The sequence below is a fragment of the Balaenoptera musculus genome, chromosome 5 (assembly GCF_009873245.2).
Source record: "Balaenoptera musculus isolate JJ_BM4_2016_0621 chromosome 5, mBalMus1.pri.v3, whole genome shotgun sequence".
In the NCBI taxonomy this organism is placed as follows: domain Eukaryota; kingdom Metazoa; phylum Chordata; class Mammalia; order Artiodactyla; family Balaenopteridae; genus Balaenoptera; species Balaenoptera musculus.
Window position 1 is genome coordinate 66,091,247 of NC_045789.1, and position 144,179 is coordinate 66,235,425.

General features: G+C 43.4%; 1 protein-coding gene and 1 pseudogene across 4 annotated transcripts; one reads left to right on the forward strand and one right to left on the reverse strand.

Moving 5' to 3' along the window:
• The first annotated feature begins 21,903 nt into the window (after positions 1-21,903).
• LOC118895309 lies at positions 21,904-22,735 on the forward strand (annotated as a pseudogene).
• Positions 22,736-63,764: 41,029 nt separating this feature from the next.
• PDGFRA (platelet derived growth factor receptor alpha) lies at positions 63,765-109,320 on the reverse strand. Of its 4 annotated transcripts, none has more exons than XM_036851969.1 (23): positions 109,153-109,320; positions 99,519-99,579; positions 97,748-98,065; positions 93,799-94,059; positions 92,661-92,791; positions 90,173-90,344; positions 89,890-90,079; positions 86,287-86,402; positions 85,227-85,353; positions 83,961-84,154; positions 83,084-83,178; positions 82,732-82,864; positions 80,930-81,034; positions 80,434-80,544; positions 80,036-80,189; positions 78,998-79,164; positions 76,650-76,765; positions 76,166-76,288; positions 75,127-75,238; positions 73,469-73,568; positions 73,248-73,353; positions 71,763-72,004; positions 63,765-65,396 (listed from the first exon to the last, which is right to left on the reverse strand). In XM_036851969.1, the coding sequence occupies exons 2-23, from the start codon at positions 99,565-99,567 to the stop codon at positions 65,249-65,251; spliced, it is 3,270 nt and encodes a 1,089-aa protein (XP_036707864.1). In that variant the 5' UTR covers positions 99,568-99,579; positions 109,153-109,320; the 3' UTR covers positions 63,765-65,248. The 4 variants fall into 4 exon arrangements, with proteins under 4 accessions (XP_036707864.1, XP_036707866.1, XP_036707867.1 ...); XM_036851971.1 differs by lacking the exon at positions 109,153-109,320 and adding an exon at positions 107,972-108,401; XM_036851972.1 differs by lacking the exon at positions 109,153-109,320 and adding an exon at positions 106,300-106,321.
• Positions 109,321-144,179: the final 34,859 nt, after the last annotated feature.

The following is a 144,179-nucleotide window of genomic DNA, read 5'->3' on the forward strand; positions in this document are numbered from 1 at the left end:
ATTGCTGGGTGATATGGTAGTTCTATTTTCAATTTTTTGAGGAAACTTCAATCTATTTCCCATTGTGGCTATGCCAATTATATTCCAAATAACAGTGCACAAGGGTTGCCTTTTCTCCACAACCTGGTCAAGACTTATTATCTCTTATCTTTTTGATGATAATCATTATAACCAGTGTGAGGTGATACCTCATTGTGTTTTTGATTTGCATTTCCCAGATGATTAGCGATGTTGAGCATCTTTTCATGTACATAATCTTCTTTGGAAAAATGTCTATTCATGTACTCTGCCCAATTTTTAATTGGATTATTTGGGGGTTTTTGCAATCAAGTTGTATGAATTCCTTATATATTTTGGATATTAAGCTCATATCAGAGAGATAGTTTGAAAATATTTTCTCTGCAAGTTGCCTTTCATTTTGTTGATTGTTTCTTTTGCTGGGCAGAAGGTTTTTAGCTGGATGTAATCCCACTTGCTGATTTTTGCTTTTGTTGCTTGTGCTTTTGGTGTTATATCCAAAAATCATTGCCAAGACCAATGTCAAGGAGATTTTTCCCCTATGTTTTCTTTCTTCCAGGAGTTTTAGTTTTAGTTCTTGCATTTAAGTCATTAATTCATTTTGAGTTAATTTTGTGAGTGGTACAAGATAGGGGTTCAATTTCATTCTTTCACGTGTGGATATCCAGTTTTCCAAACACCATTTATTGAAAAGACTATCCTTTCCCCATTGAGGATTCTTGGCTCCCTTGTCAAATATTGGTTGACCATATATGCATGAGCTCTCAATTTTAAAGTCAATACCATACTGTTTTGATTACTATAGCTTTGTGATATAGTTTGAAATCTGGACGTGTATTGTCTCCAGCTTTGTTCTTCTTTCTCAGGATTGCTTTGGCTCTTCAGGTTCTTTTGTGGTTCTATATGAGTTTTTCTATTCCTGTGAAAAATGGCATTAGAATTTTGATAAGGATTGGGCTGAATCTATAGATGGCTTTGGGTAGTAGGGACATTTTTAGTATGGACATTTTTAACAATATTGATTCTTCTGATCCTTGAAAATGGGATATCTTTCCATTTAATCATGTCTTATTCAATTACTTTCATTGAAGTTGTATAGTTTCAGTGTAGAGATCTTTCTCCTCATTGGTTAAATTTATTCCTAAGTTTTTTATTGTTCTTGAAGCTATTGGAATTGGGATTATTTTCTGTATTACTTTTTAAAATACTTCATTGTTAGTGTATAGTAATACAACTGATTCTTGTATGTTGATTTTGTATCCTGCAAGTTTATTGAATTTGTTGATTAATTCTAACAGGTTTTTGGCTTTGGTTTTGGTTTTTTTTTTTGGATGTGTGTGGAATCAATGATTTTCTATCTATAAGATCATATCATCTGAAAACAGAGACAATTTTACTTCTTCCTTCCTGATTTGGATGCCTTTTGTTACTTGTTCTTTCCTAATTGCTTTGGTTAGGGGCTTCCAGTACTATATTGAAAAGGAGTGATGAGGATGAGTACCCTTGCCTTGTTCCTGATCTTAAAGAAAAAGCTTTCAACCTGTCACTGTTGAGTATGGTGTTAGCTGTGAGTTTGTCATATATGGCCTTTATAATGTTCAGGTATGTTCCTTCTATACCCAATTTTTTGTCTCTTTTTTTTGAGATCCAATCGACATTTAACATTTTATTGGTTTCAGGTGAACTACATATATGTATATATTGTGAAATGATCACCACAATAAGTCTAGCTAACATACATACTTACAAATTTTTTCTTGTGATGAGAACTTTTAAGATTTAATCTCTTAGCGTCTTTCAATATGAAATACAATTGTATTAACTATTGTTACCGTGTGAGTTTTTATCATGAAATAATGTGGGGTATTTTAAATGCTTTTTCTACATCTATTGAGATGATCATATGATTTTTATATTTCATTATACTAATGTGGTGTATTACATTTATTGATTTGTGAATGTTGAACCATCCTTGCAACTTGATGTGCTGGAACTTCTTTGCTGGACTCCTGGGCTTCCAAAGTCTCTCTCACCTGTTGATTGTCCAAATCAGTGTTCTTTGGGGGGAATATGGTAGAAAACTCTGATTCCACCATGGTAATCACTCCCCATATTTTATTTATCCATTCATCAGTCGATGGACATTTGAGTTATTACCACTTTTGACTATTATGAATAATGTAGTTAAGAACATGTATGTACAGCTTTTTGCATGGACACGTTTTCATTTCTCTTGACTTTGTACTTAGGATTGAAATTTCTGGGTAATACTGAATTCCATATTTAACGTTTTGAGGAACTGCCAGACTACTTTCCAAAGTGACTGTACCATTTTACATTCTCATCAGCAGTGCATGAGGGTTCTAATTTCTCCATATAATCATGGATACATGTTATTATTTGTCTTTTTTATTCTAGCTATCCCAGTAGTTGTGAAGTGGTATCTCATTGTGGTTTTGATTTGCATATCCCTGATGGCTAATGATGTTGAGCATCTTTTCATGTGCTTATTGGCCATTTGCATATTTTCTTTGAAGAAATGTCTATTTAGATCCTTTGACCATTTTTCAATCAGGGTATTTGTCTTTTTAGTTGATCTCTTGTATCCCTCCATTTCTCTTTCCATCTCCATAGTCCAAGACACCATCATGTTTCACCTGAACCACTACATAAGCATCCTAATTAATCTTGCTGTGTCCACCCTTGCTCCCTTCCAATCTATTCCTCATACAGCAAGCAGACAAATATTTTTAAAATGCAATCTGATTGCATCACTTCTTTACTTAATACCTTTCTATAGTTTCCCAACTTGTCTTTGGACAGAGTCCCCAAATCCTTCACATAGCCTACAGGGCCCAGAATAACTTCTATATCCCTATCTGAACCTCTCCATCCCACATTGTATGCTTTCCCATACAGTCTCCTTTCAGATTCTTAAATGCTCCAAATCCCTTCTTACTTCTGAGCTTCTACACATGTGGTACATGTTTTATAGATAATAAATTTTTACTGAGTACCTGATATGTGCCAGGCACTGGGCTGGACACTGAAGGTGCTGCAGTGACCAAGACCAATGCAAATCCTGATCTCCTGGGGCAGTCTAGATGAGGAGACAGAATTGTAAACAAGTAATTAAATAAATGGCTACATAATGCCAGTCACAAAAGGGGCTAAGAAGGAAGAGTACAGTGCATTGTTTCCTCTGCTTAAAAAGCCTTGTTCTCCAACCTGGCCTGAGCAACTATTCAACTAACATGTCACCTCCTCAGAGATCCTTCCATGATTCCCAGATTAGATCAAATTTCTCTGTAATGTACCCTGTAACTTTTCTTCAGAGCTGACATTAAAAGTTTAAATCAATTATTTTAGATTTTATAATTATTTGCTTAACATCTATCTCCCCCAATATATCATGTCTTCTTCCCTACTGTGTCCATGTTACTGTCATAGTAAAGATCTTAAACAGATATCAGTTGAATGAATACATGGATGCAGAATACAATGAATGAATGATGACTAGAACCCTTGGTTCCCAGCAAAACTTCAACAGGACATCTGTTGACTTAGACCCTCCACCTCTTTCACAACCATTGCTCAAGTACTGGGTAGTGTAATGTTTAACTTAGTTAGTCACAGGAATCCAGGTCTTTTCTTTTTATTCCCTCATTCCATAAATATGTGCTCAAAGCAGAATCGTTTGCTTGTCCTCTTCAGAGATGACTCATTGGAAACGTCACACTCAGACAGCCATTGGAGTATAAAGAACAAGGACAGCACTGGAAGTCCTGAGGCAGGGACTATATATATAGTTAATCACAGTTGGAGCCCACAGTACATTCCAGGGACAATCATGAACATGACCCAGGCTTTCTTCTGCCTGGCGGGCCAAATTGTTGTTAGCTTCTATTTTATCTCCTGGCTATTCCGGGTCCAATCAGAACACTCTTTTGGTGACAATGTATACAAAAGAGCCAAAGACCTTCCTTACTAGGTTTCTAGGCCTAATTCCCAGGCCAAGACAAACTGTGACCCAGGGACTCATGCTTTTCTCCAGATTCTTCCATCCTCATGCTCTGAAGCGTCCTGCACCAGTTCTTCCCTGGTCTTCTCCATCCTCACTCATTTAAAACCACTACACTGGGCTTCCCTGGTGGCGCAGTGGTTAAGAATCCACCTGCCAATGCAGGGGACATGGTTTCAAGCCCTGGTCCGGGAAGATCCCACATGCCGCGGAGCAACTAAACCCGTGTACCACAACTACTGAGCCTGCGCTCTAGAGCCCGTGCTCTGCAACAAGTGAAGCCTCTGCAATGAGAAGCCTGCACACCACAACAAAGAGTAGCCCCCACTCGCCACAACTAGAGAAAGCCCGCGCACAGCAACGAAGACCCAACACAGCCAAAAATAAATAAATAAATAAATAAATAAATAAATAAATAAATAAATAAATAAAAATAAAAAATAAAACCACTACATTATGTCTCTAGCCAGAGTCTCCCCTTCCCCTTCTCTCCCTGACTAATCCCTAGTGCCTCTTGTTCCCATGTCTGTTTCTTTATTCCACATCCCTAAGATCTCAAAGTCATCCATCTTTCACTTAGTTTTCTTGATAAACCTCACTGGGCTACTTTTGATGAATATTTTGATGAATATTCAACATTAAAAAAAATAACATTTAGCAAAAATGGGTACCTGTGATGTAGATATAGTTGAAGAAGAGAACCATACCTGCATGCTTGTTGGGCTCTGACTATACACCTGTTCTTCCTACAACCTGTCACTGTCATCCCAACCTTTGTTAATTCCTTGAGGGCAGAGAAATCACTTTAATATCTACTCCCTGGTACCAAGCACAGAGCCTGCATGTGGTAGGTATTCAGAGCATGTTTAAGGAAGGAAGGATGGAAGGAAGGCAGAGATGGAGAGGAGAAGAAAGAAGGAAAGGATGATGTTACATTTATATAGAATTCTATTTCTTTAGTACACTGCCTAGAATCTGTGCTGTGTAGTACAGTAGTCACTAGCTACATGTAGTTATTAAAATTAAAATGGATTAAAATTTAAAATTCAGTTTAGCAGCACTAGTCACATTTCATGTGCTCAACAGCCACATATGGCTGGTGGCTACCATTGGACAAAGCAGATGTAGACCATTTCCGTCACTGCAGAAAGTTCTATTGGACAGATTCTACAAGTCTCCTAAATGTCCATAAACATGTGGTTTTGGGGAATTAGGAAGCTGTCTAGGCAGTGGTTTTGCTAAGGATGTGGTAAGGAAGTGAAGACCTCAGTTCTTAGACCCTGAATATAATGTAAGCAATTCTACCTGTGTTTCTTTGATCAGATGAAAAAAACAAAAAGCAGAGCAATGCTTAGTTTATCTGAATTTAAGAAGGTAAAATAAACTTATGATTTAATGGACCTATAGCATAAATTTGAAAAAAAAGTTTAAAAAACCCTTTATGATTAATTATTTCTATTATTCTTAACCTAAATTTATGTTAAAATATCATCCCTTGTCACAGGGATCACCTCAATTAGGCAAGTGGGCAAGCCTTGTAACACCGAGGGAAGATCACCATCATTGATTGTAATCCACTAACACAGACTTCGTGAAATTGTGTTTTTTCCGTGTACCAATTTAGTTAATAACATAGACACTCTTAAAAAAATTCTCTTTGCAGAATATTTTTTAAGAGCACTTTAGCAATAATGTGCACACACGATATATGTGTGCACATTATATATATGTGCACATTATATATGTGAGAATGTGCACACATTCTCACACTTATTGAAGTGTATTCCAGCAGGACTTCTACTTAAAGAATTTTTATCAGTTTAGTTTTTGTTATTATATTTACTTAAAAGAAATAAAGTAAAAACAAAATTCTTTAGCTCAGAATTTTCATTAATTTAAAGTCAGAGCTTTTCCTCTCTCTCCCTCCTGACTCATCCCCACTGCCACCTACTTTCTGAAATAGAGAGATTTTACTGTCTTCCTAGACCTTGCAAAATCTGCACACTCATTGGAAAACAGGGCGCCATTTTCTTTTAAGCAGTTTCTTCAGCAGTGAAGTAGGAAGAGCGTCTGCTGAAAGTTTAGGAAGAGGGGAAAAGCAGAAACCACATACCAAATAGAAAGCAACACATTCCCTACAGAATGGCAAGAAACTCTGTGACAAGAAAACCAAGAGAACAGTCCTAGCAACATATTCCAAACTTCCTGCAGTTGTTTATATCTTCAGACAGATAAGAAGTTTCTATATATAGCTGTGCTTTAGCAAATACTTTTCAGCTCAGGCTGTAGCCAACGAATTGTAGGTACAGCACAATGGAATTTTTGTAACCAGAGAGAATGGATTCTTTTTCAGTTTGGTAAATCAGATATGCAAGGTATTCAGGTGCCAGGTTCTTCTCCAAACCATGCTGCTCTCTTTGCTGGGGTAAAACCAAACATTGAATAATTAAAGCAAAAGTACGATGGTAAATAATTCAATATTGATCCAAGGCTGTGGGGAGTAGAGGCGTGGCCGGTGCCATTACTCTGGTCCTAAAGTTTCAGAGATATACTGGTGACCTCTCCTAACAGAAAGAATCTAAAGTGCAGATTAACCACTAATCCTCACTGAGATATGACACATGTGACTCTAAGTCTCCAACCGGAGAACGGTTGACCTCCCAGAATAAGTCTGTGATCACAATGTCCTCAGACCCCTTGGAAATGCTTCCTTCCCTGTGGCCATTGTCACACCATTAATACCTCCATGATCTTAACCATTAACTCCTTTCTGCCCCTTCTAAAATTATATAAGCAATGAGTATTACATGTACTTCACTCCAGTCCGGACCTCTCATGTGAACTCCAGACAGCCCTGCCTTCAAAATTGTTTCACTGATGGTCTTCCCCGATCTCAGTCAATGGCAGCTCCATCCCTCCAGCTGCTCAGGCCACAACCTTGGAGTCAGCTTTGACTCCTCTCTCTCTAACTAAACCCAACAAATCCTGAATCTGATTGCTTCTCACACCTCCATGGCTATCACTCTGGCCCAGAGGTTGTCAACCACACTTGCTAATTTCACCTCCCAGTGGCTCTCTGGCAACATCTGGAGGCACTTTCAGTTGTCACAATGAAGAGGGCACTACCGGGCTTCCCTGGTGGCGCAGTGGTTGAGAATCTGCCTGCCAATGCAGGGGACACGGGTTCGAGCCCTGGTCTGGGAGGATCCCACATGCCGCGGAGCAACTGGGCCCGTGAGCCACAATTACTGAGCCTGCGCGTCTGGAGCCTGTGCTCTGCAACAAGAGAGGCCGCGATAGTGAGAGGCCCACGCACCGCGATGAAGAGTGGTCCCCACTTGCCGCAACTGGAGAGAGCCCTCGCACAGAAACGAAGACTCAACACAGTCATAAATAAATAAATAAATAAATAAAAGAACGTGAATTTCTTAAAAAAAAAAAAGATGGAAAAAAATTGGTTAGTTTGCCTAGCTAAATAACCTTGAATTTGATATTTTCAATAGATTTAAAAAAAAAAAAAAAAAAAGAGGGCACTACCGGCATCTAGTAGGTGGAGGCCAGGGATGCTGCTAAACAGCCCTCAAAGCACAGGACAGGCCTCACAACAAATTATCCAGCCTGAAATATCAACAGTGCATAGGTGGAGAAACCCTTCCCTAGTCCAAGCCACTAGCTCTCTGGTCTGGGTTATTTCAGTAGCCTCTTAACTGTTCTGTCTGCTTCTGTGATTGCCTATTCCCCCACAACTACTCTCCACGCAGGAACCAGAGTTATCCAGTGAAAATAAGTCAGATCATGCCACCTCACTGCCAAAAACACTCACCCTCTATATACCCCATTTTGCTCAGAAAAGTCCAAGTCTTCCCAGCAGCCTGCAGATCGTTATGGCCCCTGATACATCTCTGACCTAATCTCCTCCTCTCTGCCCATCTCTTACTCTACTCCAGCCACCTGGGCCTCTCTGTTTGTCCTTGAGTCCTCCGGGTATATTCTTGTCTCCAGGGCTCTGTTCATCTCCGCTCTGCCTAGAACACTTTTCCCCACTTCTCTGCCTGCCTGTCTCCTTCATTACTCTCAAGTCTTTGCCCAAATGTCATATTCTCATTGAGGCCAACATTGACTCACCCTCTCCAAAATTGCAATCACAATCCCCTGCCCTGGCACTCCTTATGTCCCTTCCCTGTTTTATTTTTATCCATTGCATGATTACAGTCAAATTTACTACGTACTTATTTATGTGATTCATTGTCTGTCTGTCCCCTCCATTAGAACGTAAGCTCTATGAGAACAAGGATTTTTGTTTGTTTTGTTCCCAATCTAGAACAGTGCCTGGAATGCAGAAAGCCTTCCACAAATATTTGTTGAACGAGTGAATGAAGGAAAGAAAAAAAGAGAGAAAAAGAAAGGAAGAAGGAAGGAAGGAAGGAAGGAAAAAGAAAGAATACCTGTTCACTGAAGATAAATTAGAATATACAAATAGGCAAAAAGAAGAAAATTAAAATTGCCTGTGATCCTATCATCCTGAGTTAACTACCATGAACATTGTGTGATGTGTCAGATATCCCTCTATCTCTTTGAGCACATGTGTATTTAAGCACATGTGATTATAGACTATGGTAATCAGAGCTTGAATCTCAGCTTTGCATGTGACCTTGAGCAAGCATCTTAGTCCATTCAGATTGCTATAACAGAATACCATAGATCGGGTGGCTTGGACAACAGAAATTTATTTCTTATGCTTCTGGAGGCTGGGAAGTCCAAGATCAAGGCTCTGGTAGATTCAGTGTCTGGTGAGACCTCCCCTTCCTGATTCATAGACATCTTTTTGTTACGTCCTCACATGGTGAAAGGGACAAGGGAACTCTCTAGGGTTCTGTAAGGGCACTACTCTCTTTCATAAGGGCTCTGCCCTCGTGATCTAATTACCTCCAAGAAGCCCCACCTCCAAATACCATCACATTAGGGATTAGGTTTCAACATATGAATTTTGGGAGACACAAACATTCAGTCTATAACGGCAAGTAATTTAATTTCCTCAAGCCTCATTTTTCTCATCTTAGAAATAACAAATATACCTCCTACCTCATTGGAGTATGGTTAGGATTATCTAGGATAATGCAGGAAAAGTACATAACGCAATGCTTGACACACAGTAAAAACTCAATAAATGGTGACTTTTATTATTATCATACTGCGCATGCAGTTTTGCATCTTGCTTTTTTTCTCACTTAGTATTTCTGAACATATTTGTATGTCCATAAGTACAATTCTATGACATTTTTCATGACTCCACAATATTCCATCATGTGGCTACGTCATGACCTATTTAACCCACCCTCTATTGATGAATAACTAGGTTGATTCTAATTTTTTTCTCTATCAATATTGAGACAAATATCCTCGTAGTCATCTTTTCTCAGACCCTCACTTATGTCCTTGGGCTAGAAATACGGGGTCAAATGTTTAAGACTTTTGCTATCCACTTAAGATGATACTTTTATGATGGCTCAAATGGAAAGCTGTTAAGAAATTATATGAGTTTTAAAGGTTTGGCATTAGAGAAAGTAAACACTCACTTGAATAAATCATCTCATGAAAAAGGTCAATGGGGACAGGGTCTGAGAGATTCATCATCATAGAAGAGGCTAGTTTAGGGGCGTGGCAGGAATCCCCATAAATGAAGCAGTACTTGAGGTGCTTAGGGGTTCAAGGTTATGGACCGTCAGGCTTATTAGAGTCTCCGCCATCCAACTCCACCCCGCCATACTCCTAGGGCTCCAGTGCCCAAAAGCAGTCCCAGACTCTGGTTATTTGGCTGTTGGAGACAACTATCCCCCCACCTCAACCATCTTCCCCATAGTCGGAGCGTCAGAGAAACTAATGGGGCTGAGGAAGGGGATCCCCTTTGATATTGCTCCTTCCTGGATCCCTGGGAGCAAGTGTGAGGCCGGGATGCCCTAGGAATAGACAACTACAGCGCTGGGGGGCCCACTCTGCCCCTCACCTGCTGTTGGTGGCACAGACATACTTAAGAGACTCTAAAAGTTGTGCCAGCTGCCAGCACGGTTCTTTAGCTGTCCTCGTTAATCATGTAAAATGGAACATTTACATTTTCTTAATATCTATCTCTCAACCATTTGCACCCCACTTAGGATCATTACATTTCTATGAGTTCCTTCAAAATGAAAATAAAAGTCGTAGTGCGCATTTGGGGAGCCACTGGGAAATTAGGGAGATCCCTGTAAATGTTGCCACCCTCAGGCAAGCTGTAAGAAGCACCCAATAATAAACTAAAAATGCTTAATAAATCGCCCAACTGTTGCATTTTAAGATAACTGGGAAGAAAAGGGAAAAGATTCTCTCTAAGCTTCTAAGGAGTTACTGGTATCTTCCTTAGAGATATTCCCTGGGCAAGTTAACACTTAAACAGAGTGAGCTGAGGTACGTACACAGTAGCTACTCAATCAAGTTTAACTATAAATAATAGGAATAGATTAACCTGCCCATCACTGGAAATTTGAATGCACAAACGATGGAGTCTGCATTCATGGCCCTCCCCCCAGATGCAGGCAGCCCCGGACGGACGTAATATGGTTTGAGGTCTCTGGCTTGCATTCTCCTCTTCATTTTCCCTCCGGGAGCAAGAAATGGGAAAAAGGCAAGAAACTGAGCCCCTCCCTGTTCCTGGCCTTCCAGAGGACTGTGGGTGTGGCACTCCTGCCTGCAGCGATGGGAGAATGATTCTTTTCAGGATGTGCTGCCGGGGGGAGCCGACCTGTCTGAAGTTGCCTGGGACTCACTCACAGGCCAGCTCTGAACCTTCTTTCAGGGAAGCCGTCTGGGCCTCTCTAGATGTTGGTGCAACTGATCCCATAAGGCCCACTTCCTTTCTCTCAATTCCCACTTGGCAGTGTGCATTTCTGTGCACTTCTCCTTCCCTTGTTCGAAATATTATTTGTCAATGCTTGAAATGCATATTTAATAGTGTTCTCTTTTCCTCTCGACTAGGTATTGTGAGGAATCAGGTTCCTGTTACTATTATTATTCCACAGTAATAACTAATAATAGCAATACTAATAATAACAATACTAATAATAACAATAGCTAACGTTTTTGAGCTCTCACTAAGTACCAGGCCTACCTTAAAGATTCATTTAATCCCCACACCAACCCTATGAAATTGGACCTATTTGGTGGGCTTTGAAAAGGCCCAGTAATTAATATCCCTCTTTCCCACTGGAGTTGAGAACTAATTGATAGGTCGACATAGGTATCCATGGAAAATGGAGATCAAATGTTCTCTATTATAATATAGCTGATGAGGGAGAACACAGCTTAGAGCTTAGACTTCCCCAGAATTAAATGCCTTGCCCAGTCCCAAGCAGCACTGGATCATCACAGAATCTCCTCCAGAGGCCTGGCCGCATGAAACTCAGAGCAGAGCTGAACAGATCCTTCATGTGAACAGCTGGGTCTGGAGCACGCCGGGGAAGGAGTAATAGGGAGCAGAAAGAGGCCAGAGTTACCTGCTTCATGGAAACTCGAAGCCAGAGCAAAAAAAGATCTCAACATTATCATCATCCCCAGAGTCATGTAGCTGATGCACTAAGTATCGATACAATGCATACCCCATCCTTCCTGAGTCGTGAGGGGAATCCACACCCTGAGTTGAGTGGGAGAGGAATTAGGGTTGCTGAACCCTCACTCTCACCCATCTGGCCGTCAGAAGCCCTGTATCTGTCTCCTGTCTGTACAATCCCGTAAACACTAAATGCCTACTGTGAGTCTGGAACTGCGTTGCTAGATATTTCAGCGATATCTGAGCAAAGTTATGAATGAATGAACAGATGAATGAATCTTATGGAACTCATCATTCCTAGCCCTTCCGGTTTTTCTCATTTATTTCAGCACACTCTGTGCCAAATCTTGTTATAATCCAGACAGTCTTGGTCACAGAGGACACTGGGAATTACAGGACCTGCTCCAGATGGAAACGAGAGCAAAGCCTCTGAAATAGTAGAGGGCAAAGTTTTCCTGAGAAGGTCCAGCAGCCCGGCCCCAAGGCCAAGCGGCGGGATGAACTCAAGTCCAGTGTCGTGCTGGGACTCAAAGCATCTGAGGCAAGCCTGTGGGGCATGGAGTGGGCCTCTTGGTAAAAAATGTGAGTTCATCCTATCTGGCATAGGTCAGAGGAGGATCAGGAAGCTGGGTCCAGCTCTGGGGAAAAGGGGCTGGAAGAGATGGGAAGGTCAAGGTCCCAGCTGACTGGGGAGCTGGGGCAGCCTCTAGTCCCAGAGGAATTTGGACTGGAACATGGGACGTGAGGGTGCACGGAAAGCTAGACAAGTGGAGGGCAGGGTGGGCAGGGCGGGCAGGGAAGGAGGCTGCAGGTTGCTGAGTGGGATGAGGGTCCCTCCCGGCCCTCTGTGTGTCCAGCTGTCCTGTGCCAAGAGGCAAGAGAGGAGCTCCCAGCATACCGTAGTCCTGGCTCTCCCCCGATCAGGACAGAGGTGGACCCAGAACGCTCGGCTCTTTATGATGGCTGTGGGGTGGACGCCGTCACAGCCATTTTCTAGGGGTAGTACGATCAATTAATTCATTGTCCAAAACAGGACCCTTTTTAAAGCGGGAGTATCAACAGTCATTAAAACTAATGACTAAAAGTCCCGACTCTCTTTGTAATCTTCCAAAAATATTCGACGAGCCTGCCTCAAAGAAGCCGACTGACCACAGGAGCAGGTATTTTTAAATGGGAAACAGAGATTTCATGCCGTCTTCCTCTCCCAGTCCAGGAGGCCAGGTGCAGCGGACCCACCGCTGGCCCACCCTCGCCGCATCCTAGCTTCAGCTTGCCGTCGCCCTCCACCTCTCTGCGGCTCCACCCGAGTGAGGGCTTTCTACACCACAGAGCCTGCTCTGATGCCAGGAACAACTGGACTTCTATTTGTTCTGGACCCTGGGGAGAAAAAGGTAAATAAACCAAAGTCCCTGCTCTTGAGAGCAAAAGGAAGCAGCCAGTAAACATGCATACCAAGTCAAAGGGCTAAGTCTCCCGGATGGTATATATGTGTGTGTGTGTGTGTGTGTGTGTGTGTGTGTGTGTGTGTGTGTGTGTGTGTGTATGAAATACGGGGAGAGGCAGATAGAGAGAGAATGATTTATCATGAGGAACTGGCTTTCATAATTATGGAGGCTGAGAAGTCCTGCAATCTGCCATCTGCAAGCTGGAGACCCAGGAAAGCTGGTGGTATAATTCAGTCTGAGGCAGAAGGCCTGAGAACCAGGGAAACTGATGGTGTAAGTCCCAGTCTAAGGGCAGAAGAAGACCAATCCGGCTTCTGAATGAATTTGCTCCGTGGGAGACAGGAGAGACTAGAGGACAGGACGAGGGAGAGGCTGGGGTGCCTATTTACCTGTTCCCCTTGCCTTCCCACCATCTGGCAGCTGCTGTGTTCTCTCTAACTAAAGCCACAGCTCTGGCCGGACAACCCCTCTTCCACGTCAGCTCCCACCTGACGTGGTACCACCACGGGCTCCCCTTGCCCCTTTAAGTCTGGGGTGATAATGGCATCATGCCGTTGCCAGTCCCTGGGTGCTCCTAACCTGTCCACGTCGCTCTTCAGTTACACCCTCTAAGACTGCCTCTGGCTCCTGTGGGACCCTACCCGACAGAGGAGGCAATGGTTTTATCCAAACAAGGGCTGATGAGGACTGACACAAAGCAAAGGCTGTAGAAGTATGGAAGAACATAGAGATTCAAGAGCTCTCACAGGAAGAGTCAGTAGAACTCAGTGCCCAATTAGATGTCATGAAGTGGATTGCTTATCAACTTCTGTGTAACAAATTAGCACCAATGTAGTGGCTTGAAAACAACACGCACTTATTATCTTGCATTTTCTATCAGTCAGGAATCCAGGCATGGCCTAGTTGGGGCCTCTGCTTCAAGGCATCTCATTAGGCTGCAGTCAGCTTGTCAGTCAGGGCTGGGATCTCACCTAAAGGCTCGACTGGAGAAGGATCCACTTCCAACCTCGCATGGTTAGTGACAGAATTCAGCTGGGTTGAGGGCCTCAACTCCTTGCTGGTTATTGGTTAGAGGCTGCCCTCAGCTCCTTGCCATGTGGGCCTCCCCAACGTAACAGCTGTCTTTATTAAAGTCAGTGAGAGAAAGACTTCTAGCAGGACAGAAGCCACAGCCTTATGTACCCTAATCACAGCAGGGACACCCCATGACCTTTGCCATATTCTGTCTATTAGGAGCAAATCACAGCTCCTGCCCACACTCAGGGAGGGGATTACACCAGACTGTGAACATCAGGAGGTGGGGATCACTGGGGGACATTATACAATCTGCCTGCCATAGGAGGAAGGGGAGGTGTCTCCTGGGATTTTTACTCATAAATGATGTCATTTGTCAAGAGAGGGACTTGAAGAACAAGAGGATCAGGTCTGAGGTGCAAATTGGGTAGTGAATCTTAGGGTCAATGGGAATCAGAAATGGAGGTCATCTCCAGAGGATAGAATTTAGTTCAGCCCAACTGTGCAAAGAGAAAAAGGTTTGGGTTTGGGGGACAAAGGACAAGGTCAGGCCTTGAGGACTCTGAAAGAAGTTTTCCTTGTCCTGTTCATTTTTCAGAAAAATCAAGTGATAAAATAGACCCGTGACCAAATTCTTTGTAGCAAGGATGTTGGGGAAGAAAGCCCACTTGTATGTTCAAGAGCAGGAACTGCATTTTCTAAAGGATGCGTTTCCACGTTTACTGAAAGGGAGCAAGAACCAGACCAGTTGTCTCAAGTTCTGAATTTATTTCCTGAAGAAAAGACTGAGGCTTCTTCTGAGAGAAAAATGGTACTTAGATGGCCCTATGAAGTGCCTGTAAGTGAGTGCTTCGGATCCAGAGAGAAGGTAGCTAAAGGGCTGATCTGGGTGTGGGGCAATGTAAGAAACATGGGGATCAGAAACCTGGAAACTACTGTCCCAGCACTGCTTCTTAGCTTTGGGACACGCAGCCCGTCCCTCAGCCGCCCCGAGCCTCAGTCTCGGGGCCTTTTCTACGGGAACATCATCTGTCCTGCTTACCCTCCTGAGCTGTCCTGAGAGCCAATGAGAGCACTCATCCCATGGAAATTCAGAAGGTACCTACTATGTGCAAGGCCCTGCAGTGGTCACAGAGGGAAATAAGACTCAGGCCCAATCCTTGGTGAGTTTACAGGCCTGTTGATATGTGTGAACCCGCTTTATCAACTAGAGAGTGGCCAAGAAATGTGACAAGTTAGACACAGAACACTTGTCTGTAGTGCTGGTGCCATTCCCTAGTACAAATCAGGAGGAGGTGGAACGTTCACTGAAGTGCCCATGAGAGTTCGCTTCACTATTATGACAGAGTCCAAAGTTTTCTGACATGACCACACTTATTATCAGTATTTACCCATTCTTTCAACAAACATGTCCTGATTTAATTTTTTAAATCAGTCTTACTTAGTATCATGGGTATTACCACCTACCATCTAGGTGTCCTTGAATAATACCCATAATCTCTTTGCATTTCAGTTGCTTCATCTGTAAACTGGAAAGAATAGCAATAACCACAGAATAATCCACCTCAAATGAGAGGACCAAAAGAGTGAATTGATGTAAAATGGTTCTTTCAACTCCATAATAATAATACAAACGTGAGCTAATTTTTCTATCTGCTCTGTCTACTTCAGCTCAGTCTGCGATCCTGGAGGTAAATCTGTCACAATGCAGCTGCAGTTGACACTGGCAGAGAACTTAACAACCGCTGTTAAGGGTGATCCTCTCCCCCAGATTCTGTGGCATTCTGCTTCTTCTGGCCCTTGTTAATGGACATGGAGACTGAAGCATGGATGCTGGAGTAAAAGTGAAGTGACAAGTGACAAGCCCTGGTATCCTAGTCGAGATGCTGTGCCTGTGACCACAGGCACCATGAAAGGAGCCCATGGGCCACACCAGCTTTCTGTTTCTGCACTGACCCTAAAGATCATCAAGGGTCACAAAAGCCTCATGACCTGAGGTAAAACCTTGGTTCTGAGTTTCAAAAAACTTCCAATGGGTTCTAAAGCAACGTGGACTGATCAGAATGGTATGAAACCCATACAAACACAGTATGGGCATGCAACTGTTTACCTTCAGTTTTGTTGGATGACATTTTTTTAAATGGGAGGGGGGAAATGCATACCCACTATTTACCTAAACCCACCTCTGTCAGCAGTTGCCTTTTTCCAGTGGTCATGGTCTTGCCCCAACCTAGCCAGCCACACTCTCGACTGGTTCCCTTCAGACCAGGAGTGTTGAGACTACTGTTCCCCAAATCCACTCTCCTTTTCTTCCTTTTAATAATAGATCCCCAGTTATCAAGTTTTAGCAGAGCCCATGGCCATGGAGGTAGAAGTAAAATTTCCCAAGCACCCTTGCAGCCAGGCATGACCATGTGACCACATTTGTGCCAAAGGAACTGGAGTGCAATTTCCCTAAAAGAAATGGACTCACTATGGACTTCCTCTCCCTCCTCCTTCTCTCTGACCGGAATGTGGATAGAGTGGTGTTGCTCTAGCTTTGATCGTGTGGACAAAAACACCACGCTAGGGACTTGCAGAGCAACAAGAGAGAAGGAACCTAGGTCTCTGGATGCCCTCCTAGCTCAGAGCCTCTAACCTAGACCTACCACTTGTTTCTAGATTATTATGTAATAAAGACACAAGCTCCTATCCTATTGAAGCTACAGCATTTGCAGGTATTTTTGTTGTAGCAGCTGAGCCAATACCCTGACTAACATACCTATGCATGTGTGAAAAGACTGACCAAGATGTAGTGTGATTCCATCGGCAACAGCAACAACAAAATGTTAACTGATCAGCTCTTACAGATATTAGACCTGTGACCAGGATGTGGAACATCCAAGGGCATAATAAATGATGAAGAACTCAAAGATCATGTGCTGCATTTTCAAGTCCTCACAGCTTGCAGGCAATATTGGACCACTAAGTACATGGAAAAGACCTTTCATGGTGGGGGGTGTGGAGGAGGACTGAGGAAGGAGGAGAGGGCTGAACATTAAATAAGCACTTAGTACGTACCAAAGACTGTACTCCACACTTTCCATCTGCTAACGGAGGGAGGTAGATATTACCCCTCATTCCTACACCACCCCAGCCCATTGTTGATGAGGAAACAGGCCCAGAAAGGCTTGATTTGCCCAATGTCAGCAAATGCCAGAGCCAGAATTTGAACCCCAGTCTACTAGCAACAAAGCTGCTTCTCCAGAGCAAAGAATCAGTAAGAACAAAAGTAGATTGTCACGTCATGACAACCGTGACCCTTTAAATTATGAGCACTTCACACTCCTCTTAAAGCTCTGCTAAGATCAAGGGAAATGCAATTCTGAGCAAGTAAAAGGACCCTGTATTTTCTTCCTGTAAAGTGTTGGAGGATGCTGTCTCCTCATTTCTGCGTTTTTCTGCTCCAGGATAAGGAACAGAGTTAGGGCATGGTGCTCCTGGGATGCCTGCCCTAATACCATTCTAGCTGATGGCACGTCTCCTCCTAATTCCTAGGATTCCCCATTCCAGCATGGGCAGAGCCTGGTTCTCCAGTGGGACAGGGATGAATGGGAGGGACCAAAATCAGGACCCAGACTCACTCACCGAGGCAAGGACCAGGAAGCCAAACCACCCACAGGTTTGCGGGTTCTAGATAAAGTCCTAACTGCTCCCACGCTGGTATTCAAGCGGAGAGAGACAGACAACAAACACCTCCATATGTGTATTGAAAACATTCGGGCAAGTAAGGGGATTGGGGGCACAGGAGGTGTTGCCTTACATCAGGAGGTCAGGGAAGGCCTCTCTGAGGACGAGGGCATTTGAGACTCATCTGAGTGAAATAGGGAGCGAGTCACACAAGGTGGGGAAGGAGCGACTGAGGATGAGGGATCCAAGTCCAAGGGTACCCAAGGTAAAGGTGTGCCATTTGAGAATTGTGAGGAAGCCCAACGTAGCACGGGGGTTGAAAGATGAGTCTCTGGATTCCTTGCCCCTGTCTGTCCTCACGGTGTCCATAATCCCTGTGGGGACTGAACTGGCTGCACTTTCCAGTGCAAACCAGAATTCGGGCTCCATTCCCCAACCTGGGAGAGACCAGGTCCCAGGACTGGTCACCAGGACTGGGCATGAGGCCGTGAAACCAAAACCAGATCTGAGTGCAGGACAGGGGCTGGGTCTCAGAAACCAGGCAGCAACCAGTTGGCAGAACTGGGACATGAGATGGACAAACAGGCAGTGTCTGGATGTGGAATCTCAAGGAAGGGAGAGGAAGACCTCCCGTCCACACCTCCCTCAGCCCCACACAGACTGCCGCCTACTCCTTTGTCTTCAGCTCTTCCCTCCCTCTTGTTTACTCCATTCTAGGCACACCTGCCACCTGGCCTGGCATACTCCTGCCTCCAATTCTTTGACCTTGCTATTCTGTCTTTCTGGAATCCCTCCTCCAATACCCTCGGGACTCATTCCCTCATCGACTTCAAGCCTTGAACAAATGTCACTTTCTCAGTGAGGCCCACCCTGACCACCGTCCTGCAAATTGCAAACCCAAGGTCTGGGGAGAAGCCCCTCGGCCAAGGAAGAGGAAGAGGGGAGGGTATCCGGACCAGCCAAGGACAGAAACCAAATGTCACAGCACTTCAGGTACGAGTCAGGCTGCTGTGGGTTCCAGATGTCACTCCATCCTGGCACCTAAGATTCCATTCTCAGTGCCTTGAAAGATTCAGGAGACCAAAATGAAAACTCTGGCACTCATAGATACACCACTAATACTTGGGTCTGGGTGCATGAATTTTTGAAAGAAAAAGAGTGTTTTGTAGGGGAATATAGGCAATACACTTACAAGGTTCAAAATTCAAAATATACAAAATGGTATCCAATGAAAATCTCTCCTGCCATTCAACTACCTGCTCCCTCCACTGAAAGCCACAGATGTGATCAGTGTCTGGTGTATCTTTCCAGAGATATTTTATAGATATCCTACCAAGTATGTTTATATTCCCCATCTTTTACCTAAATGGTAGCCCACTATACATATGCTCTTTGATATTTTTCACTTAAATGTCTTAAAGATAGTCTCATTTTAGCTTCTTCACTTCTATTTACAGCTGCTTAGTAATCTCTTTGGGTGTACTCTCATGTTTTATTTAAGCAGTCCCCTTTTGATGAACATGGGGCTATTTCTAATACTTTGTTGTTGAAAATAGTACAGCAGAGAATACCCTTGTGCACCGATCACTTCACCACGGGTAAATTCCAGCAGGCGGGATTGCAGTACTACAGGTACGCACATTCTCAGTTTTGATAGACAGCACCAAACGGTCCTGCCTAGAGGAGACCCTCTGTTGGTGCGTGTGTGTGGTTTCATCTTAGCCCTCCCAGGCAGAGAAGCTAAGACTGCTAACAGGTGACTACTTCAGCACAAAAGCCACCACCGCAGTGCTCAGGGCCTGGCACGTAGTTGGAGCTCAAAAAATGTTTGTTAGGTGAGTGTATGGGAAGACTGAGTGGATGAGTAGATGGGAGGATGGAGACATGGATATACAAACAAACCAATGATGAATTCTAGACAGATCTAGTACAGCCCCCTTCCAGAAGTTCTCTCTCAAAACTCCAGTCTACACTTACTCCTCTCCCTTTTGCTGCCAGGGCCACAGAGTTTAAGATTTAGTTGTTCTCTGCTTCATATGTGTTCCTTTTGTGTCCTCAAATGAAGGGTAAATTCCTAAAGGGCTGAGAACACAGAGAATGGCAGTAAAGAGCATGGCAGGGGGAATCCCAGCTCCACATTTGCCAGCCTAGAACTCTGGGCAAGTTACTAAATTGACCTGGTACTAGTTGCCTTGTATGTCAAACGGAGATGATCACACTTGTACTTTACCAACCTACCCCGTAGGTGGTGTTGACAGAATTGAACATGCTAACGCTAATGATGAAATTAGAACGTGCCTGGCCAATAGCAAGCCTTTAGTATTGAACTTAGAGCATGCCTGGCCAATCACAATCTTCCTTGTCTTGTGCTTCGGTTGTATCTCCTCTGTTGCCTAGAATAATGGTGGGCACACGAGAGGCATGCCACTAACGTTTTACCACGGATTCCATACACTTTAATTAGCAGTCAGTTTTAGTTAGAAGTTGCCATTCTTCTGGCATGCATATTGCTTTGGTTCCTGCTGAGCACGCCAGACCTTATCTGCCTCGCTCAGGTCAAGGTAAGCTTTGAGCAAGTATACGTTAACTCATTCCATGAATATTTAATTTTATATGCTACAAGCCCAGATTACAGCAATGAACAGGACAGCAAAACCTTTGCCCTCCTAAAGGCTTCGTTTTAGCCCACGGAGCTAAGTAAAATAGGCAGCATAACACGACTCTGTTTCGGAAGATGCAGAGGCAAAATGATGTAAATTGTCTGTCAACACCTCCCAAACTTACCTGGCTATTTGTTCATCTGTTTTAGCCATGAAGCTTTACCTAAATGCTCTGAATTTCCTCTTCCTTGAATATCCCTTTAATGAGATCCCCTCTCCTGCTCACCTCCTTGATCCTGCTTCTCAAATAGAGTTGCTAATGATGTGTGCATGTGCCAGACTTGCACAAATGTTGAGCTGCAAAACTGCTCTGTGTCTGTTAATTTCATCCTCTGCCCGGGCGGGGATCCTTGAGTTAGAGCAGATGCTGCTTGCCGGGGGCTTTCGCGCCCATCGATCAGCGTTGTTGATGAAGAAGGAAAGGAAAGTTTCCTCCATGACTGCCGTTTGAATATAATTTATTGTGTTCTGAAAGAAAAGTGGAAAGAAGAAAAGGTACTGATAGGCACTAGCACAAATCAACGGTGATGGATGACACTCAGATTTCGGTTTCAGAGGAACATGCTTGAAAGTCAAGAAATCACTGCAATGGTGAGGTGACACTCTCCACAGCTGTGCCAAACGCGCTCCTTCTAAATGGCTAAGGTGCCTGTTGGAGTCCCGTGGGGAGTCCAGACCGACAACGATAATAAAGAAAATAATAAAATAGTCACATAGCATTTAAGAGGCAAGTACACTGTAAACAGACGGCATGGATTTGAGCCCCAGCTCCACCCTTGGGCAAGTTATTTAATATTTCCTCCTGTGTAAATGGGGGTAACGGTAACACTTTAATCACAGGGTTGTCAGGAGAATTAAATGGGTTACCATATAGAAAGCGATTAGCACGATGCCTGGCACTTACGAAGCTCCAGATTTACGTCCGCTCTGCTTTCTGTTATTAATGGTGAATTTTGCTCTCTGCCAAGTCCTGACCTAAGCCTGCCTGCCCACAACTTCACCCTGCTCTCACTACCACCACCCTCTGGCACCTGGATCACCCTCATTCTTTAATGGCACATGGCACTCGTCTTCCAAATCCACTTGAATTTCTGACTTTGCTCCTCCCCCCTATTTAGGTTTTATATGTGCCTTCTGTGTGTTTATTCATTTGCATTTCCAATTATGTCTAGAAAAATACTTATAAGACTGGAAATAAATGCTCCAAAACTATTCGTAGGATTATGAGGCTCTACTTTTCTTCCTTCTATTTTTCTGTACTTTACAACTTTAAAAAAATATAAACAAGGTCCTCTTGTATAGCACAGGAACTATATTCAATATCCTATGATAAACCATAACGGAAAAGAATATGAAAAAGATTGTATATATGTATATGTATAACTGAATCACTTTGCTGTCCAGCAGAAATTAACACAACATTGTAAATCAACTATACTTGAATAAAACAAATTTTTTAAATAATTTTTAAAATAATTGTGGAATGCCACCCCTGCCATGACCAACACGGAGGCTTTGTACCGAGTCCTGTTCTTAGTGTTCGAATGACCCAGTCCGAGGCTGAAGAAGCCACCCTGGGTGCACATTGCCATTGACCGTGATGGTGTGCGCTCTGGTGGTGGTGTCTTACTTCCTCATCGCCGGAGGAACAGTTTATGATGTTACTGTTGAACTTCAAGCGTTGACTCTGTGACTGATAAGCATGGGCAGCAGAGGCTCGCAGCTTTCTTGGCCTAGGGAGGAAATGGACAATATAGTATGAAGAACTCACATCCAGCTTTCTGTCTACAGTGGGAGGTTTGGGTTTCATAATGCTCGACTGATCCAAGGCACCAAACACTCCAAAACTAAATAGACTTCTTTTTTTTTTATACTTTTTTTAAAATATAAATTTATTTACTTATTTATGATTTTTGGCCGCGTTGAGTCTTCGTTGCTGCATGCAGGCTGTCTCTAATTGCGGTGAGCGGGGACTATTCTTCTTTGCGGTGCGTGGGCTTCACATTGCAGTGGCTTCTCTTGTTGCAGAGCACGGGCTCTAGGCGCACGGGCTGCAGTAGTTGTGGCTCGCGGGCTCTAGAGCGCAGGCTCAGTAGTTGTGGCACACGGGCTTAGTTGCTCCGCAGCATGTGGGATCTTCTCGGACCAGGGCTCGAACCCGTGTCTCCTGCATTGGCAGGTGGATTCTTAACCACTGCACCACCAGGGAGGCCCTAGACTCCTTCTTGTAGTCACTGGATTCATCTGTGTTCTGTTGAGTTTTCCCATGGCTAGAGTATTCATGAGAATGAAACTGCCGGGCAATCTGATGGGTGAGAGTGCCTTTTGAGAATAAATCAATGGATACTGGATTTGCTCCTGTTAATGAAGTTTTAAAGGCTATACCAACACTCTGATTTGAAATATGGAAAAGGATGAATGAAAAGCAGCAGAAAAGAAGCATCTAGTGAAAACACAGGAAGCATATTAAAAGCTTGGGCTAGAATGTCTTCTTGGTATCAAGGAGACAGGCTTACAACAGAATCTTTTCTGCTGGTCTATACTGACATGCCAGTGATGTTACCTGGCATTTTCTTCTTAGTTTTTCGTTTCTTAAAGAAAATATACTCCATTTCTACAGCTATCATATTGAATAAAGTAATTATTTTTTACAAACCCCTTAACATTTTTTGGGAGATGACATTTCTGACTTTCAGAAATTAAGGTAAAATCAGGAAGGAAGATCCCATAAGGTGAGAGCCCTGGACAGCTGATTAGCTTTACCTGTGGTGCTTTGCCTTTAAACAAAGTGTGTGATAGTACATTATTTCAGATACATATGTAAGACTGTTTTCTGTACAATAAGATGTGTGAAAGGAGCAGAAGTAATTTTTCTAATTAAAAATAAAAATGATAGTAATTGTATGTGCCGTTTTTACCATGCAACATGTACAAGGAATGTTCAAAAGATGGAGGAAGAACAGATTTAGTTCATTCTCCCTCTTCCTCAAAGAGATTAAATCGACCTCCTTATCAGAGCATATTAATAAGAAATCAGGAACTCAATGCCATACAGAGGACAAGACTGGCTGTTTGCTGAGGGGTTATTGCTGTCTGGGAACTCACTTGACCTGTGAGATACCTGAGTCCATCAGTGACGTAACTCCATAGGAGGAACCTGTCACACACACTGTACTGAGAAACACTGCATCTGAATGAAGGTACATCTATACCCTAAATCATTTAAAATTAGCATGAAAATAAATAACAACAGCAGCCGCAGCACCTCCCCTACAAAAGGATGAATTGCTTAAATTTCAGATGGTTGAGTTAGTTGCTTGTGAATTGGGCACTTCTATTCTCAGGGTCCTTGCCTGATTCTGAGGTTAATTAGATGGTACCTGCAGTTACAGAGACCATTTCTCCTTTAACAATACCACTCCAACTTTCATTTATCTTTTTCAGTTTCCTGCTCACTTGAAACTCTGTTGAGAAGAGATTATAGGCTTGATGGATTTGTTAAAAAAGGGAAAAAATAAAATAACATCAGTCCTACTTCACATTCAGCCCATTGAAGAAAGATGCATGAAAGCCGTAAGGTAGATTGTCTGAGCTCAAGCATTCAATGGGGATTCAAAGTACTTCTCAGTCAATCTATAGTCTCTACCAATCCTTGGCCTTTCGTGGAAGATGGGTGATGGCAATGGAAGCCAAGCATATATCCTCTCTATAGCCTCCCACTCCAATATTAACTTACTGTGACAATAGAAACTCAAGGGGAAAAATTATCCAATAGAATTTGCCAAGGGTCAAAATGTGATACAACTTTATATCAGTTATGTATTACCAAAATAATTCTGTACGATAAATCACCCTACAGCTTAGTAGCTTAAAAGAGCAACCATGTATGAGTTCTCAGCTGAGCAGATCTGCTCACCTGGGCCTGCTCAGCTCATCTTGACTGGGCTCACCCATGCATCTGTGGTCAGTCGGTGGTTGGCTGGGGGCTGAGCCTCTGCTGGGCTGACTTGGCCCTAATCCACATGGTCTCTCATCCTCCGGCAGGCTGGTGCAGGCTATTGTGGATGTGCACACAATCTCTGAGGACAAGCTCTGAGTCCTAAGCTTGGAATTGACACACCATTGCTTCTGCTGCATCCTGCTGGCCAAAGTATAACAGGAGCACAGCCCAGATTCCAGGGATGGTGAACAGATTGTATTTCTTAATGGGAATAGTTGCAAAGTCACATTGCAAAGGGTGAGGGTACAAGGAGGGGTAAAACATTGGGGTCACATTTGCAATCAACCTACCACAAGCTTGAAACATGGTGGCGTGTGAAATAAGTGACAGCGATTGCGAAAAACATTTCGTTGTTGAAATTGTTTTGAGACAGTGTAAATCATAGGATTTTCATCAAAATAGGAGCTTAAAATGCTCAAAATTTTAATCAAGGACCATCTGAGAAGACATCCACCACAACCACATCAGGTCTTGCTCCTGACCCCCCATCCAGAGGGTTTTCCTCCCCACAAGGTCTCCTGATCTCAGTATTTTTCTAACACAATCAAGTTTTGACATAACTTGGGCAATTATTCTGTACCTGAGAAACACTCTTTTAAATACAACTCCACAAATTCATATTCAAAATTGTATACGTACAATTTACCTTGCAATTTATATTGCAGCCATGGAAGGCTGTATATGTGAAAGGACAAAGATGGACCGAGAATACGAAATGGTTATATTCGGATGAAGAGATGGTTGTGTTTTTCTCATTTTTCAAAATGGTCTTTAAAGCTGGGGTTACACTAACAATAAAAAAGGAGAAGATGTAAATAAGTTGAAAGCAAAGATTAACGAGCATTTATCTTTAATAGTCTACACATTGTACAACAGCAAAAACTCTGTATTGTCTTTTCATTTTATAATCCTTGAGGCTGACAATGAAATATTCAAATGCCAGGAAACACAAAAGCAGTTCAGAATTATACTTGAGGAAGAGTTATGTGACTCCACTATCATTACTTAATTCATGCAAAGTGCCTTAAATAAGTCGTTTTATCTTCATCTTGTGATTTTTTTATTTAGTAGAGTTCTATGAAGGTGTCTAATGATGACAAATCAGCAGGGCCCATGGGCTGAAGCATATCTAACAATGCAATTACAGTAATTTGAAAAAAAATAACAAAAGAATAATCATGGTTTTATATTCTCTGGGTGGTTTTGAATACAAATGCAAAAATGTGGGTAAATGTCACAATTAATGTATCTGAAGCCAAAAAAGAAAAACGTGTCTCAGTAGGAAACAGTTTAGCTTAGAGCATCAAGTAATCAAGTTAACTTAATGTAACAGCAAAGGAAACATGTTTCATATTTTGTTTTCCAGGGTTTAGCATAAAGCTTTTAATCAGAAGCTTAACAAAAGAATGCAGCACTGTCTGAATCAGAAAAGTAGTTTTTGCTCTTAAAACTATTTTGTAACTTGTGAGAGGTGAGTTGATGATTCCATCCTATTCTTAGATCCTGCCCCTGCCTCATACTTCCCTATCAAGACTAGAAATAACCACAGCAAGAACATTTTATATCCATGCCTTGCTGATTCTTTTTCAAAGTATTTTTGCTTACATTTTCTCATTTAATACTCTTCCAACCTAGTGGATTAAATAGCACAGACATCAACATCCCCCATTTTACTAACGAAGAAACCAAGACACAAGTAACTCCTTCAAGGACATAAAATGGGTAAATGGCAGGACTGGTTAGGATCACCTTTATGAACAGCAGGAAAGGAGGGCACTGGGAGATGACACCTACTACTAAGAAAAAATATATAATATTACACACTTGTTAGAAATCAAAACTACAAAAGCAAAAAGAAGATCATTTAAAATGCCCGTAATTCCCACTTAACAGAGAGAAACATGTGTAGCACCTTGGAGTAACTCCTTCGGGATACAACAATGTTTGCTTCCTATTTCACCGAGCAAGTTGAAGCAATAAGAAGAGAACCTCTACATTCTCCCCCGCCATCTCCCAGCCCCACACGTGTGCCCACATGCTTTGCCTTCCCTGGTACAGAGGATGAACTGCCTGGTCCTAACGCCACTGTCTCCATTCTGCACTCCATCCAACTTCCTTTCACCAGCTCAAAAGTTCGCTCTGCAATTCACTTCTTATCAATTGTTCCCCCCATTCCATCAGTAAGCAAACATACTGTAATCTCTCCCATCTGAAACAAAGAAACAAATAATGAACAAACCTGTGTTGCCCCGACAACTCTCTTTCACTCCGGCTCCATTTCTCTGCTCCCCTTTAGAACACGCCATCTTTAAAGAGTTATTTAACACTTGCTATTGCTCTATCTAGACGGAATTTGAATTTTTTGAGGTGTTATTAATTTATGATCATGGACATAAATAAAGTATAGTTATTGCTTTAGGTGAAATTAGAGTGAAAAGTAGCATAGATAATATTCTCAGGTCATATGTTGAATTATCAGGATCCACATTTATTAATGACTTTGACTTAAATGTAATTGTCTGTTAACTCTGTTGGAGAGAATTGATGTTTGTATATTATTCAGTTTACTTCATCTAAAATAAACAAAATGTCTTTCTGGCAAAAAATAAATAAAGTGTTATTTAGACTCTAGCTCCCGCTATCTCTTGAACACATTTCACATAAATTCTCTTCTATAACATTATTTTTAATGAATACCTAAGATTCCATTGTATAGATGGATGATTGTTTATGCAGCATTGTCAAATATTTAGATGGCTTCCATTTTTTTTTTCAGCCTTATAACTACTAGGTTAGGTTTATTTAAAGGTCTGAATCTGATTTCCAGTATGTACCCACCAGCCACATGCAGCTGCTGGGCACTTAAAATGTGGTTAATCAGAACTGAGATATACTGTAAGTATAAGATACCAGATTTCTGAGGCTTGGTATGTAAAATATCTTGTTAACAATTTATTATGTGTTAAAATGATAATATTTTAGATATATTAGGTTAAGTAACATTGTCAAAATTAATTTCACCTGGTTCTTTTTACCTTTTAAACATGGCTACTAGCAAATTTAAAATTACATATGTGGCTCACATTTGCATCTCTCATTATATTCCTACTGGACGGTGCTAGTCTAGACTCTTGAGGGTGGACCCTGAAATTTCATTAATTATTCATTCCTTTGCGCTAACCAACCATTCTTTCAGAAATCAATACAATCCAAGGTTCCCAGCCTTTCATCTTACAGTCTTTTTTTTTTTAATTGGAGTATAATTGTTTTACATTGTTGTGTTAGTCTCTGCTGTACAACGAAGTGAATCAGCTATATGTATACATATATCCCCTCCCTCTTGGACCTCCCTCCACTCCCCATCCCACCCATCTAGGGCATCACAGAGCACTGAGCTGAGCTCCCTGTGCTATACAGCGGGTTCCCAGTAGCTATCTGTTTTACACATGGTAGTGTATTTATGTCAGTCCTAATCTCCCAATTCATCCCACTCTCATCTTACAGTCTTAATTTGTTTGATTTCATGCTTCCTTCCAACTGACTTAGGGAAATAAGAATTTTTATGTTGTTATATACAAAAGTAGCTTTTGCGTTTTACGCGCCTATTCTAATACTGTTTGTGTCCTGTTGGCGTCTGCAGTCTACAGTCTTGTGGTCCTTTCTGAAAGAGGTAGGTCCTTCTGTAAGATCATGCAAGAAGAGGTAGGTGCTGTGTTGATCATCCCACTTGGAATGTGGGCCCTAGGCAGGCAGATGGGGAGACTCATATTTCTCATTCATGAAAATGCTCTCCTATCAGAGGTTTAAACATGCCCCTTGGCCATGACCAAGGTTAAAGAAACAGGCATCTCTTTATTTTTTTTATTTTTTATTTTAATTTATTTTATTTATTTATTTTTGGCTGCGTTGGGTCTTTGTTGCTGTGCGCGGGCTTTCTTTAGTTGTGGTGAGCGGGGGCTACTCTTCAGTGTGGTGCGCAGGCTTCTCATTGCGGTGGCTTCTCTTGTTGCGGAGCATGGGCTCTAGGCACGAGGGCTTCAGTAGTTGTGGCTCTCGGGCTCTAGAGCACAGGCTCAGTAGTTGTGGAGCATGGGTTTAGTTGCTCTGCTGCATGTGGGATCTTCCGGGACCAGGGCTCGAACCTGCATCCCCTTCATTGGCACGAGGATTCTTAACCACTGCACCACCAGGGAAACCCCAAGTGTCTCTTTAAAGGAATCAGAGCTGAATACGAATAAGCTGAAAATTACACGCTGACCTATGTGGTTCATATTATGTATTTACCCACTTTCAGCTTCCATTTCCTTTTCTCCTTATTAGTACTAAAACAAAGTTATAAAAATGAAATTAAATGATAGATATAGATATATTGATACATATTCAATATATATTGCTATATATTCAGATACATATCTGAAATAAATATATATAGCTATATATCTGACATATATAAAATGGTATATATTTATATTTATCTATAAATATGTACATATCAATAGATAGAGATATATAAATTGATATCTATCTATTAGATACAGATATCAATAAGCAGACGTCAGTTTATATATCTCATAGGTACAGTTCTCAGCCCACAGCAGATTCTCCACAAATGCTAGCCCATCACACGCACACATGCATGCACTCCTAACCACTGGCCTTTTTTCACACTTAAGAAAGTAAGAACCAGCTGATTTAAATTATAATCCTCCGCCAGCGCTCACGCCTGAAGAACTGGTACTTGCAGACCCTGGGAAGCCTTCTCAGCCGGCTGGGAGACAGAAACAGTAGTGTGAGGCTTTCCCAGGCACTTGGTTTGCATCAGGCAGATGCCCACAAACCTTTCATTCATAGAGTGCCCAAGGTCAGGCTGCGGCAGCAGAGCAAACTGGAGATAACCGGGTCTTTCATGTACTTAGACGCTGAATAGAATTTCTGGGGTTTTTTTCCCCTCTCTGGGAAGGCTTCTCTTTGCAGCAATAGATACAATTTTTAAATGTGGACATCAATTTAGAAAATATGTGGATAGTACCCAGGTTTCATCAATGGATACCAAAATTGGCCTCACTGACTCTATAGTTTAGAAATGATTCTACTCATGAGGCATCCAAGCACGGCAGCTAGGACGCCCGATTTTCTCAGAGTGACTGGCACCTCCATTTCAAATATCTATCCCAGATCATAGTAGGGGCTACCAGAGTACCCTCTGGTGGGGCATGGGGTGGAGGGCCAACTGGGTAAAGGGAATCACTATATGGTGACAGATGGAGACTAAATTTTTGGTGGTGAGCACGCCGTAGGGCATGCAGAAGTAGAAATATAATGCTGTACACATGAAATTCATATAATGTTATAAACCAATGTTACCTCAATAAAAAATAAATCTAAACACACACACACACACACACACACAAATACTCAGTCCTGTCAGACCCCCTATTTCAAATATTCTGTGAGGCTGTGTATTAATCAGGCTGTGTCCTGGTTTGGGTCTTTGAAAATACGGTCACCAGTTAGAGACAGAGGAGAAAGTAGGACATCCTTTTCTTCTCAGACTTAAAAGAAAATTATTTATTACAAAAACAACATCCTAGCAAGCAACATGACCAGAAATTTTACTGAAAGAAAAATTCACCCCTGAACCAAACATACCAAGAAATCAAAATATTTTCTTTTTTGGATGTGCCCTTCTCCATCCCTAATTTGTGAAATATTTGTGATCCAGCACTAAACAAACAAAACAAAACAAAACAAAACAACAGGCAATGCCAAGGCTATGTGAGTTCCCAGACCTGCACTCTCCCACCCTCTTGGCTGGCTCTTCTACCAGATATATAGATGCAAACCATGGGATGCCGTCTCCTCCTCCCCAGCCCACCTGCAGATGGTCCAAATGAACCCCCCCAACTCTCCATCAATCAATGTTTCAAAACATCACCTACTGCGTGTTCAGCGCTCTTCTAGACACAAAGGCGGGTGGGGAGGAGGGGTGTAGGAAAGAAATAGAGAGCCTGGTCCTAACTCTCCAGGGGCATTGCCATGGCAACAGGAAGGGGGTGGTAGAGGGGGTGGAAAAGGGCACAGTTTCAGTGAGAGGCCAGGGCCCAACTGGGGTTCTTGCCCCATTTCGTGTGTACAGGATGCAGCTGCCTTCTTTGTCCTTTGTGAATGAAGCCACCGATTGTAGTTTCTGGGGCAGTTTCCCAAAAGTGTGTCATGAGAAAGAGGCAAGATGTTAATGTGCTGAGCAGAAAAAAACAATTCCACGGCCAGATGAGTTGGGACACGAGAGTTAAAGAAAAACAAACAGGTCTCTTTCTGCAGAAGATCTCAGAGCATTTTCTCTCCTGAGGGGCAGCGTGAATCTCAATGAGGGCACTAAAGCTCGCTGCGTTTCCCAAGCTTGCATGGACACAGAGGAGAACATCTTCAGAAGGCAGCATCTAAGGAATTCATTTTGGGAACTGCAGCTGCAGAATATTCACTCTCATGCCTGCCGAAGACCGTGTACCAGATTCTCCCAGGTATTTCTAGGTCAGAGGAAACCATTCTCTTGCCTTCCTTCCCATGCCTGGAAAATGGTGGGATTGAAGGGAAATAAGATGTTAGGCCAGAGAATACCCGTGCAGAGAGGCCCAGAAAGGACTGGGAAGGAGAAGGATCCAATAACAGATGCCACTTATGGAGCACTTTCTCTGTGTCCTGCACTGTCGTCACAAAGGAGTTACTGGGGGTCACAGCTACTGTTATAACCAAGACTGACGGTAGCCCCCAAACAGAAGGTTCCATGGCCACCTTCCTGAGGTTCCATAGAAATCCCAGCCTTTCCCCCATTGCCTTCTCTTTCCGAACACCCTCTTCACAGTGTCGATGGGGGCCTGGGGAATGAGGTCACAGGAGGCTCTGTGGTTCACCCTTCTAGGATGACTTAGGCTGTTCTCTTCCCTCCAAGCTTCCTCCTGTATCTCCTGAGGTCACTCCATTCTTCTTCCCTCTAGTCCAATGGTTCCCAACCCTGGCTGCACATTAGAATCAGCTGAAGTTTTTTTTAAAAATTCCAGCGGCCAAGCCTCAGCCCAGACAAATGAAGTCAGAATCTCTGGGCCGGGCTCGTGGGGGCGGGGCTGGAGACACTCAGGCATCAGTAATTTTTTTTTAAATTTATTTATTATTTATTTTTGGCTGTGTTGGGTCTTTGTTTCTGTGCGAGGGCTTTCTCTAGTTGCGGCGAGCGGGGGCCACTCTTCATCGCGGTGCGCGGGCCTCTCACTATCGCGGCCTCTCGTTGCGGAGCACAGGCTCCAGACGCGCAGGCTCAGTAGTTGTGGCTCACGGGCCCAGCTGCTCCGCGGCATGTGGGATCTTCCCAGACCAGGGCTCGAACCCGTGTCCCCTGCATTGGCAGGCAGATTCTCAACCACTGCGCCACCAGGGAAGCCCAGGCATCAGTAATTTTAACAGCTCCTCAGGTGATTCCAATTTGCAACCAATGTAAAGAACCACTGACATAGTCCAAGGACAGAATTCTATCTTTTAGCAACCCTGTCTCTCAGAAAGCAGATTCCTTTTTATCTGGAACCTAGCAAATCCTTTATTTGGAACCCCAAGTGTTCTCTCCAGGGTACCCAAATCCTAATTTACTGGTGTCTCTCAATTATGACCAAAGAATTTTCTGGAACTATCATGTTCTCTGCTCTGGGGCTCCAGCTTCACTTTAGTTCCTCTGACATCTCTACAGTTCAATCACTACATTAGGGGGCATAGTTAGGCAGGCAGAGCGCAGTGCCTGCTTCTAAGAGCTTTGCCGCTCAATGATTCTTGCCGATTCCCAAGTTCTATTACTAACCCCAATTTCACCATCTTGGTGCCATCAACCCACATTCCTGCTAGGAGTGACACCCCCAGACACTCATCTCCACCATTTCTCTCCTCAGAGAAGCCTGAGTGCAGAACATTAGCTCCTCTGTAAGATTTTAGTCTGTGATTAGAAGGCTGCAGTAGACTGCCCCCTGGAATTTTGGGAAATGAATAGAAAATGTCACCTTACCTAAAATGGAAAGTAATGGAATCAATATAAAACAGATAAAGCAGCCTTTCTGATCTCATCTAAATAACCTACTTTAAAAGATAGATTTGTAAGGTCAGTACAAATGAGAGTCAACCCAAGTAAAAAATCAGATGATTAAAGTGTAACTTTAAGTCTGGGATGGATTTAATGCAAAAACAAAAAAATCTAAAACAGTATTCTTTAAGTGGAGAAGACAAGACAATTTGGGGTATAGAAAAAAAAATTACTATTTCAATTTAGATTCAATTTAATTTAGAGAAATAAATAAATCTCCATTTTAATATACAAATTGGTAGTAGTACAGGTATATATTTTATAAATAGATAAACATATATAGAGTTTGCACTCAAAAAGTTTTAATCATAGGGGTGCACAATAAAAAAAGTTTGGATATTACTGTTTCAAATAATTACATTATAAAATCTCAATATACACAGAAAGCTAGTGTTCAGCTTGGAATGAGAAGAAGATGGTGAAAACAACAAAAGTTGGTCAGTATTTATCCAGCACTGTTGAGAAACCATGCCCTGACCAGAAGAATGCCTATCAGACACTTATCAAAGTTGTCCAGCTATTTTGGCTTACATGTCAATTCCTTAGAGCCAGTCCCCTGTACCTGCAGTGGTACTCACAAGGCAACCTTCTGGTAGTAATCTGACTTCTCATGTAGACTTTCCTACAGGGAGATCATGTATCAACCAGCCAACACCTGATTCCAGGTCTGTTTGGAGGCATTGTAAATTTATAAAATAGCTCCTGACTTATCAGGTGGTTTGCTGGTTTGGGCTGGGGTTTTCAGTAAGTTGGGTAGATGCAAGTCAAGTCTCCTGAGGCTGATCACCTCTGAGGGAACATGAGACCCTGACATCTCTGAAGTTCTTTCCTGAGCACCATCTTGATGCACCACTTGACAAGTATGGAACTTGATTTGTCTGAATCCCAGACACATCAGGTTTTCCTAGTCCACTTACGTTTTTAGGAAAGGAAAATAGGTCTCATTGTTAGGTGCCTAGTAGTAGAACCACAGACACTGCAGGACACACAAAATGAAGTATAGGTGGAAACAATCCAAATGTCTATCATCTGAGAAATGGATAAATAAGATATGGCATATCAATACAAGGGATTATGCACCACTATATATAAAATAAACAACAAGGATTTACTGTATAGCATAGGGAATGGTATTCAATATCTTGTAATAACCTATAATGCAAAAGAATCGGAAAAAATATATATATATGTATAACTGAATCACTTCGTTGTACACCTGCAACTAACACAATATTGTAAATCAACTATACTTCAATTAAAAAATACAATGTATTATTTGGTCATCAAAAGGAATAAAGTTCTGACATATGTTACAACATGGATGAATCTTGAAGACGTCATAAGTGAAAGAAGCTAGTCACAAAAGACCACATATTATACGATTTCATAAGTATGAAATGTCCAGAACGGAAATCTGTAGAGTCAGAAAGCAGATCAGTGGTTGGTTGCCACGGCTGAGAGAAGAAGATTCTGGTGAGGAAGGACAATGGTCTTCTAAAACCATCTCCCAGTGGGTGAAAATGTTCTAAAATTAACTGTGGTGATGGCTGCACGTATCTGTAAACATACTAACAACCATTGAGTTGTACACTTTTTTTTTTAACATCTTTATTGGCATATAATTGCTTTCACTTTGTTATAAAGCAGAAACTAACACACCATTGAGTTGTACACTTTAAATGGATGAATGTGTATGGTATATAAACTGTATCTCAGCTCTTTAAAAAAAAAAAAATGAAGCATAAGATGAAGAGGTGATCAACAGTTCCTATGGGTCTCCTCACTGGGATTTTTATTTCCCACTGGTCACTGTTTTGCTTCCTGGAATTACTCTCTAAGTGCAAAGAAGAAAATCTGAAGGCTCATGAGATTAAGAGTCCCCATAAAGGTCCGTGGGACTGACAACCTACACCTCAGTTCATGAGAGAAAAGGGAGCTGGGAGCAGAGGAATTGTGATCCCTACCTCATACCTCTCTGTAATCCCCATAACCCCAATATGACAGATACTTCACAATCAGAAGAAACTCAGAAAATTCCAGCAAAGCTGATAATCTGGATTTTTGAAATATCCACCCAATCTGCATAAGAAGATTTAGAATCATAGAATTGCAGACCTGGAAGAGCTCACAGAATTCAAAGATTTAATTTAACCCTTTTATTGTATAGGCAATTTGACAAGCTCCCCTCCCCACAGGATATGGGGTAAAACTTCCTCTGTCTTCTCACCCCCAAACCTGCCCACAGAGAGTCCATTGCCCACCTTCCCAGCATCCTTTGCTTTGTCTTACTCTCTTCTCTCCTCTCCCCCCAAACACCTCCTCCTAGTTCAGAAAGTTTGAAATTGCCTTCCTATGTGGCAGGAAATTGAATTTGTCATAGCCTACATTCTCCTAGCTCTGTAGTTATAGGAAAAAATAGATATATATACGCTCAGTCCTCCAAGCCCCAGTACTGCATACTTAAAGAAAGACTTTTGGAATTTGGGAAAATATGTTATTTTTTCTCTCAAGGGCCTGGCTCTTGCAATTCAATGTGTGACTTTCCCAAATCAGGCATGAAGAGTCTATTTTGGCCATCAGATCCTCAACTTTGGGGCTTCCCTGGTGGTCCAGTGGTTAAGACTCTGTGCTCCCAATCAGGGGACCGGGTTTGATCCCTGGTCAGGGAACTAGATCCTGCTTGCTGCAACTAAGAGCCCACATGCCTCAACTAAAGATCCCACGTGCCGCTACTAAGACCCAGCACAGCCAAATAAATAAATAAATATTTTTTTAAAAAATCCTTAACTTTGACTCCTTATTTCTCTGTGCTTTCCAAATAAAAAATCCTGACCCTCTCTGAGGGAATGTGCCTCTGGTTGAATATTTGGAAATATACCAAATGTACCCAAAAAATGTATCCCCAAAAAAGCATAGTTTCATTTATACAGCTAAAAACAGCCCATAGAATGTATATATATGTATAACTGAATCACTTTGCTGTACAGCAGAACTTAACACAACATTGTAAATCAACTCTACTTGAATAAAATAAACTTAGAAAACAAACAAACAAAATAATCCATAAGTAAAGTTTTCGCTTCAAACTTTTGAGTCTATGACTTTAACCAGCCCTTGGTCTTCAGTGCTCCTTCGATGGCAATGGACCAACTTCACCACCACCAATTCTTCAGTCTTCCCATAAACTCCTAGGTGGCACCTCCTCTTCCTTTCTCCCTCCCCTTTCCTTTTCTCCATACAGATGAGCAATGGTCTTCTAAAACCACCTCCCGGTGGGTTGCCAATAGTAGAATAGAATGGTCACATGGCCCCAGAGTCTGGAGTCACAGCCTAAAACAAGTCTATAAATGCTTTGAAATTGCCTGTTTTTGTCTTCAAGATTCATACATATGCTCCATTCTCCTCCAAAACTGACCACTATTTATTTTAAATATTACAAATACTTTTAAAATGACATATTGAAAACACTTAGCTTATTCTCTTAATCTCCGAAAAAAATTGACCCCCCAGTATAAAGGACTACTTTGATCCTGTGACTTCTAATAGACCCTGACACATTGCTGAGTGCCCCCAGTGATGGACACAAATTTTTGAAAATGGGTAGATGGTTTGCCAATACTAAATCTGTACTACCACCGGGTATTTCAAGCCACAATAGCACTGAGCATATCAGGGAGTTGAGACAACATTTGTGAAATAAATTAATGTGGAAGAGAAAATAAAGAACCAGCCACTTTGAGCAGGGCTGGAGACCTCTTCAGAAAATGGTAAAGGGTAAAAACTGTTTTGCTCGTTGTTCAGAATCAACACCAGCTTTTCAGCATTTACTGCAGGCACATATAATGCTTGCATCTTTGTAGCATATAATGGGACAATATTTGGGGGATGGTAAGCCACCATATTAACCTTTGGGTGTCTGCAGTTCCAAATCATTCTAGAACATCCAGAGCAGGAGTCATTTCACGTCTAAAGTTTTGGATCATAGATTTCCTCAGAACAGTAGAGAAGATAGTCCTTCTCACGTGGCAGTAAGGCCACAGACCTGGCTGTTCTAAGGCGGGAAAAGCCTGCCCCTTCCAATTGGAAGAACTGTAGGAAAGAAAGGGGAGGAAAGGGTTGAGGAGGAAGGAAGATAAAAGGATGCTTCCCCTCTCCATCTTCGAACCCTCTCCCTAAGGAGGGGCATTGTATTTGTTTTCTATGCTGGGTAACAAATTACCACAAACTTAGTGGCTTAAAACAATACAAATTTATTATCTTAGTTTCCATGGGTCAGGCGCCCAGCATGTTTTAGCCAGTCCTCAGCTCAGGGTCTCACGGGGCAGAAGTCAAGGTGTCTGCTGGCTGTATTTCTACCTGGAGGATCAACTAGGGAAAAATCTGCTTCAAAGCTCATTCCAGTTGTTAGTAGAATTCCTTTCCTTGCAGCTGTAGGACTGGGGTCCCGTTGTCTTGCTAGCTACCACCCAGGCATGACTCCCAGCAACTAAAGGCTGCCCTTGGCTCCTTGCCACGTGTCTCATGCTTCCAATCTCTCTGACTCTTCTGTCTCCGACCTCCAGATCTGGTTAAAGGGCTCATGTGAGCAGGTCTGGCTCACCTGGGTAGTCTCCCTCTCTTGAGGTCAATGAATCTGCAAAATCCCTCCACAGCAGCACCTAGGTTAGTGTTTTATTGAATACTAGGAGCAGGGGTGAGTACACCAAAGGCTGGGAATCCTGGGGTCATCTTAGAGTTCCGCCCACCCGGGAGCAGAACCCCAAATATGAATGAGGAACACTGAAAACATCTGGGCTAGCGCACACTTCCCCTGGCACCCCGTGGGAGGAGTTTCAAGCTTCTGGGAAAAGTCCACACCTGATGCTGACACTTCTAATATGACAAGGGCAGTGACGGGCGTTACGGAAGAGGAGATAATCGAGTGAGCCTGAGGTAGCACTTCTGACTCCCTAAGTCCTCCCCATGGTAAGCGTGTGACCAGAAGTGCCCAGGCCTATGGTGGAGGGGAGACAAGGAACACATTCCGGGAGTCAGGCCCTTTTGCACACCAGGCTGCAGGCAGGCATGGCCTGAGCTCTTGGACCAAGCCTCCGTGGCTGAAGACCGTGAAGCTGCCTGCCCCAGTGCCTCTGGTGGCCTCTGCCCTGTGAGCATCACGCCCACCTGCTGGGCCCAGCACCCAGGAAGCAGGGCCATCACCCCCCGACACACACAAAACAGATGAGCTGCCATGAAGTTCGGGGTGGACGGCAGGGCGGCACTGAAAGGCTTGGGGCAGGGTCTCAGCTCCGGGGCCAGGGTAGGGGCGTTAATCAACAGACGTTTATTTCTCACGGTTCTGGAGGCTGGGAGTCCACAATCAAGGTCCTGGCCCATTTGGTTCCTGTCTGCAGGAGCATCGAGGGCTGGGGACCTGGCCTGAGGGCAAAGCTTCAGGAGTGGAGTAGATGGAGACTTGGGATCAAAGGCCCCAGATGAGAGCCGTAGCGGGAACCCAAACAGTCTCTGAAGCTGCCCAGTCCTGCTACCCTCAAAACAGGATCCAGAGAATTCCACAGGGATCCAAAGACCCGGGCTCCTGTTCACTGCTCTGAATCAGGTGAACCGTCTTCCGCATTACACCAGTGTCTTCCTGGAGAAGAGAGGGGATTGGAAGCCTGAGCAAGCGTCCCAAAGATACTGAGTTCTCATTGTCCTGGGACAGAGGGGATTCCCAGGCACAGGACTTTGAGTTTTAAAACTGGGAAAATCCTGGTGAACCAGGACAGTTGGCACCCTAGTCTGAAGAGATGGTCTAAATGATTAGATCGAGCTAAGTACATCAAATTGAGTCACACACACGCACTGCCCACCTCAGAAAAATCACATCAGTATAGAGATCTAACCAGCTGCATTTTCTTTACTCACCTAAAGTGTACTGCTAGTAGATTTCCAATCCTGCTTTACCATTTTTCTAAGGGCTTGCGCCCATGCTCTCCTGCTTCATCCTCACATCAGCCCTGCAATACACACAGAAAGAGCCTTTGGAGACCATATGAAAGGTGAGGTTAAGAGACGTGCCTGAAAGCACACAACCAGTGAGTGCATTGCACCAGATCCTCTGATTCCCAGTTTTCAGCACATGATGACTCTTCGGAATCTACAAATTTGCCCCTTATCTTTTTCAGTGACTTGCTTAAATTTCATTAATAAATTAAATCCTGCATATTCATGAATGTAAATTACTATTCATTGAGTGTCCATTCACAGTATGGCCATGATAAGACCACAGGAAGGCATGGTCATGGCTGAACAGCAGCCCCCTGCAGTGGGGCTCACCTGCCCTCCTTTTGTGGATGACAATAGGAAAGCCAGAACAAAGAACAGGTCCAGCCCGAGCGCTATCTCTGTGTGATGCTTCCCCCTTGTGGCCACCTTGCTGCTTTGGACAGGAAGTAAAGAATTCTCCAAAGGTTTGGGGATTACTTACCCACTCAGGTAAGGAGCATGGGTCTGGGTCTGGGTCTGGGTGGGCTCCCCCAGCCCCCTGCCCAAAGATTTCACATGAAATTTTTACCCTGTGGATAAGGGAGGTGGAGGTTTGCCCACGAGAAATCTGGGTGTCCAAAGATTAAAAGGCACAAAATGAAGTCTCTGACCTCTAAATTCCAGCCAGGAACTTCATCGTTGTTCGTGGGCTGACTTTCTAAGACACAGCAGTGCTTGGCTGCCCACCAAGGCTCATCACATCTCAAGGATGCCAGTAGGTTGTAAGCAACAGCTGATGTCAAAGGATGGCTGGTGTGGAGGAGAATTCGTTGGCGGTTAACCACCCTATAACCTTCATCAGACCTGCCATCAAACCCTCCTTGATGTTCTTATTCTTTCATTATGTATATATTTCTTCAATTTTATATAAACTTGAATAAAAGCATTTTTACAAACTGCTATTTTTACTTACATAGAGAGAGGGCTTTAAGTCCAGTCCCCTAGGACCCCTTGCCAGCTCCCTTGCCATCTCTAAGCCCCTCTTGTTCATTATCCTGGGGCCATCACAGACTGCAAACTCATAAGGGCCGCCACAATCTCACTTACCCAAGGTGACCCACTTCAGGAGCCTAGGGGATGATGAATAGGGGGGCATGTTTAGCTTGGTATAATGGAACCTTGTTCTACACAGGTTCCAATAAAAGCAGAACCAGCCTAAGATGGCAGAGAGTGTCTGACGGTAGAAAAATGGGCAGGAAAATGGTGGAGGGAGAGGCAGAGGAATTAGCGGCAAATTCCTGGATTATTTTTCTGAAATCAGAAGCTTTGAGAAGATAGCGTTATGGAAACTGATGGGTTAAAAAAGGTTTCAGCTGAACTTGTCTCGCACTGGGTTTGTATTTGTTGGTACAGTGTAAGGCTAGGAATGGGGATGCAGAGGGGGGTTGAAGTTGACATGGCAAAAACATTCCCATTTATGTCCTTGATAGAAAACTCACTTTTCCTTGTCCCTCCAAGACAAGGTTGGAGCCCCCTTTTACGTATATTCATAATGCCCTATCTTTCTACTTGCAGCTCTGATCAGAACTCTTATGAAGTAACTATTTGGGTACTTATTTTGCTAAGTCTTCCCCCACCACTGACCTGTAAATGAGGACAGGAAGATCGACAAATACTTCTGAGTTAATGAGTAAACGAATGAAGGATTGTGTCATCGAATGAATATGTGCTAAGTGCTGTGCCAGGCACGGGGAAAACAGGAAGGAAAAAGACAGAGGGGTGCCTACCTCCAAGGAACTTACAATTGAGCAGGTAATTAGAAAGCAGATGAAGGCTTCAAAGGACAAGTACAGTGAGCATCTGGCATGGTTTGGGAGTGCATGGGTCTGAGACCTCAAATAATTCGTGGCGATTCACTAAATGAAGAGGTAGAGATCCAAGGAGAGAGCATTCCAGGCAGTGAGAACCGCCCGTGCCGATGTCTGAAATGGGAAAGAACTTAGTTCATCAGCGGGACAGATGAGGCTGGGCCAGAGTGAAGGGGAGAGTGATGCAAAGTGACGTGGGCGGAGGCCAGATCACTCAGGGCCTTTTAGTCCTTGTTATTGACTTCTCCCTAAGGGCAATAAGAAACCATCGATTGGCAGGAAGGTATGGAGTGACATAATCGGGCGGGTGGGGTTTTTTAATAATAATTTATCTGGCTGTTGTGTGGAGCATGTATTGGAGAGAGGGAAGAATGGACAAGGCTAGACCAGTCAAGAGGCTGTGGCCGCTGCCCAGGTGAGAGGTGATGGAGGATGATGACCTTGTAGATGGTCGTGGAGACGGGGTGGAGGGAGGATTCAGGAGTGACTTAGGAAGCAGAACTTGGAGAGTGTAGGGAGCCAGGAGAAGGAGTCCAGGTGACATGCAGGTCTGGGGCTCGAGCATCCGGTACGTGGACACTGGAGGAGCAGCAAGTGTCCAGGCTCATTTGGGGACCTCTTGAATTTGAGGGTCCTGTGTGTCTTCCAGGAGGAGCTATCAAGTTGGTAATCGCCTATGTGAATCTGGAGCCCAGGAGAGAGGACAGCACAGGAAATAGAGAATATACTGATGGTAAGTGAAGCTAGGTGAGTTCAAGATAAGACAGGAGGAGGGATTGACTCCACCCAGCAGCCACTGAATAGACAGGCATTCGGTGACTGTATGAAGACAATGCAGCAACTCTCCATGTGTTAACTCCTCTTGCATTTTGTTTTCTAATCTCTGTATTGTCCTGGGCAACAGATTGAATTCTCATATATGGTAGAGGCTGCTAGTTGCCTACCCCATATCCATTCTCCCTATATAACAAACTCCTATATTGTCAAGAGTCTCAGTGTGCCCAGCTAGAAAACATTTCCCAGCTTCCTTTGCAGATAGGAATGGCTAGTGGGATACAAATGGAAGTTGTGGAATAAGACTCCTAAGGGGGTTGACTCAGCAAGGGGGCAAGTACCTTTTGCTCTTTTACCTTCCTTTATTTTCTCCCTGGAACTTGGGCCTGATGGCTGGGGCTCCAGTGGCCATCTTAGACCATGAGGTAATTATAAAGATGAAAGCCACACACAAAGGGTGGAGGAATGGACAGGAAGATAGTTTCTGGGTCTCTGATGCCTGTGGAGCTACTATACCAGCCTAGGTGACTTCCAAGCTGCTTTGATGTGAAATTAGAAATGAACCTCTATACTATATAAGCTACTGATATTTAGATTTTGTGATGTATGCAGTCAAATGTAATCTAACTGATAGATGGTTCTTGTGATAATCAGACAAGACAGTGAATTGAAGAAGGAGACTGTAAGAATGCACAGGAAAGAATAAATCAGGCTAGGCTGGTGCATGAAAATGCTCTTTCATATAACATCAGGGAAAATTTCCATGTTTCCTACAATGTGTTGAACTGACAGTGCAACAACCAAAGCAGATCATCCTAAACACCTCCCCTTGGGACTCAGTAACTGAGCGTCTTTGAAGCACAAAGGAATGTTAATTCCACTTACAGAAAAGAAATACAAAAATAGTGCTCATTGTGATTAAGACCTAACATTTCAGACAACTAGGAAAGTGCAGGTGTTTCCATGCACAGGATGCACACTCATTCTGTACAAAGTTCCCTTGCAGAATTTCCAGAAAATAATTTTTAAAAATATGTATATAGGGGACTTCCCTGTCAGACCAGTGGTTAAGACTCCATGCTTCCACTGCAGCGGGCGTGGGTTCTATCCCTGGCCAGGGAACTAAGATCCCACATGCCATGTGGTGTGGCAAAAAAAAAAAAAATGTACCTAAACCTCATGTTATTCTCAGTTCCCTTTGGTCCGCTAATTCTTCTGGAATTCCGTCTCCAGGTTGCCTGGCCAAAGGAGTGAGGGTTGAAATCCAGCCTAAACTTAGCTCCCAAAGTCTACCATGGGGTCAGTTCGGGTCACCCTGGAAGCAGTGGCACTTTTCATAATTTGTTCATTCAGAAGAGGCATCTTTTAGCAATTGATACAAAGACGCTTGCTCTGCTAGCTGGTTCCGTGGTGGATACATGGGCCAACATTATTCCTTTCCTCTGAAAACCACGTTGATTTAGATTGCATTCAAGAAGTTGAGGCCAGGAACTTCCCTGGTGGTCCAGTGGTTAAGAATCCGCCTTCCAATTCAGGGGACGCAGGTTCAATCCCTGGTTGGGGAACTAAGATGCCCACGTGCCGCAGGGCAACTAAGCCTGCATGCTGCAACTACTGAGCACGTGGACCACAACTAGAGAGAAGCCCACACCACACAACGAGGAGCCCACACACCGCAGTGGAGAATCCCACATGCCGCAGCGAAGATCCTGCTAACCACAACTAAGACCCAATGCAGCCAAAAATTAAATAAATAAATAAATATTTTTTTTAAAAAGTTGAGGACTAGGAAAGCATATTAGGAGTCCCTCCACACAGCAGGGAAGACGGATAAAGCTCTTTGAGGGATTGGTATAAAGAAAATTATTAGAAGCAGACAAATATGGGTAATCCACAGCAGAGCCATATCCACTAAGTAAATGTAACCCCAAATGGAAGAAAACATCTTACTTACTACCAAGACCAAGGAAATGAGGATGTGGCCAAAAGGGGACATTTTAAAGAAGTTTCTTTAGAGTTTCTGTTGCTCTCTAGCATCCCCTTGTGGTACTTAAAACAATCTGCAGGACAGTGCCTCTATTCCAGGCCTGGTTCTTAACTGCAAGAGATTTGAACTATAAGACACTGATACCCTGGATGCATTATACTCCCTATCCTAGGCACAAGAATCTTATAGATCTTTTAAGAAAAATTAACAGTAACCAAAATAAAACTAGCAATGAGGGGCTTCCCTGGTGGCGCAGTGGTTGAGAATCTGCCTGCCAATGCAGGGGACACGGGTTCGAGCCCTGGTCCGGGAAGATCCCACATGCTTCAGCGCAAGTAAGCCCACGTGTCACAACTACTGAGCCTGCGCTCTAGAGCCCATGAGCCACAACTACTGAGCCTGCGTGCCACAACTACTGAAGCCTGTGCGCCTAGAGCCTGTGCTCCACAGCAAGAGAAGCCACCGCAATGAGAAGCCCACGCACAGCAATGAAGAGCTGCAACTATAGAAAGCCTGCGTGCAGCAACAAAGACCCAACTCAGCCAAAAATAAATAAATAAATGTATTTAAAAAAAAAAAAACAAAAACTAGCAATGAGTCCATTCCTGCACACCAATAAAACTCAATTCTTTAAGAGAACCAATTTGGTTAAGAATTTCAATCTTTCTCTCTCTGTCTCAGTCTTTGTCTCTCTCTCTCTCTATCTATCTATCTATCTATCTATCTATCATCTATCTATCTATCTATATCTTCATTCTCCAAACATTTAATAAGATCCTATTATGCACCAGCCCTAGGATTGTGGCTCAGGTCAGTAGATGGACACAGTATCATAGTTTTGTAGGATAGACAGCTAGAAGAGCAAAGGTCAAATCGTGAAAGACCCTTTGTATTCTACTGAGAAATATGAAGGAGATAGGGAGGCATGTAGGATGTAAGCAAGGAAGTAATGTAATCAAATTTGTCATTTATGAGTGATCATTCTGGAAACAGGATGAAGCTAGTTGGGTGTGGGTATAGGATTATGAGACTGAGAAGTCGAGACAGCCTGACCCAAAGCAAGGGCAGTAGGCAGAGAGAAAGAAGAGGACAAATTGAAGAGATATTCAGGAGTAGAATTGAAGGATGTAGCAGATGGGTCAGGTTTCCAACTAAAGCAAGTGAGTGGTTGATGAACTAATGTTGCAAACTAGGAGGTGTGGAGTGGGGTAAGGGATGTGGAGGCCGGAAGAGGGAGAATTTGATGAGTTTGGATGGTTTCATGGAAAGAGCTTTACATCTGGAGTCAAGTTTCTGCCCTGATACCATTTTGTTCTAGCTGTATTTTCTTGGACTATATTTGTCTATTTGGCATTCATTTATCACAGGGCCAAACTGATGACCAAATTTGTTTACGTCTCCCCTGCTATCCAGCTTTCTCAGGTGCACAAAAGTCATATTACAATCTCAAGCCCATACCTCCAACCACCTCCTTTATCTCACTAACACCAAGTCAATATTTCCCCTGTCATATATCAACCCAGGGCCAGACATCTGGGGACAACCCCTAAGCCCCAAAACTTGCTGGAATTATTCAAACTAGCCAATCCCAAAGTGTTTAATCTGTCTTGCCTTTCTGGCAGAAACCCCAATACGGTTGTACCTATACTTTTCCCTTTTCCTTCTGCCTCCTGACCGACTCTGGTACTTCCCCATATGCCCCTACATGGCATGGTGCATGCTCTCTCCTCTCAGGAAATGTAAGTAATAAAAATCTTCTTTCAGTGGCATTAACCTCTCTGTCCCCTTTATAAAATAGACCTGGTCACAAATCACACCTCTTCTTTTGTAATTCTAGACATTACTACATTCTTTGAATATTCCTTTACTCATCTAAAATAAATAATGTTGAACCTGGAATAACATGGGTTTGAAGTTCAGGGGTCCAATTATATGCAGATTTTTTCCAGTAGTAAATATTACAGCCCTACGTGATCCAAGGTTGGTTGAATCTGTGGATGTGGAACTGTGGATATAGAGGAACCTCAGATATAGAGGATCAGTTATAAGTTACGTGCAGATTTTCAGCTGGGCTGAGGGTCTGTCCCCCTAACCCTTGCATTGTTCAAGGATCAACCGTATAAGAATAATAATAATAATAAGAGTTAGCTCATGGGATTATCATGAAGCTACTTAAGATATGTGATAGCAGTCTTTGCACATTATAAGCATATTCATTATTATCATTAGTTCTCAAGACTCTGATCTGTTAGTGCCTTTCCCCAGAAAAACCAACTTCTGAGTTTTTTCTGACAATATAGTTGGTCGATGAATCATACTCATGGAGCGTCATCCCTGTGCAGGTGCAGAGTTTCTTATCACAACCCGAGTAAATTCATGTGATCTGACCAAAGCAGCAGATACAGAGCTACAAGGAGCTGACCTGGTTAGTCTTTCCTAATGCAATATCATATACAAAAGCCTGTATTTAAAAAGAAAAATGGGTAAAAGACTCCCCTAATGTATAAAAAAACTGGATTCATCATCATTCTAGTTAGAACTTTTCAGGAGTCCAACTAATCAGAACTTGACCCTTAAGCCTTTGTTTAAACCCAATTGCTAGTTTATAAAAAATTTCCACCAGATTCTTAATTATTGTTATCAAAAACACAATGATTTGGCAACAGAAATGGAATAAATGATGTTTGGGAGAAACGGAAAGACAATCTTTGGGGAGGAAAGAGGGAAATAGGAGGAAAATGCTCTTTTCCAGCAGCAAATGGTATTATTTATTCCAAAAAATAACAGTTTCCACAGAGAGCTCTCCATAATTTCAAGACGCTAACAAAGAAAGGTTTGTCCAAGGCCAGAGACTATCAGAATCAAAATGGTGACACTATTTAAGGGAATTTAGCATGAAGAAATTCTAGATTTCCTAGAGCATCTAATGCCAACTCCAATCGGTTCAGAATGGGAACAGATTACAGGAGGACCACGACGACAAGGGTAAGGCAAGTGAGATGCCTAGGGTGCAAAATTTAAGGAGGCACTCGAATTCCGGGCTCTGTGAGAGCCCCCTGGTCCCTACCCTTCAGTACAACCACAAGAATAAATAATTTCTATTGTAGTGTCATGAACATAGAGGAGCTCTATCAAGTGGCTAGCCGTCAGCTGTAGCATAATCATAATGCAGACTATTGTGTGCTGTACTCCATGCTGAAGCATGCCTCTATGGATGGACTGGGTTCTTTGCCAAGTAGCCCCCATCGAAACCTAACCAGAGTCCTGAATTTGAAGAGGAATTGAGACTAAACAATGCTTGCTTATTCATTCCAGAAGTGGAACAAATTCTCAATCTTAGTGAGGTAAAAGTCAGTGTTTCTGAGAAATTCACCTCAAGGTCTACAAATACACAAGTGTATTTCTTATGAAAATAGCCACCACCCAAGACCACCCACATACTTAATTCCAATAGTATTCAGGATCAGAAATTCCTCTGCCTCTGGTTCTTGCTTTTGCTTCACTCCAGGCTTGGACAGGTTGCCAGCAAAACTCTGGGTTTTATTTAAAATAAGAATGTAGGACTTCCCTGGTGGCACAAGAATTCACCTGCCAATGCAGGGGACATGGGTTCAAGCCCTGGTGCAGGAAGATCCCACATGCCGCAGAGCAACTAAGCCCGTGCGCCACAACTACTGAGCCTGCGCTCTAGAGCCCATGCTCTGCAACAAGAGAAGCCACTGCAATGAGAAGCCCGCGCACCGCAACAAAGAGTAGCCCTCGCTCGCTGCAACTGGAGAAAGCCCGCACGCAGCAACAATGACCCAACGCAGCCAAAAAAATTTAAAAATAAAAATAAGAATGTAATTCTTCCCATAAGTCTAAAAAGGATGTTATGGTGGCAAATGGCTTCAATGGAGGGTTTGAGTTTTCTGGATTCAAGAGAAACTCTATTTAAACACTTTTTCAGCACTTTTCAGATGTGCCCCTGCTAAAAAACTTCCCATACATTCACTATCATGTTTGTTGTCCCTTTTTCATTAGAAAAGAGCACAGCCATTATGTCATAGGCATTTTCGATCGACACACATAGGCAGGAGCTTTAGGTCAATGTTGAATTTGACTTCCAACTTAAGTGTTACTTTCTCAATTTGTCTGCTGCCCTAAAGCCTCCTGCAACTCCTCCCTCTGTGGATGGGGATTCATTCAATCCTGCACCAAATATTTACTACACATATTTACTAAACACTTACTCTGGACCAGGCACTATTCTAGGCACCAAGGATACATCAGTGAAGAAAACAGATGCAAATCCTGCCATCTTGTAACTTAGTTTCTAGCATCGGAGATAGAAAATAACCATGAGCTCGTGGATAAACTATACAGTGAGTTAGAAGGTTACAAATTGGGGGATGGGGGAGTATAGCAGGGTAAGTGCTGGGGACAGAGGCAGCATGGGTGGGGTGGTGGATGGAGCTGAGGTCAATATTAAATAGGGCAGTCAGAGTCAGCCCCATGGAAAAGGTGAAGTTGAGCAGACACATGACGTGAGACAATTATCCAAACATAGCTAGAGGAGGAGCATTCCAGGCAAAGGGAACAACCAGCCCGAAGGCCATAACATGGGTGTATCCTTCTTGTGTTCTAGAAACAGCAATGAGGCCAGTGAGGTTGGAAGGGAGTAAGCAAAGGAGAGAATGGGAGAAGCTGGGGAGATGCCAGAGGCTGGATCCTGAAGGGCTTTGACAGCTATTTGAAACACTTTATGTTTTATTTTGAGTAAAATAGGGAGTCACTGCAGGATTTTGAGCAAAGGGGTGACCATGATCCTACTTCATTTTAAAAGGATCACTCTGGCTGCTGTTTTGAAAAGTCTGTTGTAGAAAAGGAAAGAGCAAAGCAAGGTAGATGTTTCAGGAAGCTACTGCAGTAGTCCGGACAAAGGGTGATGGTGGCTTGGCCCAGGGTGGTAGCAATAGAGGTAGTGAGAAGTGGTCAGATTCTAAACACATCTTAGAGATGCTTAAGGTAGAACCAAAGTCTTAACAGATTAGATGCAGAGTGTGAGAAAGAGAAAAAGAATTGTCAAGGATGACTCCGAGATTTGGGGTATGAGCAACTGGAAGATTATAGAGTTGCCATCAACAGAGATGAGGGAGCTTGAGGCTAAATCAGCTTGAGGGAAGAAGTAGGAGTCAAGTTTTGAAGTTAAGAGGTCAACTCTGATATCCAAAGGAAGATGTTCAGCTGGTAGTTGGACAAATGAATCTGTAGTTCAGGAAAGAGGACTCAGCTAGAAACATACAATTAGGAGCTGCCAGCATATAGATGCTATTTGAAGCCATGAGGATAGATGAGACCAAAAAAATGAAATTCAAAGACTTAGCCTCAGGGCACTCCAACACAGAGGCCAGGAGAAGAGAAGCATCAGCAAAGAAACTGGTAAAAAAGCCACCAGTAGTGCAGGAGGAAAACCAAGAGAGGTTAATGTCTTGGAAACCCAGTGAAGAAAGTATATTAAAGATGGAAATTACAAGCATTCCCATAGAAATTTTTCATTTGTTTCAAAAGGGTTGTATCACTTAAGAATGCATTTGTTGCAAGTGACGGAAAACATGAAAATAGTCACTTAAATGTGTGTTTTTCTCATGCAAAAAAAGGAATCTGGAAGGAGGTAGGTCAGAGCTAATGCACCTGTGCAAGACTGTCATCAAGGAGCCTGACTTTGTCTCCTGGACTGTCATTTTTAATGTATGGTTTTTAATTTCATGGTCAAAAAAATGGCTGCTTCAATGCCAGTCAGTGTCTTCAAGCTCCAGGCAGGAAGATATGGGAAGGACAAAGTGAGAAAGACAAAAACTTTTTTCTGAAGTCTCTCCCTTTTTAATGCAATTTGGAAGTCCTCAGAAAGTACACCTATATCCTATGGACCAGATCATGTCACATGGCCAAATCCTGGCTGCATAAGAATTTGAGTATTTTTGCTTTCCAACTTTTGTATTAGAAAAAAGCAATAAAAACAATATATAGAAAAGATGTTGAGTGAGCCAATCTATATCTGCTGCAGAGGGTAAGAAATTATATAAAGATAAAGATCTCATGGCTGTAGAAGTAGATGAGAAGTTGGAGCCTCCAAAGTAATATCTCTCTGATAAATGAATGCATCTTAATGATTTTGTATCCATAACTAAGAGTAGTAACCAGATCACTGCTCTATTGCTTTCATTTATATCTCATTTTACCTTTATTCTGATCACTACTCAAGAATTTCACACATTACAGTCCTTTTCTTGACTTTGTATTGGACCAATACCATTCTCATTTAAAATGGTATCAACTAAGACGACTTCAAGAGCCAAACAAACTTTCAGCCCCTTGATCATTTTTAGTTTATGGAAATGACTGGCTCTGTCCCTGCCTTTCAAAGACATGTTCTATCTATAGACTATAGTTATTAAATATTTATGAGCACACTTTATAAAGGAAAGGTCAATTCATGAATCCTAGTGTATTGTTCTTCTGGCTTAGAATGCTCCTACCTTCCTCTCTGCCTGGAAAAAAAAAAATCCTTCAAAGCCCAGCTCAAATGCTTCTTTCCCTGTAACATTCCCTAGCTTGATTAAAGGCTCTTTTCTCTGTATTCTGATAATACTTTGAATTATATATCATACTGCATTGTATCAAAATTTGTAGAATGCATCTAAAATAATGCTTAGAGGGAAAACTATAGCATTAAATCCTTACATTAGAAAGTATTATGATCTCAAATAAATTATCTAAGCTTCTACCTTAAGAAACTGGAAGAGAAAGAACAAATTAAAGTATGCAGAAGGAAAGAAGTAATAAAGATAAGAGTAAAAAAATCAATGAAATAGAAATGTAGAAATGGGACAAACAATAGAGAATAGACAAACAATGAAACCAAAAGCTAATTCTTTGAAACTATCGCTAAAATTGATAAACCTCTAGTCAATATCATCAATAAAAAAGGTAACACACAAATTATCAATATCATGAATGAATGAGGAGACAACAGTACAGATCTTACAATACTAAAGAATAATAAGGGATGTTATCAACAAATTTATGGTAATAAATTCAATAACTTTATGCTAAAAAATTCGTAATTGCTATGGACAAATTCCTCCAAAAACACAAACTACCCAACTACTCAAGAATAAATAGATAGCCTGACTAGCCCTATATCGATCAAGGAAATTGAATTCCTAATTTATAACCTTCCAACAAAGAAACTTCCAGGCAGAGGTGACTTTAATGGTAAATTATATCAAACATTTAAAAAACAAATAATACCAATTCTACACAAAGCTCTTCCAGAAACTAGAGAAGGAAGAAATATGTCCCAACTCATTCTATGAGGCCATTATTGCCTTGATACCAAACCAAGGCAAAGACATGACAAGAATAGAAAACCACAGGTAGGGACATCCCTAGTGATCCCAGTGGCTAAGACTCCACACTCCCAATGCAGGGGGCCCAGTTCGATCCCTGGTCAGGGAACTAGATCCCACATACCGCAACTAAGAGCCCACTTGCCACAACTAAAAAGATCCTTCAGGCCACAACTAAAGATCCTGCATGCAGCAACTAAAAGATCCTGCGTGCAGCAACTAAGACCCGGCGTAGCCAAATAAATAAGTATTTTGAAAAAGAAAAGAAAACTACAGGTCAATATTCATCATAAACATAGATTTTAGAATCTTTAACAAAACATTATCAAATGAATCCAGCAATATATAAAAAGGATAATAATCATAACTAAGAGAATTTTAACCCAGAAAGGCAAAATTGCTTAGCTTTTGGAAATCAATCAATATAATTCACCATATTAAGAAATGAAAAAAGAATGATAATCCAACAAAAATATGATCATCTCAATAGATGCAGGAAAAAACTTTTCTGATCAGCTTTCACCATTTCCATTCAACTTTGTACTGGAATTCCTAGCTACTGCAATAAGGTAAGTAAACTAAAGATGTCCAAATTGAAAAGGAAGAAATAAAATTGTCTTTACTTACAGATAACATCATTGTCTATGTTAAAAAAAAATCCTTTGGAATCTACAGGGTTGCAGAATATAAGGTCAATTACATTTCTATATAATAGCTAAAGATAGAAACAGAAAAATGCCATTCATCAAAAAATGAAATATTTAAAAATAAATTAATAAAATATATGAAAGTACACTAAAAACTACAAAATATTACTGAGATAAAAAACAGAAGACCTAAGTAAATGAAGAGAAATAGCATGTTTACAGATTGGAAGACTCAATATTGTCAAGATGACAAGAGCATATGTCCTTCAACACAAGCAACCTTCAAGTATCTACTGTATCATGTCTGATAACATCCTGTTGTCAAAGACAGTCACACAGTCAAGTCCAACATCAATAAAGGGAGAATATCTGCTCCTATGAGGGTGAGGGGGAAGAATATAGTTCCAAAGTATAATTCGATTAACCACAATGTTCACTGAACTTTAGTGCTATTAGTATCCCTAGGACTTAACATACATGGAAAATGGTTGTTGAACAATGACTAAATAAGTGTCTTTTTAGAAAAGTAGGCCAAAATATCACTTTATATTTCAGTTTGGAAGGATCCTTGTTTCCAAAATCATAACTAGAAAGTCACGACCTTACCATATGGTGATGATATTACCTCACCATCCACATCTTTTAGACTCTACCATCACTATAGTCTCACTCTGGTTGCAAAAGGAGTTATGATAGCAGCTGAATGGCAGCACCAAAATACAGTCATTCTCTTTTTTTTTTTTGCCACCTTGAACCCCTACGTTGTGTTTTGTTTTGTTTTAATTTTTATTGGAGTGCAATTGATTTACAATGTTGGGTTAGTTAAAATACAATCATTCTTGAAAGTTTGGGAGGATGGGTGTGAAGGTGGCCATGGTGTCTGGAATCCAGCAAGGGGTTTGCAGGAAGCGAGGCCACCAGGTCTGGCTACCCTAGCCCCAGCTCCCATTCTCGAACGTTCCAACAACACTTGTGTCCTCTGGTTGCAGAAAAGCTTTCTTTTTTATCAGAAGTTTCCATCTACATCCTACTCCTCTGGCTTTTTGTTACCCCCAAGTAAGGACCGTGGCCTCCACCTACTACAGTTCTCGGCTCTGTGCTGCTCTACTGTCACATACCGTTCCCCTCAGGTAATTAGCTCGTTGGAATCAGGTCTGCCAGCTGCCTCATTTAGGCGTAAGCATTCTAGAGATCAAGGAAACAAAGAAAAGGCTGTTCTCTAATATGTATTTGTTGAAGGAATTAATTAAAAAATGACTTTCTGGGGCCGGATTATTCCATCACGTTTTCACACATTTTCTCCATTTAGGAAGGAAACCCCAACCTTTCTACAAAGAAAGGATGTCTAATTATCTCAGGCTAATGAAAGACGCATCCATTCTGGAATTGTCTTCATATATACCAGATATCACACGCTATCCTGTAGGAGCTCAACAAAATAAGAAATGTAATGTAATCCTCAGGACAGAGAAGAAAAAGGTTTTCTTCATTTCAAAGAGTTACTTAATTCCTAATCAAGCCTAAAACTTTGACCAGCCAAACAATCGGCAGCTTATGCGCCACACAGAAAATACTGGATCTGATTCTGTTTGGAGCAGTCAGCATGAGACATAATGAAATTCAAAATAGACAGGATACACATGCTCCAGAGGGAAGTCATTAATACCCATGAATAATGATAAAGCAAAATACCATCTGCCAGGATAATGTGGCAAATCTTTTTAAAATTCCAATTAGCCTATAAACCAGAAACAGTGAGCAAATATGCCTCCCTGGCCACGTGAGACCATGTGTCCTTGACGTCTCCATCGCTTTAAATGTAGACAAGAATGTGGGTGATGGAAACATTACCCATGTATGAATACATTTGGGAGGATACATCCATTATTCTTTAGGACACGGGTGCTATTTATGTAACTGGGTGGAACAGAATGTTGGAATCTGCTAATTAAGGCCACATATATATTTTCACATATATTTTAATGATGAGGGTGAAAAAATTGTGTCTGTTATAAACACAGTATATTAATTTTGCTGTAACAATGTGGTTGGACTTAATCCTTATATGTATTTGGAGTCAGAGATAATAAAGCATTTCTATCGCCCTGTTATCCCAGGGAAAATTGCCTAGTTTATGATGGTTTCAGATATTCTAAGCTATTTCCCTGAGCTGCATTTTATGAAGCACATGGCTATTAAAATCATAATGTCCATTATTAGAATTGTAGTACAGCCTGAAAAGAGATTGTTCTTATACAAATGCGTAAAACAGTTCTATAGGCTGGCTAGTCCATCACTTGTCTTTTGAAATATTTCAAGAAGCAAAGCAACCTATTTCTGAATACTGACATTTCCCAGTAACTCTTGCTTTTCCATGGTTTGTTGTAGTGCAAACAACACTGGAATTAGTATATTTGGAATTTCTAATCCCAGTGCTCTCATTACTGTTGTATGATTTTTAGAAATCATGTGGTTTCCTCAGCTATAAAAAGTCTTCCCTGCCTCAGTGTTACTGTAAGATTCAAAATAAGTAAACATGAAAGGGATCTTTGAAAAAGTTCTAAAACCTTCCAACAGTAAAAGTCATTTTTATTATCATGACTGTATAAAGTAAGAAAATTGCCTACATTAAATTAAGAGGTAGAGTTATACATTAAAAAAGGAAAAAAAAAAGATCTCTCGGCAGTGCTTGGAGCACTGATTTGATGCTAGATTAAGCAGCTATTGTTTAATCAGTAGGATTATTGTTCCTGATGATCTGCCTCCTTCCTGGGGCTGGAACAGAGGCTGAGCCAATACCCAACCTGCAGCCAAACTCCTTTCAGCTTCAACTCCAAGGAGGTGTGCTTTAATCTGCAGCCTACCTGAACATGGGCAATAAGGAGTTACGTTGGAATAGGAGGCTATATTCCAATTAACAACATAATCAATCTGCATTATCCATGAATTGAAAATAAGATGAATTGTATCTTTTTTTAAATTCCTGAAGTCTTTTGATTTGGCATGCTTCAGAGCACAAAAACCCACATCCTCCCATCAGTGAGCAATGTGAGGCAGAGGAAACCCTGTAAAACTGCAGGTAATTAGCAAAGCAGGTGATTCACACGCAGACGTTCAAGAATTTACCGTGACAATCATATCTGAAGACATGGGCTCAATATCAGTTTACTTCTGCACACCTTTTGGCCTAGCAATTTATTTCTAGGAATCTGTCCTAACGAAACACTTCTGTATGTGCACAAGGATGTATGTGCAAGGACGTTCAGGAAGTCATTTTACTTTTTTTAAAATTTATTTTATTTTATTTATTTATTCATTTTTAACATCTTTATTGGAGTATAATTGCTTTACAATGGTGTGTTAGTTTCTGCTTTATCACAAAGTGAATCAGTTATACATATACATATGTCCCCATATCTCTTCCCTCTTGCGTCTCCCTCCCTCCCACCCTCCCTATCCCACCCCTCTAGGTGATCACAAAGCACCGAGCTGATCTCCCTGTGCTATGCGGCTGCTTCCCACTAGCTATCTATTTTACATTTGGTAGTGTATATAAGTCCATGCCACTCTCTCACTTTGTCCCAGCTTACCCTTCCCCCTCCCCGTATCCTCAAGTCCATTCTCTAGTAGGTCTGTGTCTTTATTACCGTCTTGCCCCTAGGTTTTTCATGACCTTTTTTTTTTTTTTTTTAGATTCCATATGTATGTGTTAGCATACTGTATTTGTTTTTCTCTTTCTGACTTACTTCACTCTGTGTGACAGACTCTAGGTCCATCCACCTCACTACAGATACCTCACTTTCGTTTCTTTTTATGGCTGAGTAATATTCCATTGTATATATATGTGCCACATCTTCTTTATCCATTCATCCAATGATGGACACTTAGGTTGCTTCCATGTCCTGGCTATTGTAAATAGAGCTGCAATGAACATTTTGGTTCATGACTCTTTTTGAATTATGGTTTTCTCAGGGTATATGCCTAGTAGTGGGATTGCTGGGTCATATGGTAGTTCTATTTTTAGTTCTTTAAGGAACCTCCATACTGTTCTCCATAGTGGCTGTATCAATTTACATTCCCACCAACAGTGCAAGAGGGTTCCCTTTTCTCCACACCCTCTCCAGCATTTATTGTTTGTAGATTTTTTGATGAAGGCCATTCTGACTAGTGTGAGGTGACACCTCATTGTAGTTTTGATTTGCATTTCTCTAATGATTAGTGATGTTGAGCATCCTTTCATGTGTCTGTTGGCAATCTGTATATCTTCTTTGGAGAAATGTCTATTTAGGTCTTCTGCCTATTTTTGGATTGGGTTATTTGTCTTTTTTTGATATTGAGCTGCATGAGCTGCTTGTAAATTTTGGAGGTTAATCCTTTGTCAGTTGCTTCATTTGTAAATAATTTCTCCCATTCTGAGGGTTGTCTTTTCGTCTTCTTTATGTTTTCCTTTGCTGTGCAAAAGCTTTTAAGTTTCATTAGGTCCCATTTGTTTATTTTTGTTCTTCTTTCCATTTCTCTAGGAGGTGGGTCAAAAAGGATCTTGCTGTGATTTATGTCATAGAGTTTTCTGCCTATGTTTTCCTCTAAAGAGTTTTATAGTCTCTGGCCTTACATTTAGGTCTTTAATCCATTTTGAGTTTATTTTGTGTATGGTGTTAGGGAGTGTTCTAATTTCATTCTTTTACATGTAGTCCAGTTTTCCCAGCACCACTTATTTTTTTTTTTTGGAGCTGAGAAAGGTTTATTGCAGGGCCATGCAAGGAGATGGGTGGCCATGCCCCAGTAAAACCCTGAACTCTCTGAAGGCTTTCAACAAAGCCGTTTTGTTTTTTTTTTTTCTTCACTTAATATCATATCTTTACTTTTTTATGTTACAAACACATTTTTTTTAATTGAAACAGAAAGTCACAAAAATTATAATCATCCTCATCAGTTCACTCAGTCCCATGTAATTAATTTTTTTTTATCTTGATCTTTTATTAGCACTTTTATGAGTTCATCAGTTTTCCATTAGAGTTCTGAAAACGCTTATTCATTCACCCAGCGCCACTTATTGAAGAGGCTGTCTTTTCTCCATTGTATATTCTTCCCTCCTTTATCAAAAATAAGTGACCATATGTGCATGGGTTAATCTCTGGGCTTTCTATCCTGTTCCATTGATCTATATTTCTGTTTTTGTGCCAGTACCATACTGTCTTGATTACTGTAGCTTTGTCTGAAGTCAGGGAGCCTGATTCCTCCAGCTCTGTTTTTGTTTCTCAAGATTGCTTTGGCTATTCAGGGTCTTTCATGTTTCCATACGAATTGTGAAATTTTTGGTTCTAGTTCTGTGAAAAGTGCCATTGGTAATTTGATAGGGATTGCACTGGATCTGTAGATTGCTTTGGGTAGTAGAGTCATTTCCACAATATTGATTCTTCCAATCCAAGAACATGGTATAACTCTCCATCTCTTTCTATCATCTTTAATTTCTTTCATCAATGTCTTGTAGTTTTCGGCATACAGGTCTTTTGTCTCCTTAGGTAGGTTTATTCCTAGGTATTTTATTCTTTTTGTTGCAATGGTAAATGGGAGTGTTTCCTTAATTTCTCCTTCAGATTTTTCATCGTTAGTGTATAGGAATGCAAGAGATTTCTGTGCATTAATTTTGTATCCTGCTACTTTACCAAATTCATTGATTAGCTCTAGTAGTTTTCTGGTGGCATCTTTAGGATTCTCTATGTATAGTATCATGTCATCTGCAAACAGTGACAGCTTTACTTCTTCTTTTCCGATTTGGATTCCTTTTATTTCTTTTTATTCTCTGATTGCTGTGGCTAAAACTTCCAAAACTATGTTGAATAGTGGTGAGAGTGGGCAACCTTGTCTTGTTCCTGATCTTAGTGGAAATGGTTTCAGTTTTTCACCATTGAGGATGGTGTTGGCTGTGGGTTTCTCATATATGGCCTTTATTATGTTGAGGAAAGTTCCCTCTATGCCTACTTTCTGGAGGGTTTTTAGCATAAATGGGTGTTGAATTTTGTCAAAAGCTTTCTCTGCGTCTATTGAGATGATCATATGGTTTTTCTCCTTCAATTTGTTAATATGGTATATCACATTGATTGACTTGCGTATATTGAAGAATCCTTGCATTCCTGGGATAAACCCCACTTGTTCATGGTGTATGATCCTTTTAATGTGCTATTAGATTCTGTTTGCTAGTATTTTGTTGAGGATTTTTGCATCTGTGTTCATCAGTGATATTGGCCTGTGGTTTTCTTTCTTTGTGACATCTTTGTCTGGTTTTGGTATCAGGGTGATGGTGGCCTCGTAGAATGAGTTTGGGAGTGTTCCTCCCTCTGCTATATTTTGGAAGAGTTTGAGAAGGATAGGTGTTAGCTCTTCTCTAAATGTTTGATAGAATTCTCCTGGTCCTGGGCTTTTGTTTGTTGGAAGATTTTAAATCACAGTTTCAATTTCAGTGCTTGTGATTGGTCTGTTCATATTTTCTATTTCTTCCTGGTTCAGTCACGGAAGGTTGTGCCTTTCTAAGAATCTGTCCATTTCTTCCAGGTTGTCCATTTTATTGGCATAGAGTTGCTTGTAGTAATCTCTCATGATCCTTTGTATTTCTGCAGTGTCAGTTGTTACTTCTTTTTCATTTCTAATTCTACTGATTTGAGTCTTCTCCCTTTTTTTCTTGATGAGTCTGGCTAATGGTTTATCAATTTTGTTTATCTTCTCAAACAACAAGCTTTTAGTTTTATTAATCTTTGCTATCGTTTCCTTCATTTCTTTTTCATTTATTTCTGATCTGATCTTTATGATTTCTTTCCTTCTGCTAACTTTGGGGTTTTTTTGTTCTTCTTTCTCTAATTGCTTTAGGTGTAAGGTTAGGTTGTTTATTTGAGGTGTTTCTTGTTTCTTGAGGTAGGATTGTATTACTAAAAACTTCCCTCTTAGAACTGCTTTTGCTGCATCCCATAGGTTTGGGGTCGTCGTGTTTTAATTGTCATTTGTTTCTAGGTATTTTTTGATTTCTTCTTTGATTTCTTCAGTGATCTCTTGGTTATTAAGTAGTGTATTGTTTAGCCTCCATGTGTTTGTATTTTTTACAGATTTTTTCCTGTAATTGGTATCTAGTCTCACAGCGTTATGGTCAGAAAAGATACTTGATATGATTTCAATTTTCTTAAATTTTCCAAGGCTTGATTTGTGACCCAAGATATGATCTATCCTGGAGAATGTTCCATGAGCACTTGAGAAAAATGTGTATCCTGTTGTTTTTGGATGGAATGTCCTATAAATATCAATTAAGTCCATCTTGTTTAATGTGTCATTTAAAGCTTGTGTTTCCTTATTTATTTTCATTTTGGATGATCTGTCCATTGGTGAAAGCGGGGTGTTAAAGTCCCCTACTATGATTGTGTTACTGTCGATTTCCCCTTTTATGGCTGTTAGTATTTGCCTTATGTATTGAGGTGCTCCTATGTTGGGTGCATAAATATTTACAATTGTTATATCTTCTTCTTGGATTGATCCTTTGATCATTATGTAGTGTCCTTCTTTGTCTCTTGTAATAGTCTTTGTTTTAAAGTCTATTTTATCTGATATGAGAATTGCTACTCCAGCTTTCTTTTGATTTCCATTTGCATGGAATATCTTTTTCCATCCCTTCACTTTCAGTTTGTATGTGTCCCTAGGTCTGAAGTGGGTCTCTTGTGGACAGCATATATATGGGTTTTGTTTTTGTATCCATTCAGCCAGTCTATGTCTCTTGGTTGGAGCATTTAATGCATTTACATTTAAGGTAATTATCGATATGTAAGTTCCTATTACCATTTTCTTAATTGTTTTGGGTTTGTTATTGTAGGTCTTTTCCTTCTCTTGTCTTTCCTGCCTAGAGAAGTTCCTTTAGCATTTGTTGTAAAGCTGGTTTGGTGGTGCTGAATTCTCTTCGCTTTTGCTTGTCTGTAAAGGTTTTAATTTCTCTCTCAAATCTGAATGAGATCCTTGCTGGGTAGAGTAATCTTGGTTGTAGGTTTTTCTCCATCAGCACTTTATATATGTCCTGCCACTCCCTTCTGGCTTGCAGAGTTTCTGCTGAAAGATCAGCTGTTAACCTTATGGGGATTCCCTTGTGTGTTATTTGTTGTTTTTCCCTTGTATGTTATTTGCTGTTTTTCCCTTGTTGCTTGTAATATTTTCGTGGAGCTGGGAGGTGTCTTGTGGACCAATGTCCTGAACTTGGCTCTCCCACCTCAGAGGCACAGGTCTGATGCCTGGCTGGAGCACCAAGGGCCTGTCATCCACACGGCTCAGAATAAAAGGGAGAAAAAAAAGAAGGAAAGGAAGAAGAAGATAAAATAAAATAAAATAAAGTTATTAAAATAAAAAATAATTATTAAAAAAATTTTTTTAAGTAATTATAAAAAAGAAAGAAGAGAGCAACCAAACCAAAAAACAAATCCACCCATGATAACAAGTGCTAAAAACTAGACTAAAACAAACAAACAAACAAAAAAAACGGACAGACAGAACCTTAGGACAAATGGTAAAAGCAAAGCTATACAAAGTCACACACAGAAGCATACACATACACTCACAAAAAGAGAAAAAGGGAAAAATATATATATATCGTTGCTCCCAAAGTCCACCTCCTCAATTTGGGATGATTTGTTGTCTATTCAGGTATTCAACAGATGCAGGCACATCAAGTTGTTTGTGGAGCTTTAATCCGCTGCTTCTGAGGCTGCTGGGAGAGATTTCCCCTTCTCTTCTTTGTTCGCACAGTTCCCAGGTTTCAGCTTTGGATTTGGACCCGCCTCTGTGTGTACGTCGCCTGAGGGCGTCTGTTCTTCGGTCACACGGGACGGGGTTAAAGGAGCAGCTGCTTCGGGGGCTCTGGCTCACTCAGGCCGGGGGGAGGGAGCGGTACGGAGGAGGCGGGGCGAGGCTGCGGCGTCAGAGGCCGGCGTGACGTTGCACCAGCCTGAGGCGTGCAGTGCGTTCTCCCGGGGAAGTTGTCCCCGGATCACAGGAGCCTGGCAGTGGCGGGCTGCACAGGCTCCCGGGAGGGGCGGTGTGGAGAGTGACCTGTGCTCGCACACAGGCTTCTTGGTGGCGGCAGCAGCAGCCTTAGTGTCTCACGCCCGTCTCTGGGGTCCGCGCTGATAACCGTGGCTCACGCCCATCTCTGGGGTCCGCGCTGTTAGCCACGGTTCACGCCCGTCTCTGGGGTCCGCGCTGATAACTGTGGCTCGCACCCGTCTCTGGAGCTCGTTTAGGCGGCGCTCTGAATCCCCTCTCCTCACGCACCGCGAAACAAAGAGGCAAGAAAAAGTCTCTCGCCTGTTTGGCAGCTCCAGACCTTTTCCCAGACTCCCTCCCGGCTAGCCGTGGTGCGCTAACCCCTTCAGGCTGTGTTCACGCCGCCAACCCCAGTCCTCTCCCTGCGATGCGACCGAAGCCCGAGCCTCAGCTCCCCGCCCCCGCCTGCCCCGGCGGGGGAGCAGACAAGCCTCTCGGGCTGGTGAGCGCTGCTCAGCGCCAAGCCTCTGTGCGGGAATCTCTCTGCTTTGCCCTCCGCACCCCTGTGGCTGCGCTCTCCTCCGTGGCTCCGAAGCTCCCCCCCTCCGCCACCCGCAGTCTCCGCCCGCGAAGGGGCTTCCTGGTGTGTGGAAACCTTTCCTCCTTCACCACTCCCTCCCCCTGGTGCAGGTCCCGTCCCTATTCTTTTGTCTCTGTTTTTTCTTTTGCCCTATCCAGGTACGTGGGGAGTTTCTTGCCTTTTGGGAAGTCTGAGGTCTTCTGCCAGCGTTCAGTAGGTGTTCTGTAAGAGTTGTTCCACATGTAGATGGATTTCTGATGTATTTGTGGGGAGGAAGATGATCTCCATGTCTTACTCCTCTGCCATCTTGAAGCTCCTCCCTCTATTTTATTTTATTTATTTTTGGCTGCGTTGGGCTTTTGTTGCTGTGTGCGGGCTTTCTCCAGTTGCAGTGAGCGGGGGCTACTCTTCATTGTGGTGCACGGGCCTCTCATTGTGGTGGCTTCTCTTGTTGTGGAGCACAGGCTCTAGGCACGCAGGCTTCAGGAGTTGTGGCATACAGGCTCAGTAGCTGTGCTCACGGGCTCTAGAGCGCAGGCTCAGTAGTTGTGGTGCATGGGCTTAGTTGCTCTGCAGCATGTAGGATCTTCCCGGACCAGGGCTCAAATCCGTGTCCCCTGCATTGGCAGGCGGATTCTTAACCACTGCGCCACCAGGGAAGTCCATGAAGTCATTTTAATAGCAAAGGATTGGAAACTATAAATCTATCTATAGGAATGAGATTGCATAAATTATGGTATATTTACACAGTGGGATACTATGCAGCTGATAAAAAATGAGGAAGGTTTACCTATATATACTTGTGACAGAGATCTCTAAAATATAGCACTTAAAGAGAAAAAACACTGTGGACTCTGGTGATAATGATGTGTCAATGTAGGTTCCTCAGTCTTAACAAAGGTACCACTCTGTGGGGGATGGTGATAATGGGAGAGGTGGTGCATGTATGGGGGCGTATGAGGGAAATCTCTGTACCTTTGCTCGATTTTGCTATGAACTTAAAACTGCTCTAAAAAAATTTAAGTCTATTAAAAAGAAAGAACAAAACACATTACAAAGCATTACATAAAGTACAATCCCATTTAGGTAAAATATAAAGCAAAGTAGAGATGTGTATATATGTATATAAGCAGATGAACAAAAAGGGGGCTGAAAGGATAAAAGAACACACAAAAAAGATGCAGTTCTTCCTCTGGGAAATGGGACAGGGACAGGGAAGAAGATATGGTGAAAAAAGACTTTAACCTTTTATTTTACGCACTTGAACAATGTTTGAACCGGGTCCAGAGTAAATGCAGTCTTGTATTCCTTGTGCAGAGGAAAATGCACAAAATGCTACTGTAACAAACAATAGACAGGATTAAAGATGAGCTAGGTGCCAGTTATCTTTAAGTCAAATGCTGGTTCTGAGAACTAACGACCTCAAATAATGTTTGAAACTAGAATTTTCTATGGGTTTCATTAAAACCATAATACAGAGTCCTACTAGAATGTCACTAAAGTAAATTAAACAGGATTGGTTTAATTTATGGTTAAACTAAAGACAAAAATGCTAAAACCTTAGCATAATTTAAAATTATATATATATATATCTCATTTATTGAAATATAAAGATCTTCATTTACACGTTTTAAAACAAAAACATGAATGGGGCAATTTGTAATACAATTGTATCGGTAGACTCTTCCTATCGAGTTAGTTCTCCAACATTCACCACACCACTGTTTTGGGAACATTTACGTATTTTTCTCTTTATTATTTCTAAAATATAAATTTTGGACATTCAAAAGTGCAACAGTTAATGTGCCTGTGGGGAATATCACAGTTAAAAAAATATAAACAAAGGCAGTGATACAGCTTGTCATAAATGTTTTGGCAGTATTCTCCAAGTCTATATAGAAATACATATATACATATTGATGTATAACATCATTTTATCTCACGTCCCTCTTCACAAAAATAGGACCATTTTGTACAGATTGGCAGACCACATTTTAAGGACATCATCAATCGTTTAAAAAGTCACAAATTGTGTTTCTCAGGCCAACTTTGATTGTCTTCATAAAAATAGAAAGCAGGCAGGATTGACAAATTTTCATCTGGGGTCTTTGCAGGAGGCCAGAAAGGAAACAAATCTGTCATACACTGAAAACACTATTTAAGAGAGAAAAAAAAAAAAAAAAAAATGCAGCCACATACAAACTCAGGTGACAGCATTCGTCAGGACTAGATCCTGCTGGTCTGAGAATTTTCATCCAGCCTCATGATGTCATGCAAGACTCAAAGGACATCAAAATGCAAAGCACCAACAAAAGGAGGCTGTACGAGGGACAGGGAGCGATAAACAGAGTGCTTGAGCTGTGATTCTAGAAACACAAATGTATTTCAAGTCTAATTGGCTCTACAGAACCTAGTCAGGTTTTCTTTTTTAATTGGCCAATCTGGCTCAGTCTTCACACTTACCATGAAAAAGGTGGGGCTTGCATTGAGATTACACCAGTAGGTAGTCAAGTACCTTGTTATTGCTGCTACATCTTCCAAAGCATCACCTGCCACGAGTACGCACAGTGATTGCAGTAATCACAGCCCATGTTTCATTCATATGGTGTCAGCAATTAAGTGGTATCGCACAGAATGCCAATGAACCCACAGCAACCGGTTTCACAATCTGGATGGATGTGACAATCTGTCCTCCCATCTAACCCCAAAATATCAGTAAAACTTAAAAATTTTTTTCACCAAAATATAGTGACCTGGTCATACAGAGACTTGGTACACTGAATTGCATCATTTTTGTACATGCCTTTTGGCGGGAAACTGGTGGGGAGGGAGTTCAGTTCCCCATGCAGTGAGAAGATCTACCAAACCAAGATTTGGCTTGCTCAGTCTCAGCTAAGACTGTAAAATTAAATTAAGGGTAGCAATTGCCAGATATAAGGCATTAAATGTCACTGACCCAAAGCCAAAGATTTAAATAGCAGGCTTCCCACGTGGTTGATTTCTATTGCAAATTATCTTTTTCCCATGGCAACTTCCTGTCGTCTACACCGGTGTTCCCCAAATCTGGCTGATAGAACAGCCAGGATGTTTATAAAAATACAGGTCTCTGCTCCCCCAGACCTAATTAATTCAGCATCTCTCGGATGGGGACATAGAATCTCATGATTCTGGTTGCCAGTTACATATGGGGACCAAGGATCCAGGCTAAGGCACACACAGCCTTCACTAAACAATGCCTTTATTGTCTCAGAGTTCCAAACTATTTCTCCTGGGGGTAAGAAATGAAAGAATGGGGCTCCTGTTCAGGGCATCCTTCTGACTTTTTCAGGGTTCGCAGAATTAAAAATATATATGTGTTGAGATCCACCAGAATTATCACCAGGCATGAAAAAAATCTCTGCAAATCCAGTCTTTTTGCTGACGACTACTTTTTCCACTGGGTAAATAATATGAGAAGTCATGTTAGGCAGAGACTCATGCCTTAATATTGAGAACATTTAGGATTTAGGGGTTTTGTTTATTTATTCCAAATCGCATTACTTCAAAGGGCAGTTAATTGCTTTTAGTACGATGGATTAGGGAACTATTCAGTACATAGTTAAAAACTCTGACTTGCTGGAAGACACTACTCTTACTTTGTTCTCTATGTCCAACTGAATTTAATCCACTAAAGCTATAACCATATTTTATACAGAAACATGTTATTTAATATAAATGTCAAAACTGTCAAACTTGTCACCTACTTAGTAAGGATTTTTTTTAAATTGTGCTTTTTCTGTAGGGAAAACGTGTTACATATTACACATTTAGCGTTACTGATAACAGTAGCATTATTATAAACGTAGATTACAATATGAAAATGAGTTGTTGGGCTTATAAATGACCCAAATCTAATAAACAAAGTTGGTTAATTATTATCTTTTATCTCCTCAACACTAAAAAAAAAAAAAAAAAAGTAAAATGCTATAGTACCAGTACCTTTTAAGGTTCAAAAGTGGTTTTGCATGTACTTCATAAGAAAGTTCAACAGCAGCTGATACCAGGTTTCAAGCATGAAGTACATGGGTGGACTGAGTGGTCTCTCCAGAAGTCCAGGGAAGATAGTTAATACAAATCAAAACACATCCTTGGTTAGAGTTATTTACATAATTACAATGCTGGAGTTTTGTTGCAGTAAAAGTTGTGTACGTTGGAATCTCACCAATGCCCCTGAATCGCAAAGTTTGTTTTCTGTGGCCCGTTATTTCCTTGTCCATCTACCTCCAAACTTCACATGCCCATGAGGTGCTACTGAAGCATTGCCAGAGGCCACAACGAAAAAGTTCATTTCAGAATATCCCATTCATTCGTATTTAGAAGGCTCCCTGAGGCCCTTGGCTGGGAACTTCTCTCTACACATCATCCAAGTTCTCCCCTCAGACTTTGCATTGCAGTAAAGTGGTTTTCTTAAAAGGATCCAAGTTGGTTCCAGGAGTGGAAGGTCCCCCCCGAATCTGCCAGTTACAGGAAGCTGTCTTCCACCAGGTCCGAGGAGTCTATGCCAATGTCGTCCATCATGTCGATGTCCTCGATGGTCTCATCCTCTCTCTTGATGAAGGTAGAACTGCTGGAACCTGTCTCAATGGCACTCTCTTCAGAGGTCTGCGAGCTGCAGAAGGGAAAGAAGAGGAAAGATCCCAGTCAGACCAACTAGACCATTTGGTCCACCATTTCCAAGGTGGCCCCCAAAGGCAAAGGAGCTCTTCCTGCAACATCCTTTGGCATTCAAACCCAGGCTACCCAGCCGGGCAAGATTTTTGCCACCAAGGCATACGCAGCCCCCATCACACTGCAGTGGGCCACATGGAAAACCCAGACCCACAGGTCATCTCCACACTTCAGCTTCCCTTCTCTTCTGCCAGATCTTCCACCAAAGTTGCTAACAAGCTGTGACAATTTCTGTTTTCCCTACTCAACCCCAGTGGAAGAGAAAAGAAGCAATGTCCGATCAAAAGGCCCGGGGAAGAAAAAGCAGAGGGATGAAACTGGGGCAAAGTGCAGCCGGGTCAGTCACTTGCTAGCCCTGAAAGCTCCTGAACGTCCAAACTGTGATCTCAGGATTTCACCCCACGCCCCAGGAATGCCCTCCTTCCCCTCCTCTTACATCCAATCCCCCCTTGAGTCCTAAAGGCCCAGGTGAAGGCTCTTTACTTAACTAGAGTAGCGTCTGAGAAGGGAGTTCTAGAGTCAGAAAGCCTTAGATCTGGAATGGTCCACCACTTACCAGCTGTGGGGCTTCACACAAGTCCCTTGACCTCCTGAACTTGTTCCCTTGCCTATAAAATGAGATGACAACAGTGCCTGACAATATTCCTGTTTGTTAGGGAGATTAAATACAGCAGTAAGGCAATAACCATAAAGCACCGAGCAGAGTGCCTAGCACATAATAAGTGCTCGATAAATCTTATGATTATTGTTGCTGTTATCCAAGCTCTGAATTTGAATAGGGCCTGGATATTAGATGATATCAAGGAATAGTTGTCAATTTTCTCATGTGTGGTCATGCTATTATGGTTATGTAGGAGAGTCTCCTTATTCTTAGGAGATGTGTGCTGGAATTTCAAATGATTTTGTTTCAAGTGACTTTAGCAAGAAAAAAAAGTATGTTGTGTGATACACACAACACCTACCATATATATGTATATTATATATATAATATATAGGTAAAGCAAATGTGATACAGTGTTAACAACAGCTAAATCTAAGTGGTAGATATATTCTTACAATTTTTCTGGACACTTAAAATTTTTCACAAAAATTTTTAGGAAATATTCTCTAGAGTCTCCAGACTGTCACTATTGCCTGTCTTCCCTTCTCTGAACTCTTACTGCCTTACTGTTATCCTGCCCTGTGTTGCTAAATTTTTATGTACCTCTTTTAGCTCCAAGCAGATTATCACCTGCTGATAGGCAGGACCATGGCTTCACCTCCTCGTGGCGAGGCTGCAGCACCGTGCTACACACACGGCATAGAAACCATACCATCAGCTGGGCGGCCACATGACGGAGTCTCACACATGCATACCAAAAAAGAGGCTCTCAGCCCTTTCCTGCCTCTCTCCCCTCCTTTCCATATCAGTTTCCAAGCAGAGAACCACGCCTGGCCAATAGAAGCCCACGGGAAGCAGTCTGCTACCCTCCACCGTGGGCCCCTTGTGGCCCAGAGAGCTCTTAGAACCTATGGGGCTACTGGACTGAGTTCCCCTTCATAACCCTCCAGATTGGGCCCTTCCTTAAGACTGAGCTTTTGCTCAGTTCCTAGTCTGTACTCCACCTCCCCTCCCCACTTATACCCTGGTCCTACAGCCTCCCTGTGAACCCTAGTCCACTTGGCTGGTCTTAATAACCATGTAGTCCTGGCAGCCTCTCACCCCAGGAGGCCAAACCCAGTTCCTGGGACTTTGGCCAATGGCTGGACTGGACTGTGGGCACAGAAGAAGCTAGCTTCCACCAAGACTCAGCACCACATCATCCTTGCTGCTCATCAGGCTTCATGGACGGTGGTTCCTAATGCCGATGACTGGGCTTATTTCTGGTTCCCAAGCCTCAGTGCTCATCCTGTAGCCCAGGACCCGACTCCTGATGGGCTCTGACCTAGCACCCCCAGGTCCTCTACAGCAAGGCCCTTTCTTCCTCAGGCCCACTCACCTCCCAAGGCCAAGCATCCTGAGCCTGAGGAGGGTGTTCCACAAGACCACCATGCTCACTCCTGCCTGCCTATACCCAGAGCATCCCAGATCTGGGATTCCCCCATCTTTTATGGGCTGAATTGTATCCCACCAAATTCATATGTTGAAGCCCCAACCCCCAATGTGACAAATGTGGAGACAGGGCCTTTAAGGAGGTAATTAAGGTTAAATGAAGTCATAAGGATGGGGCCCTAGCCCAGTAGGATTGGTGTCCTTATAAGAAGAGACACCAGAGATGCACACATAGAAAAAGCCCGTGTGAGGACACAGCAAGAAGGTGGCCATGTGCAAGCCAAGGAGAGAGGCCTCGGGAGAAACCAAACCTGCCAACACCTTGATCTTGAATTTCCAGCTTCCAGAACTGTGAGAAATTCCTGTTGTTCAAGCCCCTTAGTCTGTGGTACTGTGTTATGGCAGCACAAGCTAAGACACTCACCATCTCAGCCCACCTGTCAGGGCCACAGTCTCACTGACCTAGTGTAGTCATTTGGGACATACTTTGTGTGATTCAGAGAAGACCAAATGTATCACCCTTACAGAAGTTCCAGTTTTCTAATACAACAACCACCTACCAACTAGAATTGCTCTCTCTGTGGAATACATGTCAAATTCTGAAGTCCAGCCTTGTGTACCCCTAGAACAGTTCTTGGCACCTTTCTTATGTTATTTATCCCAAAGTGATTTTCTAACTTTATTTAGAAGCAGAACCCTTTTTTACAGTTGAAATATTCAGGGCCCTCAAACACAAAGTAACCAAATGGATGACAGATCTGGCGTATAGCGCTCCAAGACCCACTGTTCAACCTTCTTCCCACCCCCAAGAAGTACTACAAAAATTACCCAAAGCTTGGAGAAACACTGTTTGCTAAAGGAACATAAACACATTTAAAAATTGTTCTGAGCAGAGGATAAATAGAAAGGTAAGTCAGACAGCCCACTTTTCCCCATCTCCAAATCTCATCACAAAAACAAACAAACAAAAACTATACTTTTAAAATTACCTGGTGCATACACATAAACAAGGGCTGTCTATATCTTATAACTAAATTGGTTGAGAGAGGTCACAGTTATAAGCCTCCAAAATAATAATGTCATGTGCTTCTGCCTAAATATTTATATGTATTCAACTGAATGAGAAAGAGACAGCAATATCCTGAATGAAGAGAAAGAGAGAGAAACTCATGAGCAACTTGGACCTTGAACCAGGGGCCACTATCACCACCTACCTTCTCCTACCTCTGTCCAAGGGTTATGCAAAGAGAGCAAGGAAGTGGGGCATGGCCCCTCCACCTGGACCATACAAACCAATGGTTCTAGTGCTGGCTGTGCATTAGCATCACGTTGGTAATAAATTAATGGGTCTAGGTATGACCACCAGTGGCTGCTATTGTCACAAAAAGAGACAACGGTACAGCATGTACCTCCTGTACACAGCATCATCTTTGAAGCACACTTACCAAAAATCTACTGAGTCAGATCAAGCCTCTAGACTAACTACCAATTTCCAACAAATATAGGAGACAGAAGCATATGATAAAACTCACAACAGTAATGCAAGCAGCAAAATTCCGAATGTGGGAAGTCTACAGGCAAATGCTCTGGTTTTTACACAAACAATATGCAAGGGGGCTAAAAGAGGCAGAACGAACTTATAGAGCTCTATCAACCAAAGTCAATGTGTGACTCTTATTTGGGTCTTGAACAGAACAAACTAAATGTAAAATAATATTTATGAGAGAATCAAGGAAATTTGAACACTGACTGGATATCTGATGCTTTTAACTATTTATTGTCAATTTGGGGGGTGAAATAATGGTACCATAGTTATTTTTAATAACTATAGTTATTTTTTAAAATAGAGCCCTTATCTTTTTGAGATGTATGCTGAAATATTATGGATGAAATGATATGATGTCTAGGATCTGCTTCAAAATAATCCAGAGGGAAGTGGTAGAGGAGGAGTAGATATGGCTATGCAAGCAGACAGGTCATGGGTTCATCAACACTGAAGTTGAGTGGTGGGTACCTGACAGTTCACTATACTGTTTGAATTATGCATGTTAGAAACCTTCCATAATACAAAGTTAGAAAGAAAGAAAGAACAAATCAGCTGGAGAGTGCTTGAGTCTCACTCCCAGAGATTATCATTTGTTGGTCTGGGTGAGGCTTGTATAGCAGTAGTTATCAAATCTCCCCAGGTGGTTCCAACTTGCAGCTAGGGTTAAGAACCGCTGATGGGGACTTCCCTGGTGGTGCAGTGGTTAAGAATCCACCTGCCAATGCTGGGAACATGGGTTTGAGCCCTGGGCGGGGAAGATCCCACATGCCGCGGAGCAACTAAGCCCATGCGCCACAACTACTGAAGCCCGCATGCCTAGAGCCCGTGCTCCACAACAAGAGAAGCCACCGCAATGAGAAGCCCATGCACCACAATGAAGAGTAGCCCCTGCTCTCCACAATTAGAGAAATCCCAGGTGCAGCAACAAAGACCCAATGTAGCATGAATGAATGAATGAATGAATGAATGAAACCGCTGATGTAGAGTCAAATAGCCCAGTACAGCCAGCCTCTCAACTTTCTCCTCGGTTTGAATTAAGAAACTAAATAAGAAAACAGCAAGAAGGATTTCTCTGGTGGTCCAGTGGTTAAGACTCCAAGCTTCCACTGCAGGGGATGTGGGTTAGATCCCTGGTCGGGGAACTAAGATCCCACAAGATCCCACCCACATGCTGCGGGGCCAAAAAAGAAAAGGAAACAGAAAAAAACCAGCAAGAGAGGCTTGTATTATTTCAGTAACCATAGTTGCTGTATCAGTTTGATCAAATTACTTGAGGACTTAGGTCAAAGGTTCTCCATCAGGGACACATGTCCCTTCCTGCCCTAGACCTCCACCAGCTCCAGGGAGCAAATATAGGCAGTACACTCTTTGACATTGGTCTCACCAATATTTTTTTGGATCTGTCTCCTCAGCCAAGAGCAACAACAACAAAAATAAACAAATGGGACCTGATCAAACCTTTTGCACAGCAAAGGAAACCAATAACAAAATGAAAAGGGAACCTACTGAATGAGAGAAGGTATTTGCAAACAATATGTCTGATAAGGGATTAATAACCAAAATACATAAAGAACTCATACAACTCAATATCAAAAAACCCCAAACAATCCAATTAAAAATTGGGCAGAGGACCTGAACAGGCATTTTTCCAAAGAAGGCATACAGATGGTCAACAGGCACATGAAAAGATGCTCAACATCACTAATCATCAGGGAAATGCAAATCAAAACCACAATGAGATATCATCTCATGCCTGTCAGAATGGCTATCATCAAAAAGACAAGAAATAACAAGTGGTGGTGAGGATGTGGAAAAAAGAAAACCCTAGTACATTGTTAGTGGGAATGTAAATTGGTGCAACCACTATGGAAAACAATATGGAGGTTCCTCAAAAACTTAAAAATAGAACTACCATACGATGCAGCAATTCCACTTCTCGGTATTTATCCAAAGAAGATGAAAACACTAATTCGGAAAGATACATGCACCCCAGTGTTCTTAACAGCATTATTTACAATAGCCATGATATGGAAGCAACCTAAGTGCCCATCAACCGACGAATGGATAAGGAACCTAAGTGCCCATCAACCGACGAATGGACAATGAAATACTCAGCCATAAAAAAGAACGAAATCTTGCCATTTGCGACAACGTGAATGGACCTGGAGGGTGTTATACTTAGTGAAATGAGTCAGAGACAAATACTGTATGTTTTCACGTATATGTGAAACCTAAAAAAACAAAACAAATTAACAAACAAAACAGAAACAGACTCACAAGATACAGAGAACAAACTAGTGGTTACCAGAGGGGAGAGGGGCAAAGTAGGTGAATGGGATTAAAAGGTACAAACTACCAGTTATAAAATAAATAGATCACAGGGATGTAATATACAGCACATATAGGGAAATAATCTATAATTTATCATAACTTTATATGGTGTATAATCTATAAAAATATCAAATCACTATGTTGTACACTTGACACTAATATAATATTGTAAGCCAACTATATTTGAGTAAACTAAAAAAAAAAAAAAAAAAATTTAAAGAATAATCTGGGAAGCATTTTCAAAACTAAACAGACCCCTGGGGGTTCTGCCACTGGCTCCCCCAGGACAGATTCAGCACCAGGAGGGCCTCACAATGGGGCAATGGCTCCTCCCCTTCAGCTGCGCTGGGGGAGGGGAGGGGAGAGAGCTCGGCGGGAAGCTGAGGTCTCGTGTCTACCTGTGTCTGTTCCTTTTGCCCAGGTCTTCCTCCTCAGGAACAGGGTCGATGTCAGGCAGAGGGATGATGTAGCCACTGTCCGCGCTCAGCCTCTGCTCGTCGAGGCCACCCTCCCAGTCCTTCAGCTTGTCCTCCTCGTTCTTGTAGGTGACGCCAATGTAGGCGTTGTCGGAGTCGACGCGCATACGTGCCACGGCGGGATGGTCACTCTTCAGGAAGTCCAGGTGGATCTTTTCATAACTCTGCAAATGTTCATTTCACATAGTTACTCAAGGGTTACTGACAGAACTGCAAAAAAGGACACAGATGCTCAGAACTTACTATTTTTTAACTGTTGACAACTGAAGGAGAGTCAGGTGTTAACTGTTCCCCAGAGATGTGTAACATGAAGAAAGGGCCACCAGTGGCAGAGATCTCCTGCTGGTAGGTCTTGAGATACCAAGAACCCCTTCTCAGTCAGTAGCTACAACTGTGTCCCCATACGCACACACTCCCTTCTCTGGGACTAGCATGGACCCTTCTGGTCCCCATCACATAGTCTCTCCAGGGCTTGGATGGGTCCCAACAAGAGGTGAATAGGGTTTCCACTGGGAGCACCAAACCAGAAGTCTTCCTGATCCCCAAACACTGGAGAAATTTAATTCAAAACTTAGGGACCATTGATCTAAAAAAGACCCCATTTTCAACAATAGTTCCAGTCTGTTCCCATCAACACAATTTCACCAACCAGAGTGTCTCTGACTTTCCTATCATTAATTTCCTTCCTTCCTTCTGCCTCACTTATGGAAGTTGTAATGGGCAGTGAGATAATCGATAAACAAAAGTATTTAACTTCCAGTTCAGCTAACAACTGCTCTTCCTTGAGAAGAAGGAAGAGAAGCAATAAGTATGGAAAACCTACATGGTGACTGAATCTAAGAAACTGAGTTTATTATACCAGTGTGTCTGGGTTTCCTTCTCAGCATCTCAGCAAAAATTTGTTTCATTCATTACTGTATCCTGCTTGGTTCCATGAAATTACATTTGTTCCTCTGAACAATGCTTCCTATTCCACAAAAAACCAGCTGGAGCCACAGATAACAGCTGAGGTTGTTCCTTCCAGTCAGCTGGTAAAAGCCAATTTCGCACGGATTTAAGTGCATTCAAATTAGCGATTTAATGGCTGTGGATGCTCTGAGACTTCTAACTGCACAGTAGCTTCAGATACTCAAACATCTGGAGAATGAAGTGCTTACAGGTGTTGCACGCTTAGGATGAAAGGGAGCCGTGCAGGAAGAGGAGGGTTTCTACTCATCATTGCTACCAAGGGCCCGGGGAGCACTCCCTGAAGCCCCGGCCACTGGATCACACAATCTTTTTCCTCCTTTGAAAATGCTCCTTTAAAATAGTGTTGAACAGTACTGCTCTCCTGTGTAATGACCAGCTGTTGTCTCCTCCCTTTGCCCATTCCTTTCCACTCACCCATCTTAAGAGGCTCAGACAAACCTTTTTATATTGTCCAGGCAGCAGATTCTCCACAATCTCACTCAGGTGGTAAAAGGAGGGTCTCTTCTCTGGCTCACTGTTCCAGCACTTCACCATGATCTCGTAGCTGGAGAAGCACAGGACTCACAGTGGGCACAGGGAGGAACGTCAGGGCACCCCCTACCCCCACAGACCCACTACTGGGCATGAACATAGGCCCACGGGATAGCGAGGGGGCTCACACTTCACTGGTGGCGTGGTCAGGCTTGGCCATCCGGTACCCACTCTTGATCTTATTGTAGAAAGTAGAATCCACCATCATGCCAGGGTAGGGTGTGCCACCTGAGGACCCAAGAAGAAAATGACCAGGACTGACGAGTGTGTGGTACACTGTTGAAACACTTGGCACCTTTAGAAAATGTTTGGGGATCCCCGCCTTGAAGTATCGGTTCTTCCAAAGAAATTGTTATCATCTGCTTGATTTCACAGCCTTGCCCAAATCTTAAATTTAATTTTATTTATTTATTTATTTATTTATGGCTGTGTTGGGTCTTCGTTTCTGTGTGAGGGCTTTCTCTAGTTGCGGCAAGCGGGGGCCACTCCTCATCGCGGTGCGCGGGCCTCTCACTATCGTGGCCTCTCTTGTTGCGGAGCACAGGCTCCAGACGCGCAGGCTCAGCAATTGTGGCTCACGGGCTTAGTCGCTCCGCGGCATGTGGGATCTTCCCAGACCAGGGCTCGAACCCGTGTCCCCTGCATTGGCAGGCAGATTCTCAACCACTGCGCCACCAGGGAAGCCCCCAAATCTTAAATTTAACCAGGACTTCTAGGTTGATCAAGTCCAGACACCCTAGGCAAAAATTCTCCATGTCTAGAAAAAGCGCAGAAGTGTTTTTCAACGTTTCTGACTACTGGATCTATGAATACAAAGCAAAATAGAAAAGCCAGAGAAATTCTGAATCACTGAGGCCAAAAAAGTCATTTTCATCAGAAATGTTCAAATAATTAAGGCAGAAGTCTTGAAATGTCTAGCTAATTCTCTGTTTGTAACAGAATACGAGACTCAGTTAAGCCACCCACTTGGATGATCCACAGTGACATCTATGGAGGGATGAACTAGGATCGAAAAAGGAGAACAGGCAGGGAAAGCCCTTTACTGTCACATCAGGACAATAGTGGATACATGAAACATTTCACATTTTTGTGGCCAAGGCCAGGTCAAGTTTAGTTTCCTTCCAAAACTACTCCAGGACTCCTCTGTTCTCTGGGTTTCCATTACAATTTTAAATCAGGACCACACAGCTTATCATTAAATGTGTAAGTTTTATCTCCCCAGGTGAACTGTCTGGAAGTCAGGGTTGTGAATCACCCCCTCGCAGGGCCCTCACCTGGTAGCTCGGGGCACCTGTGTTCTTCAGTAACCGGTGCCTGACTTACTGAATGACTAGAAGGTTTCTCTCCTCCAGAATGATGACCAGCAAGGGAGTCACCGTTCCCCTTCCCTCACTGCACTACTTTCACTGAGTGTCCATCACCATGAGGTGAGGGAGGGCAAATCCCCACTGGTGAACCCACTTAACCCAAAGTCCAAGGTGAAGAAGCAGCGGGTGAGTGGATGTCGTCAGGAGCATTTCCAGTAGGAGACAGTCCCTCTGAAGTAGCTCAAAGGAGAAGGGGGGCAAAGGCCAGGGGTGAGGGCACAGTTCCCCAGGACCCCTTCTCGGTCTGCTCGGACACACACTAGCCATCGTAAGTGCACAACATGTGAATCGGCTGCAGTGCACTTGACCCACACTAGGTATCTTAACATTGTTCACATCCTGGAGCTTGGAAAACACAGCATCTCCCTTTCAGTGTTGTTCCAGAACAACCCAAACAAGCAGAGATGTCAGGCCCATACCGAGGGAAAAGATCTCCCAGAGCAGAATGCCGTAAGACCAGACGTCGCTCAGTGTGGTGTAGAGGTTGTCGAAGATGCTCTCGGGAGCCATCCACTTCACCGGGAGAAAGGTCTGCGGGGAAGCGGGGAGGACGTTAAACCCAGCGTATGCAGCTATGATCTACAGCAGCAGGAACAGAAAGGGGTTCTCTCTGGGCTAATAGCTTGCACTGGCAACCGTGCCCCACAGGAGTGTCTCTTTAGTTCACTTCTGTACTCTCGGCACTCAGAAGAGTGCCTGGCACCTAGTGGGTGCTCAGTACGTATTTAATGAAAGATGGGTGGTCACTGCTGCCTCTTACACCCTTCCAAGGAAGAACATGCCAAGATATTTAATCCTGAATTTTTACCCCAAAAGCGTGAGCCCTGAATGGACCTGTCCTCTATTTTCAGGTCTTCCTAGGAACAAAATTAAGAACAGACCTGGTGACCTGAGAGCCAATTACATTTTTGAACTATACGAAATAGTGGGGAGAAGGTTCAAGTGTAGGACAGAATGACTATCTTTAAGGAAACTGTGCCTCTAAGATGTATTAACTCAAATGGTTTTAACATTTTAGGGGTCATAGACACCATTTGAAAATTTGATAAAAGAGGTGCTCTCCTTGGAAATAAATGCACAACTTACGTATTAATAACTAACACTTACGGGCTGCTTTGTATGTGCCAGGCACTGTCCTAAGCATTTTACAGGAATCCAGTGATCTAATACTCCGCGGCAACTCAGGAGATAGGTACTAATGTCACTTCCCTGATACAGATAGGGAAACCGAGGTACGGAATGGCCAAGGCCCCACACTAGTAGGTGCTGGAGATGGTGCTCACACCCAGGCAGTCTGTCTGTAGAGCCTGTGCTTTTCATACTGACCCCTGGAGCCCATTGATGAATGTCATGGACTCTGTGTTAAAAATCTGGGCACTGAATGGCTGGAAGCAACACCCGCTTTCAGAGATGCAAGTGAGGGAGGGCGAGCACGCCAAACAAGGTGAGAGCACGTACGCTGCCTTTTGACACGTAGTTCGAATCATGCATGATGTCTCTGGCCAGGCCAAAGTCACAGATCTTCACGATTTTCCCTTGAGCCAGGAGGACGTTGCGAGCGGCCAGGTCCCGGTGGACACACTGCGCAGAAAGGGAAGAAATGACGGGGGGTGTCAATCCACCTGCGCTAGACAGCATCACCCCTGCAAGACTGGCCACTTCATGGGGGCGCTTGGAGCTGCCTGGCACACAGCCTCAGGGAGGCTGTCCTGGCATAAAGAGCTCCCCTCTCGCAGGCTCTCATCCCAGTCCCTCCCGAGAGGGACAAAGCTCTGCAGAAAAGTAGACACCTGATCCTGCTGGATGCCCCGCTCTGCTCTGGGGATGAGGAAGAGAGAAGCAGCCACTGCTACAGGCTTCTCCACGATCTCCCTTCCACGCTCACCTTGCTCAGATCTGTGGCCTGGGTCTAAAGAAGTCTCTGTCCCCTGAATACACTTACATTTTTCGAAGCCAGAAACTCCATTCCTCGGGCAACTTGATACGTAAAGCTCAACAAATCCAACAAAGTAAGGCCTTCTGAGTTATCATCTGAAAGGAGGTTTTTGACTTCTGAGTCTGCAGGAAAGGAATTAAGTGTGTTGGTGCCGGCGGACAGCATGAAACATTACCCACCTTGACACTCCCGAAGGGCTGGGCCACTCGGCAGACTGCGGAGGCTTGTCCAAAGAACACACTTAAGATCATTTTGTTATGGTTTCTGAACCTCACAGGTGGGTGTGTAAAATATGCAAACGTGCTCTCTTTAAAAAGAAATACATCTGTAGAAACATATACCTGGTTTAAATATATATATAAGTATATATGATTCCATAAGGACCAGTATCATGCGTTCTCACACATATTTTGTTGTTTGCCTCCCAAATTTCTTTTTTCAATCTTCGTTAGCAAATCACCTCAGCCACTTTAAACACACACACACACACACACACACACACACAAATCTTCCGTGATGAATGTACATGAGGGCTCTTTGAAAAAGCAGCTTCTAGGAATTGCTTTTTTTTTCTTTTTAAAGCCACCTTCACAGTACTTGGCTTACTTTGTGAATAAAATTAGCCACCAGTCCAACTAGAGGTAGCGATCTTAAAGGTCAGTGCCAAAGACTTTGCGCGTAGTTCCCTTTCTTTGTAATTTGTCCACTTTCCCCAGTTGGTCCCCTCTGGAAGGGTCCCAGGGTTTTCGAGGAAGGAGGCAATCTAGGCCAGCAGTTCTCAGCACTTTTTGAAAAAGTTCAGGCATGTGAAGAGTAGCTGCAGCCCTCCACATTTTTCCAGCCAGAAAGCAATGGTCTGCCTGCCAACTGGGCCTGGGTTGAGCATGAATCAGGTTCCCCTGACATCTAGAGCCACGTCCAGCCTGGGAAGCAACGTAAACTATTTTTAACAATACAGGAGGGAAGAGGAAGGACTGGTTCCGACAAGTCTCATTGGCTAATCTTTTAAAAGGTCTTGGAAGTTTACCCAGTTGGCAATGAGATGTGAATGGACCTTGGAGCTGCAGGAGTGGAAAATATTATTCTGTACTGCGCTTTGCAAAACAAGCACATTCTTTTTTTTAATGACTGTACCTTTCACTTAAGAACCCTGAAAGCATCCAGAGTACATTAATGATTTTCAAAACAATTTCCATGACAGCTCAACACCTTTTTGCAGGGACCAACAGGAGGTCTCAGACCCAATAATACAAGATTATGGAACAACGCATCGTCAGATCTATCTAGCAGCCTCCTCCCCACTCCAAGCCTGTGATGAGAGTAGAAGCCTGGAAGGACCACCCCCCAGCAGATGTGGGGTGGTCCATCTGCTATGGGCATCAGCTAGGCTCCCTGGAGTTTACAAATCAATTCAACCCTGCCACATGCTCATCTGCTTTGAAAACAAACGGATCTTCCTTCAAACAACATTCAGTAGAAGCACCCAACACCCTTGTCAGAAAATATAACCTCAAATTGTCCACTTTCCAGTTTCTATCACAAACTGGATATTAGCAAAGCTAAAAGCAAGGGCTATTGAACTCACAGATATTAGAGGTTTATATAATTAAATTAAAAAAAATAATATTAGGAACCAATATAAGATTGCCAGCTTGTAATTTTTCCAAGTAAGGGTACTGAGAAGAAACATCAACTGCCACCATACTTTCATTTAAAGAAGAAAAAAAAAAGAAAGTCATGTTAACACCAAAAAATGAATACCATTATGAACAATTCTTTAAAATGACTACATTTTAAAATGTACATTACAGGGATATAATGTACAACGTGATCAATATAATTAACACTGCTATATATTATATATGAAAGTTAAGTAAGTAAATACTAAGAATTCTCATCACAAGGAAAACAATTTTTTTCTTTTTCTTTTATTTTGCATCTGTGTGAGATAATGGGTGTTCACTACACTTACTGTGGTGATCATTTCATGATGTTTGTAAGTCAAATCATTACGCTGTGCAACTTAAACTTACACAGTCCTGTATATCAATTATATCTCAATAAAACTGGACAAAAAAAAAATTAAACTAAATTAATAAAATAAAATAATTACATTTAAAGTCTGAAAAATTTATTACATTAGGTCTATCTTTATTCTTTTTCTTTTTTCAATTCACAGACCACAGACCTTCAAAAACACGTCATAGACTCAGTTGTGCAGATCTGCAGTTAGGGACCATGTGGCCCGGCGGTCCTACTTACCAGGCCTGCTCACCATCTTCTGAGTATTTTAGGTATCATATTAAACCACTGGAAGATCACAACACCCAAAGCATAAGCAAAGACACCTTTACCTAACATGGATTTCTTCTTATATGAGGCTGGGCGATCGTACAGCGCTCTCTGGATGTCTGAGTACTTAGAAACCTCTTTCCTTTCCAGCATGGGGACATACTGTGTAGTGTCAGCTTGCTTCATGTCCATGTAGTCACCGTTATTTTCAAAAGATAAAATAACGTAACTGTAAAAACAGAAAAAGAAACCTTAACCAGGGTGTCCTCTGGAGTGATCGTCCGACATTCAGTAGATGACAACTAGGTACCCACCACATGTGAGGCAGTGGTGGGCATGGGGGTGGCACGGGGAACAAAGGCGTAACCACCCATACCCTTCACCAGGGTGGTCTAGTCGGGGAGATGAGCATCAGTCAATGATCACACAAACACATGGACCATCTCAACTCAGCTGTGTCCGTCTTTATTCTGTTTTCCAGTTCACGGGCCACAAACCTGCACCACGTGACCAAGTGGCTTGGGCAGACAAATCCTGCTACTCAATAAATTTAACACCAATTTGGTGTCCGTTGAGTAAATTAATATGAAGTGAACTCACATCCTTTCTGATCTTACAGAACTTCGTATCTACAGAGATCTTTTTAGCCACTGTAGACTTCTACGGTGGGGATCATCACTTCACTGGCTTGACTAATAGGCACAGGTTCAGCAAGGACCGGTATCTCAAACTTAGAAATCCTCAGATAGTTTCTCACAAGATATGAGCACTGGGGCATCCCTGGCCAGAGATGCATTTAGAGGTCTTAAGTAGAACACACATAAACAGCAAACTGGTTCCCAGAACTATTCCAACTCTCACTCTCATTCAAATCTAACAGCAAACCTATCCCCAAGATGATACCCTGGTTCAAAACACCTGCAGACATCAGGTATCTCTCAGCACCATGTTACAGGATGATGGAGCAGGGTAGTTGACTCTAAGTCTTGCTACCTCCTGGCACTGAATCTGCAGACATGGCCTCTATCAGGACGTGGGTTCTCTCTACTGGTGAAGCTCATAAGACAACGATTCACAACGGCGTCTCTCTTTGCACCTACCTTCGTGTGCTTTCGTCAGCAGGGTTCAATCCAAAAATGTCCAGCTCTTTCTTTGGCTTCTCTGGGTGGCGGCTCAAGAAGCTGTCCCTATTCTTATGCAAATAGTTGACCAAATCCCCATAGAAGCAGTACTCAGTGATGATGTAAATGGGGCCTGTGGGGTCCAAAACCAGTTGGAGATGAGCATGAAAATGAAGAACAGAAGAGCCATGAATTACTGTGTCTACACTGGTAAGAGATGCTGCTCAAGAACAGTGAGCTTCCCTCAATAGAATCCAGTCAACAACTCCATTCAAGGGACTTATATTTGCTGGCATGTTTGGGAATTAAAAAGCCTAGACAGTCTTCACAACCATAGTGTTCTATGAAAATCCTCACTCTCAGGTGAGCAAGCCTACCTGACTTGGTGCAGGCTCCCAGCAAGTTCACAATGTTTAAATGTGGCCCCAGGTGGGTCATTATCTTCAGTTCAGACATGAGAGCTTGTTTTTCACTGGATCTGGCTGTGGCTATTGAAGAAATAAATCACGTATCGGTTCAACTAAACTATTTACTACCCAGAAAAAGCCAAAAACGTGGCTAATCCTATGATTGGACATCATTTTATTTAACAACAGTCTAAAAGAGAAACAGTGACTCAGTCTAGATGCTAATAACTAATCCCTAGTCTTCAGGGTAAAAAGAAGCCACTAAAAATAACTCTTGATTTTCCAACATATAGGCAACAAGAACAATCTAAATAAACCTAACTGACAGAAGAGTCTAAATACAAATAAAACCTAGAGTCAAAAGAACCAAGATCTAGTCCTAAATTTGGCATTTACTGGCTGTGTGATTTTGAGCAATTTACTTAATATCTCCATGTTCAAAAAATCCCCAGAAAGGGGCACTTACGTTTTAGCATCTTCACTGCTACTTTCATGACAGGTTGGGACCGACTTAATCCATAGGCAGTTCCTTCAACCACTTTCCCAAATGCGCCAGAGCCCAGGATACGACCTGTGGGCAACCAGCACCATCAACACATGCAGAATCAGGCATCTCATCAGCTTCATTTACCACGGCCAGCGCTCATGGGTACACAGCTGGGTGGTGTTTCTCCCATATGGAGGAAGCATAATGATTCCTCCAAGTCATCATGTCAAAACCAGAATTGAGCCCACAGGGCAGGAAATTAGTATCACTGCTTTTGTCAAATAACATTTGCAAAGGAAAGGAAAACACAGGCGGGAAGAAGGAGGGTGTAGCCCTCCCTGGTGTGAGTACTCTGTCTACCAGCTGGAGAACCGGGCCAAATCGTGGGCTCTGCGGCACTTGCTTTCTGTGGCTCTGGCCCAAACCTCCTGGTTCTCTACCCTTCTGTTTTCCGCACACAAACAGGGCCATCTTTTGCATCAATAAGCCTTTATCCACTGGAAATACTTCAGTATTCAAGACATCACGGAGTCTAAGCAGTGATGAAGACAACTTCGGGCTGGCTCCCTTGCTGCCTGTTTGTTAGGAAGACTAGGAAGAGCAAAGGCTAAACATGCCCTAGGAGCACGACACTTTGCCACACGCTGGGAGATACAAAATGAAATGGAAGCTCTGGTCCCCACTCTTAAAGAGCTCAGTCTAAAACAGATGTTTCTGCCAAGCCAGGGAAAGACTCGGCTCATGAAAGGGCACTAACAGCCAGCACTGCCTGTGACTGCATGTTTGCATGGCTGGAAACTGTTCCTGGAAAGGTACTGCTTCCCTAGCAACTTGACAATACACAGAAGCAGAGAGACACAGGGATGCTTCTTGGTACGTTAGGGATGTTGCCCTTTTTCTCCATATTTTATTACTTTTTAACTTCCTTAAGCTCCTCATCCATTTTTGTAAAACAAGGGAGAAAATATAATAAAGAAAGCTTAGTTCCCAGGTATAGGTCTGTGAATAGGGTGTCTTGTTTGATTTCAGTTTAAGTAACTCTCTGAGAAGACCTAACTTGGCTGTATTTTGGAATGAGACAAGTGGATAATTTTAAAATGCCTTTGGCATCCTCTGAAGTACATACTGTTAGAATAGTCATGATGACACAACCTCTAGCTCTAACTTTCATTTGTCTTTGTCCTGTTTTCGTTCATTCAGAATGTGATTTTAAAAAAACAAACAAAAAAATCCCTTGGACTAAAGCTTCATGTTCTTGGTCTCAGCCCAAGATTGAAATATTTGAAAAGTTTGTGAGAAGCTGGCTTGATGATTTTTTTCATGTTCGTTTTAAAAGCAACCTATATTTTTATATTCTATATTTTAAAGAAGTATCTAATAATCCTCAGAGTGTACTGAGTCAAAATATATTTTCCGATTGTCCTCATTCATTTCTCATCTGTTCCTTTTTAGTCGTAGAAATTCGTCTCATTTTCAATTGGCGTCATTTCCAAAGCAAAGCCACTTTGATGGGTATCTTTGGCAGGCCTCCTCATATTCTCTTCTCCCTTTGTAAAATTTTCTTTAACTGTAATTTGCTAGGGAAGGAGGTAAAAACAAATCATTGCCGTGATTCAATTAACTCATTTTCAAGAGAGAAAAATATTTCTGAAAGCCATTTTCTAATGCTTAGCTTTTACTAAGCACAAGCTCAGATCCTTGATTCCTCCACAGGCCTGTAAAGAGTAAAGTTGCGTACAAATCAAAGGGAGTCTTGGGAGATCACCCCAGTAGGAGCTTACCAAGCACTAGTCCATCTCTTGGAAACTCCCATCTCGAGTCATAAGGCAGTTGCATCGGGTCCACATAAATATATTCATGTCCATCGGGGCTGATTGATTCAATGACCCTCCAACGAATTTCATACCTTGGTTTCTATAAATGACCAGGACAGGTAACTGGTGAATTACCAACGTCCGAATGTACCAAAGCTTAACCGCAGCAGCAAAATGACTGGACACAGTAGAATTCAACAACGTTCACTCATCATGTTGTTACTGAGCTCCTTCTTTGTGCCAAGCCCTGAATTAGGTTGCTCTTCTTCTTGTTCTTATTGGTTTCAAATATTTTTAGTTCTTTAAAAGAAATATCTACCTGTTTCCAAATGACAACCAGGACAATGAGTGAGATGATCACGATCACCAGCAACACCAAGACTGCGGCCGCCACCGTGAGTTCAGAACGCAGAGCTAGAGGACGAGAGAGAGAGACAGAGAGAGAGAGGCACGGTGGAGAATTTGCACAAACACGCGGGAGGGCAGGAAGGCAGGGTGGCTGTTTCTGGGCCAGAAATCTTTCACTACTGGTGGAGAAGCATGAGAGCTGCCAGTCTTATCTGGGGGATGGGCAAGACCATCTCTCAGTTATCTACATGCATGAAACTACTCCAGCTCTTCCGTTAGAAGGGAAAGGGACAAAATTCAGCTGGGAACAAAATACTTTCTCCAAAGGTGCTCCAACATTAACCTTCTGGACAAAATATGAATTGGCATATAAATATTAATAAGTGAGATTGAGAGCTACCATTAGTAGCATAAGTTTAGAACATAAGTTCAGAAAATTAAGTTCAGTTATTTTGAAAGGTTGCAGTTTACTTATATTGCTTTTGGCTTCATTGATTTTTCTTTTTAAAGAATTCAACCTGTCTCAACTGTTATAAAGAGCAACAAGGCGGAAGATCCTTCTTCCCCATCCTCCATCCCCACACGCTCAGACCAAAGAGACTGGGTAGCGATACGGTTAGACAAGCAAAATGCCTAGGGGCCTCTGCACAATGCGGTTTGGGATTTGAATCTGAAAGAAAGGGCTCCCACACAGATGCCCAGAGAAGGCCCGTTAACAGCATCCGGAGCTGCATTTCCACCGAGGGACCTGCATTCCTACAGGACCCCATCTGGGATTCAAAGTTCTGCTTGAGAGAGGAAGGGCTCGGCTGCTGACTCAGCGTTGTCCTGAGCCACGAGCTACTCACTGGGAGCCACCAACTTCAGCTCTCGGCTCTCCACCCCGAGGAGATTCTTAGCTAGGCATCGGACTGCAATGGTCTCCTCCACTTTGGCGAATGTCACTTGGCCCTCCACCATGCTCCTGTCTCGGGGGTGGACCTCCGTGATGATGTTTGAGACATTGTTGGCCAAAATCGTCCATGAAGTTTCGTTATTACATCTGGAGACGGAGAAAAAGGGTATAGGTATAGAGCCAATTACGGGGAGTCGTGGGGGTGGGTGGAGCAGTGAGAATCATCCAAGACGGCAAGCAGCCCTGACTTTGTCTGCATTTGGGGGGGGCTACAGGTCGATTTTCTTATTTTATGTGCAGATTGACATTCAACACCTTGTTCTCCAAGAGAGGAATAAGCTACATGTGGGTATTTAAAAGTTAACTGGTTATGAAGACAAGGCAGAGATAAACAAGTTCAATCCAATAGAACTACCCATCCCAAGCCTTGAACCCATGAGCAACCTGGACTTCAAGAATGTTTAACTATCCCAACGTCCCACCCCTCCGAAGAGGCCTGCTGCCCTCCCTTCTCTCCACCCACACCGTGAGGACCCCCTCAGGTGTCACTAGGGTTAGACCTCGATTCCAGCTCCAGTCTGGATCCAAGTCTGCTGCCTTGTGGCCTGGGAGGGGCGGGGGGGCATGGGTCTAGGAGTCTCTGTCTCCAGGAGAAGCAATGAGGCTTCTGAGCACAGCAGTCACTACAGGTGGGAATGCAAATGTGCTGCTCACGTGCCCGCCGGGGAAGGGTGAGGGATGGGGGCTGAAGGAGGGACGGGTACCTTAACTCCCGCCACACAGCAGGGAGTGAGAAGACACCTGGGCAGTACCTTCATTTATTTTCACATGCCAGTCTAGCCACCAAATAACATTCACCACAGATGAAACGTGAGGTGAAACTGTGGGCCAGGGTAGTAAAAATCCTCTTACAGCAGTTCTTTAGATTCATGCTCTCTTCAGATTAGAGACCCTTTGAGAATCTGCTGAAAGCTGTCGACCTTCTTATAGCTACTCAGGAACACAGAAGTGCACCTGGGTGCATGCACGCCTGCACGCACACACACACACGAGGTCCACGTTCGGAACCCTATCTTGTAGTTTATGAGACTTAGGCCAAATAAGAATCACAAACACAAAAAAAAGGGCCAGCGAAAGAAGTAAAATGCACTTGAAGTCCTTTGTCCCGAGGAAGAAACATTTTGACCACAAATGGAAAAGGAATGTGTGATTTCCATACTTCTTAATATCTTTGCAAATCATCCACTCAATATCAGGAAGAGGGGTTCCTTCAGCTGTGCATCTCACTGTCTGGCCCCCATTAGAGCCATGGTGGTCGTCGACCAAGTCCAGAATGGATGACGGAACTGCAAGAGGTGAAAAGAAATCAGAATTGAATGGTTCGTGTCCCAGAAGTTCTGGGAATTATGAAGTGGAATTCCACGAGTTCAGAACTTGTCCGCGTGACATTCAAACCTACAAATCAAGGAGCCACTGAGTCATGTGCACAGTAACACTCCAGTTTGGACAGACCCACTTGGGTAAGAGCATGGTCACATTTTCAGTGATTTGGCATTTGTGCCCTGTGGTGTTTTAAATCTGCAGTGAAGAAAGCAAAAAGCCCCTGTGGTTATTTGGCTTGAAAGGCAAGAAGGCTCTTAAAATTATATTATAGCTTGGGAATCATCTAATGGATTCATCTAAATGGTATAATCTAAAGCAGCATTTACCAAAGTGCATCTATGGGATATTATTAGGTTTTAAAGATTTTTTTTTAACCTGGGATCAAATAATTTAGAAATATGCTGATACTTGTATCACAGATTGACTTTGAGGGTCAAATGAGCCCACCTAAGACAGTATGTGGCCCAAGGTAGGTGAGTATGTTCTGAACCAGAATGTAAAGACTTGGGCACTCCTTTCTGGGAAGGGCCACTGTACAAGGTCTACAAGTAAAGCAAAGCAAAAAGGCCAAACGCTCTGGAACAATCTAAGGTCATCCAGACCAAAAAGCATCATGTCACTCTTCCCAGACCACAATGAGAAGCAGATGGTGAGGAAGCTAGTGGAGCCTAGGAATTCCCAAAGTATTCCAGACTAGCCTGGAACCTCCCAGAATTATGTGGATTTATAAGTCCAGCAAAGCTATCCCTGACATGTGACATCTACAGTCCCTGCTTCTCCCCTAAAAGGGCTGCTTTTCCCTCCACGACCTGGGGGAGAAGCGCCAGGCTCTCCTCGGGAGACTCTCAGTCACGCATCCACTGAGCTGGCATTATCTTTATACAGCCCTTACATACCTTGAGTTAAGAGTTCAAAAGTATAGCTCTTCACATCGTCTTCATTTTGAACTACAATAGTATAATGGCCGCTGTCTTCTTCCTTAGCTCGGATCAGTTTTAATTTGCTTCGATACCTTAAAAGAAAAGGACTTTGTTTCAGCAAGTTGTAGCCAAATAAATTCTAATCGTTAAGTAATAACCATATTCAATTCAAATTTTGTTTTTTGTAAAAAAGTAAAAACACCTTGTTTTCTTGTCCATATCATCGCTCTCTGGGATTTTTGATACACTTTCTACGCACTGAAGGTCTGAGTCATAGACGCTTAATTCTTAAACATAAGACGGGAAAACCTGAGATGAGCAATGGCTTATGTGGCTACAAGAGCAGTCAGCTCTGCTAAGGCCAGACTTCTGAATGGGAATAAACCCACCAACTTTCCTTTTTTTTTTTTAACCCTTGATTTTTACCTTTTAAAAAAATACTTGCTTCCCCTAAATATTCACCATTTGAGTGATTAGCCAAACAATGGAACATCCTTGGAAGAAAGAAGGAGGACACTGTCTCTGTATCGATCCGAAGAGGTCACTAGGGTATAAAATTCCTGCTTGCTTGTATTTGCTTTAAGAAACTCTGGAAGGTTTCATAAGAACCTAACATAACTAACAAAAGTATTCCCCTGGGGGTGGAGAGGAGGGGGTACCGAGGAACACGAGGACAGGAGTGGAATAAGGTTTCTTACAATGCACTGTCTTTAGCCTTGAATGATTTTAAAACACAGGATACATCTTAAAAACTAAATAAATTAGAGAAACATAGTCCTTCCTACTTCATTAATGGGAAGCTTCTCCAAAAGGTTTCTTACACATATAATGACATTTGGCCATGAGTATGTGTGTGTGTGCACGTGTGTGTGTGCATCTATAAAGTAATTGCCCATTTGACTGTCATTAACAAAACAGTACAGTGTGATAGGCTTCCCTGGTGGCGCAATGGTTAAGAATCTGCCTGCCAAGGCAGGGGACATGGGTTTGAGCCCTGGTCCGGGAAGATCCCACATGCCACAGAGCAACTAAGCCTGTGTGCCACAACTACTAAGTCTGCGCTCTAGAGCCCACGAGCCACAACTACTGAGCCCTCGCGCCTACAGCCCGTGCTCCGCAACGAAGAGTAGCCCCCGCTCGCCGCAACTAGAGAAAGCCCATGCACAGCAACAAAGACCCAACACAGCCAAAAATAAAAATAAATAAATAAACAAATTTATAATTTAAAAAAAAAACAGGGGCTTCCCTGGTGGCGCAGTGGTTGAGAATCCGCCTGCTAATGCAGGTGACACGGGTTCGAGCCCTGGTCTGGGAGGACCCCACATGCCGTGGAGCAACTAGGCCCGTGAGCCACAACTACTGAGCCTGCGCGTCTGGAGCCTGTGCTCTGCAACAAGAGAGGCCGCGATAGTGAGAGGCCCGCGCACCGCGATGAAGAGTGGCCCCCGCTTGCCACAACTAGAGAAAGCCCTCGCACAGGAACGAAGACCCAACACAGCCAAAAATAAATAAATAAATAAATAAATAATAAATAAATAAATAAAAATAAAAAAATTAAAAAAAATTAAAGAAAAACAGTACAGTGTGGAACTGTGAGTGAAAAAAAGGTGGAGTGAGAGGAAGAGCACTGGTCATGAAGGGAGGAGACCTGGGGCATGACTGAACCTCTCCATGCCTCAGGTTCCTTATGTGTAGCATTGGAAAGCTGTATGCAAGTGTCATTTTGAGAATTAATTACATGAAATCATCTATAGGAAAGCATTTCAGAGGCTCCAAAATACCCTGCTAATGTAGAGTCTTCTAGCCCAAGACGCCAGGTGCTGGGACCTGTGACGAGAGCATGCTGGGCTGGCTTTCCCTCTGCCACACCACACTGGACACACTCTGGAATAGACTTCTTTAGAGTCCCCTTACCACCCCTGGCTGCCAATGACCAGACAGTCTTTTGTCGTTCATTTCCTGCACTTGTTCAGCCAAGGAAGCTGGTGGATCCACTAGTTTTTGGGGTTTTTTTAAATTTATTTATTTTATTTATTTATTTTTGGCTCTGTTGGGTTTCCGTTGCTACGCGTGGGCTTTCTCTAGTTGCGGTGAGCGAGGGTTACTCTTCGTTGCGGTGCGCAGGCTTCTCATTGTGGTGGCTTCTCTTGTTGCAGAGCACGGGCTCTAGGCACACGGGTTCAGTAGTTGTGGCTTGCGGGCTCTAGAGCGCAGGCTCAGTAGTTGTGGCGCACGGGCTTAGTTGCTCCGCAGCATGTGGGATCTTCCCGGACCAGGGCTTGAACCCGTATCCCTGCATTGGCAGGCGGACTCTTAACCACTGTGCCACCAGGGAAGCCCGGATTCACTAGTTTTAAGTTAAGCCAGACACCCCTCCATCATATGCATCCTATGTTCCCTTGCCCATCATGGGGACCAGATGTGCTGCAGGAACTCTCGAAGCACCTGAACAGGCCACTCTCCTGGACCACTAAGCTGACGACCGCTGTCTGGCCATCGCTATTTACTGTAGCTTGCAGACAGCCCTCAGACGGGTGTCTCAAGTGTTGGCTGTGCCAGGATCACCCTATTCCTCTCTGGCCTCACAGCCTAGTGGAAAGTTGGGCACTGCCCACCTCTTTGTGCACCTCCATTTCGTGTCATCAGAAAGCCTTCCAGATTCAGTATCCCACTTCTTTTTCCATCACTGTTCCACAGAGGTTTCCACGACCATTTTCCCAGATGTCACTTCTCAATTACACATGGAATTTAGTTCAGAAAGAAGAAAGCGAATCCTGAGGTTAAGCAAACTGATGAGAGAGGGGTTCTGTCTTCTCTTCTTCCCTGAAGGCTTGAAATAGAGGACTGTGTCTCCCTGGGATGGTTTCTGACAAAGGTGCAGGGCTGGATTAGCTGAGCCCTTCAAGAGGTACCTTCTACTCCTAAATTCTAATCAGAGCTTAAAACTGCAAGAGACCTCAAAATATCATCTGGTCCAGTTCCTCGCCTTGAAGGACACAAGGTATTATTAACCCTACATTATAGATGGGAAAACTGAGGCTGAAGGGTGACTTACCCAAAACTCCACCACTGGTTAAGAGATGACAGCAGTCTCCCGACTCCTCAGAGGGCAGGGATCCAAACTGTTCACTGTATGTCTTCTCCTAACCACATTTAACCAGACACTACTCTTATTTCCCATGGAGGCCTCACTGGGGCAAATGCGTTTCAAATGAAGCCAGCAATGTTTTGTTTCATGTAGGTTTATGTGCTAATTGCCCTGGAACTGTAATCACCATACAAGTGGGTCCAATTTTACTTTCTTTCCTCCATCCCTTGCTGAATCCAGGAACGTATCTTTCATTGGGAGCAGAGATTTTCAGTTCTTCTTTTTCTCGTTTGATCATAAACTTACCAACATACTATTACTGCATTGCAGTGTTATCGGGAAAGGTACTTGATTTCCACTATCTCCTATTTCTGACTGCTAAATTTTCTACATGGACTCTTGGTTTGGGTTGTAAGACACGCACAAACCTCAGTCTATCTAGGAATACACAATAAAAAGAAAAGGCATACTCAGGAAGGGTGTTTCTTTACCTTATTTCCTGAATCTTTTCTATGTCAGTGGTGATCTCCGTGAGATTCTCAATCAGAGTCAGGTTGTCCTTCAGCCAGGCTATCCTGGGAGGGGGGTAGGCCTGCACGTCCACCACAAAATGTTTGACTTCATGCAGGTTGACAGCTTCCAACGGGCTGAAGTTGGGTTTGATTTCAATAAACCCTTTCTCTGTACGGGGAAAAGTTTCCATTAAACAATGATTACCGCATAGTGGATCCCCGAGCAGCACAGCCGATGGACATTTTAGAAAGCAGAACATACCATGCACAGAAATGGTGACTTTCTTCATTTCTTTGACCTCCTTGGTGGCCTGGCGGGCAGCACATTCGTAATCTCCGCTATCTTTCACCGTGGCCTCGGGGACCATCAGAGTGTACACCAATTTGATGGACGGGACCTTGGTTTCCTCCAGCATTGTGATGCCTTTGCCTTTCTACAGAAAAAGGGGAGGAAAACCGACTTTAACAAGCTAGCTCCTAAGAGTGACCCCTCACGTAAGCTACGGACTCTGGGTGATAATGATGCACCGATATGGGTTCACGGATTGTAACAAGTGTACCGCCCTGTGGGGATGTGATGGGGGAGGTTGCTCTCGTGTGAGCCCAGGAGCTATGCAAGAAATCTCAGTACTTTCGCCTCAATTTTGCTGTGAACTTAAAACTGCCCTAAAAAATAAAGTCTAATTAAAAAAAGGGTTTTTTTTAAGCTCACTCCTTTGAAAATCCTGTTTTAAAAAGATATTTAATGATATAGACAGGTGTTTGTGCTATACTGCCACAGGAAAAATACGTAACAAAGTACTATTTAAAGTATAGTAGCTATTAATTATTACATTTATAAAGTATTTAAAGGATTTATCTCCCTAAAATTTTAATGGGGGTGTTCTGGGAAGTGACTTTTCCTGTTTCTCTAAATTTTATGAAGTTACAACAATAAGCCTACATTATTTTTAATATCAAACAAAAATATGATTTATAAACCAATACTTTGATTATATATTTTGGGGCCAAACAGCACATAGTTTGGTTTCAAGGGGAAAAAAAATTTATCTCCAATAAATGAAATGTTTCTGTTTTAAGGGTTAAAGGCAATCAGGTATGAACAGAAAAATCAGATAGCTTTACATTTCAGCGAAGATATATATATATATATATATATATATATATATATATATATATATATATATATAGGTCTATGAATGTCTCTTCAATACATGAGGTTTATAAGGCAATATGTAAAAATGCCCAACTTCCAATCAGATGCCCTGGAGAGAAAGGAAAGGGGCAGCAAAAGCATGGGGGAGAGAAATGGATAAAAGAAGAGATACTAGAGACTTCCCTGGTGGCGCAGTGGTTAAGAGTCCGCCTGTCAATGCAGGGGACACGGGTTCGAGCCCTGGTCTGGGAAGGTCCCACATGCCGTGGAGCAACTAGGCCCGTGCAGCACAACTACTGAGCCTGCGCTCTAGAGCCCGTGAGCCACAACTGCTGAGGCCCATGCGCCTGGAGCCCGTGCTCCTCAGCGGAGGAGGTCACAAGGAGAAACCTGCGCACCGCAACAAAGAGTAGACTGCGTTCGCCACAACCAGAGAAAGCCCATGCGCAGCAACGAAGACCCAACGTAGACAAAAATAAAAATAAATAAATTTATTAAAAAAAAGAAGAGATACTATAAAATGCCAAAAAAAGAGCAAGGAGCCAAAATTTGCAAACTAGGAGTGAAGGGGGAAAAAAAGCATGTATATACATATATGTTTTTTGTTCTCCATGAGGCCCCTGCATTAAACACTGTTAATTGTTTCTGCGTGGGACCATCACAGCCTTTCACAATGGTTCACATACATTTACCACAATGCATTAGAATGAATGAGACCCAGGATTAACATATACGCACCGCTATATATAAAACAGGAAAACAACAAGGACCTACTGTATAGCACAGGGAACTATACTCAAAATCTTATAATAACCTATAATGGAAAAGAATCTGAAAAAGAATATATGTATGTATAACTGAATCCGTTTACTGTACACGAAACTAACACCACACTGTAAATTAACTATACTTCAATTAAAAAAAAAAAAACAGAATGAATGAGACCCTATGTGTAAATCCCCAGGGATCAGAGATGGCATGGTGGCTCCCCTTCCCCACTTCCATCTCCACTCCTCCCTCCTTCTCCCTCTTTCTGTACATGGGCCAGCTTTTAACAGAGTGCTTGGGATTTGGCAAACATCATTAAATCTTTGTTGAATGACTCAAGTTATGCCTGTTCACTGAAGAAAACCATGCAAAGAAAGACCAGGCAGGCAGGAGGCAGAAGTATCATGGGTGTCCATAAAGCAGAAATAGAAGGGGGCAGGCAATCAACATTATCAAATGCCTCAAAACCCAAAGGCATGAGAGCCAAGAAAAGGAGAATTCATGACTCTCTCAGCAATCAGCAAATTTTAAAATCCATTCATTTTTTAATTTTTTTGGTTGTTATCTTGTAGCCATAGAACCTTCCGGTTTCTTTCATACTTATGAGAAAAAGGGCTCAGTGGGAAATATCTATGCATTCTGTCCAGCTGTCATCATCTCAGACTCTCCCATTGCTCCAAGAGCCATGAAGTCATCTGGTCAGTGAGCAGCTTAGAGATGGGAAGCTGAGGTCTAGAGGAGGTCAGTGCCATGCCCCATCAGCGATGGGTCTTTGGACCCCTCCTGTACTCCATTCCATGCCACCAGGGGCCGTGAGGGTACCTACCACTTGTCCAGGGTAAGTCCACTGAAGGTCCACAACCTCATTGTTAAAGACGGCGCAGGTGACCACAATCGATTCCCCTGCCTTATATACAGTTTTAAGAGCTTCCATTTCCAGATCAAGTTCTGATGTTGCTATTTCAAAAAAGAACAAACACAAGGACCTAAATATCCACAGTATAGTTAGGATCTTATAAGGTTTGGGCTTTTTTAAGATGACCCTGAAAAGTAATTTGCAAACCACCTTGATCAAGACAAAATATTGAAAATCTCAGAAGCCTTGATTTGCGTTGACATACATAATTTGGCACAAAATAAGACACACACACACATACACACGCAGAACAATAACAATAGTAAAAATAAACTCCAATTAAACAGAAGACCACATTTGAACCGGCAAGCATTTGGGTTAATTACAACTGCAGCCACCTTTATTGATGGATGTACTCAGCCTTTACTGACCTGCACTCCCCTATAGGCACTAGTTCCCACCCCATCGCTTATTCTCCTCTTCTCTCCCACTCTGCTCCCCAGGTATTCTCAGCACTTCGAGAACCTAGCACAGAGCCAGGCATAAAATAAGCCCTTCACAAAAGTTAAATGGCACGTTCTCGCTAACGCCACACCTACACGTAAGTGTTCGATAAATCTGTTGCCCCAAGCATGGTTTATACTTTCCCATTTGCATTAACCACTCGCATCAAAGGGATGAAGTCGACAACCACCAGCTTTTCTCAAAATCAAAACCACTTTTCTTAAGTTACTAAAATTAACCTAGGGGTCCAACCCCCACAGGTGTGTGTTTGTTGTTAGGGCCTTTGTAGTCAGGAATGTGACTAAACAGTAAGAGGCTTATGCAAGAAAAGAATTCCTTAGAGTATTTTGAAGTCAACTGATGAAACACAAAATCTTACAGGGGTAGGAAAGCTTTTGCCTTTGGTATTGCTAAGCTTCGTACTGTTACAGCCACAGAAGTCAGCTTAACATTGTACGGTAAGGGTGGGATCCTAAGTTCCCATATCAGAATTTGGGGTCTCCCATCACCAGGGACTAAGATTAAAAAAAAAAAAAAACCTACATGCATCTGACTGTTTTGCCTGTAACTCTTATTTTAAGAAGGAGGGAGAGGGCACAAGTACCTTTTAAAGCATAAACATTGAATGGGATGGTCTGGAACTTCTTCCCCCTGACGGTGGCCTCGCAGATATAGGGTCCGACAGTGAAGGTTCCATTAAAGCCTTGTCTGCTGTCATAGGAGGCGTGCACCACCCCGTCACTGCTGAGTAAGATCACTGGTGTCTCAGGATCAGTCGTTCGACAAGGAATGATGGCAGAATCATCGTCCTCCACGATGACCAAGTAATCTGTCATTCCTAGAGGTACGAAGGCGACATCTGGGTCTGAGGTTTGAAAAAGAAAGAAAAACATGTTAGGGATTAATTTCATCTTTACACATACATGCAGAAAAATTATTCCTTTGCCATTAATCAAATTCAAAGGTATGAATTTTACCTTCACACATATATATAGAAGTGTCACCCCACTGACATTAATCATCATAAAAGCTAGAAGGTTCATACTTTTTAAAGTATGAACAATACCAAATTGCCTATACCCTCATAAAAAATACTGATGATAAATATAAATATTAGTCAGGATTGAGGTAAGAATTTAAACAACTACTAAAAACAACAAAAAATGGACAACAAAATAATCAGGTCTGTTCAAAACATGAGAAAATACTTATAATTTTTAAATTATGCAATGCTTTTGACAATGCTTATGGCCTATAGTCAGTATTACTGAAAAGGAGTACAGAAACCTACCTATTAAAAAAAATGACTCTCAAATAATAAATAAAATGTATAATCCCATAGCTTGAGAATTTCCTTTTCAAAAGAAAACCAGCTACTTAAGCTACTACGGTAAGAAGTACTGAGAGTCTCAAGCATCAGTTTCGCAAAGGATGTGCAACTCTTCATAATTGCAAACAAGATCTCTGACAATGCAGGGCCTAGCCGGCTGATGTCTGTGCTGGGGCAAGGGAGGAACAAGAAGAACCTTTGGACTGGTTATTCCCCAGCAGTCCAGTGGTTAGAACTCCTCACTCTCACTGCCAAGGGCCCAGGGTTCGATCCCTGGTCGGGGAACTAAAATCCCGCAAGCTGCACAGCACAGCCAAAAAAAAAAAAAGAAGAATCTTTGGGCAATCTTAGGCAGATCAAAACTCCAAGACCCAGGGACCTTTAACAAACCCGCCTTCCTACCATTGTCTTCACAACGGGAGAGGGGGGCGGTATTTATGGTGGGAATGACGGGTGACATTCTAAATACCTACCCTTTTTGAAACATTTTTTTTTTTGATTGTTAGGAGGGAAGGCTGATATAGATAAGAGTGTCAGAACAGAAGTGAAGAGGGTCTAGATCCATGGAGCACCCACTGTTACAGAAGGCAGGAAGAGGAGCCAATTTTAAAAACTTGAAAAGACAGAAAGGTATGAAGATACACTTCTGAAAGCCCCTTACTCTACCTCTGCTAAAATGACACGGATGGCAAGAGCTGTAAATGGTTTATATGTTGGTTTATTTGAAACCAAGTACTCTTTAATTCACCCATCCATATATTAAAATTGCCATGACTTGAATTTGTGTTTAGAGTTCCAAATTCTTGAACTCTGTTAGCAAAGATTCCAGTAAACAAAGCTGCAAGTTAATTTCAGGTTAAAATGTACAGTTTGATATCCATTACACATCAGCCAGAGCTTCCTTTAAAATGCAAGTCTCCGCTACCATCATGTGTTACCTATGCAATGTTTAAATAACATGGTGATCCTTCTTTTAACAACTGTCCTTGGAAGAAGCCAATATATACAAATACTGGTACAGATATAGATACAGGTACAGATATAGACATAGATCATTACAAAGGAGTACCCAGGCAATGCTAGGAGGGTGGTAGACCAAATGCATCTCAAGCTCACGGCTAAGGCTAGTTAATTAGGGTGCTGTGGGAAAGCACCACACCTTCCTCCAGCAACGGGGCCTGGCTCTGAAATCCATCACAACCCTAGGCCATGCCCTCCAGAGATGCTTCCAGACAATGAGTGTGTGGAACAGGGGTTCCTTAGCCTGGAGGACTCCCCAGCTTTCTTTGCCCAGAGGTCTAGTACTCATCTACCCCACCTTCCTTCCCACTCTCCTTCATTCAGGGTCACACTTACAATGCAGGCAGACAGTTCTCCCAGCCTCTGCTGGATCCCTCCCCATTTTCTCTCATAAGCCTCTCTCCTAGTAAAACCCTTACATACTTAATCCCACCTTACTCCTATCCTGGCATGTGCTTCTTGGAGGACAAGAGACAACATCAACCTGAATGTTTATTAAAAAGAAAAAAATCTATTCCAACTCATCAAGAGTAAATACAGGCGCACCTCGGTGTATTGCACTTTGCTTTATTGCGCTTCGCAGATACTGAATTTTTTTACAAATTGAAGGTTTGTGGCAACACTGCATCAAGAAAATCTCTCAGTGCCATTTTTTCCAACAGCATTCACTCAGTCTGTGTCTCTGTGTCACATATTAGTAATTCTTGCAGTATTTCAAACTTTTTCATTGTTATTATCTTTGTTACAGTGATCTGTGATCAGCGATATTTGATGTTACTATTGCAAAAAGATTACAGCTCACTGAAGGCTCAGATGATGGTATTTCTAGGAATAAAATATTTTAAACTTACGGTATGTACATTGTTTTTTTAAGACATAATGCTATTGCACACCTAATAGGCTACAGTATAATTCAAACGTAACTTTTATATCCACTGGAAAACCAAAAAAGATTTGTGTGACTCGCTTTATTGTGATATTGGCTTTAATGTGGGGGTCAGGAACCAAACCTGTAACATCTCCAAGGTATGCCTGTATATGTTTTATTGAATTTAAGAAATAGCATGGTTATTTGGAAACTATTATAATGATCTATGAGCAAGTCCAACGTAAGGCCTACCTAATTACTTTGTGGCCCCAGCACTTAGCAGTGCCTGTCACACAAAGCATACACAGTAAATATTTGTTGAACTTGATCAAACTGAATAGAAATGAGTACATTTCATATATCTCAAAAATAACTAAATTTCCTTGTCAATTGCATTATTATGAATTTTCATCAAATCTTTAACCGTGGTCATTTTTAAGTCTTTTGTCATTTACAGACAGTTCTGGGTGTACTCTGATGCTTTTGCAAAAATGTTCCTATAAAAGGGTTTCATCTTCAAGGAATTCATGGAAAAAACTCTGACAAGTACAGGTTTCTGGTAACTGACTGTACTGCTGAACTGAATGAATAAGCATTTTCAGAACTCTAATGGAAAACTGATGAATTCATAAAAGTGCTAACAAAAGATCAAGATGAAAAAAAAAATTAATTACATGGGACTGAGTGAACTGATGAGGATGATTATAATTTTTGTGACTTTCTGTTTGAATAAAAAAAAAAAAATCCCACAAGGACTCAGAGGCAAAAAATATACAAATCAATTATCACTGCAAAGTAAAGGAGCTGTTAGAGTGGAGGATTACTGGACTGAATGTCAATATTATGACATAGTATGAGTGTGTTTCGTGTTTGGTAATTGCAATCATTGTTGCTTTTGTTGTGGTCGTCCATTTACAATGCTTGGTGCCAGTTTATTTATCTCTTGTAAAAATAAAATACAGTGTGTGTGGAAAAAAAAAATACTGAACGTAGCAAAACATATGTAGTCAGTTATTAATGAGTTGATCTCATTCAGGCAGGTAAGGAAAAAAAAAAAAAGAAATGAGTACATTTCAGACATTCTGCACAATGCCAATAAAAGATGCCACAATGACAATGATTTTCAAAACTTAATACAGTTCCAAAATATTAACAGTGAGTATTTCTAGATGACAGCATGACAAATGATCTTGATTTAAGTTTGTGTGTTTGCCTATAGTTTTCAAATTTTCTCCGATGAAAATTTATTATTTTTATACTTTTAAAAACTCTCACACAATTAACAGGAGAGACGGGACGACGATAAGCTTGGTCCAGGGGACCCAGGCAACTCACCTGGCACATAGATGTAAATGCGTCTGCCCTCGATCTCGCTTTCTTCCAACTGCGTGTGGTTGTAATAGCAAGTGTACAGCCCTGTGTGGGCCGCCGAGGCACTGACCACTTCCAGCACCGTCACAAAAAGGCCACTGTTGTTCTCCTCGTTTCTGATTTCCACATTGGGGTTCTCTTCTTCAGACATGGGGTACTGCCAGCTCACTTCACTCTCCCCAAAGCATCTCAGAGAAAAGGATGAATTCAGCTGCACAACCCTCTCGTTTTCATTGGGCAGGATGGAGGGTAATGAAAGCTGGCAGAGGATGAGGCTCGGCCCTGTAAAAGGAAACATGCTCTGAATAGGATGCGGTCCAAAAGGACGGTCTCACCCAGAGCAGCTTCTATGAACAATGACCATTTCTACGCAAAAATCCGTTAGCCTGGATGCCCGTGAAAGGCCCCCCATTATAACAGCACCGCATCTGCTGAGAGCAGCAAATGCTCCTAAGGCCTCAATAGCCCCTGGATTCACCCCTCCAAACACTCCAATGGATAGAGGACGTCTGACTCCAACTCCATATTTTAGACTCTTATGTGTGACCATGAAATATCCCAAGATAGCATAAGCTCAAGCACACATGCGTTCTTTACTGTGGACAGGGAACGCAGACAGTAGTAAAGACACAAGGCAGATTCGTGCTCAAGAAGTATGCATCTTCTGTTCCTCTCAAACCTCTGGCGTGCCTCCTCTCTAATGACTTCCAGAAACCAAAGCAGGAGGATGTGGATTTCAATTCAAAAAGAATAGTCAAGCCCAAGAGCAAAAACTCTTAAGTTCATCTTAGAACTAAAATGTCAGTTTAGCTTCCTCTGTCTATAAAACTGGTAGAAGAGATATTATGACTTAATTAATTATTCATTAATGTTCTCTAACCTCCCTCTGAGCCTGGTGTGGGAATCCCACCCAACTTCAGTATGTGTCCACTGTGATTGGTCAGCTTTGTTAACAGGGAAGTGGTAAGTACACCTGGGTCACTATCCTGCAGATGGGGAATACTGAGTGGACTTCAGAACTCCTAAATCACTGATAATGCTCAGTTCTACCATATCCATCTAGGTAAGACCTAAAGAGACTAATAGGCTTAAGTTAACTCCTCAGACTAGAAAAACACTGGCGTCATGGTGAACATCTGCAATTTATAAATATCTGGATGAAAACTAAGAAAGTCCAATAAATATTTCAACAAATGGCCCCAATGGCATCCTCCTGTTGGAAAAGAGTTAGTAAGCTTCCCCAAGAGTCAAATAGTCTATTAATTCGATTTCAAGGCCAAAGGTGATTCTAAGATTTTGTAGCAATTAAAGCATCTTCCACTTAAGACAGGTATAACTTTAGACAGGTATGATTTTCTAGATGAGAATTTTCCATTATTTGTTTCCTTTGAGCATTCTTGAATTTCCCTGATCCACCTCTACTGGAAACCCATGTCCCAGGAAACGGAAGAGGGCGGTGGGCAAATTTAGACTATTCTTCCTAACAATATTTCAACGCCATGATTACACATATAAAGAACATTCTTTTTGAATTGGAATTAGTGCAATACAGCAGAGGGAACTGAAGGTTTGTGGTCATTCTAGATAATGTCCCATAGGTTTCTACTTCTCTTTACTCTTTTGGACTGTTTGCAGTATGCACAGTATAGGTCATATACCCACAGAGCACAGAACTTAGGGAAAAAAAAAAGATTTCCCCTAGGACAATGAGCTCAGATAGGCCTGGGATCCATACCTGTGAGGAGACAGCCTAAGACCAGGAGTGCCCAATGGGAAGTCCCCATAGTTCTGGAAAACTGAAAAAGTCAAAAGTCAAACAGAAACAATATTAGTCAATAAAACAATCCGTGAGCCTAGTTCTCTTTGCGCTTTGCACTATGGAAAATGTTTTTTTTTCTTTTTTTAGTTATTAAATTGCCTTTTTATTTATTTTTTTTTTGAATTTTATTTTATTTATTTTTTTATACAGCAGGTTCTTATTAGTCATCAATTTTATGTTAACAGCATCATTTTAGTCAACAACATCCTGGTTTAAGATTCACAGTTAAAACAGTAAGGTGCCTAAGAAGCAGAAATCAGATGGCCTTGTGCGGCCCCAAGATCATGACAGGAGCCATCTGAAGCCAAAACCCTTTTTGATTGCCTGCAGCTTTCAAATTCCAAAACGTCTCACTTTATTGTCTTGGAATATGTCCAAACGTACAGAAGAATGGTTCCTCTTAAACCATTTAAATAAAGATTGCGAAAAACAAATAAACACATGTATTTACTCAACTTCTAAACTTGAGCTGTTTTCACTCAAAATGCGTTGTCATTTGCTTCGTGTTTCGCTAACAGAAAATACTTGGTCACATCCTCGGTAACTTTTGTAAAAGATGTTTGGGCTGCCAACAAATACCTTAATACTTAAGAGCCATTCTGGTATAGACGTTTTACAAGTTGCACTAACCCAGTGTCACTTAGAGGATGTCATAGGCAGGCCTGTACCAGGCTCAGGCCTGGGCCCCCAGCCCAAGTTCTCCCAGGACCTGTTACATTCACAGTCAAGCTAAACAAGGCACAGAAAAGCCGAGGGCACAGGCATGGAAGGAGGATCAGTAAAGGAAGTGAAAAAGGGAGAGGAAGTGTGAGAGAAAAGTGTGGCTAAATTCTTGTGTTTCAGGGATGCAGTAAACCACAGGATAAAATTCAATGGATGATTCGTTTTCACACAGGTACCTGTACCTGCAAAAGCAAAGTTCTCCACCCTGATTTCCTGCAACAAATTCTAGGGAATGGAAGAGAAGTAGAGAGAGAGAGACACTGAAACTGAATGTCCCTAAGACAAAACAGGGAAAAGCAGTGGGCAAGAAAGGGGGGATAAGGAAAATTAACAGAGGGAAAAATGAAAAGAAGGACCCAAATTGCCCTGCAGTAAAACCACTGAAAAATCCATTCTGGTCCACCCTCTGAAAAGGCCCCTCTCCTTTATCCTTTTCTTTCCATGCACACCCCCCAAATTTTATTATCTCCCCCTTCACTTCCCACATGAAGTCACTGAGAAAGTGATCTTCCTGAAGTCGACCACGATGAGCTTGCAGGTATTGGGGCTGCTGAGCACCCAAGTTTCCATTAAAGAGGCTCCACTGAGGGGCCTGGGCAGGGGCGCAAGCTTCAAGATGACCTATGAAAATCACCTCAGCCTTGGCCTGGGAGGTACTGGGTCTCTGAGTTGCTCAAAACCCCAACTCATGCAATGGAAATGAGTTCATGGGACTTAATTTGTTCCATCACTGACTTTGATGTGTGTACATGATTCCTGAGTAAGCTGTCTAAAAAACAAAACAAGAGAAGAAATTCATGTATGCCCGTGTTTAGCCCTTGTTTTCTTCTTCTTTTTTTTTTTTTTTTTGGTTGCAGAGGATCCAGTTGATAATAACCTAGTAGTTTTTGGTGGAGCCTGAGAGCTTCATCACGTATTCTTGCTTGGAAGTGGCAACTGGCCTACCTGCAGACATCAGATTTCTGCCCTATTCAATTCTACCAGTTAAATGGAGGAGGAAGAAAGACAGAGTGAAAGATGGAATGCTGGTAACAGTGAGTGGGCTGGACAGGAAAAAAATGATAATTCTGTTTTCTCCAAAGCAGGAACGAGAAACCAATATTTATTAAGCCAAAGTTGTCATGTGTATGCCATGTTTGTTAATAATAACCCTGTGAAATATCTGATTTTAAAAAGTGCCGCTTGAGGCTCAGAGAGGTTTAGCAAATGACCCCAAATCACACTGTTGGTGGTAAAGCCAGGATTCTAACACCACGTCTGTGTAATGCAAAAAACACGCTCTCTGCAATCCACCATATGTTCTCTCTCAAGGGAAGGTCAGTGTTTCAACCCTCTGTGCTCCCTCCACCCCCAACTATTTCCTAACGCAAACTGGGGCCCTGCTTTCCTCCTCTGCTCACTGCCGCAGTGAGAGCAGCACAATGTGCTGTGACCCCAAATGCAATTTGCACAATGCCAGCTGGCTGATGGCTTCCAAGGATCCTGGCGTGTGCCCAGGGATGCAGGGTCTCCTCACTGCTGCGGTGACGGGCACAGCGGGCCCCAGAGCCAGGCTGGCCAGACTGATTTACCACAATTAGCAGTAACGGCCTGTGTGTTTGTACATATAAATATCAGCCTCCCACTGATAATCCACTTAGCAAACTTCAAAGGAGCCCTCCAGAGCCAGCTTGATGTCTTGGGTTTTATCACATTTATATCCTGCATTCCTTTAGCTGGGCTTGCCAATGATGCATCTTTAAAGCATTCCCGAGCTTAAGAGAGGGGCTCACTGCTTTTACAGCGCAGGCTCTGAGGAGCGTTTTGCCCTGGCCAGGCCCCACCATGCTTCCTTCTGTGCATCCAGATATGGGGGACCCGATGCCAGGGGGGATTACTTACTGACATACAAAGTGGGCAATGAAAACAGGGCCTCAGAGCAAGCGATAATGATACAAATACTGAAAATCAACATGTTTTTACTTATGATTTCAACCTCCCTTCTCTGATAAGAGTGGTCCCCTGGCTAGAAATCTAGGCATATTTGTGAAGTTTCGTGTCATTACTCGTCTGTAACTCAGACAATTTACTCGTGAATAATTGCAGACTGTTAGCCCTACAGGGAGGTAATGGAAAACAACTGGAAAGAACGGAGGCTTCCCTTCCTATTGGCCCTGGAGTGAGAATCTCTAGGAGTCATGTTGCTATTTCCAGGGCTTTTCTACCCTGGGAGTAAATGTTCATCCTTAATCGGTAACTCCTATCCTAGAGCTCATCCAAAAGTCGGACATGCAAATATAAGTAACTGAGGTTACAGATTCAGAGAGACACAGCATGTTATGAGTCAGCAAGAATAAATCACTTTGCAAGGAGGAAGAATGGATTTCATCCAAAAAACATTTTTTTTAATCATAATCATTTCTCTCATGCCAGCCGTGTGCTGGACTTCAGTCTCAGTCCTCTATACTCACAACTCGTTGCCACAGGTTAGAGAAACGACTGGAGAAAAGAGATCTCTTCCATGTTCACTCTCAGACAAATGAGTGTGGTCTCTCCTCCCACCCCCCATTCTCTGGTCCTTCATTCCTTCTCTCAGAAGATACGATAGAAATGGCATTAAAGCAGGCTCTGATCCCACATCTGACACCTAGGCCACCTCTCTGAATCTCAGTCTCTTCTGTAAACCAGGACTAAGAACACCTGACTTGCTGGCTTGCTTTACTGCGTTATTATAAAGACTAAGTTCTATAGTTTAATTGAAAGGGCTTCAGAAACTGCAGCTGTTAGTTTTCATACTGCCTCTTTTTCTGCAGGCTCCAAAAATGTTTTAGATGAGAGGGACATCAGAGGGGCTACTGCAGCTTCTACTTACTGAGACAGTCAGGCCCCAGAGGCCACTTGACTGGCCCTGTACCACCTGCGCAGTGGAGAATCAGATCTGAACTCGCATGTGGTGAAGCCTGGTGTAGTTATCACGACTGTTTCAAGTTGAACCAACAAATACAGTCATGTAAACAGAGAAACAAATCTGTTTGCAGCCACTATTCTTTCTCTTTAACAGGTTGTCATCTCTGTCCCTGCAAACAGAAGCAAAGAGCCATTAACTATGACTCTACAGTCAAAAACAACATGCTAAGCTAGAGAGTAAACAGAGGGCAAGCAATGCAAGGGCACTATGTCCAGAAGAGAGAGCATGGCATTCTTCTCACAAAGCCAGAGAGCTGGCTTCCGGATCACCAGCTGCTCAATGCATCCCGCTGCAGAGCCACTGAATACTGAATTTCACCCCACCCTGGCATGATTAGAGGCCACAGAAGACTTTCTCACAGTCCCAAAAGCCACTGATGACTTCAAGATTCAGATTTCCGAGGTTCAGTTAATTTCAGCTCTCTTCAGTTAATTCTAACTGTGAAAATTACATGTGCTGCTTTTTCCCTGCGACAAATGTTCTTGTAACCTCAGCCCAGGCAATCCAAATGCTGGTCTACCCTGGTGGCAACTTCAGCGAGGGTGTGTTTACTGGGATCTGCACCTCACCAGAGCCTGTTTTACTGTTTTTATCTCCTTGAGTTCCATTAGACATTCCAGTGATGGGCGGGGGCTGCAGTATTTTTACATGGGAACATTTTATGGGACCATCTGAGCTCATAAACTTTTCTGCTCTCCTGCACCAGATATTTAACCACGGGAGACTACAATGTCACTTCCTTTTGATTGTCACCAAACTGGTGTGACACCTAATGGGACAACCTTAGGTGTAGCAGCTTGTAGTATACTTGATCTCACCAAGTCTCCAACACTAGGGCTTCACTGTAAAAGGAAATGCAAATAACCCACCTATCTTCTTCACAGGTCTGCTCTGATAATCAGATGTGGTAGGTCAGCACTTTGCTCATTAGGTAAATACAAAGGATTAACAACTAAGGCGAAAGACTTCCCAGAAGTCCATAAAATAAATGTTGTCAGCCCAATGATTCTTGCAACTTCACAGAAAAAGAAAACTTGGTCCTACCGGGTGGAAAATGCATCTTCCTGGTGCCACGACTCGCTTAGAATATCCGCGAAGCCCATTCTCGCAAAGGGTCGTTGGAGTTCTCAAGTAAAACCAGCAGGTGGCAGTATTGGTCCAACGGACAGGCAGTCCGGCTTTCGCCAGGACTCAGATGCTGCTACAAGTTCTGTGCCAAAATGTCCCAAATCTTAACTTCCAATCTCTTATTTTATTGGGTTGTACATTTAGGTTTCGTGGTGACCTCAGCTCAAAGCCCGCAGAATAGAAACAGGAATAGGGTAACTGTCTGCGAAATGGCTTAAAGTTCCGCGGAGCCCCAGGAGAATTCGCTGAAGGCCAGACATCACCACCACCACCACCATCACCATCACCCCTGCCAGAGGGTCGGCCGAGGAGACTGAGCTTCGGGAGCCAGGAAAATGGCGCTGCCATCCCAGGTCGCAAAGGTTTAGAAAGTTCAGCAGGAAAAGCCACTCGGGAGGAGGTCGGGCGGTTCAGGGTTTTGTTTCGCCAACGCTCTCCCCACCTTGCAGTTTCCGCCCGCTCAGGGGAGGGAGACCACCTGGGCAGCGCTAGGTGGGGGTCCCGACGCCGTGGCCGGGCCCGCGCTGCCCAATCTGTTCGCATGCCACTGTCACCCCTCGTAAACCCCCCGGCGGGGGCCGCGACGGCCGCGCAGCCCGGGAACTGCGGGCTGATTGGAAACGACTGTTCCCATTGCACAATAACGCAGGGTCGTAAAACAAACAGCAGGAGGCCGCCTGCGCGGCAGGAGAACTTTCGAGGGGCTTGACACCGCCCCCGCAAGAGCGCCCAGGACTTTACATCCTCCGCTTCTCCCACATTTAATGACTATGACGTCCCTACCCTTATACCCAAACCCGTAGACCTCCGCCTCTCTCGCCCACCCAGCGCCATTCGGGCACACAAAGTGCCTGCGAGGCGTCAATCTGAGGCCTCCAGGAGGGGGCAAGGTGACTGAGGTTAGTCTCCCCTGGGTCTCAGCGCTGCGCTCCGACCCGGCGGCTGCGCGGACCGCCGGAGGCTGGCGGAGAGCCGGACTGCGAGCCGGACGCCCGCTAGAGGGCGCGGTAGCCCCGAGAATCTTACCCGGCTAGCTCCTCGCTCCCGCCGGCCGCTCTGGCTCCGGGTCCCCGACAGCGCAGCGGGGACCGCTGCTCGCCCACCTTCGCCGGGGTGGTTCCGCGCTGGCACCGTCCGGCCTCCGGCCCCGCCACGCCCACACGAACACCGAGAGGGCCGCTCCCCCTCCCGCTGGTCCACCTCCTCGGCAGCTCAGTCACCCCGGCGCTGGGGGCAACGACCGCTCGCTCCCAGGTTTAGCGCCCGCGTCCGCCGCTGCGCCCCAGGCACGACGTTAGGCGTTCGCATTGTTTTCGGCTGAGACCTGAGAGGGGGCTGGACGGGGTGGAGGGAGAAGGACCGGGTGGGTTTAGGGTTACAGTCGCGCGCTAGCGCCTCCTATGGGCCGGAAAGCGCCACGGCCGCGGACAGCTGCTCGCAGAGAAGGCCGCCGTGGCTGCGCCTCCTGCGCTTTTAAGAACCCAGCCTTTCCCCAGTGTCCCCCTTGCCCGACGCTTGCTCAGCCGAGGCTGCCCTGAGCACACAAGCGCCGCCTGCGCCTCTCGCTCCCCTTTCGCGGGGAAGGGGAAGACTGCAATAGGCGGGGAAGGAAGCACCCTGATTCCGAGGTCGTCCATCCCCTACAATCTACTTTTCCAACGGATCCCTGCCTCACTGTTCAGTTTAAAACAAAAGGAAATGCCACCGAACCACTACAGCAAAAGACAAGCACCGGCAGAGCCTGGACTAGAGTGTTGTGGGGAAAAGCAATTTGCCCCGACTCTGCCTCCCGCGCTCGAGGCAAGACCACAAACCTTACCCCCCGCCTCGCGTACCCCGCTGGCTGATGCTGCGCGCGGACCCCGTAAGACCAGACGCAAGGGAGGCTGAGAGCCGTACCTTTCGGCGACCGGGCAAGCTTTTAGCTTTCCCCTCTGAATTGCCACTTTTCCATCAACAACATGTAACCCTATCGCAGCTCCCCGGAGGCCAGAGGGAGTCCCACCCACCGGGGTCTGCAGGAAGGCGCCGGTCACCACGTCCCCAGGATGTGTCCCGGCACTGCGCGCCGCCCACGGCCGGTCCCCAGGAGGCACAAAACGGGCCCGCCTCGGCGCCAGACGCGTTTGCAGCTGGAAAGCCCGGCCCGATGCCCCTCCCCCTACACCCCTCCCCAGTCCGTGTCCCCGGAGGAAAGCGGACCTGGGCCCGGGAGCCAAGGCTCCGTTTCGAGTCCCTCTCGGCCTAAAGGCTGGTGCAAGGGCCGAGGGGCAGCTGAGGGCTCCTTCCTGGTGCCTTCTCCCACGTCGTCTATCTCCCACTCGCCACCACCCCTCGCTCTTGGGACTCCAATCCTGGAGTCCAGCTACACTTGGGTCAAACCAAAAGCAAGACTGTCCAAGAGCCCGAAGCAGGGACTCACCAGGGTGTCAGTGAGGCTGGTCGGGCCCTCGCCTGTCGGGGAGTGGAGGAAGGGCCCCCTTTACCGTAAGGACTGTGGAGAGGAGAAAGGCAAGAGAGAAGGAAAAGAGGGGAGCAAAGCAGCAGCACCAGGGCCTGGGTCGGTCAGATGGAGGTGGAGATTGGGGATGGGAGGGAATGTGAAAACCAGAGCCAGAGCGGCAACAAATGAGGTGCTCACGTCCCGGGGGCCCCTTTCTCCCCTCCAGCGGCCCCGGGGCTCGCCGGTCTCTGGGGTGTTAGTCCGGTGAGCTGTGCGGCTGGTTGTCGTGCCCCGTTTGCCCCGGATGTCTCTCCCTGCTCTGAAAAGCTGCCTAGTTCTGTTCGAGAGCGACCGCGGCGAGGCGAGGCGGTCCAAAACGTTGAGCAATTCGGTTGCGGAGCCAAAAAGCCATTTCCCACACAGCGAAGCCAGGGGCTTTTCCAGGCGGCCGGGCCGGGCGCGGGGCAGTCCGGACCTGATAAGGGTCATTCACGCTCCCTCTCCAGCCCCAGTTTGCCTCTCACCCTTGGAGATGGATTTAAGTGGCAAGTTCTTCCAGGCACTCTTTCTATACATCCTGGGGTCCTAGCAGGGCTGGGGGAGCAAAGTGCGGGGGAGGCGCTCTGGCGGTGGGAGAGACAGCGAACCGACAGCCCCTCGCTTCCTCCACGGCTGAGACGCTTGGCCAGGCTACTGGCAGCTCCTTCACACCTGGCCAGGCGGCCGGGGTTCCTGGCCCCCTCAGACAGCGGTACTCCGGTCAAGCCACATTCCCTCTCACTCTGAGCTGGCCGAGACCCTTTCCGACCTGAACCGCTCATCCCAGTTGTTTCCTAACCAAGTGGACGCCGCCCGCTCCCCTGGCGCTGCCTGGAGAAGTTAATCTCACGTATAAAAGCCGATTTCCATGGGGATAGACGGTGGAAGAAGGAGGGGCGCGAGGAGAGAGCTCCGAGGCGGGCAGAGACTCTGGCCGGCGCAGGGAGTGGAACAGAAACAGGGACACTGGAGAGGGTGAAGCACGGGCGGCGAGTGCCACGCATCCCCGCGCGGAAAGGGGCATGCGAGGGGGGTGCAGGGTCCGGGTGCCCCGAGGGAGGTAGTTCGCCTCCCATCTTCCTGTCTTACCTGGGAACCAAGTCTCTCCGTTACGAGTTGTCCCTAACTTCCCCCACAAGAAGTTCTCCACTTTCTTGGCGACCTTCCTTCTTTCCTTCCTGCGGCCGGGACTGGGCAGGAGCAGAGCCCCGGGCTTTGCATAAACGGTTCGACCGAGGAAGGGGGCGCGCAGAGATTGGTGGGGGTGGGGACCACCGCGCACAATGAGGGCCCCTTGGAGCGCAGTTCGAAATTCCTCAAATCCCAGTTGCTGGAATGCGAGGCGACGATGACTTCTTCACTCGGGGCCAAATGTGTTTGTCATTACTCCAGACCGCCTGCCTGCCTGCCCTGGCCGCCGTCGCCCCCGCGCTAGAGCGCGCAACCAGAGCGCACTGCGGGGCTGGCGCCCGCTCTCCCTCGCACTTCACTGATCCCACAAACCTCCTAGGAGCTCCCCAAACCCTCGCCCAAATCCGCGCCTCCTCTGCTTGTCTCGCAGCCGCCAAGGCTGTGCTGAGTCTGGCCCCGGCTCGCACCGGGCGCAGCGCCGTCCAGTAATTACGCGCCCTGGGTCAGCGCCATGTGCACCCGGCGGGCACCCAAGGTCCGGCCCTCTCCAGCCGAGCCTTTCACGCCTCCCCTCCCCTCAACCCCTTCCGCGCCCCACTCCGCGCTCTTCTCTCCCCACCTCCCTCGGTCCACCGGCCGCGCTCCACACCACCCGCTACAGCGCTGTCGCGCCAAACCGCGGGCGAGGAATGAAAACACTCGTTAAAAACCTGTCGCCTTCCAGGACCCAATGCCAGGAAGAGGGCAAACACCTCTGCCCCAACTCCCAGCATTACTAGGTGCTAGTCACAGTATACAGGAATACCACCCCCCATCCCAAAAGAAACCTCAAAAATGTAACCCTAAACAATTTCTTTGGGAGGCCATAGAGTTGTTAGAAAAACACTGCTTTTAAAAATAGGTCTGGAAAATGTGTTTTTTTTTTAATGCCTAGACTTTCGAACTCTATAGTTATCTTTCCTCCAAGTGAAGTTTATTCAAAATAAATTACTCTCTGGACACACAACTAGAACTCAACTCCAATTTTTTTTTTTTCTGATCGCCCAAACTTTAAGTGAAGTTACTTCACTTCTTGTAGCCCAAAGGGCCTGATTTAGGGACTTCTCTTAGAAACAAAAATCCTTTTTCTCCTCCCTTACCTTCTCCTCCTATGTCAATTCGCAATGAAAATCCTACATATGGAGCAAAAAATGTGTCCACGGCCTTCAGTCGTCTCCTGTAGTCCCCTCCTCTGTTTCTCTCACTCTAGGTCCAACCGTAATGGGCTCAAAAACCGCGTTTTGTAATTGATTCAATGTTATAGTCCATCCTTCTAAAACTAATCATTTGCTCTAAGTAAATAGCTGTCAGGAAATGAAGGCCCCCCCTCCCCTTGGCCTCTTCAAAATAAGAGTTTCCCTCGAACTCCGTGCGCTCTGAATCTTCCAGCCTCCAGATTGCGCCTTCGCTTTTCGCTCTTACGCAATCAGGGGGTCCAGCCCCAACCTCCAGACTTCGACAACAACTGGGGGGCGGGAAGAAGCAGACCAGATGGGGTGGGGGGGGGGGTGGAAGGGGGAGGTGTGGATGCTCTGCCGGGAAAGAGGTTCGCGAAAATACAAACGGCCCATCATTTCCAGAATGAGTTTGCCTCCTGATCTGGGGGACATTTTCCTATGCCAGCTATGTTGCTTTGTATTTTCTTTGAAAGGAAGAAAAAGAACACGTTAAATTGCAGTTAATGCCCAGAGAGAATATAAATCTGGAATCGAGAAGTGTCCCTTCTGTAGGAATTCCTAGCCCGACTATAATTGGGGCCGTCGGGAGAGGTCTCCGAGCGGTTGCGTCGTTTTGAACCTGGGGTCTTTTAGGGAAAGTGCCGTGCAGTTGCTAATCCTTTAATGGGATTAGGCAAACTGTTGAGTCTAATAAGAAGATGATGGGTGTTTTTTGGTTTGCTTTGGTTTTGTTTGGTTTTGTTTGAAAACGGGTTTGAAGGAGGGTACAAAGAGTCGAGGGTCTGCATAGGTTTGGAACGTTCATCGACAGAACGACCTTTACTCCCTTGGAGCACTTATCTTGTCATGTCTTTGTTTTCATGGTTATCTGGGCGAGGTTGTCCTGGCTTCTATCACGCACACAAAAAGGCTCAGGCTTGAGCGTCTGGGGAATCCTCTACAACCAGCCTGTCACCTCCGCGCTCGGGGGGGAGGTGTGTGGGTGTGTGGGTGTGTGTGCAATTTGACTCTCCCTGCGCTCCCTCCCGCCGCCTAGGTCGGACCCTACCTGTGCCCGGGGGGTTGAGAACGGAGCCCCAAACCCTTTGCGGGGGGCGCGAGGCAAGAGACAGCGCCGGGAGAAAGCGATCCTGCTCGCGAAGGAAAGGGGGCGCTGACGCTCCAGGAACCAGACCTGGGCGGAGTGGGACTGCCGAGCGAGGGCGGGGGAGGGGAGCGCGTTCACCTTCCCCGCCTTCTCTAATTTTGAATTCTCTTGCTGGGTGGAGGGGCTCATCCCTCCCCCACCCTCACTCCCCACACACAACACACACACTCCTGAGAACCGCCAGCGCGGCCTGGTTTAGGCTGGAACGTGGGACAGGCATCACCTTTCCCCTCATCCAGAGGATGGACGCGGGACAGCCTGCAGGGGATGGTCACAGAGAAGTACTCCAAGCGGTGCTGTATTGAACTGGGACCGGTTCCTGGGATGTCAGGCAGGGGAAGACGCCTGAGGCTGGGCTAGGGGCCCTATACCCCCAGCCCTTCTGCTCAACCGCCTCTCGTGCATCTTCAGTTCGGGTGACTGCCCTGCTCACTATTACTTCCACATGTTCCTTCAGGAAATCATTGAAGGCGAATATATGAACAGCCCCTTGTTCGGAATGCTAACAGGATACCGTAATGTTTGTAGATAATGAACGGGGACTAAAGGCACCCCCCCCCCAAAAAAATCGGAGTGCGGAATACTAGAGGGAAAGCGGGTGCTGGCTTTCATGCAATTAAAAAAGTCAAGCTGAGATCTAAGTTTTAATACCAGGTACCCAAGAGGGTAGGAAGCGAGGCAGGGAGCGGGGCCTACCCAGGAAGGCCTGCTTTGCTGCTAAGAAATTGCCAGACCGGTCACGCCGGGATCTCCCGAACGCAGGGCCCCAGCACTCCCCGCCCACAAATGGTAACTTCACAGTTCATTTCAGAGAAGCTTAAAGGGGCCCGAAAAAACGGACTGGGCGGAGGGTGTCTTCGGGCCATAACTCCTCGCGAGTTTAAAGCAGAGAGAATGGATGAGCAAGTAAGCACTCAGTTGTCCTTCTGGTAGTAATTACCTGCCTAATTTGAATGATGCCTTTGTTATGATCATTAACAAACATTTGCTAAAGGTTTCCATGTGTGACATTCCAGACGGTTTAAAGGCCTGGGGAGCAGACTCCCGGCATAGAACACCGGTGGGGGGTGGCGCAGAGAAGCAAATGGTTGGGAGAAGTTTTCGCCGAGTCTGGACCGAGCAAAGATGGAGAGAGGGCAACATCTGCCTCTCCAGCAAAAGCAAAATAAACCCAGTGGTCGGGAGCAACCTCGGGGCTGGAGGTCCTCGGAAAGAGGCGGTTCGTTCCTTAAGACGAGTCCTGCCCAGCTGCCCCTCCCACTGCTCATAGGCGGGTTTGAATCTTGCTGTCCGCCCCCCGCCGCTGGCCAGAGGCTTGGAGAGGTCGGGGCTGCGCCCGTCAGTCAGCCTGGGCGTCGCTGGGAGGTGGGGCGAGCCGAGTTTCGCTCTCCCCGTGTTGTTCTAAGATCCTCCAGATTGCTCCCCCGATGCCCGGTGTCCTGGGTGGTCCTGGAGCTGCAGCGGGCAAGAAGCGCCTCCTGGCCGAGGCGGACTGAGGGGTCTCTTCTCGTCGGCTTCTGCCTGGGGCATCGCGGGTGACCAGGCCACCCTGTGCGCCCCGAGGAGTGACCCTCGCCGGCTTGGGCAGCTGAGCGAAGGTCTCAGCCTGCACCCGGATTTTGATTTTCAACCTCTTGTGCTTTTCCCTTGAGGGATCATCATGGGGTTAAGAATGAGGGTTTCTCCCCATACCCGGAGTCTGGGCAGCTGCGACCCTCTGGGAAGGAGGCCCAACTCGGAAGTTGAGCCATGTGGGAAGTTTGGGGAGTGCGGTGTTTCTGGCGTGACCTTGCGCATCTAGGCGCTCAATCGACTAGGAAAGTGGAGGCAAAAGATGTAGCAGAGCCAGCCATGAAAAAGAGGACTCCACAAAGTTTTTACAACCAAATCGCAATGGTTCCTGAGAACAAAAACAAAATCTCCCCCTGCCCTGCCTCCCGGGCTCGCGCTTTCCGTCCCCACCCCACCCCTGGGAGACCGCTGCCGCAGCTCAGGGCGTCACACCTTCGGCTTTCGTGGGCGTTTCCCGCTGAGTTGGCTTTTTGTTTCTCCTTTACTCCTCCCCTCCTCTCCAGCTCCACCCCCCAATTCTACTTTCCTCGGAGAATTTAGAAGGTCCTTCGGCTTTAGGAGACCTTTGGTTGCAGCAGTTATCAAAGCCGTTAGTTAACGAAAATCACATTTACACCAACCTGCAACTGGTTTTTCAAATGAAATTGATGGAGGGGGGCACATTTCTAGCTTTCTGAATTGAAAATGAAGGGCCGCTTGATGGTTGGGAGGGAAAAAAGGCTCTTACTGTCCCTTTTCCCACCCCCTTCAATTCTTGATTGGGCCTGGAAGAGACGCCTCCGTGGGCCCACCGAAGGGACCTTCGTCGGGAAGGCTCGGAGGAGGCCTGTGGACGTGGTGCACAGATGTGTGGAGTCCCCGCAGAGCGCCGGGGACCCCGCCCTTGCCTCGGGTCTGCCCCGGCTGAGGCTTGGAAGCTTGCTGCGAGCCTCTGCACGCTCAGAACACAAGAGAGGCCCAAGTCTTAGAAAAGGAGGCGAAAAGAGGGTCCAGACTGGCCTGTGTAACTTGGGGTGACAGTTCTCTCTGGGGCCCCCGGCACACCTCCTCTTCCTCCCAGTGGCTGGCTAAGGGCGCAGCGTCTCTTCTGGGTTCCTTGTTGCTCTCTCTCCAGAGATTTGTCTCCAGAGAGACGTAGAAAGCAGTTCCCCGTGGCTGGAGACCACAGGCACCCTCTGCTAGGGTCCCTAACACTTCAGCCTGCTTACTGACCTGAGGACCAGAGACTGTGGAGTTGGGAAAGATGTGGTAGGACTAGACCCCTCTGGATCTGGATTTTTGGATACGCTTTTCCTAGGGAGAGAGCCCCACTTCCTCAATCTAGGGATGTTTCTGTACCCCTACTCCCCTCTCCTTCTCTTAGGCCTTAGCTTTTAGTTACTTTTAATTTGAAAACCGTGTGAGGGGAGAGGAAAGGAACGAGGAGATTGGGAGGTCTGCTCTTTATTAGGGGCCTCGGCATCCAGCTTTCCAACACACAGCTGTGGCTTGGGAGGGGAAGGAGGGCTGGCTCTGTTTAGGTCAGCTTGACTGAAGAAAGGGCCTTGTCCTCTGGAAGTCCCAGGAGTACAGCAAGGCCCAGTGATGTTATTTAAAAAAAAAGAAAAGCAAAGCAAAAAGCTTCCAGCTGAAACGTTGTTCAGGGGAAGACCAGTGGAAACTGGGTTCCACAACTACATTAATTATAGTACATAAGTTTGAATATGAGCCACATTAATTTAATCAGGGTTATTATTTAATCCCCGAGACAACCCTGTGGGTTGTGCATGATTACACCCGTTTAACAGAGGAGCAAACGAAGTCAGAGGGGTTAAGCAATCTGTATACAGCAGTGCCAGGATCTGTCTAACTGATTCCAGTTACAGTGTGATCTGGTGAAGACAGGTCACGTCTCTGAGCCTCAGTCTCCTCATCTGTATGAATGGACATAATGTCTGCATTACACCCCCAGATTGTTGTGAAGGTTAAATGAAATGAGGTAGAAGAAGCCCAGGAAGGCACTAGATAAATTTTCTCTTTCTCGTCTTTCTTCAGGCTTTTCCACAGGCACAGTCACTGTCACAGTCATCTCCAGTTCTCTGCTTCCCCTGGATTGGCCTCCAGAGCTGGGTGAAGGCCAGTCTAGTTTTCTAGTTCATATTCTCAAATTAAGAGTGGGTCAGGGGCATCTTTGTTCCCAACTATTAACCCCCAATGTTTCAGGCCCTCTCAAAATATGGGGCCTAGGCAGGAAGGCAGGGGCGAGCCAGGAAGGAGTAGAAAAAGCAACTGAAATGAGAAGACAGGCCTGGCATCACCAACAAGAGGGTCTGTAAGAAAGTCAGGAAAAAGAGAAGTTGAGGCCTTAGCCTCGGGGTGAGGACCTGTGAGGGAGCCTCTGGGGTGTCTTGTGCACCAGATGCCCGGACTTTGAGAGGATGCACTTGGTAGGGCAAGGTGTCCCATGCATGCATCTTCCAGACAGCACCCTCCCCCACCAGACTTCCCCCAACCTTGGTTTTGGAAGAGTTTCTTTTCCCATTTTTCAATTCATCAAAAACTTATGGCACACCTGAAACTAACACAACATTGTAAATAAGCTATAATATAAAATAAAAATTAAATTTTTTTAAAAAGTGAGTTAAAAAAAAAAACTTATGGCATGTGCCAATCAGAGTTTCCTCTCAGCTAGAGAGAATTGATTCAGGGAATTCCTTGGTGGTCCAGTGGTTAGGACTCAGCACTTTCACTGCCGTGGGCCCAGGTTCAATCCCTGCTCAGGGAACTAAAATCCAAGCCGTGCAGCCAAAAAAAAAAGAGAGAGAGAGAGTTGATTGAGTCAAGAAACATTTATTGAGCATATGCCTTGTGTCTGGCTCTATATTAGGCATTAGGGTTACAGTAGTAAACAGAATGGATATGGTCCTTGCCTTGAGGGACTTGCTACAACTTTCTTGTCTAGCCACCAGTGCCCCTCCCCATTGCAGACTCACTGCTGCAATGAGAGAGTCCCCATTAGAATAACACTCATTTTTTCATGAGACTGTAATGAAGAAGATGGCTAGAGAAGGCAGACCTCTTGAATCATGGGCCACAGAACGCACACACACACCCCTCCTCCGAACTCTCCAGAATGTGTACAACTGGGATCTCCAGCCTGGCTGGAGAGGAGCTTATCTTTATCCAATTCAATATAATAAATACTTACAGAGCCAGAAATGCCCAAGACTCCATGTCAAGTGTTGAGGATACAGCCCTGCCTGCATAGAGTTAGTTGAGCAAACAATCGATAAAACATAAAGTTGGAATATAGTGCTGTAAGCGAATGTTAGGGTGTACAGTGATGTCAGAGCACATAGGAGGAGCCTAACCCCAATTTGGAGGTTGGAGAAGACTTCTTAGAGGGAAGGGACATCTTCTCTGTGAACCTAAAAGGAATAAGAATCTAGTTCAGGAAGACTCTTGTGAGTCTCCAGGCATGGGCTTGGAGATGAGAGACAGCAGGAGCCCATCAGCAGTGAAAGAAGTTTGGAATGACTGGAACTTGTAAAGGTTCAGATGGGGAGGAGCAAGAAAGAAGTCAGATCCTGGAGGCCTTCCAGGCCATGTTAAGAATCTGGACTGAATTCTATGGAGATACTAGAATTGATTTAAGGAGGGGCAGGACGGGAACAGAGTTGAATTTTAGGCAAGATTAGCCTGGAAGATGCCAAGAGGCAGGGAGCCTACCACTGTAATCTAGCAGGAGCGGGTGCTTCCCTGGCCTGGGGCTGAGGGCAGGGAATTTGGAGAAAGTGAATGGGAGAGAGGGAAGTTGAATGTGAGCTGTGAGAGAGAGTTGGAGTCCTTACCTTAGGCCATAGCTGGTGCTGTTGACACAGTTGGGGGACAAAAGGAACACAAATTTGGGAAGGAAAATGGAGTCCACTCTTCAACCTGATACATTTGAAAAAACTCAGGCAGGGAAGGATTAAAATGAGGAAAAAATCCAGAACAGAATCTTGAGTAACTCTAGCATTTTCCAGTGTGCAAAGAAGATGCTGAGAAACAGCTAGGAGACTTTATCTCCCGAATATTCAGCTCTTGTCTCTGAATCCATATGATGGGCTTCGGTGGAATTTAAAGAGCTATCTATGCTTAGCATCTAAGTTCAACATTATAAAATGTGGCCAGACATATCAGGTGATTTTATATTTGTGAGTGATTATAAACATTCTATGAAAACATGAGAGCTTTAATTGTTATATGAGTGGCAATACTAGATGATTTTTTCCCTCACTCATACTTTTTTTTTTTTAGACAGGTATGAGAATTTATTTGCAATTGAAATTTTTGGAATACAAATCAATAATAATCATTATTTTACGAGGTTTTCTAACATGAATAAATAGGCAGAACATTTTAATAGTAATAAACAGAATTATGTAAATTGACTGCAAAAACTACCCCCAAACTGAAGAGATGCTTTTCCATTTAGGCAATAACTAACCTTTGTTTTCTTCATACTCTTAAATAGTTGTACCCATATTTGTATCCACATTTGGATTTCAGATCACGGAGTGAGGTTGAAGCCAGATTCTTTTCCTAAGGATACTCAGTGCTAGCTCTGTACCCCCCACTTGCAGTCTTTGGCAGGCACTGGGGAACTTAAGGCAGAGCTCACTTTCAGAGACAAAAGAAATATGTATGATTCCAGTGACCAAGATTGCATATTTTCCTCCAGTAATCATTCTCCCCTCCTATTCAGTAATTGAGTCTCTGGGTCGCTGTTGTTGTTATTTTGGTTTTTTTGTTTTTTGTTTTGTTTTGCTTCTTGGGACAAAAATCTTCCTTTCACAGTCTCTCTTGCAGCTAGATGTTGTCATGAAGAAAAGTTCTGGCCAATAAGATGTAAGCAGAAGCTGTGGGTGCAACTGTCAAGAAGTGTCCTTAATAATAAAGGGCATATCATTTTCAATCTGATCTTTTTGCTGGATGGAAAACGGGTGATGACTGGAGCTTCAGCAGCCATTTTAGACTATGAAGCAACCTTGAAAATGGAAACTACACCCTGTAATGCAGTAAAATGGAAGGTCCCTGACCCAAGAAGCTCCAAACAACCCCTTATAAACTACCTATTGTCTTCTGGAAAATGTAGGAGAAATACAATTCTATCTTGTTAAGTCTCTTATTTTGAATTTTTCTGTGACTTGCAGCCAAGCTTGATCCTAACTAATGAAGTCCGAAAGGGTTTGCTCGTTCTAACTACAAATACAACTACACTCACTCAAAAATGAAAGCTGTCTGGGGTGAGAAGGGCTGAAAACACACACACAGCTGCATGACATCCCCATTAAGCCTACCAAGACTGGATGTCTCCCTGCGACGTGCTCACATTTACAATGTTCCTGTGGAATTCTAAGTGTGTGTGTGTGTGTGTGTGTGTGTGTGTGTGTGTGTTTTAAGACACTCATTCAGAAGCACTGCTTGTTCAACTTAATTTGTCTTTGGATAGTTAGTGACACAAAAGGAAATGCAAAGAAGACAAAAGGAAGGACACATTAGCTCTCTTTCCATCTTCTTTCTCCTGGTCTCATAGTTTCATTTTTCGTGATATCCTTGTTCTTACCTTGCATATATTCTTACAGTCTGCACATCTCTGGCCTCCTCTCTTTGCCACTTTCAGATCCTCAGCATATTTACATCCTCGTTTGATTTTTCATGCTTTAAAAATATGCCTTCAGGGTAAACATCATGCCCACATTTCGCGGTCATAAAACGATCCTACAGGTAAACCATCCACAGAGTTTAGGCCAACTTCCACCAGGCTCTTGGCAGAGAAATGCAGCCCCACGAGGCAAGGAGATGACGATTCCTGACTGACTCAGGAACTGCATGAGAGAAGCCTGAGTTTCTCCTCTTCCTGCCCTAACACAGCTACAGATGTACATCGACCTCTGGGTGCTAACTCAAGCCTCCAGTACAGCTATCACTGAGTCTTGAATCATATACTTTTTCTGCTCAAAATTTGAGGGAAAGGAGCCCCTCATAGCCTTAAAATAAGAATCAAAATCAGCTTTCTTCTGTGGCCTGTCTCCTCAGCATTTACCCCACTGGATTGTATCAGTCAGCTGACAAATGTTCATTCAGCACCACCTGTGCCAGGCACTGTGCTAGACTCTGGGGGACCGTGGTGGAGAAACAAACAAGACCTCTGCACTGCGGGGCTTAGCTTTTGTTGGGGGGAGACAGACCAAAACCAACCCAGGCCCTGATTAAAGTGCTCTGCCGTCATCTGGGGCTGCGTGAGGCTATCCTAGGAAGCCTCAGCTGGTCCAGTGCCTCAAAGGATCTTCCCTGAGAAGGTGCTATTTAAAGCTGCATGCCATATGTGTGGAACTTAGAAAAATGGTACAGATGAACCGGTTTGCAGGGCAGAAATAGAGACACAGATGTAGAGAACAAACGTATGGACACCAAGGGGGGAAAGTGGGGGTGGGTGGTGGTGGTGGGATGAATTGGGAGATTGGGATTGACACATATACACTAATATGTATAAAATAGATAACTAATAAGAACCTGCTGTATAAATAAATAAAATAAAATTCAAAAATTCAAAAACAAAAACAAAAAACTTCATGCAAGGGCTTCCCTGGTGGCGCAGTGGTTAAGAATCTGCGTGCCAATGCAGGGGACACGGGTTCGAGCCCTGGTCCGGGAAGATCCCACATGCCTCGGAGCAACTAAGCCCGTGCGCCACAACTACTGAGCCTGCGCTCTAGAGCCTGCGAGCCACAACTACTGAAGCCTGTGACCTAGAGCCCATGCTCTGCAACAAGAGAAGCCACAGCAATGAGAAGCCCGCGCACCGCAAGGAACAGTAGCCGCCGCTCGCCACAACTAGAGAAAGCCTGCATGCAGCAACGAAGACCCAACGCAGCCTAAAATAAAATAAATAAAGCTGCGAGCAATTCTGAAGAAAATAGCTATATTCTGCTATTATTTTTAAGTCATTCAGAAAGTTAGGTCCCACAAGAAGTGTATGTTTGGGGCAGTTACGAAGACAGCAAAGCACACTCTCCTGTTTCTAGAAATGAGTTTTGAGTGCCCCCAAAGGAACTGTAATGTTCTGAGATTGAATCACAAAATGATTGAACACACGCAACTGAGGAACTGTCCTTGTTCAACAGAGACAATTTGGAGAATTCCCTGGCGGTTTAGTGGTTAGGGCTCCGAGCTTCCACTGCGGGGGGCATGGGTTCCATCCCTGGCCTGGGAACTAAGATCCCGCAAGCCGTACCGTGCAGCCAGAGAGAGAGAGAGAAAGAGAGAGAGAGAGAGATAGAGAGAGAGAGAATTTGTTTCCCCTGGGATTGGTTATCATGATATTTGAATGTAATCGAGACTCTCGTGATCTCATGACAGCCCCAAAGCTGGTTCTTCGGTCATCCTGGGGGTGGAGTTGTCTTAGGGAGATGAGACACATATACTGTCATCCAGCCCCCTTAGCTAATGTTTCACAGGCTGACAATGACAGAGTGATTGCCTTTGATTAAGGCACATTTTCGATTATCCCCTGGGTGCGTACAGCCTGTTAGAGTTTGCGCTACAAAATAAAAAACCCAAGGCCCTTCAAGGATCCCACAAGAGGTTCCAAATTCCTGATCGTGTGTGCATTTGGTTAATTATTTTATTGCTCTCTAAGCGTATTTATGAAATGACTTCACTGCGTGGTAGGTGTCTGAATGGTTAATGATGATTCCTCCTTGGAGAAAACCCAACCAGTTGGTTGAGTTCTAGCTCTGCTCAGCTGTGATTTGATACCACCAGAGGGCGCAAGAGGCCAGCTCAGAACCTCAGTCCACTCTGGGTGAGTTCATAATTAGTGCCTGAAACCAAGCCAAGTGTTCCCAAATGTTCTGAAGAGAAACCAGGTCAGGGCCTCTCCCTTCCCCAAGACTCCCCAGTCACCCCTAGAAAGCGCTTCAGTTCCAGTCCAGCCCTCAACAAGCTAAGGTTCCACCGGAAGGACTGACCCTGTCTGGAGTCATCCCTAGAACACTAAGGTTTGTGTGTCAGTACAAGGGGGAGGGGAAGATGATGCAATTAAAACTACAGCCAGTTTCCATCCCCAACCAAGTGTGAGGCTCTGTGCTACGTAGACAGGTAATTTCTATAAAAAGGTCAGGGATAACATAGAGGTACAAATATAAAGCCATGAAAGCACAGAATCGGGACGCTTTACCAAACCAGAGGATAGGGAAGACTTCCCCTGGCTGTGTCTGAGCTAAGTCTTTTTTTTTTTTTTTCCTGAGCTAAGTCTTGAAGAGTAAGTAGAAATAACCCGGGAAGAAAGGCGGGAGATGTGTTTTTTGCAGAGGGAATGGCTTAAGCACAGGCATAGAGGCTGGGGAGAAGGGAGGCCATGTACCCCATCAGAGGCAGGGACGGGCACCCCTTGCCTTTGTGAGCAACTCTAGCAGATTTGAAATCTGACAGCCCCCAGGGACTTCAAAGAGACAACTCAGGACCTGAACTTAAGTTCAACTCAAATTAAAATGTCCCAAATGGGCTCCTGTAACAAATATCACTGCCTCGTAATGTTGAGTCTGCATCGATTGCTAGAATTCTCAAACACTGAAACAAAAACCTTAGCTGCTGGCAAGGAATGTCATAGTAAGTTCTGCATTTATCACCACAAAAACAGTACAGTATTTTGACAGACCGTCCTGCATCGTGGAGCTACAAGATTTAACTTTCTGAGGCTCTCCCATGGACATAGTACTCTAAAATCAGCAGGCAACATGGGAAATATTTCCTATCAAATAATTTTTCATGGCAGCCCTGTGAAAAACCTGATGTTATTACTGTAGTTTAGCCCCATTATGTAACTTGGGAGCATTAAGGTCAATTGAACCACAGTGATATATCCAGCTAAGAGACTCATGTTTTTATGTTGTCATGTTACCACAGACACAAATAACACTTGACTGACACATGCACACATCTTTAAGAAGAATCTTGATAATTCAGATCCAATACCTATTTCCATTCTAGTCAAATTCAGGCATGGTTGTGATGACTTCCAATCTTTCTTTTTTTTTGAATTTTATTTTTTTATACAGCAGGTTCTTATTAGTTACCTATTTTATACATACTAGTGTATACATGTCAATCCTAATCTCCCAATTCATCCCACCCCACCACCACCACTCCCCACACCCGACTTCCAATCTTTGAATTTAATTCTCTACCACTAACCCACCTTCTACTAAATAAGGGTGCAATGACATGATTTTATTTGTAAAAACACATGAAAGTAAGTTTAAGACGTATTTCAACACTCCTTGAGATAATTAGAGACACACAAGACTATCACATACACACACAAAAAAGGAATGGCTAATATAAATTTCATCGAAGTTTCCTGTGGGTCACCTAAATTTGCCAGTGACAGAATCTGGATTAGGCTGACAACTCTAGCACTTGTAGCTGCTGTTTCTATAGGTCTAAAAATGGTTGGACATCAGCAATTAACATGGTTTAACCTAATACCTAGCGTACTAAACTAGTCTATTATCGCAGGTAGAAATGTATATCAAACATTTATTCTGCACACTTAATGAAGGAATTGTCTATAGCTAGATGCTTGAGTATTTAAGTTTTACCCTGGCCTTCAAATGAGATTGAATGTATTTCCAAATAAAAGACAATTTAAAACTGCAGGCTTACACTTCAAATAGTGGTTATCTTATCTGCATGAGTACTGTTTGCTTTCCCCTAAGCCACCAATAAAACTTGAGAAAGTAGAATTGGCCACTCAAGAATTCCCTGCCCCTACCATACCTGGAAGACAGAGAAAGAGCTTGTCTGATTGGGTGCTGCATAATCCTTGGTCTTTGAGCACAGTGACCTGCCAAGATGACTGGTTAAAATGCACAGCCTTCTCCGTGACCATACAAGTCTCATTCTAAAGCTCAAACTTATTACAATCACACATACCATTCAGAGGATAAATGCCCCAAGTCTACATAATACCTGAAGGTTGGATGAAAAATAAATATTTCAGTTATCCTAAACTTTCAAAATCCTGACAAACCACTGGAAATATGGGTCACTTTTCTTTAATTTCAGTTTTTCGGTTCCATTTTTTTTAAGTTTTTTTTTTTTTAATATTTATTTTTGGCTGTGTTGGGGCTTCGTTTCCGTGTGAGGGCTTTCTCTAGTTGCAGCAAGCGGGGGCCACTCTTCATCGCGGTGTGCAGGCCTCTCACTATCGCGGCCTCTCTTGTTGCAGAGCACAGGCTCCAGACGCGCAGGCTCAGTAGTTGTAGCTCACGGGCCCAGTTGCTCTGCGGCACGTGGGATCCTCCCAGACCAGGGCTCGAACCCGTGTCCCCTGCATTGGCAGGCAGATTCTCAACCACTGCGCTACCAGGGAAACCTGATATGGACCATTTTTAAAGTCTTTATTGAATTTGTTACAATATTGCTTCTGTTTTATGTTCTTTTGGCCGCGAGGCATGTGGGATCTTAGCTTCCTGACCAGGGATCGAACCCACACCCCCTGCATTGGAAAGCAAAGTCTCAACCACTGGACCGCCAGGGAACTCTCTCTATTCCATTTTAAATGCCATTTTACATCTTCCAAAAGTGTTTCTGAATATGCTAGCTTATCTGATGCCCTTCACAACCATTTACAATGCAAATCTGACTGTACCCCCCGCAAAGCTTTTCAATAGTCCTCCAATACTATAAGATCCAGTTCCAGAATCCTTGGCACTGCCTACGAAGCCCACCATAGAGCCCCTGATCACATTCCCAGCCCTGCCCTGGACACCCCCGCCTGCACCCAGCTGCTTTCAACATCCTGTTGTTTGGGTCAAACCTGGACAACTCAGAAAACACTCTTTTACTTTTTCTTCCCTCTTGTGTTGTCTGGTTGGTATTTGGGTTCCTTTCCCTTTTTTCCAACTGAAAGTTTTTTCTTTGATTTCAACTATCTATGACCTAAGGGGAAGAGATGGAAATTTTCTACTTTCCGGCCAAGAGAGAATAATGTTAAGGATATCCTTGCGGCCTTCCTGGTGGCAGGAGCTTGCTTGTTGATCCAGAGCTACGGGGGTGGGAAGATATCGGAGAGGCTATGGACTCCTAGGAAGAGAGTATCTCATTCCGAATGGGAATGTTCCTCCTTTTTCTTTCCCGAGAGTTCAGGACTGGCAAGGGTGTAGGTGTTCTGAGTCATTTTGACCTTCTCCATTTCCCTGGGGATCAGCCTCGCACCAACAGAGGTGGTGGGAAGTCCTGATTCACAAACTACAGATTTTCACCCAAACTTGATTCTCCCCTAGTCTTTCCCATCTCAGGTAATGACACCACCAGCCATTCAGTTGCCCAAGTCCCAAATCTAGGCGTTTACTTTGTTCTTTCTTCTCCCTTATCCCCCATATTCAGGCCATTAGCAGGTTTTATTGATTTTTCCTTCCGGGAGTGTCTCAAACCTGTTCATTCCTCTCTATCTCCACCGTATCCATCTAGTCCCATGAGATTCTTCCCACCAGTAATCACCTTCCAATTGCTTCTCTACACTTACTCTTGCCTACTGTCAATTCATTCCCCACATAGCAGTCAGGGTGTTCCTTTTGAAATGTAAATTCTTTTTTATGCAAATGAAAAATACATTGTTGAAATATACATACAAAAAGAACACAAACCATACTGTATAACTCAGTGATTCTACATAAAATGTGTGACAGTGATTTTACATAAAACAAACACATTTATGATCAGTATCTCAGAAATCCCTTCACACACTTTCCATGCTACCCGCCTTCCAAATGTACCCATGTCCTAGCTGCCAACATCATAGATTGGTTCTGCCTGCTTTAAAACTTTATATAAATAGAATCATACAGTGTGTTCTCTTCCGTGTCTGGCTTCTTTCACTCAACATTTTGTTAATGAAATTCATCCATGTTGTTGCTTGCAGTCGTAGTTTGTTTATTCTCATTTCTGGGAAGTATTCCATTTTATGAATTCACCACGATTTATTTACCCGTTCTACTGTTGATGGATACTTGAGTAGTTTCCAGTTTTTAGCTATCAAGAATAAAACTGCTACAAACATTCTCATGCCTGATTCTTGGTGAGCCTATGTATGCATTTCTGTCAGGAATATACCTAGAAGTGGAATTCCTGCGTGGTGGGGTTCGAGCCGTTTAGTAGATGCTGCCGATTTTCCAAGTAGTTGTATCAGTTTATGCTCTCACTAGCAAGATGTGAGCATTCCATTTGCCTTGTATCCTTGCCAACTCCTGATGTTTACCTGTCTTTTTAATTTTAGCCATGGGCAGTGTGCCCTTTCATAAATCTGACCGGTGTCACTTCCTACTTAATGGCCTTCCATGGCTTCTCATTGAATTTTCTTTTTCTTTTTTTTTTTGGCTGTGCCACACGGCATGTGGGATCTTAGTTCCCCAACCAGGGATCGAACCTGTGCCCCCTGCAGTGGAAACGTGGAGTCCTAACCACTAGACCACCAGGGAAGTCCCTGGCTTCTCACTGAATTTAAAACAAAACCCAGACTCCTAAATATGGCCCTGTGTACCCCTCCAATGTCACTGCATGTCGCTCTCTTTCTCTCTTTTTACACTAGTCTTTTCCTTCTTAAAATCTATTAAGCTGCTTCCCACTCTAGACCTGCATACAGCTCCCTCAGCCTTCAGAATTTCACTCCATCCTGCCCTCTTCACAAGACTTCCTTCCAACCCTTCATATCTCAGATTTAAAGTCTGTCCTTAGGAGGTCCCCGACCCCTCCCTCCTGTTCTTCCCTTCACAGAACTAATCGCTTAGTGCTTAAAGCCGTTTGTAGTTACATATTTATCTCTCCCCCACCCCCTTTTTCTTGTCTCTCCCATTAGATTGTAAAGTCCATGAAGACTGTGAGTCTGTCTGCTTCATAAACCACTCTAGCCCCTATGCCTGGCAGACCGGGCACTCATCAAATGTTAACTGAAAAAAACGGGTGAATGACTCCAGTCTAGTTTAGACTATAAGTAAAATAATGTTTAATATCGTCTTTGGGTGTGGAGTTTTGACATCCACTAAAGGAAGGAATATTTTCCTGGGTGCGTGGCAAAAACATGGCCAGATGTGGATAGGGAGAGGGTTTGAGGGATGAACCAACAACACTTAGACAAGCAGCCCAGAGCTTGTCCACGAGTGAGGAGTCTACAGAAAAAGACAGAGTTTACCTAAAGGAGGGTAAAAGACTTAGTCCTTGGGGGAAGGTGTGGGTATTCCAGTAAGTGAAATTTTTTTTGTAATGAATTTATTTATTTATTTTTGGCTGTGTTGGGTCTTCGTTGCTGCGCGCAGGCTTCCTCTAGTTGCAGAGAGCGGGGGCTACTCTTCGTTGTGGTGCGCGGGCTTCTCATTGCTGTGGCTTCTCTTGTTGTGTAGCACGGGCTCTAAGCGCATGGCCTTCAGTAGTTGTGGCTCGCGGGCTCCAGAGCGCAGGCTCAGTAGTTGTGGCGCACGGGCTTAGTTGCTCCGCGGCATGTGGGATCTTCCCGGACCAGGGCTCGAGCCCGTGTCCCCTGCATTGGCAGGCGGATTCTTAACCACTGCGCCACCAGGGAAGTCCCCCAGTAAGTGAAATTTTTAAAAGAATCAAATAGTCCTCCCTATCCCCAGGAAGCATCTTAATGTCTTCCAAGAGGGAATGCCCTTTTCTTAAGGGCTTCGGTTATTCCTAGCGAGTGGTGCAAGCATTAGGGATCAGCTGGCTCAGATCCTAAAGCCAGTAACTTTAGTGTAAGAGAGAATATCCTCCAAATATTTCAATAACATTTCAATAACGATGGGGACAGAATTTGGTATTGTGAAAAATAGTATTCCTGGCAAGAATTTTGAGAATACGTTAATTACTATAAGTTGGTAATTTTGTGCATTTCTTAAGTATGTTCGGTCTCTCTTGTGCTAACCTGATTTCCCTCTATTGTCTATTCCATCAAATAACACCCATCTGACAACCACTACTATAGATTTCCTACTGGACGGGAGAGGCTAAGCACCCTCCGGATATGAGTAGAATAGAAAGTACAGAGTATTCAAATGAGAACAAGTGAAGGATTTATTGTCAGTTTCATTTAAAATTAACTTGCCAGGTAATTGGAAGGCATTCATCCTCCATGGCATGTACATTTAAAAGGTTTACTTTGGCTCCAGTAATCCTACTGATTTACCCACAAAAGTATGTTTCAAATAATGAGCTGCTGTTCAACATATCTTAGCACTGTGTAAACAGGCATTTCTGTAGGGCATATGGTATTTTAAATTAAATGTAGTCATTTTGTTGTGTAAAATATCTAATTTCAGGGGGAAAAAAAACTTGGTGGGAGATCATATCAGTAAAATCTGAGGGTCTCCAAGGTGCTCAGGATAAAAAGATGTCCAGACAGGTCTCTGTCCTCAAAGAGCTTATATTTAACAAGGGAGAAGACAGCTAAACAGGCTATTGCAATAAAAGATACTAAGGGTTACAACAGTTTACCCCAGAATGGGGGTCGCTGTCAAAGTCTCTAGGAAGCTGTTCTCTCTTTTGACATTCCTTTCCCCCAGTCTTCCAAAATTCAGCTCAAATGCCAGTCCTTGGAGAAACATTCCCAATCTCTTGGCTGGAATTTTCCCACAGTGGGTTTTCTTACCCCTCCCTAAAGGTTATACTTGTATTACTGCTATTTGCATGCCCTTAGAGGGGGCAATTTAGTGTAGGGTCTGACTCTGGGGTCAGACGGCTTAGAATGAAATCAGCTGCTGCTTGCTATCTGTGACATCTTACTTAATTTTCCTGTGCCTCAGTTTCCTCTTCTGTGTGAAGATTAAATGGAATAGTATGAGCAGAGCATCTAGAACAGTGCCCGGCATGTAGTAAGGGCTCAGTAAGAGTTCTATTATTATTCCATGAGTGTCTTGGCTCTTTCATTTCATTGTATGTTCCTCAGAAGCAAATACTCGGTTGTTCGTCTTTGTATCCTACCCATGGGTTCCAACCATTCTCCACCCCCTCCAGTGTCTAAGATGGTCCTTTGTGCATTTCAAATGCAAAAAATAATGTTGCTGCAATTGATAAAGTTCTCCCAGGTGCCATGTGGATAAAACCTGAGTTCTTTGTGTAGGTCATTTTAAAAATGCATACAGGACTTCCCTGGTGGTCTAGTGGTTAGGACTCCGTGCTTTGACTGCAGTGGGGGCATGGGTTCGACCCCTGGTCAGGGAACTAAGATCCTGCATGCTGTGTGGCATGGCCAAAAAAAAAAAACTGCATACAGCTCAGCATTTACATAGAATGCTTACTTAGATGTATGCTTTTGCCAAGTGGATACCTAATACTGAGCACTTACTACATGCCAGGCACTTGGCTAAGCATTGTATACAAATTATGTTGCTTAAATCACACTTAAATCTACAAGGCACTTTCCTACTCTTATAGGGAGGCTGAAAAATCACCATTACTAATTTTTCCTGGCATCAAAAATAAAATATTGTCAATAACATTAAATTTTATATTATCTAAATACAACACAAATTATATACTATTTCAAAGCCATTTCTTTCTGCAAACTTGCTATAATTACAGTGGTATTGTACATCTCCATGTTATAATTCTAAAATTACCATGTGCATAGAGGGGAGATTCCTTTGTACTTTCATAATAGGAGATTTTTCCACCACTCTCAAGAGTGCACATACACAAATGCACAGTCAGCTATGTTGTTAGAATATATTGTACAGGTCAAACCATAATTAAAATAATTATTATTTACGTAGCACCATAAACATATCCACTACTTGAGTCATAATCACAGTAGTTAGAGACAGAAAATGGCAATTATATAATCCAGTCAACCCCAGCAAATGTATGTCAGCCGGTATCCCAGCAGAGAAGATCTGAGAATTAATTTCAAGCAAAAATAACACACACGGAATCACACCCCACTCTCAGATTTCCATTCTCTTCACTTTACTGTGTTTTTTGTTCAATCATTCATTCACTCACTCATGCATTCATTCATTCACTCATTCACTCAAAAACATTGTTTCTACATTGTTTACCATGTGCCAGGCCCTTTGCTAAGGAACAGATATCTACAAGAATAAGAAAAGGTCCCTGCTTTCAAGGAGCTCTTAGTTCCTAAAAAAAAGACAAAGATATATACACTCAGAGTCTGCCCCCAAGGGACTTATAATCAAATGGGAGTGACTTGCTTATATGCAAACTACTCTACTAGAAGTATCATGTGAAACAATAAAAACCTGGCAATTACGGAACTCTTACTACATGTTAGTCACTATGCTAGATGCTTTACACGTGTTATTTTATTTAAACCCCCCCAACAGTTTTTTTTTTTTAATTTTTAAAATTAATTAATTTATTTATTTATTTATTTTTGGCTACATTGGGTCTTCATTGCTGCATGCGAGCTTTCTCTAGTTGCAGCGAGCGGGGGCTACTCTTCGTTGTGGTGCGTGGGCTTCTCATTGCGGTGGCTTCTCTTGTTGCGGAGCACGGGCTCTAGGCGTGTGGGCTTCAGTAGTTGTGGCACACGGGCTCAGTAGTTGTGGCTCGTGGGCTCTAGAGCGCAGGCTCAGTAGCTGTGGTGCACGGGCTTAGTTGCTCCGCGGCATGTGGGATCTTCCCGGACCAGGGCTCGAACCCGTGCCGCCTGCATTGGCAAGCGGATTCTTAACCACTGTGCCACCAGGGAAGCCCCCAACAGATTATTAAGTAGAAAAAAATTTTTTTCAAATAATGAAAATGAGACCAGGAAAGATAAAGTAACCTAGTCTCCAACGGCCCCCCTCCCCAACCCCTGCCCCTTAAATGTCTCTTGAGGCTGTAAATGTCCAGGAGGACATCTGGGCTGCCTTGAAGGAACTAACCAAAGGCTCAAAAATGGATGGGACCCAATCTGAAATGGCACCTTGCCTGGGTGAGGGGCCTAGAACTTGGTCCCAGACGAGTCTGCTATTCCAGCTTCTCTCCTGGGCACTGTCCCCACCGCAGTTCTTTCTCTCTATAGTCCCACCTGCATAATGAGCCCAGAGCTTAGTGTCAGTGTGCTTCTGGCAGTTGCAAGCTCACAGAAACACATCCTTCCCCGCACACATTTTCTTCTCCCCTCCTACTCTCCCCGCTCCCATAGCTTGCTTTGAATCCAAACCCTCAGACAATTAAATTGTCTGCCAAACTGTCTCCCAAGGGCCAAAGTGTCTCTCCCAAACTGCAAAGGGTTTTCTGAAGCCTCTCTCCTTAGCCTGGGAAGACACACACACACACACACACACACACACACAGGCTCAATCTCCACCTGGGCTTTGCTCCAAAATATTTCATGATAGTAAGCATATTTAAACATCAGAATGGTTCCTAAGTATGAGGCTTCCTTCTCCTTGCTGAGGAGACAGAGGGAAGGGACTGGCCAAGTGTCCCTCGAACCTGGCTATTCTCAACAATCTACGTGCTGGTGGATCTTGCCTATGGCGCGTCTGCCAAGGCTGATCTGCTTCCTATTCCCTGGACGTGGACAGAAGAAATGGTGATGGTTGGACAGTGGATGAGCCCTCTGCCCGGCTGCCTTCACACCTTCAGATAGGGTCCAGTAGCAGTATTCATGGAAGGTGATGGAGGAGGAGAGCATAAGGTGGCAGGGGGCTCTATCCTTGTTTCAACCATTCCCGTACCTTCTAATTAATCCTGCATCTAGCTCTCAGAGCCTTTTGTTGTATGCTGATTTCTGGTTCCAAAGATAAGGGCAGTCAGGATGCCATCATAGTGTATCTTTAAAGTTCTTTAAGAGATGCTCTGAACCTCCTTGGAAAAAACTTTTTGTGTAACCTGGTAATTGTTTCTGTCACCTACCTATGACTGTAAGGTGCTCTGATGGCTGTCAACAAACATGAAATAGAATGCAGATGACTAATCAACACTGGTTTGCTGTTGGTCTTTACCTGGCCACTGACCAACTGGTAGGACGTTTGGTAGGAATGATGGTTCAGTCCTTGTGTAAACATTTTCCCCTAGTAGGAGACATCCTACTAAAATTACAGCCATTAGTGGCAAGCATACACTGAATTCTCACTACAATGGTATAATCCCACAACAGCGGAATGATGGTGAATACATCAAGCCCATTAGAGGGTAATTTATTAAGAAAGAAAAAAAGGGTATGTACTTGATGTCCTTCAGCTTGACCCAGATGATCAAAACCCTCTTCTAGAAGTTTTCATATATTCTAAAACAGCAAGTGGAAGTGTTTTTATGCTGCCCTATTTCAAACAATAGGCCTCTGATGCAGACTATAATAAAATGAATTACAAAAATATTTCATCACTATTCTTTCCCACCACCTTCTCTCTTTCAAGTTATGTAATACCCTGCTCTTTCATTCACCAAAGCCTCATCTGATACAAAAACCATGAGAAGTAGGCAGGGTAAGTAGAAGTAGCTTCATGTAGTGGATGGAAAACTGAGGCTCAGAGATGTTCAATGATCTGCCCCAGTCACACAGTCTGGGACAGTATCAGGCTAAAATGCAAAATCTCCAATTCTGGGGGTCCAAGGTGAGTTCCTCTCTATCTCTATGTTGATGGTTTACTGAAGCACTTTGCCCTCTAATGGGCCATCAAAGATATGGCTAATAACAAACACTACGACCATCACACTTAATCAAATGTAAATGAAGTAGAAATTTGCCACCAGAAGTCCTGGAAAACAAGCAAACACACACACACAATAACTTTTTTAAAAAATAAATTTATTTATTTATTTATTTATTTATGGCTGCATTGGTCTTCGTTGCTGCGTGCGGGGCTTTCTCTAGTTGCGGCCAGCAGGGGCTACTCTTCATTGCGGTGCGCAGGCTTCTGATTGCGATGACTTCTCTTTTTGCAGAGCACGGGCTGTAGGCACGCGGGCTTCAGTAGTTGTGGCACGTGGGCACAGTAGCTGTGGCTTGCGGGCTCTAGAGCACAGGCTCAGTAGTTGTGGCGCACGGCATATACACAATAACTTTTGAGCTCTATTTTTACTGAAACTTGGACTTAAAATTTCTTCCCTCACTCACTGAGCATTCTCCCAACAGTTAATCCATCTGAAAGTGTTTATTAATCACCTACTGTGCAGGTAGAGAGCAAAGTATAAGAAGTTATTCCTGACCTCAAGGAGTTTGAGTCTAAGTGTGGGGAGACAAACACAGAGGAAACAATTAGTAAGTGATGTCGATAGTTCTTCAATGTTGACTGTGATGAAGTGTAATAAGAAAACTGAGCCCAGGACATAGATCAAGAAACCATCAGCCTGATGTGCCAGTAGGGCTTGGCCTGAGTGAGCATTCTGAAAGAAAGAGGTCAGCCCTCTGTTATTGTTTGTAGTCTTCATGCCTGGCTGTCCTAATGGATTGAAATCTCCTTAAGGGAGGAGATTATTTGCTGCTACATCTTATTCCCACAGCTCCTATTTTAGCAGAGTTGTCAAAAGAGTGTGGCCTCCAGAGCTACTTTCAGAGTTCAAATCCTGATTCTATCACTTACTGCTCCTATAACTTTGGACAAATTACTTAAACTCTCTGTGTTCCAGTTTCCTCATCTGTAAAAACAAGTACCTATTTCATAAGGTTGTCATTAGGAATAAATTAATTACTACATGTTAGGGGTCTAGAAAAATGTTAGCACACATTGGATGTTCCATACATATTATTACAATGGTTTACATTTGGTCAAGGTTTATCTGTTCAAACAGAGCATAAAGACATGAGAGTAGAGTTTTATTAGCCAAACCTCTCTGAGCATATTCATTCAACAGTCTTTACTGAGCACCTACTATGTGCCATGGGGATTCAGTGGTAAACAAGATAGACAAGGGCCCTCAAGTAACCAGCACAGAAATAAGATATAGCAGAAGACAAAGTTTTCCTTTATGATGAAAACTGATCATTTCTAGTCATATTATTGTTGTTTTTGTTTTTAATTAACAGACTACTTTTTAGAAGTTTTACGTTTACAGAAAAATTGAGCAGATAATACAGAGTTCCCATATACCCCTCTCACACACACACAGTTTCTCCTATCGTTAACATCTTGCATTAGCATGGTACATTTGTTACGATTGATGAACCAATATTTATATATCATTATTAATAAAGGCCAAAGTTTATATTACTATTCACTCTCTGTGTTATACAATTCTACGGGTTTTGACAAATGCACAGTGCCATGTGTGATTTAGTATCATTATAGTATCCATTATAGTATCATTCAGAATAGTTTCACCAGCCTAAAAATCCTCTTTTTTTGCCTCACCTATTCATTCCTCCCTACCCCTGCACCCCAACCCGTGGCAGCCATTGTTCTTTTTATTGTTTTGCTTCTTCCAGAATATCATATAGTTGAAATGATAGAGTAGCCTTTACAGACTGGCTACTTTCACTTAGAAATACACATTTGAGTTTCTTCCATGTCTTTTCATGAGTTGATAGCTAATTTTTATCACTGAAAAATATTCCATTGTGTGATATACCACAGTTTGTTTATTCATTTGCCTATCAAAAGATACCTTGGTTGTTTCCAAACAATTATGAATAAAGCTGCTATAAACATTTATGTTCAGGTTTTGTGTGGACATAAGTTTTCATTTGGATAAATACCTAGGAACATGATTGCTGGATCTTATGGTAAGACTATGTTCAGCTTCGTAAGAGACTGCCAAGCTGTCTTCAAGTGGCTGTACCATTTTGCATTCCCACCAGGAATGAATGAGAGCTCCTGTTGTGCCACACCCTTGCTAGCATTTGGTGTTTTCAGTATTTTGCATTTTCACCACTCTAAGAATTATATAGTGATATCTCATTATTAATTCCCTAATGGCATAGATGTTAAGCACCTTTTCATGTGTTTATTCCATCTGCTTATCTTCTTTGGTTGCTGTCCAGATCTTGCCAATTTTTTAATTGGATTGTTTGGTTTTTATTATTGCTGAGTTTTAAAATTTCTCTGTATATTTTGGATACAAGTCCTTTACCAAATATGTGTTTTGCAAAGCATTTCTCCCAATCTGTGGCTTGTCTTTTTACTCTCTTAGGAGTCATATTATTTTGAATGCAAGTTAATACTCTCCTTGATCCCCAAGGGTTAGTATGTCATTGTGCCATTGTTTTAATACCAGTGTTAGATTCTTTCACAAAATAAATATAGAAGAGACAAAAACAGATGAAAATATCTTAAGGAACATGGAACAGTTTCAAAGTCCTCAATTGGGGGTGTTCATAAGCAATGTTGGCTATATGGAGAAGGATCTCACTAGATATTTTCTGTTGTAATTGGAAATTAAAATGAATAGGCTCAAACAGCATCAGAAAAATTACATTTGAATGGAGTTTTATTAGGTAAAATCCCGCCCTGAATAAATGTTTGGAAATAAAGACTAGGTTTTTTTCCCCCAAAAAACCTCGTACGTTCAATGGGTACTTTTATATCCATCGAGTTCTTTGCTTTAGAATAAGCCTCTATATTTAATAAACTCCATTGGGAACATGTCTGCAAAAGGGTATTAAGTCCTTGAGGGGTTGTTATAAATCTTATTTCTTGGCCACACGAACAGAAACCCAGCCCAGGAACCCCCCTCAACGCATTCCTGTAGAACTTTACACAGTCAGCTAGCCATCCACATCAATGACTTCATCCATCACCTGGCTGAAACACTGCAATCATTCTGCATCAGATCTAACCCTGCTCCACATCTTGGGAGGGGAGGAATAGGGAAAATTGCAGGGAGGACCTAGGAATGGACATGAACCAGCTGAAAGTTTTCCAGGAACATTTGAAACATTATTTTTACACTTGTGACAAGTGACGTGGGTTTTCTTAATGAGCACATGCAGCCAAAAATCCCAGTTCATACATTGGAAGGAAAACAGTCCCGTGTAACAAGCTGCACTGCGCTGAGAAATGATTCCAGACCCGAATGCTGAGAGTTGGCTTCTGAACACCCTGTTCTCAGACCACCTGGGAGTGGTGTCCAGGCCTCACCCTGGCCTCTAGAAAATTCTCAAGGCCACCACTCAAGGTGGCTTGCCAGCCACCAATAGCAAGCAACACCATTAGCCTAAAGGAAAATGCAATCTGAAGTCTTCTAGCAGAGGAAATGTAAAGAATAATATTTTCCACATTGCTGTACTAAAAAGTTCGTTAAAAAAACAAAACAAAACACTTGCAGCTATTATGGAAAATTCCAAGTTAAATGTACTTAAAAAAAAACTGGTAAATATATTGCTGGGAAATTCACATTTTTAAAGAAACGGTCTTTGAGGCTCCTGGGGAGAGGGCATCAACCTGACACATTTTCAAATCAAAAGGGCTGCTCTAAAAACATATACCTTCAAAGGAAACACGGAAGAGAGCCTGGTCTTTTCTGTGCTAAGGACGCTCCCTGCGCACTCCGAATGCTTGTGCCGGGAAGTCAGACTCCATATAGAAAGCTGGCTTCAGCCCTGTTCGTATTGGCCAGTGGAGAAAACTGTTTGTTTTGCTTTGTTTTGTTTTTCAGATTGCGATGATCACATCTGTTCCTTATCTTTCCTCTTCCACCGTGATTTAGTTTACAAGGGTCCCAGGGACTGCCGAATATCCACACGGATGACAGAAGACAGGACTCCCAGGGAGTTGGCGGGGTCTGCACCCTGAGGGGGCCAAAGGCGGGGTTTTTGGAGCAGCCGCTCAGGCTCAGGAACTGCGACCGGGACTGGAAAGGAGCCGGCCTGCTTTGGGGCAGCTCCAGAAACACACATGCAGTTTTTCTAATGGAATCCAAGCACTTGCACTCTTCCTCCCCACACAGAAGTTCTCCTGTTTTGTAGGAGGCTTTCTAGTGGCTCTGTCTGCCGCCCTTCTGCCATTTCATTCCGGTCTTGTCTCTGCTTTCCTCTCGAGATTTCAGGACGTCAAGGTCAGGGCAGCCGTACCAGTCCCCAGACACCATTATTTTTTGGCAAGATGTTTTGGTCGTGGAATAAATGCCTGCAAAAGGCACTCTGGGGCCCTCACCTTGGCACCCACAAATTCAAGAGCACACCTGAGACTTTTCAAGGTAGAAGCCGGGCCCTCGGCTTTATTATTTTTTTTAATCTTATTTTTAAATGTTTCATGTCAAGCATGAAAAAAGTCTGGTCTTCGGTGCTACTCAAACCCTGGGTAGTAATGCCTGCTGGTTCACACAACTGTTGTCTGGTCAACAGTGAGAAGCGTGCAGAAATTGAGAGAATGCATTTAGAAACTCTCGGAGCAATTTCACAGTCACTTCATGTCCGTTGAATCTAATAATAAAGATTAGGGGGCCTGTATTATATATGTCTTTGTTTTTTTGTTTCATTTTTCTAGATATTAATTTTTATTATATTTACAAAGACACCTGTAAGGGATTGGAAATTTAAAAAGAAAAAAACTTTACCACATACTGTTTGAAAAGCAAACCACAGAGGATACTGTAGAAAATACTCATATACACATTAATTAACCAGGGTTTGTCAAATTTGAACATTTCACCACATTTGCCTTTGCTTTTTTAAAGGGATAAAACATTACACATCGCTCTTCCTTTTTCTTTTCCTTTCCTTTTCTTTTCTCCCTTCCCCTCTATCTTCCCTTCCTTCTTTTTTTCTCCCTCTTCCTTCCTCTTCCCATCCTTGCTACCCGCTCCCTCCCTTCTCCTCTCCTCTCTCTCCTTTTAAGTTGACAGACCACGACTGGGAGAGAGGGAGTCACAGTGACCCAGCACGGAGAAGCAAAGCCTGAGCACAATAGATACACGGGATGCCCACAGGAAGGGCCGGGTATGGAATGTCAGGACCTAGGAGGGGTGAGGAGGGTATTCATGCAGAGGGGCAGCCTCTGGCATGGGAAGTCAGAGCCCAAACAGGAGAGGAAGGCTTCTGCACGGGGGGAAAGGGTAATGGAAGAAATGGGAGATGAGCTATATTCCAAGGAAATGATCAAAGGAACAAATATAATAAGCATGATAGGAGCCAGGTTTCTATGGAAAGGGAGAAAACTAGAATAAATTCTGTGGTGTTGGCCTGGAATTAGTTGTGTTGGTGAGAACATATGTTTTTCCATATGCATAGATCAACAAAAAAAATAAATACAGATATAAATGTGTGTATATACATGTATATATGTATATTCCCCAGCTCTGTCTGCTGGGAACAGTCCGACTTCAATAACGATGAGTACATCTAGTGCTCAGATCTTGACTTCTAAATACTACTCTCCACTAAAAAGCATGGAGGCTCCCTGGAGAACTGGCTGATTCCAGAGCTAGGACTAAGGAAGACAGCACAAGATGAGCCTGGGATATCTTGGGCCAGAAACTAAGAAAGTGCATAAACAGTGATGCGAACCTGTTAAAAGACCAGATGTGAGCTTGAATGGGCTCCCAGTGGTCAGTGCGAGCATGATTTGAATATAAAATTAAATAATAACAGTAATAAATTATAATCTATTTACTGAAACAGGAATCATGAGCCCATATAGATATAAATAAATAAATGAATAACAAGAGTTTGAAGAGGGCTTCCCTGGTGGCGCAGTGGTTAAGAATCCGCCTGCCAATGCAGGGGACACGGGTTCAATCCCTGGTCCGGGAAGATCCCACATGCCGCGGAGCAACTAAGCCCGTGTGCCACAACTACTGAGCCTGTGCTCTACATCCCACGAGCCACAACTACTCAGCCCACGTGCCACAACTACTGAAGCTTACACACCTAGAGCCTGTGCTCCGCAACAAGAGAACCCACTTCAATGAGAAGCCCGCGCACCGCAATGAAAAGTAGCCCCCGCTCGCCGCAACCAGAGAAAAGCGCGCAAGCAGCAACGAAGACCCAAACAGCCAAAAGTAAAAATAAATAAATAAATTTATAAAAGAAAAAAAAAAAAGAAGAGTTTGAAGAGAAATGGGATATTTACATAGCTATTAATTATAAAGAAGAGAGTACCTTTACAGTGGAGAAGCCTGGCAGACACCACTGTAATCATGTAATCAAAATGAACATCATTAGTAATGGGACCAATTGAAATTGTCACTATCTGATATACAATGAGAAGAACACAGCATCACTTTTGTGATATTCCTGCCAAAGATGTACAATCTAATCACAGGAAATATCAGAAAAATTTAAATTAAAGGACATTTTACAATATAACTGACCTGAAATCTTCAAAAGCAAAAGAGTCATAAAAGTCAACAAAAGAGGGGCTTCCCTGGTGGCGCAGTGGTTGAGAATCTGCCTGCCAATGCAGGGGACACGGGTTCGAGCCCTGGTCTGGGAAGATCCCACATGCCACGGAGCGACTAGGCCCTTGAGCCACAATTACTGAGCCTGCGCGTCTGGAGCCTGTGCTCCGCAACAAGAGAGGCTGCGATAATAAGAGGCCCGCGCACCGCGATGAAGAGTGGCCCCCACTTGCCACAACTAAAGAAAGCCCTCGCACAGAAACGAAGATCCAACACAGCCATAAAAAAAAAAAAAAAAAAAAAAAGTCAACAAAAGACTGAGGAATTTGAGTAAAGAGACACAACAACTAAATGCAATGCTAGATTCTGAATCAAATCCTTTTGATATAAGTTGCAAAACCTGAATGGGGTCTGAAGATGAATGAGATAGTAGCAATGTTAATATTAATTTCCTCATTTTGATGATTGTATTGTGGTTATTGAGAAAATGTTCTTGTTTATAGAAAGTACACTCTGAAGTATATGCGTCTGATGGGTTAGAAGTCATCAGCCACTTTTTTTTTTCTTTTAAAGAAACTTTCAAATGGATTTTTATTGGCTTCCCAAATCTCAAAGATTTTAGTAAGTTTCAATCAGGGGTAAAATTTGTTTCATTAATATGGAGATTTTACTGGTTGAAAGGCTAATAATCTAATAGTCCTAGTTTCAATGAAGCTTAATCATCCCTCTTCTTAAGTTTTACACTAACTGTAATAAAAGTGTGATCTGAAACTCACTATCCCATAAATTCTCACTTTATGAAATTATTACAAAATATCCATGGAAATCCAAACATGTCAGTTACTGTTAAATGCTAATAGCATGCACATATACATATGATTAACTAGTGTAAGCTGAATTTCCAAAGGTGTTCTTGGGCATAAGCCTACATGAAACACAGCCAGAAAAACAAGCTATTGAAAGTCATTCCAACAAGAATCAGCCTTAGAACCACGCTGGAAAGAGTCCTTTCAGATATGTAGATTCTAACAGTTTTCTTGAGGTATATAATATGCATCCCACAAAAGTCGTCCATTGTAAGTGAACAGTCCAAAGATTTTTAGTAAAGTTATACAGTTATGCCACCACCGCAACTGAGCTGTGGAACTTTTACATCACCCCCAAATATTCCCCTGTGCCTGCTCCCTCACTTGGGCTCATGGAAAGTAGATTCAAGATCAACCACTTATTCTTAAATGATTCACATTTTAAAATGTTTGTATTATGATTTCAGTATTTTTCCGTAACATTCTGATTGTTTTGAAACAGCTGTAATTAACTGCAGATCCCTCTTCTCTCCCATTTCCTTTGTCTCCCCTCCCCTACACTGAGATTTAATATTTTCATGCATGTGTATGTTTTCATCCTTTTCTAATCTGAATTTATATTCATAAACAAGATTTAGTACTGTTCTGACAACTTTAGAACTTTATAACATAGTCTTATCTTAAATCACAGTATCATGGTGTTTGGTTTCATTTTCAGTTTGGGTTTTTTTTACTCAAAATGGTGTTTTTGAAATTTATCCATTTTGATGGCAGCCCAAGGTCATTCATTTTCACTGCTGAATGCTATTCCACAGCGTGAACATCTCACAGTGGATTTCTTTATTTAATTTCCTATTGGTGGATATTTCATCTCTCTTTGTTTCTTTGCAATCATAAACTGTACTGCAATAAACATTGCTTGTTCCCTTGAGCCCATGTGCAAAACTTCACTGGGGTATGTACCAAGAAGTAGAATTACTGGGTGGGAGGGTAGGAATATTTTTAGCCTTCATATAAATTGCCAAATTGCTCTCCAAAACAGTCATATTTATTTGCACTCTCTCCAGCCTCTCATAAGCAGTCCTACTGGTCCAAACCTGGCTAACACATAAGTATTGTCAGACGTGATTTTTGCTAATCTTCTATGCATTAAATGGTATCTTGTGATTGGGTAATTTGCATTTCTGTTGTTATAAATTATGCTGAAAATCTCTTCATGTTTATTGACTATTCAGCTTTCTTTTTCTATATCATTTGCTCATCCTTTGGGTTGTCTGTCTTTTTCTTTTTGATGAGGAAGGGTTTCTATATATTCCAGATACTAATCCTTTTTGGTTATGTGCATTGCAAGTATCTTCTCCTAGCATTGTCATTTTGTTGGTGACATCTTTTGTCCTTTAGAAGCATTTCCATTTTCATGTGATTTAATGTATTATTCTCTGCCTCTATGGTCCCACTGGAATCTAAGTTCTCTGGGATGAAGAATTGTCTGTCTTATCCTCTTCTTGTTCTCAGTGCCTAGATCAGCGCCTGGCATCTGATAGAGTCTCAGTAAATATTTGTTAAATGAATGAATAAATAAATTAATGGATAAATGGTGTGTGCATTTTGTATCTTAATACATCCTTCCCAACCCTGGACTCATAAAGATTTTTTAAAATATTTTCTTATAAGAGTTTTAGCGTTTTGCTTTGGTCTTTAATCTAGCCAGAACTGACATTTGAATATGGGGTGATATAGGAATCTACTTCCCCTCCCCCCCACATTTGAATAACCAATTATCCCAGCATTATTTATTATTTATTGAAAAGTTCCTGACCCTAGTTTTCCAATGTGTGAGTTTCACATATCAGGTGTGGGAACGAGAGTTAAATTGCCTTCTGTTTTGGATTCCCTTGCCATCTTACTGGCTCCCAGCACTGCAACTTTAAAGGAAATCTTTCCAGAATGTTCCATCCTAGTGGAACATGATGAATACTCCGGCAATACGGCACAAACTTCCCACATTTCCTTCAAACTGATTATGAGTTGTTTAGTCAAATGACCTCCCGCTCCGCTTCCAAAGTCATAAATGCTGAAGCATCTGTGCCTGGCACAGAGTTGTCACCTATTGCATGTTGATTATTTCTCAATTCTTCACACTTGAGGAAGTCTGCAGATTGCCAGCTTGTGATAGACATTAGAGCTAATCACACAAGTTCCCAGTCTTTAAGCACAAGGTAAGATTTCACTTTCCTACCATCCTTGAAGTTAGAAGTGGCCATGTGACTTGCTTGGGTGAATGAAATGTGAGCAAGAGTAATACGTTACACTTCCAAACAGATAAATTTAAAAGTCAAGCTCCTTTCCTGCCCCTGAGACCTTGAATCAAGTGTCAAGGTGGAGGCTCCATGAGGCTGACTCGTGGTATGACTGACCCACATTGGACACTTTGCTTAAATGCTTGGTTAAGTTGTGTTATAATCCACCTTGCTCACTTATTTTAAGCCACTGGAACTGCTTGTTACCATAGCATGACATAGCCTATCTTAACTGATACTCCACTAAAGCCAACTCAACTTTGTTAAAAACAAATAATATCTTACTACCAAAAAAGAACAGGCTTTAGAGACTGAAAGCAAACTGTTCAATACCAATTTAGTAAAGTCTTGGGACTTTCCTGGCCGTCCAGTGGTTAAGCCTCCGAGCTCCCAATGCAGGGGGCATGAGTTTGGTCCCCCGTCAGGGAACTAAGATCCTGCATGCCATCTCCCCAGTTCTCATTTAGTTTGAGATCTTAAGTAAGCTAGAAAAAATCCAGATCTGTGTTGTCCAGTACAGTAGCCACTAGCCACATGTAACAATTGAGCTCTTGGAACATGGCTTAGGGGAATTGAGATGTGCTACAAATACATGAGATTTAGAAGAGTCAGTCTGAAAACAAGAATGTAAAATTACTCAAGACTTTTTAGTGTTCATTATGCAAATAATGATACTTTGGATATATTGGGTTAAATAAAATATATTATTAAAATTAACCTTACATTGATTCTTACATTTTCTTTGACTTAACATAACTGTTTTTTTTAATACATTTATTTATTTTATTTATTTATTTTTGGCTGCATTGGGTCTTTGTTGCTGCGAGCGGGCTTTCTCTAGTTGCGGCGAGCGGGGGCTACTCTTTGTTGAGGTGCGCAGGCTTTTCATAGCGGCGGCTTGTCTTGTTGCAGAGCACGGGCTCCAGGCGTGCGGGCTTCAGTAGTTGTGGCTCACGGGCTCAGTAGTTGTGGCTCGCGGGCTCTACAGTGCAGGCTCGGTAATTGTGGTGCACAGGCTTAGGTGCTCCACGGCATATGGGATCTTCACGGACCAGGGCTCGAACCCGTGTCCCCTGCATTGGCAGGCGGATTCTTAACCACTGTGCCACCAGGGAAGTCCCTCAGCCTGTTTTTATAAACAATGTTTTATTGGAACACAGCCATGCTCAGTCATATCTGTATTGTCTATGGCTGCAATGGCAGAGTTGAGCAGTCGCAACAGAGACTGTGTGAACCAAAAGGCTAAGGTGTTTACTACTCAGTCCTTTACAGCAAAACTTTGCTGACCTCTGACCTAGACTATACAACAGGGAAATATATTCTAAGAGTAATGCTCTAGTCTAAACATTCCTCTCAGGGTGTCTCTGCAAAGTGCTTCCTCCCCAATTTAATTGACTATACACATATTGAGGGTTTCATGTAGTACTGTCATAATACTGATACTTTCTGGTTTCAGTATCTACAATATTCCTGCCAATATCCTGGCCTCTCATTTTCTTAATCTCTTCATCTGTAATAATTTTGTCTCTCTCCTACTTCAGTCACTCACTCCCATGGCCATCTGTAGATTTTGGTCATTTCATACTCTTTTTCTTCTGCCATTTTGGAAAGGCCTGAAACTTTAGTCTTGGGTTATACTTTCTTTGAGTCTGAAGGTCTTTTAGAGTTTTGCATTAGGAAAATTATTCAGGCAGAAACTGGCACAAAGTATCTTGGTAGGTTGAGGAGTCAGTTAAAAGGTTGCCGAAACAGTCCAGCTAAAAGCTAATGCAGTACTAAGATGGGAGGTAGGGGCCCAACGATGACACTGGGAATCAAAAGGAGAAACACTTGTGAAATGTGTCTCAGATAGAATTAATCAGCTTTGGAACTGACAGATGTGGGTGAGGAGGGAGAAGAATGAGTCAAAAACAGCCAGGGGTGTTTGAACCTGGATCCCTGGGAATCCTGGAAGCAGGAAGAGACACTGTATCTCACAGTTGGTTTGAGGGGAAAATGTTGACTTTGGTCTTAAATATTTTGAATTGATAGACCTGGAAGACAGCCTGGTAAAGGCTGGAATATGGTCACAGAACTAGAAAGAGTAACTGAAGCTGCAGTTTAGTGAGCTGCGTAGAAATGAAAGTCAAAGCTCCAAAAGACAATGAAGTAATAACAATACTTCCTTTTATTGAGAACTTACTTTCTGCCAAGAACGTCCTTAAACGTTCTGAATATTCCTTTCCCAATCCTTCCCCTACATTGTAAGAATTAGTAGGCAGGTCTGGTCTATGTTACAGAACAGAAAGCTGAGATTCAGGAGGATTAAGCAACTTGTGCTCATGGAGCTCCCAGATAAAGACTAGAACTTGAACCCAGACCTGCCTGACCTCACGTGGTCTGAGACCTGAATTTGATAGTAGAAGAAAGAGTCAATGAAAGAGACGGAGAGGAGCTATTAGGAGAAAGAAAATCATAAGCAGTGGGCTACTGAGATTAAAGAAAGAAAAAAGAAGGAATTTCAAGGAGAAATTAACCAGTCAAAAGCTGCAGAATTAAAAAAAAAAAAAAAAAGACTACTGGGTTAAGCTGTTAGTGTCCATTTCAGTGGATGGAGAAGGAGAAAAGCAGATTCCCAAGGTTAAATGTGAACAAAGCCCAGAGTGAGGAATGAATGAGTGTGGTGCCAGCACAGGGTCACTAACTGTCCTGGTTGCCTAGGACTCTCCCAGTTTTAGCACTGAAAGTCCTATCTCCCAGGAAACCTCAGCTGTTCATCTTGGCAGTAGCAGGTGGTGCAGACCACTTTTTCCACTTTTTTCTTTTTGTGGGAAAACACACATAAAATTTATCATCTTAACCAATGTAAAGTGCACAGTCCAGTGATATTAAATATATTCACACTGTCAGCCATCACCACCACTCATCTTCATGACTTTTTTTTTTTTAATTTTATTTATTTATTTATTTATGGCTGTGTTGGGTCTTCGTTTCTGTGCGAGGGCTTTCTCCAGTTGCGGCAAGTGGGGGCCACTCTTCATCACGGTGCGCGGGCCTCTCACTATCGCGGCCTCTCTTGTTGCGGAGCACAGGCTCCAGACGCGCAGGCTCAGCAATTGCGGCTCACGGGCCTAGTCGCTCCACGGCATGTGGGATCCTCCCAGACCAGGGCTCGAACCCGTGTCCCCTGCATTGGCAGGCAGATTCTCAACCACTGCACCACCAGGGAAGCCCTTCATAACTCTTTTCATCTTGTAAAACTGAAACTCTATACCCATTAAACAATAACTTCTTACTCCCCCTTCCCTGGTGTAGACCACTTTTAAGAGGTTGGGCAATAAAGAACAGAAAGATAAGGTGTATGCTTCAAGGAGGAGCAAGGTCAAGGAAAGATTTTTATTTTTTATTTCAAGATGAAGAAAACAAATCTGGGCTTCCCTGGCGGCGCAGTGGTTAAGAATCCGCCTGCCAATGCAGGGGACACGGGTTCGATCCCTGGTGCAGGAAGATCCCACATGCCGCGGAGCAACTAAGCCTGCGCGCCACAACTACTGAGCCTAAGCTCTAGAGCCCATGAGCCACAACTACTGAAGCCCACGTGCCACAACTACTGAAGCCCATGTGCCTAGAGCCCGTGCTCCGCAACAAGAGAAGCTACCACAATGAGAAGCCCATGCGCCGCAATGAAGAGTAGCCCCTGCTCGCCACAACTAGAGAAAGCCTGCATGCAGCAACAAAGACCCAACACAGCCAAAAATAAAATAAATTAATTTTAAAAAAAAGAAGACAAATCTGTGAATAAGTGGAAAGAAGAGATTTAGAAATGCAACCAAGGGAAGGAAAAATTGTTGGACTGAATCCCAGAGGAATTGAGACTATATTTTCCTGAAAGGCAGA

Excerpts from the sequence above, each read along its gene's own strand:
- PDGFRA (XM_036851969.1), bottom strand. The coding sequence starts at position 99,567 with ATGGGGACTTCCCATTGGGCACTCCTGGTCTTAGGCTGTCTCCTCACA. Across the intron at positions 75,239-76,165 it reads ACTACGTGTCAAAAGGCAGC|ACCTTTCTCCCGGTGAAGTG; the intron begins GTACGTGCTCTC and ends GCTTCCCCGCAG. Across the intron at positions 72,005-73,247 it reads TGCCTGGACAATATAAAAAG|AGTTATGAAAAGATCCACCT; the intron begins GTTTGTCTGAGC and ends GAACATTTGCAG.